Source organism: Lynx canadensis, chromosome E2 (genome assembly GCF_007474595.2).
Source record: "Lynx canadensis isolate LIC74 chromosome E2, mLynCan4.pri.v2, whole genome shotgun sequence".
Taxonomy (NCBI): Eukaryota; Metazoa; Chordata; class Mammalia; order Carnivora; family Felidae; genus Lynx; species Lynx canadensis.
Window position 1 is genome coordinate 26,718,343 of NC_044317.1, and position 104,837 is coordinate 26,823,179.

A 104,837-nucleotide genomic window follows, 5' to 3' on the forward strand; every position below is an offset into this window, starting at 1 on the left:
GGAATTATAGACTTTATAGAAATGAATATAACACGTTCTCTACCCTCAAAAAGGTTAGACTCTAATAAAAAAGCCAGGGTATTTATGCAAATAATTATTATTTTTTAAAATCTCTTTTATTCATCAGATTATAGCCATAAAAAAAACCCCACAGAATATTCTGCAAATTCACCATTCCTGTGGTTTTCACATCACGGGAACTAAGTTCTGTCAGTGACCCAGAGAGAACTTTCTGGGGACTTGGTCATGAGATGTTCCAAGGCAATTTCCTACATGCACAGTCGCACCAGGTTGGTCTTAGGCACTTGGGATGCAAAGGAAAAAACTCCTAACCAGACATCAGATCTGCTGCCTCTATCCCAGCTGTGTAAGTCAAGGTGACCCAGGCAAGTCACTAGCCCCGCTTCTGTAAACGAGGGAGCTGGTCTGAGTTCTGTCCTTTCCAAGGACAGGCTTCCTTGTCAGGGGCAGAACAGAAAGACAGCCACTGTGGTTTTCCCTGAGACAACAAAATGGAGCTCAAAGTTAGGGGAAAGGCAAAAGCAGGAGAGAAGGCTCCCCCAAACAGTGGGGAGTAGCCCCATCCTGCCAGCGAGGTGGGAACAGAATTCTCTTGCAGGAGAAAGGTTTGAGTGAGACAAGCACACACTCCATCCCAGTGTTTCTACTTGCTCAATACTTACTCCTAACTTCATGGACATCATACAATTGCATTTCCAGGTGAGCTTCTGGAAAAACTCATCTGTGCTCTGAGTAGCGATGCCTGTTTTCATCTTCCCAAACAAATGAGTTTGGAATACCTCTAATGTGTGTAAATCTAAAAGGGTTGTGTGTTGATCACCTTTTATTAATTTATTTTTAATTTTTTTTAATGTTTATTTTTGAGAGACAGAGTGTGAGCAGGGGAGGGACAGAGAGACAGATACAGAATCCAAAGCAGGCTCCAGGCTCCGAGCTGCAAGCACAGAGCCCCATGTGGGGCTCGAACCCATGAACCGCGAGATCATGACCTGAGCCAAAGTCGGTGCTAAACTGACTGAGCCACCCAGGCTCCCCTGATCATCTTTTAAAAATGAATTTTGATGGGAATGCAAGCTGGTACAGCCACTCTGGAAAATAGTATGGAGGTTCCTCAAAAAATTAAAAATAGAACTACCCTACAATCCAGCAATTGCACTACTAGGCATTTATCCATGGGGTACAGGTGTGCTGTTTCGAAGGGACACATGCACCCCAATGTTTATAGCGGCACTGTCAACAATAGCCAAAGTATGGAAAGAGCCCAAATGTCCCTCGATGGCTGAATGGATAAAGAAGATGTGGTATATACATACAATGGAGTATTACTCAGCAATCAAAAAGAATGAAATCTTGCCATTTGCAACTACGTGGATGGAACTGGAGTGTATTATGCTCAGCGAAATTAGAGAAAGACAACAATCATATGACTTCACTCATATGAGGGCTTTAAGAGACAAAACAGATGAACATAAGGGAAGGGAAACAAAAATAATATAAAAACAGGGAGGGGGACAAAATAGAAGAGACTCCTAATATGGAGAACAAACTGAGGGTTGCTGGAGGGGTTGTGGGAGGGGGGATGGGCTCAATGGGGAAGGGGCACTAAGGAATCTACTCCTGAAATCAATGTTGCACTATATGCTAACTAATTGGGATGTAAATTTTAAAAAATAAAAAATTAAATTAAAAAAAATAAAGATTACATGAAAAGAAAAAAAAACAAATTTTGATTACAGTTTTCTCCTTTGAGGCTTGGATTTTTTGAGCTTTCATTTACAATTCCAGTTTACAAACAGTGACTTTTATCTATTCAAATTGACCAAAACGAGATTTAAACACCACTTCTGTACAGAGCTTTGTCTTTGCCAATCTCGAAGCGTCATCCCCCTCTGCCTCTCTGTGCCACTTGGCACCCTGGGTCTTCATGAAATTACTGGTTTTTAAGTGGGTTTTGTTTGTTTTGAGAGCAGCAGAGAATTTCTATCAAATAGCACCTTACCTTTGATCTCCAACACAAAAACAAGTACCCTTCTCAGTCTCCTGGGTTCACACCCCGTCCATGAGATTCTGCAAGGGAAACCAAAAAGCAGCTGAAACCCCAAGTTTTGGTGAAGCAGAAATAATGTTCTAAATGCTGCCACCCAGTGAGGGTGACAGTGGCAGACAGACATTTTCCTGCAAGGCCAGTCAGCCTGTTCAGACTCTATTTTGAGAATTCATTTAAAAGAAAGTCCGGGAGCGCCTGGGTGGTTGTCCGTTAAGCGTCGGGCTTCGGCTCAGGTCATGATCTCACAGGATGTGGGTTCAAGCCCTGCGTTGGGCTATGGGCTCTGTGTGGATAGCTCAGAGCCTGGAGCCTGCTTTGGATTCTGTGTGTGTGTGTGTGTGTCTCTCTCTTCTCCTCCCCCACTCATGCTCACACTGTCTCTCTCAAAAATAAACGTTAACATTTAAAAAAAAATAAATAAGTGGAAGGAAGGAAGGAATGAGGGAAGGAGGGAAGGAAGGAAGAAGGTAGGAAGGAAGTTGAGATACTAAACTACCTTGGAAAATGAGGCAGATGAAAAGGCCATCTGACATTAATGGAAAAAAAAAAAAAAACCCAACCCACCAAGATTGTAATTCAAGTTTTAATTAGTTGAATAATACATTTTCAGAAAGTTGACAAAAGCAAGCAATTCTGTTTCTTTTTTTTAAAGCAGTTCCTTCTAAAAGCAGTCATGAGAAAGCAGAGAAAGCACGTTTGCTTCTGACACTTTCTTTTGCTATTGCAAATACCAGCTGTGCCAAGGAGTCCTCAGCCGAGAAACCTTTTCAGTTAACTTGGCCTGAGTGCCGCATCTAGCTGCCCGGTTGAGAAACGGCGAAGGTAGAATGTCGCGGGCAAGATCGCCGCCTGCTGGCCTAAATGATCACCGCACGCAAGTGCCAGAGTGGCATTTGGTTGGCCAGGCGGCCTGCGGATGGAAATGTTTAACTCTGCGAGTTCCCTGGCTGGACTTGCTTGGACGATGGATGATGGGTGATAATATGTGTGTGGTCACCTCAGGAAAGAATGAGAGCCCAGAACTTACCCACGTGAGGAAAGAGTGTTCCCATTTCTGCTGCCACTCTCTTGGAATCCTCTTAGCCTCTGGAACAACTTATGTTGTCCAAAATGAATGACGTTTTACAACCTTACCTTGTGGAATAGGAGCTCTAGAAAGACGCAGCTTTATGGATTTATTAGTTATTACATTTGAAAGAGCAATCTAAGATCAAGTGGGACGTCATTGGCGACCAATTTCAGCCAGCACAACTCGTACCCAGCACGGTGCTGAGTGTTGTGAACTAGGGATGTTCCCGGGTCCTTTGCCTCCTACAGACCGTGCGGTCTAGCACTTAGCTTACATCACGTTCTATTTTTTAAGCACGCCCAGTAGATATCCTTTTTAGATCCTTCTTACCGCTCTGAGTGGGTGCAGCATCTGTGCAGATCAGTAGGTCATTCCTTTCCCGAAATACACTTTTTGAGAGAATATTCATCATTTACAGCCACATACTTTGAAGTCAAACAGATCTAGGTTTGCATCCCAGATCCATTACTTAATACCTGTGTGACCTTGGGCAAGTTGATTAACCTCTCTGGGCCTCAATCTCCTCCTCTTTATTATGATTTTTTTAAGATTTTATTTTTGGGGCGCCTGGGTGGCTTAGTTGGTTAAGTATCCGGCTTCACTCAGGTCATGATCTCACGGTTCTTGAGTTTGAGCCTCGTGTCAGGCTCTATGCTGACATCTTGGAGCCTGCTTCGGATTCTGTGTCCCCCCCCCCTGCCCCTCCCCCATTCATGCTGTCTCTCCCTCAGAAATAAAATAACCATTAAAAATTTTTTTTTTAAATACAGATTTTATTTCTAAGTAATCTCTACACCCAACATGGGGCTTGAACCCACAACCCTGAGATCAAGAGCTGCACACTCTACCAACAGAGCCAGCCAGGCTGCCCCATCCTCATCTTTAAAATGTGGATAATAAATTCTACCTCACATGGTCACTGTGAGGATTAAATGAGATAACATGTGCTGATGCATCGAGCAGGGTTTGACCCATACTAAAAGTAAAATGCCAGAAGTATTTCTACATTTAGATTAAATGTATTAAAGTGGTTTTGCTTTCTGACTTATGGAATGGGACTTAGGTGACACAAGAGCATTGCCAAATTTTTGTATTTCTCAAGCTCTTTGGAGCCACCTTGACCCCTCATACTGAGGCAAACAAGTCTGCTTCCCTAGCTGTCAGGGGAGGAAGGTGGCCGTCTTACCCCTGCTGGAGCTCACACCAGGTATGTTTGTGAGTAGTCACACAGACCCCACGATGTCCCTGAATTTGACACTGGTGCCAGGATCCATACTATTTGGGTTTATCTAAGTAACCAGAATCCACGCACTTCAATTTTTTTGAAGCTGGAGAAGTGCCTTTTGAAAGTGGTCAGTTTTCTGTATCTGGGGTTTGATCAGTTTTAGGGCGGCTTCCTTTGCTTGGGGAAAATCTCCAGGATGGGCCTTTTAGGGACACAAATATAAACAACTCTTGGTGACAACTGTGTGGTCACCTGATAGCGAAAATACCGATGCTTCACACTGGGATGTCCTGTGAATGTGACTGGTGGAGGTGTCTCTGACCTAATATGTCCTTACGGAGTCAGAGGGCTTTGGGCCGTAAAGATCAATCAAGACTGCACCATCGGTAAACGTGATGATTTGTTCTTGGGGGATAGGAGTGCCCAAGAATCTTCCACAGGAGATCAGGAGCAGGGGCTGGCCCAGGCAGGAAGGATGAGCAGCTTCTGGGCCTCACCTGGAGGGAGCCCCAGAGGAGCCAGCCCGGACTGCTGGGCTGGGGCAGGGAGGGACCTCCCTCGGAGGGGAAGGGGTTGTTCCTGCACTTAATAAGGCTCATGTTGGCCATTGGCCGAGGCACTCCTGAGGCTGACAGGTAGGCTGGCCTGTCGAGGCAGAGGAAGGAGATGCCAAGGCAGAGAGAGGGCCAGGAAGAGAGATTCCTTAAGTGGCGAAATTAGACTGTCCAGAGCAAGGCCTGGGAATCTATTCAACTGGTGTTCCAAATTAGTGACTTACAACCTTGGCTGCGTGTTAGTATCTTCAGGGAGCTTTCAAAAACTACAGACATCCAGGGGTACCTGGGTGGCTCAGTTGGTTGACTGTCTGACTCATGATTTTGGCTCAGGTTGTGATCTCAAGGTTTGTGAGATTGAGCCCTGTGTTGGGCTGCATGCGGGCAGCACGGAGCCTTCTTGGGATTCTCTCTTACTCCCTCCCTCTCTGCCCCTCCTCTGCTTGAGTGCACACATGTGCTTTCTCACACTCTCTTTCAAAATAATAAACTTAAAAAAACAAAAAACAACTACATATGTCCAGTATATACCCAAAAGGATTGAAAATAGATGTTAAACATTTGTGTACGAATGTTCATAGCACTATTCACAGTAGCCAAAAGGTGGAAACAAGCCACATGTCCAGCGATAGATGAGTGGATAAACAAATTATGCAATATCCATATGATGGACTATTATCTTGCCTTAAAAAGGAATAAGGTATTGACACATGCCCCAACACGGCTGAACTCTGAAAGCATTATGCTAAGTGATAGAAGGCAGATACAAAGGTCCCATTTTGTAGGATTCCTTTTACGTAAAAGATCCAGAGTAGTTAAATCCGTAGAGATAGAAAGCAGATTTATGGTTGCCAGGGGCTGGGGTAAGAGTGAAATGGGGAGTGACTGGTTAATGCATACAGGTTTTATTTTAGGGCGACGAATGTGTTTTGGAACCAAATAGAGGCGGTGAATGTGAATGTACTAAATGCCACGGAACTGTTCGCTTTAAAATGGTTAATTCTATGTTATGTGAATTTCACCTCAATAAAAAAATTACGACATTTATAAAACATACAAGTGCCCAGGCCCCACTGCGGACTAGTTAGACCAGGGCCTCTGGACTTGGGGCCAGAAGTGGACACACTTAGAAGCTCCGAGGTGGTTCCAGGTGCATCCCAGGCTGAGAACCCCACTCACAGGGGATTTGCTGCTATCTCTCAGAAGTATAGCACTCGGCTCATACCTGGTCCATCACCATGTCTCCAGTCAGGTGTCCCCTCCTTCGGAAAGCTGTCTTCAAGGATGCTCCTTCCTCCTGCTCTGCCAGGCTAGGTGACCTAGGTGACAGGCTCCTTCCCCTGAAAGCCCATGGCTTCTTCCAGAGCACCTCTCGCACCTGGTTGCCAGACTTCGAGATTTCTGAGGGAGGCACCAGGCCTTCTTTCTGACTTGGTTTCCCCAGGGCCCATTCCAGGGTTTGGCACAGAGGGGAGCCTAGAAACATGGAGTGAATAAGTGAACAGATGAGTAGCGGGTGAGTGAACGGGAGCCTGGCTCACCTGCGTCTTGTCCCTCCCACCACTGAGCTTGCCCAGAGCTTTCCCAGCACAACAGCTGAAGGGTCCTTTGGGAGGGCTTTGGTTCCTCCTACAGGTGTACTCCTGCAAAGTTGAGTAGCTTCGGTGCTGGCGGCTGAAGGTGTTTCCACCTGAATTGTCAGGAAGCGAGCTTCTCGAGCTTCTCGTGCTCTGCGTGTTGGAACCACCTGGGGAGCCAAGGCCCCTCAGCATCTGACTCAGCCGGTCTGGGGTGGGACCAGGGAGGACACGGAGGTTTCTCAAAGCCCCCAGATGATTCTCCTGTGCAGCCAATATCACAAACCACCGCATGAATGCTTGATTGCTGCATTCTTGAATCATTTTCTTCCCAAAATCCCAGACCGTCCAGAAAATGACCGTCACGTTCCCTTACTTGGAAACAAGAGGATGTTTAGCACAAGCATGGCAGATGCCTTGAATTTGCTCTCGAATTCAATGCCATTTCTTTGAGTGTTATTACCTTCAGGGTCAGACAGCCTGTGGGGGCGATGATTTGTCCCTCGTCCACTGGCTGCGCCGGGCGGTCCCGAGGGGCCAGCGAAGAGGCTGGGTGGCAGCCAGCGAGGCAATCGCTCGCTCTGTCCGTGTCCGCGTGGTTTTAATGCTGCTGAAGTGAAAAGGCTCCCAGGACTTGAAGAGGCTGCAGGATTGTCTTCCCTCCCTCATCAGTAAACAAAGAGAAAGAGAGCAGGGGGAAGACAGCCTCGTGACCTGGTATTCCAGACCTCTCCCCTTCCCTCGGCATAGTCTACGGAAATGCAACAGCACGTTCCGTAGTTACAATGAAAAACGGTTTTTCACTCTGTGTGTTCGTTTTATTAGAATTATCGTACTTTTCTGTTGAAGAAACAAAATGCCTACACTCCTTGTTTTTGTTAAATAAGCTTAAATATTTGTTGTTCGGGGTGCTATTTCGCTGCTGGTGTTTGTTGTTTCTCTTAATATAATGTGACAAAAAATAACTCACTTAAATATGCATGACTAAGTCTTAGGTATGATCCTGATCAATGACTTCACAAATACTGGTTTGGATTTTTAAAATTAGTATTGTGCTAGAGTACACAAAATATAAACTTGACCGTTCTAAAGCACGAATCTGCGGCGTTCAATAGATTCACAGTGTCACGCAACCAGCTGGCTCCATCTAGTTAGAAGCACTGCATTTCAGAGATTTCTTATCATCCCTGCACCCGTCAAGAGGTCACCCCCTCCCATTCCCTCTATCCAGAATAGACAAATCCAAAGACAGAAAGCAGAATTGTGGCTGCCAGGTGCTGGAGTGGGAGTTACTGGGGACAAATGGAGAGTGACTGCCAAAGGGCATATTTTTTTTTAATGGTAATGAAAATATTCTAAAATTGATTGTGGTGGTGGGTGCATGAGTCTGTGAATATGCTAAAAGCCACTGAATTTAAAATTTTAGGTGGATGCATTGGATGATATGTGAATTATATTTAAGAAAAAACCAACAAAACACTAATGTCTAATTTACTGAGCTTTGACTAAGCCTTGGACTTGTGGTATTTATTGGTTTGGCTCTTTGAGTATTTTCCTAGACTAGAGCTGTGACTCTGGGGAGTTTAATAAAATGGCCAGCTCTCTCAGGGAACTCCCAAAGCAAAAACCACATTCCTTTTCCCTGTTTCTTGGGAAAACTAGGCTGCCTGCTGTAGTTTAGATTTCTTTATTATTCAGTAAGGAGCGTGGCAAGACTACCCATTTTCCTCTGAGCGCAGCTCTATCCATGGGTTTTGAAGGTAGTGTTTTCATCAGCATTATTTCCCAAAAAGTCTATACATTTATTTTTTGTCCAAGGGTAGTTTGATAGAAAATGCTGACATCCTCAAATGGTTGATGTTCTGCTTCTACTTTTTATTTCTAGGTTTATTGTGTTACGATCAGAGAATGTGATTTGTACTATTCCTAATTTGTTATGTATAATGGATTTTCCTTTGTGTTCATTTTTCTTTCTTTTTTTAGAGAGAGTGTGTGTATGAGCGGGGGCAGAGGGAGAAAGAGAGAGAGAAAGAATCCCAAGCAGGCCCCATGCTAAGTGCAGAGCCCAATGTGGGACACAATCACACGGTCCTGGGATCATGACCTGAGCCGAAATCAGGAGTCAGATGCTTAACCGACTGATCCACCCAGGTACCCCTGGGTTCATTTTTTTTTTTTCAATATATGAAATTTATTGTCAAATTGGTTTCCATACAACACCCAGTGCTCATCCCAAAAGGTGCCCTCCTCAATACCCACCCCCCACCCCCCCCTCCCTCCCACCCCCCATCAACCCTCAGTTTGTTCTCAGTTTTTAAGAGTCTCTTATGCTTTGGATCTCTCCCACTCTAACCTCTTTTTTTTTTTTTCCTTCCCCTCCCCCACGGGTTCCTGTTAAGTTTCTCAGGATCCACATAAGAGTGAAACCATATGGTATCTGTCTTTCTCTGTATGGCTTGTTTCACTTAGCATCACACTCTCCAGTTCCCTCTACGTTGCTACAAAGGGCCATGTTTCGTTCTTTCTCATTGCCATGTAGTACTCCATTGTGTATATAAACCACAATTTCTTTATCCATTCATCAGTTGATGGACATTTAGGCTCTTTCCACAATTTGGCTATTGTTGAGAGTGCTGCTATAAACATTGGGGTACAAGTGCCCCTATGCATCAGTACTCCTGTATCCCTTGGGTAAATTCCTAGCAGTGCTATTGCTGGGTCATAGGGTAGGTCTATTTTTAATTTTCTGAGGAACCTCCACACACCCCTGGGTTCATTTTTATATAACTTTTTCCATTCATACTTGAAAAGAAGTCTACTCTTTTCAAGGGATACAGTTGAGAATATTAGTGACTGGTTATATTGTTCTTTTAGTTTATTGATAAGCACATATATTATTAATAATCAAGTTAATAAAATTTTTATAGTATAAAATACCATAATTATTTAAGTAATTAACTATATTATTGTTACTATAATTGTCTTACCTTTTTGCACTATCTAGTCCAGCAAGGATTGAAATAAGCGGGTGAAAGTCCACCAGCACTGTTGTATTTCTGCTGGTTTTGCTTGGTTATTCCTGCAATTTGTCGATACGTAAGAAACAGGAGACTAAAATGAGGTATCTCTTCTCAGCTTTCACTGAGGACCCAAAGTGAGGTGAGACAACACAGCAGATGCCAGCAACCCCACCTCCTCCACGAGGGGCAGGATGGCCTGAGCAGAACGTGCTAAGAGGCTATAAAAATGTAAAGTGTAAGAACTACACTTCAATTAATCTTACAATTAGGAAGAAATGAGGCAAAGCATAAAAATAATTTAGGTGATAGAACGTTATGCCACTGTTAAAATATTAACATATTCAAAATATTTCAATGAATAATGATGTGGCAAAAAGATCATAACATACTATTAATTCTGATTTTATAAAATACACGCATATATAGAAAAAAGGAAGGGCGCCTGGGTGACTCAGCGGTTACACGTCTGACTCTTGATCAGGTCATGATCTCACCATTTGTGAGTTTGGGACCCATGTCGGGCTCTGAGCTGACAGTGTGGAGCCTGCTTGGGATTCTCTCCCTCTCTCTGCCCCTCCCCTGGTCTTGCTCTCTCTCTCTCAAAAATAAATAAACTTAAAAAAAAAATAGGAAAGAAATACCCCAATTGACATTTCAGGTACTTTTTCTTCTTGACATTTGTCTGGATTTTATAAATTTCTTACAATAAATATTGGTTTCTTTTGAAATCATTTTTATGATGAGGAAAAAGAAACAGTTAAAAAATTGTTAAAAATGCCTAAGTAATCACCTTCCTGTGCTAGCTACCTTTACTTTTCAACTGAAGACCAATACATGAGTGAAAAGCAATGGATTTGGGGGTGATCTTCCTCTTACACAAGGTCCCAGAGGAGGCCGGGGGCCACTGACCTGGCTTCATTAGCCGGCAGTTTGAATAGCAGATTCTGTTGCTCATTTTCCCAGTAAATGGGCAGAATATCTCTAGAGGATGCGTCAAGTTCTCCCCTTTGTCATACACTTATTTGGGGCTGGTGCTGGGACTCCAGTTTTATGTTTAATCACGGCTCTGAAATTCAGTTGCCATAGATACAGAGGACCAGGATGATGTCTGATGTCACCGTTGCCATTTGCCTCATGAGCTGGTTAAAACTGACCTTTAAAACTTAAGCTTAATTACCTTTGCTGCCAAAAGCGACCCCCAGGGAATACGCCGTAATGAATTCATATTTTGACAATCACTTCCTTCTTTCCTCATCATTAAAACTTATTTTCTGGTCTGCCACTGAATCCACACTAGGCCTCTCTGAATTCCACATTTTCCAAATCCGTATGAGACAAAATTCCTTATCTGCACCCTAACTTCTCCCTGGAGAGGAGGGCCTAGATCCAGGAAGAAGGTGGCCTTGTTCCTTCTTTCAACCTTCTACTCTTCCTTTCACTGGGGTCACTTGGCAGGAGCAAAGGAGGGGGAGGGATTATCCAAAGCACACTCCACTCCAACCCTTCCCGTCTCTCTCACTCAACACAGCAATGTCTTTTCTATAGATGCTCTGGAAAACACCTCTATAATGAAGCTTGCTGTGGTTTGAGTTTTTTAAAGTGTTCTTACCAATTATGGAAAGTATCAGCCATGCTCTCACGCTGCATGCCCATACGCACAGTTGCAAAGGCCACAACCCATAGCTTCAGCTGGTCCACACACAGATGAACACACATTTTCAGTTATTCATTCTTTGAACAAATGTCCTAGAAATTCGGGATCCAGCAATGAACAAAACAGACCAGGAAACCAGTCTCCTGGAGCTACTTTGAATGGAGGAGGCTGAAATGAAACTGATACCCTCAGAAGTAACTCTACAGTCCCTCTGATGTCAGGTGCTGCGAGGGAAGCATACAGGGTACCATGAGAGCCTATTTCTCCTCTGTGGGGTGGGTAGGGGAGGGGGCAAAGTCTCCCTGTGGCATTTAAACTAAGACCTGGACATCGGCAATCCAGATTTTCTGTATAAGAGATGATTCAGGACAGTACTCAGGTTAAAGAAAATGATAATTGCTCATGTCAGAAAAGGGGAGGTGATGAATAAGGCTCCTCCAAATGCCCCTTTATCACCAATAGTGGTAATTGACGTAGTCAAAGGGAGCAAGTGCAAAGGTCCTGAGGTCAGTCTCCTAGTGGGGCATTCCAATAAAAGGTCTAAACACAAATTATTGTTATAAACAAGTGGTTCTCAAACTTTTTGGTCTCAGAACCCTTTATGAGAATTATTAGGGACTCCAAAGAGCTTTTGGTCATACAGAGTATATCTACCAAAAATAAACTACCTATTAGAAATTAAAACAAAATTTAAAAACTATTATTTAAATTTTAATTCTTTAAAAAATAATAGACTGGGGCGCCTGGGTGGCTCAGTCAGTTAAGCTTCTGACTTTGGCTCAGATCATGATCTTGTAGTTCATGAGTTTGAGCCCGGCATCAGGCTCTGCATTGACAGTGCAGAGCCTGCTTGGGATATTCTCTCTCTCTCTCTCTCTCTCTCTCTCTCTCTCTCTCTCTCTGTCTCTCCTTGCACTTTTGTGCGACCTTTCTGTCTCAAAATAAATAAATAAACTTAAAAAAATAATAAACCAATTATGAAAAAGTAGGATATCTTAATGGCATTTTTAGATAATTGTAAGGATCCTTCTTTGTTACTATACCCAAACTCCATCACTGAGAGTTTATCTGTAAAGGTTACAGTGTTTGGGTGCCTAGGTGGCTCAATCGGTTGTGTCTGACATTTGATCTCAGCTCAGGTCTTGATCTCAGGTCATAGTTTCAAGCTCCACATCATGCCCAGTGTGGAGCCTACTTAAAAAAATAAAAGGTTAACTGCAGTGTGGAATCTGAAACCCTATCAATGAATTATTTTACTTTGTTATGTTAAAATCCATTGGTCCAACTTACTCTTTGAATGCATCTTTACCCATTCATGATTTTGTAAAATCATGTTTAGGTCATTTAGAAAATTTTGGTTCATTGACCAAATTGTACAGATTTTCCAAATTTTTTCATTATATAAAATTTAAAAACCATGTATGTTAATATCACTGCCAAATCTCTTTTAAGTATTAGAAGGCTATCTATCTCACTGGAGCCAATACAGTTTTTCCAAATGTTAATTTCACCTAAAAGCTCAAATTTTATCATTGCCCATAGATATTTCCATTGTTTTCCTTGACAGCCTCCCTTCATTCATTTTCAAGAAGATGTTGATGGGGGGTGGGAGGGAGGGGAGGGTGGGTGATGGGTATTGAGGAGGGCACCTTTTGGGATGAGCACTGGGTGTTGTATGGAAACCAATTTGTCAATAAATTTCATATATATATAAAAAAAATAAATAAAAAAAATAAAAAATAAAAAGGAACTTAAAAAACCGTGGGAAAAAAAAAAAAAAAGATGTCTGCCAAACACTCAAGTCTGAATAATCATAGTTTGCAAATCATTCTTTCAAGTAAAAGTGGTGTCACCTAATGAATAAAGGGCCTAGTTAGGCTGGCAATTCTATCACAACATGCTTTTCCTCTATATAACCAATGTCTTTTTAGATCTGCAGAAGAAATGTTTTCTGCTTATTTCCTAGCTCATCATGCAGAATCTTAAAAAAAACAAAACAAAACAAAAACCATGTCCTCAAAGGTCCAGATTTAATAAAATTAATAACGTAAATGGCTTCATCAAAGACACTACCAAGTGAAAATGGTGCCCTCCCCACCATGAGTGTGTGATGGTGAAGAAACAGGCCAAGTTTGTGTTTAGATCTCTTTTACCGTGTTAGCTTCGAAATATATCTCAAATCCAACCATTTCTCTCTTTAACCTACTTTTCCCTGCCTGGTCTGAGCTGCTCCAGCAGCTCCCTAACTGGAGTCACGCTGCCACACTGGTGGCATGCTGGGCCACTACCGCAGCCCCCCCTCCCCAACCCCCCCAGCAGCCTCTTTCCCTGGCTGCCCTCCAGAACAGCACACACGCCCCGTTGCGCCTGCTTCATGTTTTCTTCCTGGCACTCCCCATGGACATTGTATTTTTCTGTATGTGGTTTTACTTATTTTTCCTTTTACTACCTAAAGGTGAGCTCAGCAGGTGGGGACTTTATTCGGTTCATGCAACTAGGGCTGTGTCCAGCACATAGCAGCTGCTGAATGAACATTTGTTGAGCCAAGAAGTGAAATCTCAGAGATGCCCATGCCCAATTCTCCCTAACTAAACACCCCAAAGACTTGTCTTTCCTTCTCTTCCTCTCTCCCTCCCTGCCTTGTGTTTTTGGGCCAGGCCCTCTGCTCCACCTTGGGAATATAAAGGCAGACAAAACACAGTCTCCGCCTTCAGGAATCTCACATTTCCATGCAGAGCACACACACATCCACAAATGATTCTCAAGTGGCTCTGCAGATGAGGGCCCAGGACTTGTAGTGGCAGAGACCTGGGTTCTGACCCTCAGTCTCAACCCTTCTGAGCCCCAGTTTCCTCATCTGTAAAATGGCAATAATAGTACCTGTTTACATGCGTGGTGAGAATCAAATGAGCTAAAAATATAATGACATGTCTCACATATTACTAATGGATGTTTTAAGTAGTGAAGGTGGAATTTGAGTCTTAAGGACTATATATTAAAAATATATACAGAGTTCACCAGAGCTGGGGACAGGGAGTGGCGGCAGTGTGTGTGTGTGTGGTGGGGGGGGTCTTCCTGGAGGCATTGCTGACATGGGGAGATTTGGTGAGGTGGGTATCCCGAGCTGGGAGTGATGGGATGAGGCTAGAGAGGTTGGCAGAAGCCTAATGGCAGAGGAGTTTGTGGCCTTGGTGGGGGCTTCTTGCCTGTGGGCAGGGAGGGGAGACCTAACCAAAGCACCGCTTATGATGATTGGTAGCATGGTGCTGGATGGATGGCGGAGGCAGGGAGACCACTGAGGCCGCAGGATCCATAGGAGATAGTTGGGGGGGGGGGGTTGGGGGCAGGCTAGGAGACTGGGAGTGAGCCTGCATTGGGGACGACTTTGAATGCCATGCGGCAGACTTGGGCCATAATTATGACCCTCTTCTTGCTTTTTGTCCCAACTGTCAGGTGAGGTATTTGTTGCCCCCAAGTTGCCTGTCCCTCCTGTCTGTCTCAATAAGGTGATGTGGATGAATCCAGGATGTTAATTGCTGCAATGAGGCAGAATATCTTAACAGCCAGGCTGACACTCTCCTAAATTGTTTTGTTTTATAGAAAGGGACATTTGGAGTCCTTCCTTAATTAGTTAATTGGCTGGTTTAGATACATCACATTTTGTTCCAAAAAAAGATCTTCTTGTTCTAACTCTTACTCAGTAAGCGTTTACTGGCCGATAAATGTTAAAGATATGATGTATTTTTTGGAGTACAATAGTCTTTGTTAATTATTTATAACAGAATGTTTTAAAAATTAACTCTGCTCCTTTGATCTCCACGGAAGGGCTGGAAATCCAGTGCATCCTATACTGGATAAATGTCCCTTACTATATAAAGGTAACCGTGCTTATTCAAGAGAAAGTACACAATTAAATGAAGCTCAAAGCAAAATCTTCCTACTCACCAGCATCCTCACCTTCCTAAGCTACTCCTCAGGGGTGTGGATGTGGTGTGTTAGACATTTTCTAACCAAAACCAGGGGCACCTGGGTGGCTCAGTCGGTTAAGCCTCTGACTTCAGCTCAGGTCATGCATGATCTAATGGTTTGTGAGTTCGAGCCCCACATCAGGCTCACTGCTGTCAGCACACAGCCCGCTCTGGATCCTCTGCCCCTCCCCCACCTGCACTGTCTCTCAGTCTCTCTCAAAATAAATAAATAAACTTTAAAAAAGAATTAAAAAACCAAAACCAGAAATGAGCTCATGCTCTACACCCTGTTTTGTAACTCGCTTTTCTCCTTCAACAATAGATGGCCAAGGCCTTTTGCGGGGTCCAGGCATTGACTTGCACCCCCTTCTATGTACTGGCTGAAGAGTCCTGTCCACGCAGAATTTGTTCTTAAAGGCATCGGTGGCCTTGAGCACCGCCATCTCTATCAGAAAAAGCAGACTTCAAAGAGGCCAATACAATTTTCAAGGGGATCCTTGAAAAAAAGTTTTTGTAAATCGCCAGCCTGTGGCTGGATGCCATGGGCCTCAGACTCCTGGAAACTGCAAATGTCCCTCAGCAGCAAGAGGGTCGTGGGCAGACCCAGACCAGCAGCAGAGAGCAGTAGATGGTGGGGGCAAGATATACGGCTGTGTTGCTGGATAAGATTCCTGCTGTAGGGGATCCCAGAGCCCCAGCAAAGCGTGTTGTGGTCCCATTTTCCACTTCCTCTGGGGTTTTGGTCATTGAGAATAAGAAATATGACAAGTTGATTTATTTTATGAGGAAAAGTTCCTCCCAGGAAAACGAATCGTTAACATGCACTCAGCATAGTCAAGCAATGATGTTTCTTTAGTGTAATGGGTTAGTTCTATAAAACACAAAGAAAATCCTTTATGCTTGCATATAAAGACCTGTACAAAAATAGTTTCTGCTGGATTATTTAATACTTTAAAAAATGGGCATAATTCCAATGTCCATCAGCAGGAGTATGAATAAATAAATCGAGGCAGGGTTGCTAGAGGGGAGGTGGGTGGGAGGATGGGCCAAATGGGTGATGGGTATTAAGAGGAGCATGGGATGCACACTGGGTGTTATATGTAAGTGATGAATTGGGGTGCCTGGGTGACTCAGTAGGTTAAGCGTATGACTCTTGATTTCGGCTTAGGTCATGATCTCACAGTCCATGACTTCGAGCCCTGCATCCAGCTCTGTGCTAACAGTGTGGAGCCTGCTTGGGATTCTCTTTCTCTCTCTCTCTGCCCCTCCCTCGCTTGCTCTCTCTCTCTCTCAAAATAAATAAAAAGTAAACTTAAAAAATTTTTAATAAAAAAATAAGTGATGAATCACTGGGTTCTACTCCTGAAACCAATACTGCACTGTATATTAATTAACTTCAATTTAGATAAATAAATTTTTTAAAATGCGAAGTTACAAAAGTTAAATGAATTATAATTTTAACTGCATTTTAAAGATAGTACATGTGAAATTATTAAGTCCAGATAATCAATAAACTCAAATGCATACATAGGAAAAAAATAAATAAATTGAGGCACATTCATAGGCTAGACCACTTGACAGCAATTAAAATGAATGGACTAAAACTTATTATTTTTATTTATTTATTTATTTACTTATTTATAATATAATTTATTGTCAGATTGGTTTCCATACAACACCTAGTGTTCATCCCAACAACTGCTCTCCTCAATGCCCATCACCCACTCTTCCTTCTCCCCCAACCCCCATCAAACCTCAATCTGTTCTCTGTATTTGAGAGTCTCTTATGGTTTGCCTCCCTCCCTCTCTGTAACTTTTTTTTCCCCTTCCCCTCCCCCATGGTCTTCTGTTAAGTTTCTCAAGATTCACATATGAGTGAAAACATATGGTATCTGTCTTTCTCTGCCTGACTTATTTCACTCACCATAATACCCTCCAGTTCCATCCACATTGATGCAAATGGCCAGATTTCATTCTTTCTCATTGCCAAGTAGTATTCCATTGTATACATAAACCACATCTTTATCCATCCGTCAGTTGATGGACATTTAGGCTCTTTCCATAAGTTGACTATTGTTGAAAGTGCTGCTATAAACATTGGGGTACATGTGCCCCTATGCATCAGCACTCCTGTATCCCTTGGGTAAATTCCTAGCAGTGCTACTGCTGGGTCATAGGGTAGTCCTATTTTTAATTTTTTGAGGAACCTCCACACTGTTTTCCAGAGCAGCTGCACCAGTTTGCATTCCCACCAACAGTGCAAGAGGGTTCCCGTTTCTCCACATCCTCACCAACATCTATAGTCTCTTTATTTGTTCATTTTGGCCACTTTGACTGGCATGAGGTGGTACCTCAGTGTGGCTTTGATCTGTATTTCCCTCATGATGAGTGACATTGAACATCGTTTCATGTGCCTGTTGGCCATCTGGATGTTTTCTTTGGAGAAGTGTCTGTTCATGTCTTCTGCCCATTTCTTCACTGGATTATTTTTTTTTCAGGTGTGGAGTTTGGTGAGTTCTTTAATAGATTTTAGATACTAGCCCTTTATCTGATATATCATTTGCAAATGTCATTTCCCATTCCATTGGTTGCCTTTTAGTTTTGTTGACTGCTTCCTTTGCAGTGCAGAAGCTTTTTATCTTTTTTTTTTAAACGTTTATTTATTTTTGAGACAGAGAGAGACAGAGCATGAACGGGGGAGGGTCAGAGAGAGGGAGGGAGACACAGAATCGGAAACAGGCTCCAGGCTCTGAGCCGTCAGCACAGAGCCTGATGCGGGGCTTGAACTCACGAACCACGAGATCATGACCTGAGCCGAAGTCAGACGCTTAACCAACTGAGCCACCCAGGCGCCCCCAGAAGCTTTTTATCTTGATGAGGTCCCAATAGTTCATTTTTGTTTTTAATTCCCTTGCCTTTGGAGATGTGTTGAATGAAAAATTGCTGTAGCTGAGATCAAAGAGGTTGTTTCCTGCTTTCTCCTCTAAGGTTTTGATGGTTTCCTGTCTCACATTCAGGTCTTTCATCCATTTTGAGTTTATTTTTATGTATGGTGTAAGAAAGTGGTCTAGTTTCATTCTTCTGCATGTTGCTGTCCAGTTCTCCCAGCACCATTTGTTAAAGAGACTGTCTTTTTTCCATTGGATACTCTTTCCTGCTTCATCAAATATTAGTTGGCCATACATTTGTGGGTCCAATTCTGGGTTCTCTGTTCTAGTCCATTGTTTCTGTGCCAATACCATACTGTCTTGAAGTGGACAAATTCCTAAACACCCACACACTACCAAAACTCAAATGTGAAGAAATAGAAAATTTGAACAGACCCATTACTAGTGAAGAAATTGAATCCTTTATCAAAAATCTCCCAACAAATAAGACCAGATGGCTTCCCTGAGGAATTTTACCAGACATTTAAATTTTTTTTAATGTTTATTTACTTTTGAGAGACAGAGAGAGAGACAGAGCACGAGCAGGGGAGGAGCAGAGAGAGAGGGAGACAAAGAATCTGAGTAGGCGCCAGGCTCTGAGCTGTCAGCACAGAGCCAGATGCGGGTCTCAAACTCACGAACTGTGAGGTCATGACCTGAGCCAAAATTGGACGCTTAGCCGTCTGAGTCACCCAGGCACCCCTCTACCAGACATTTAAAACAGAGTTAATACCTATCTTTCTCAAGCTGTTCCAAAAAAAGAAATGGAAGGAAAACTTCCGGACTCATTCTATGAAGCCAGCATTACTTTGACTCACAAACCAGACAGAGATCCAGCAAAAAAAAAAAAAAAAAAAAAGAACTACAGGCCAATATCCCTGATGAATATGGATGCAAAAATTCTCAACAAGATACTAGCAAATCGAATTCAACAGCAAGCATATAAAAAGAATTATTCACCATCATCAAGTGGGATTCACTCCTGGGTTGCAGGGCCATTTCAACATTCTCAAATCAATCAATGTGATACATTACATTAATGAAAGAAAGGATAAGAACTTTATGATCCTGTCAATAGATGCAGAGAAAGCATTTGACAAAATACAGCATCGTTTCTTAATAAAAACCCTCAAGAAAGTCAGGATAGAAAGAACATACTTAAACATCATAAAAGCCATTTATGAAAAGCCCACAGCTAATATCATCCTCAATGGGGAAAAACTGAGAGCTTTCCCCATGAGATCAGGAACACGACAGGGATGTCCACTCTCACCACTATTGTTTAACATAGTGTTGGAAGTCCCAGCATCAGTAATCAGACAACAAAATGAAATAAAAGGCATCCAAACTGGCAAAGAAGGAAGTCAAACTTTCAATTTTCGCAGACGACATGACACTCTACGTGGAAAACCCAAAAGACTCCACCAAAAGTCTGTGAGAACTGATACATGAATTCAGCAAAGTCGCAGGGTACAAAATCAACATACAGAAATCAGTTGCATTTTTATACACCAATAATGAAACAACAGAAAGAGAAATAAAGAAATTTATCCCATTTACAATCGCACCAAGAACCATAAAATACCTAGGAATAAACCTAACCAAAGATGTAAAAGATCTGTATGCTGAGAACTATAGAAAGCTTATGAAGGAAATTGGAGACGATATAAAGAAATGGAAAAACATTCCGTGCTGATGGATTGGAAGAATATTGTTAAAATGTCAATACTACCCAAAGCAGTCTACACATTCAATGCAATCCCAATCAAAATTGCACCAGCATTCTTCTCAAAGCTAGAACAAACAATCCTAAAATTTGTATGGAACCACAAAAGACCCCGAATAGCCAAAGTAATATTGAAGAAGAAAACCAAAGCGGGAGGCATCACAATCCCAGACTTTAGCCTCTACTACAAAGCTGGACTAGATCTTAAAATCATGTTGAGTGAAAGGGCAAGCAGAAGAATGTTAGGTATGGTGTGAGACTTTCAAAAACACACAGAATGTTGCACATTTTTATGGATGTGTGTGATCTGTAAGAAAGTGTAAAAAAAAACCCACCAGAGGTCATGGTGCTAACCTTGGGGAGGCAGATGTGGAAGACACTGCCTGCCTGGACCACATCAGGTCCTTCACCTGCACCTGTGATGTTAATTCCTTTTTTGATTAAAAAAAACACGTAACACAATTTACCATCTTAACCATCTCTAAGTGACCAGTTCAGTCATGGTAAGTATATTCACACTGTCGTGAAATAACAAATCTCCAGAATGTTTTCATTTTACAAAATTGAAACCAAACCCATAAACAATAACTCCCCACCCCCCACCCCTGGCAACCACTATTCTATTTACTTCTGCAAATTTGACTACTCTAGTCACCTCATATAAATGGAATCATACCACAGTTATCTTATTATGACTGGTTTGTTTCATTTAATGCCATGTCCTCAAGATTCATCCATGTGGTAGCATGCATGATAGTTTTTTGCCTTTTTAAGGCTGAATAATATTCCATTTACAACATATTCTTGACTATTTATCTGTTGATGGATTTGGGGCTGTGTCTACCTCTTGGCTCTTGTGCATAGTGCAGCCATACACATGGGTGTGCAAATATCTCTTCAGATCTTGCTTTCAATTCTTTTCATGTATACCCAGACATGGGATTGCTGGGTCGTATGGTAGTTCTGTTTTTAATTTTTTTGAGAAGCATCTATACTGTAAAATGTACCATTTTACATTCTCAACAACAGTGCACAAGGGTTCCAATTGTTCCACAACCTGGCTAACACTTGCTGTTTTGTTTGTTGTTGTTGTTATCATTTATAGCAGCCATCCTAATGGGTGCAAGGTGATAACTCACTGTGGCTTTGATTTGCTTTTGCCTAATGATTTAATAGTAATCATTTTTATGTGGTTGTTATCCATTTGTATATTGTCTTTGGAGAAATGTCTGTGCAGCCCTTTGCTCATTTTTAAGTCAGGTTACTTGATTTTTTGTTGTTGAGTTATGGGAGCTCTTTATACATTCTGGATATTAACTCTTTATCAGATAGATGATTGCTAACATCTTTACCCATTCCACAGGTTACCTTTCACTCTGTTGATTGTATTAATTTCTTTTTAAGAAGGCACAAATATGAAAAAAATGAACTTATGCTCATGAGTCCTTGTTATATTACTCTTTATGCTTTCACTAAAAAAATTTTTTTTTTATTTTTGAGAGAGAGAAAGAGAGAGAGGGAGCATGCAAGCAGGGGAAGGGCAGAGGGAGAAAGAGAGAGAATGTTAGGCAGGCTCCATGCTCAGCACAGAGCCCAACACGGAGCTCAAACTCACGACTCTGGGATCATGACCTGAGCAGAAATCAAGAGCTGAACATTCAACTGAATAAGCTATCAAGGCACCCCGTATTTAAAACATTTTTAAAATTAAAAAAAAAAAAGGTTGGGGCGCCTGGGTGGCTCAGTCAGTTAAGCATCCGACCTTGGCTCAGGTCATGATATCACGGTTTGTGGGTTCGAGCCCCACGTCGGGCTCTGTGCTGACAGCTTGGAGATTGCTTCGGATTCTGTCTCCCCTTCTCTGCCTCTCCCTCTCTCTCACTCTGTCTGTCTCCCAAGGGTAAATAAATGTTAAAAGATTAAAAAAAAAAAAAAAGGTGGTGGGAAGCCTTGAAGGTCAGACAGGTCTGGGCTAAAGTCTTGGCTTAAATTACTTATCTCCTGAGTCTATTTCCTCATTTATAAAATGGAGACAATAAAACTCACCAACCAGGAGTATTGTAAGAATTAAAATAATATACTTAAACCCTAGCAGATTGCCCTCCTGTCCAATAAATGGTGATTATGACCTCACTGATGCTTGAGGCAGAAGCTGTCTTAAGTCACTTCCCTCCCTCCTGTAAGATTGAAGAACTCTACCACCTTATACTTTTCCCTTTCTGCTCTTTTTTTTTTTTCTCCTCTTCTCTTCTATTCCTCTCCTGCTTCCACCATCTATCCCTATCTTCTTCCCTCCTTGTTTTCCTTTATCCCAAAGTTCTGCACCCAGGCTTCCCATAATGAGGCAGGCTGGTGTAGGATAATAGGGAGTGGTGGGTCCTGTGACGTCTGGGGCATGGCTGGTATAAAGAGCACCCCTGAGCTCCAGGCTGCCATGCTGGAATGCGGGCCTAATGTTACCAGATATTTGGGTAGGGAGGATTTTGGGAAGAAGTCAGAAATCCATATTCGTATGGGAAATCTTTGAACTTTTTATTGTTGGAAATATTCTAAATTTTATTTATCACTATGGAGTTCAAACTGAATTCTTAAGTGGGCCAGATCTAATCAGCAGAGTATCAGCCTCTGAGAGGTGAAGGAGCCACATACATGGTGGTGGTCAGGGCAGGAAAGGAGTGGGAATGGGAGCTCTTCTGGGTCTCTGTGTATGTGAGTATGTGTGTCTCTATCTATTCACCTGTGTATGTATGTGCACCTACATGTGTATGCACCTACATGTGTGTCTGCACCTACATGTGTATGTAGATGTGTGCACTTGAATCTGTACATGCATAGGTACAGGTGCCCATGTAGATGTGTATATGTGTCCCCATATCTATGTGCTTGCATGTGTATGTAGGCGTTATGCCTGCATGTGTATGTGCACATGTGCATAGATGTGCATGCGTGTATATGTGTATTTTACTGCCATTTCCAGTCCTAAGTAATGAGAAAGGAGTTGGTCACCCTGGATTATCTGGTAACTGCTGAGGCATTGGTTGTATAAGACCTGGGCCATTAAACTTCTATCACGTGGGGTCATTACCTTTTCTCTTGGAGACCCAAAGGTGCATCAGAGACCCTAAAGTGGTCTGGAAGGTCTCTAGGCCCAACATTCAAATTAAGGCCAAACATCCTAGTTTCTTCCTGCCCTACAAATCTTTAAAGACTGTGTGCACTCAAACTCATGCCTGCCTTGGACTTTTCTGTCCTTCTGAGTGACGGACAAGATTTTCTGTCATATAGATTTCAAGCTGGCAGTCACTGACGGGACCTGGCCATGGCTGCCTCCTTTAAACAGGCTCCTTGCTCCCCAGTCACCCCAGTTCCTACTGCTCTGGATCCATCTCTACTCCAATGCTGACAAGTATCAGCGACATTTTATCATCACACCTGTCATGCTCTTGTCTCACAATAGTGTGAAGTAGTTTTTGTACCCAAGTCTCTATCAAAAATTAGGGAAGGGAAGATCAGTGGACAAGGTTATGTGTTTCATAAAAAATATGAGGGCACATTTCTTTGTGGAAGTGAAGAATATTCCTTTGCGCTTAATAAGTAAATAAAGTGCATCTGTATTAGAAAGATGCAACTTAAGATTTCATTATCGGGGCGCCTGGGTGGCGCAGTCGGTTAAGCGTCCGACTTCAGCCAGGTCACGATCTCGCAGTCCGGGAGTTCGAGCCTGGAGCCTGTTTCCGATTCTGTGTCTCCCTCTCTCTCTGCCCCTCCCCCGTTCATGCTCTGTCTCTCTCTGTCCCAAAAATAAATAAACGTTGAAAAAAAAAATTAAAAAAAAAAGATTTCATTATCAAATAGATCATAGTAAGAACTATAATCAGCATCTATAAAAGATGAGTGCTGCTCTCAACAATAGCCAAATTGTGGAAAGAGCCTAAATGTCCATCAACTGATGAATGGATAAAAAAAAACTGTGGTTTATATACACAATGGAGTACTACGTGGCAATGAGAAAGAATGAAATATGGCCCTTTGTAGCAACATGGATGGAACTGGAGAGTGTTATGCTAAGTGAAATAAGCCATACAGAGAATGACAGATACCATATGGTTTCACTCTTATGTGGATCCTGAGAAACTTAACAGAAACCCATGGGGGAGGGGAAGGAAAAAAAAAAGAGGTTAGAGTGGGAGAGAGCCAAAGCATAAGAGATTCTTCAAAACTGAGAACAAACTGAGGGTTGATGGGGGGTGAGAGGGAGGGGAGGGTGGGTGATGGGTATTGAGGAGGGCACCTTTTGGGATGAGCACTGGGTGTTGTATGGAAACCAATTTGACAACAAACTTCATACATTGAAAAAAAAAAAGATGAGTGCTGGAGAATTAATAAAAATAAAAAGCTGGGGTGCCTGAGTGGCTCAGTCAGTTAAGTGTCCGACTTCCGCTCAGGTTATGATCTCATGGTTCGTGGGTTCGGGCCCCATGTTGGGCTCCGTGCTGACAGCTCAGAGCCTGGAGCCTACTTCAGATTCTGTGTCTCCCTCTCTCTCTGCCCCTCCCCTGCTCGCACTCTGTTTCTCTCTCTCTCTCTCTCTCTCTCTCTCAAAAAAAAATAAATTAAATAAACGTTAAAAAAATTTTTTTTAAATAAAAAGGATTAAGGGCACCTGGGTGGGTCACTCAGTTAAGGGTCCGACTCTTGATCTCAGCTCAGGTCTTTTAATTTTTTAATGTTTGTTTATTTATTTTGAGAGAGATTGGGGGAGAGAGAGAGCGAGCACATGCACACGTGTGCAAGTGGGGTGGGGCAGAGAGAGAGGGAGAAAGAGAATCCCAAGCAAACTCTGAGCTATCAACGTGGAGCCCGACGCAGGGCTCAATCTCATGAACTGTGAGATAATGGTCTGAGCCAAAATCAAGAGCCAGACGCTTGACGGACTGACCCACCCAGGCACCCCTCAGCTCAGGTCTTGATCTCAGGATTTTAAGTTCAAGCCCTCCATGCTTGGCACGAAGTCTACTTAAAAAAAAATAAAAATAATGAATAAAAAAAGGATTAAAATTTCAAAAAGGTTTGATTTTGAATGTGAGTAAGTGATACTGTTGTATAACTGCTGTATAACATGTGTTATCCAGTTACAGATTTCAGGGGGGGAATAACATTGCTCTTCAGTGAGTACAGTTATTATTGTTGAAGAGATCTTAGTAGGCAATAGTCATTCAATCAGACATGTGATAATAACTCTTAGACATAAGATACTCCAAGCCGTAGGCCAATGGAGTGGTCAAGTTTTCCTGGGTCAGAAGCAGCAGAAACTGCCTCTGACTCTTACACCGTGAAGAGGTTTGCTGGTGGGCTGTGAGCTACCACAGAAGAGCCGGGTCTCAGGGAGGACAGGACAGGGAGGAGCCCTCAATAGACCAGCAGGACCAGCAGGGCCTGCTGTCGGCCTGGCTTGGCGGCTCCAGCTGTTTTGGTTTCTCTGTCCTTTGGCTCCAGACTCAAATTCCAGGGACGGGAGGGTCTACTGGGCCTGGCTAAGGTCACAGGTCCACTCCTGGGCCCGCGGGAATAGCAGGCCTATGTGGTGTTACAGCTCCAATTTGCAAAAATGAGGGTTTAGTTAAAAGAGGTTCCATGAAATATAAATACAGCGGTGAAAAATAGAAGCATAAATACTGTAACTCAAGAAAAAGAGCGGCTAGGATTCAAGTGTGATTCACTTATTCTGGGATAAGTGATTCAGAGCGTATGATGAGTTCAAGTAAGCAGCCAAAAATCTAAGTGAATAAAACCAAACAACGGCAACAAAACAATTCAAAAGTGAAACAGGAAGTACAACAATGACTACCTGGAAATTATACTTACCTCTACTGTGAATCTATTTGTCCAGTTTCTAATGTGTGGTTTGTCGTAAAGCTCAGTCCCCTTTGGCTTTGAGCATCACTGCAGACTAGGTGGTCTGAAGAGGCTTCTCATTGCAAAACAGTGCAGGGGACACACCCTCTGAGTTATCTTTGCTCTTACAAACTAGAGGAGAATATTACAAGAAAAGTGAGCTGAGGCCAGAGCTCTCAACAGCTGGGAGAGGATGGGTTGCCTTCAGGTAGGGGCTTTGGTAGCACAGCCGTTTAAATACTGAATCAGTGGAGAGGGTGGGAAGCCACACCACAGTCTCTGATAGCGATGCCCTCTGGTGACTAGAGACAGAAGTAAACTCTGGAAGAATGTCTAATCTAGACCCATAGGATAGCCATTGATAAAGAAAAAGAAACTGACAATCATTACGCAGGCACGTGAGAAGGCAAGCCGCTTTGTGTGGACATTAGCAGACAAGGGGCACCTGGGTGGTTCAGTCAGTTAAGTGTCCAACTTGGTTTTGGCTCAGGTCATGATCTCACAGTTTGCGGGTTCAAGCCCTGCATCGGGCTCCGTGCTGACAACACAGGGACTTGTTTGGGATTCTCTCTCCCTCTCTCTCTGCCCCTCCCCTGCTCTCTCTCTCTCTCTCTCTCTCTCTCTCTCTCTCTTGAAATAAATAAATAAACTTAAAGGAAAAAAAGAAGTTAGCAGACAAAGGGGTACCTGGGTAACTCAGTAAGTTAAGCAACAACTCTTGATTTTGGCTCAGGTCATGATCTCGTAGTTTGTGAATTTGAGCCCCACTGATAGTATAAAGCCTACTTGGGATTCTCTCTCTCCCTCCTTGCTGCCTCTTCCTTGCTTATGATCGCTCTCTTTCTGTCTCTCTCTCAAAAAAAAAACAAAAACAAAAACAAACATTAAAAAAAAAAAAGAAGTTAGTAGACAAAGCAAAGAGCATATTTAGAGTTCCCTCACCTCTGAAATAGAAGATCTTGAAACTGTCAGATATTAAATGTACAACACATATATATGAAATATTTAGGATGAAGAAATAAAGGATGTAGTGACTAAGATACCACCAGAAACAGAGAAACTTTGAAAAATGGATCTTCTAGAAATAAAACTATTTCTTCGTTGAATTTTAAAAAAAGAACTCCAGAAGATAGTTGAACAGTAAATTAGACGATGAAGAGGGAATTAGTAAACTGGAGGGTATAGCCACAATAATCACCAAGAATGCAACACAGAGTGACAAAGAGCAAGATGAAACCAAGGAGCTTGGGAAGATGGCAGAGAAGGACCCTGAGCTCACCTCTTCCCATGGACACATCAAGGCCACAACTACATTTGGACCAACACACTCAGAAAACAACCTCAAGACTAGCGAAACAGCTTTAGCAGGGCACAGCTAAGGATATAGAGAGAAAACCACATTGAGAAAGGCAGGAAGGACAGAGACATGGTTGGAACCAAACCACTGTGTGGTGGCCCACAAGTGGGAGGGACATCAAGGATGCCCCTGGAGGAGTTGGGGATCAGGCCCCACATTGGGCATCCATCACCTTGGGGATCTGTACCAGGAAGATGAACCTCCATAATATCTGGCTTTGAAACTCAGTGGGGCTTAGCTTTGGGAGAGCTGGAAGTCTATAGGAAATTGGGACTCTGCTCTTAAACTGCCAGTGCACTATATCACTTGGTCTGAGACTCAGCACAGAGGCAGCATTTTGAAAAGTGGCTGGGTTATACATGAAGGAGATTCACTGACTACTGTTCAGGCACGTGCCAGAGGGGCAGGGATCTGCAGGAACTTTCTCCAGGAACAGAATTGCTGCCAAGCACCATTTTATTTGTCCTCTTTTGGCCTAGCTTGCCTGACACTGGCAGGGGTCAGTTCTAACACTCTCAATCTACTTGGCTAACACCACTTGCCCTACCCTAGCATTCCCCTATGGACTCACCCCACCCAACCCACTCACCTTGGTGGGCACGTCTCCAAAGTGCCTCTGTTCAGCCACACCTGGCAGGATGCCTCAGTTGGGACCAGCACCCTTTCAAAGCAGGTCTTGCCCTAGGGAGGGGGATGGCAGCTCTTCCTACCAGCACATCCACAACAGCTGTGGCCAGGCCTCTCCACCGGCTGCTCCAGGGGCCAGCCTTGTCCACCAGTGTAGCTGCAGTAGTTACAGTCCAGGCACAACAGGACGGCACACACAGCCCATACAAGGGATACCCCTGGAGCACCTGAATCTGGTAACCAGGGGTGATTGTGCTACTGGGTCCCACAGGATGCTGTCTATATAACGCCACTCCTTTTTTTTTTTTTAATTTTTATTTATTTTTGAGACAATGCGAGAAACAGAGTGCAAGCAGTGGAGGGGCAGACAGAGGGAGACACAGAATCTGAAGTGGGCTCCAGGCTCTGAGCTGTCAGCCCAGAGCCCGGCACAGGTCTTGAACTCATGAACTGCGAGATCATGACCTGAGCTGAAGTCAGATGCTTAACCAACTGAGCCACTCAGGCGCCCCTACAGCGCCACTATTTTTAAGATCAAAAGATGTAGCTGAGCTACCTAACACACAGAAACAAACAGAGATCCAGACAAAATGAGGAGACAGAGGAATATGTTCTAAATAAAAGAACAAGACAAAACCTCAGAAAAAGAATTAAATGGAGATAAGAAATTCACCTGATAAAGAGTTCAAAATTATGGGCATAAAAATGCTCACTGGATTTGAGAGAGAAGTGGATGAACTCAATATGAACTTCAACAAAGAGAAAATATTAGAAGGAACCAATTCAGAACTGGAGAATACAATAACCTGAATGAAAAAAACACTAGGGGGAATCAACAACAGATAAGAGGATGCAGAATAGATCAGTGATCTGGAAGGCAGGGTAGCAGAACTCATCCAAGCTGAATAGCAAAAAGAAAAAAAAAAAGAATTTTTTAAAGAATGAGGATAGGTTAAGAGACCTCTAAGACATCAGTAAGTGTACTAACATTCATATTATAGGAGTCCCAGGAGTAAAGAGAGAGAAAGGGGCAGAAGACTTACTTGAAGAAAAAATAGCTGAACATTTCCCTAACCTGGGGAAGGAAACAGACATCTAAGTCCAGAAAGCACAGAGAGTTCCAAACAAGATGCACCCAAGGAGGTCCATACCAACAAACAAAATAACTACAATGTCAAAAATTAAAGATAAAGAAAGAATCTTAAAAGCAGCAAGAAAAAAAAAAAGCAACTAGTTACAAACAAGAAAAACTCCATAACTATATCAACTGATTTTTCAGCAGAAATTTTGAGGGCCAGAAAGGAATGACATGATGTATTCAAAGTACTGAAAGGAAAAGACCTACAACCAAGAATACTGTACCCAATACTCTATATTTTTTGAGACAGAGAGAGCGTGAGTAGGGGAGAGGGGCAGAAGGAGAGAGAGAGAATCTTAAGTAGGTCCATGCTCAGTGCAGAGCCCATTGAAGGCTTCGATCCCACAACCCTGGGATCATGACCTGAGCTGAAATCAAGAGTCAGACGCTCAACCCACTGAGCCACCCAGGCACCCTGGATACCATTTTTAACATAAGAAGAAATAGAGTTTCCCAGACAAACATAAATTAAAGGATTTTATCACCACTCAACTGACCTTACAAGAAATGTTAAAGGGACTTCTTTAATCAGAAAGAGAAGGCCATAACTAGAAGTAAGAAAATTATGAAAGGAAAAAGTGTCACTGGTAAAAGCAAATATAAAGAAAGTAAAGGTAGTAGATAAATCACTTACTAAGCTATTATGAAGCCTAAAAGACAGAAGTAGTAAAATCAATTATATCTACAATAATTAGTTAAAGGATTAAAAAAACATATAAAATATGATGTCACGTACATAAAACATGGAGGGGGAGTAAAAATGTAGTGCTCTTAGAATGTGTTCAAACTTAAGTGACCATCAACCTAAAATAGACTCCTATATACAAAGGATGTTCACATGAATCTCATGGAACTACAAACCAAAAATCTATAATAGCTACACAAAAAATAAAGAGAAAGGAATGTAAGCATAAAGGTAAAGAAAGTCATTAAATCACAAGGGAAAAGAGCAACAGAAGAAGAAAGGAACACAGAACTACAAAAATAACCAGAAAACAATTTAAAAATGGCAATAAGTATATCCCTATCAATAATTACTTTAAATGTGAATGGACTAAATGCTTCAATCAAAAGACATAGGGTGACTGAATGGATTAAAAAAAAGATCCATCCATATGCTGCCTAGAAGAGACTCACTTCAGACCTAAAACACATACAGACTGAAAGTGAAGGGATGAAAAAAGATATTCCATGCAAATGAAGCAAAAGGAAAACTGGGGTAACAATACTTAGATGAAATAGACTTTAAAGCAAAGACTGTAACAAGGGACAGAGAAGGGCATTACATAATGATAAAAGAATCAATCTAACAAGAAGATAAAACAATTATTAGTATATATGCAATCCACCATAGGAGCACCTAAATATATAAAGCAAATATGAACAGATGTAAAGGGAGAAATTGACAGTAATATAATAACAGGAGAATTTAACATACCACTTAAATCAATAGATATATCATCCAGACAGAAACTCAATGAGGAAATTGAATGATACATTAATGAGATGGACTTAACAGATATACACAGAACATTTCATCCAAAAACAGCAGGATACACATGGCTTTTCAAGGGCCCATGGAACATTATCCAGGATAGGTCACATGTTAGGCCACAAAACAAGTCCCAGTAAATTTAATAAGACTGAATTCATATCAAGCATCTTTTCTGACCCCAACAGTATGAAACTAGAAATTAGTTACAAGAAAAAAATGGAAAAACCGACAAACATGTAGAAGCTAAACAATATGCTCCTCAACAATTAATGGGTCAATGAAGAAATCAGAGGAAATAATAAACAACTGGGGACAAATGAAATTGGAAACATACTGGTTCAAAACCTCTGGGGTGCAGCAAAAGCAGTTCTAAGAAGGAAATTTATACAATATAGGCCTTCCTCAAGAAATAAGAAAAATCTTAAATAAGCTATCTAAACTTAAACGTAAAGAAACTAGAAAAAGAGGAACAAAAAAAGTCCAAAGCTAATAAAAGAAAGGAAATAATAAAGATCAGAATGGAAATAAATGAAATAAAGACTAAAAAGGCAAAGAAAAGGTCAATGAAACTAAGAGTTTGTTCTTTGAAAAAGTAAACAGAATTGATAAATCTTTAGCCAAACTCATCAAGAAAAAAAGAGAGAACACTCAAACAAAATCAGAAATGAAACAGAAGTTACAACTGACATCACAGAAATACAAAAGACTACTATGAAAAATTATACACCAACAAACTGGACAACCTAGAATAAATAGATACATTCCTAGAAATGTACAATCTTCTAAGAGTGAATCAGAAAGAAACAGAAAATCTGAACACATCAATTACTAGTAATGAAATTGACTCTGTAATTAAAAAACAAAAAAAAAAACAAAAAAACCTCCCAACAAACAAAAGTCAAGGACCAGATGTCTTCACAGGTGAATTCTACCAAACATTTAAAGAAGAGCTGGGGCGCCTGGGTGGCGCAGTCGGTTGGGAGTCCGACTTCAGCCAGGTCACGATCTCGCGGTCCGTGAGTTCGAGCCCCACGTCGGGCTCTGGGCTGGCCGCTCGGGGCCTGGAGCCTGCTTCGGATTCTGTGTCTCCCTCTCTCTCTGACCCTCCCCTGTTCATGCTCTGTCTCTCTCTCTGTCTCAAAAATAAATAAACATTAAAAAAAAAAATTTAAAAAAATAAAAAAAAAAATAAAGAAGAGTTAATACCTATCCTTCTCAAACTATTCCAAAAACATGAAAGAGGAAGGAATGCTTCCAATTTCATTCTACAAGGCCAGAATTACCTTGATACAAAAACAAGACAAAGATACTGCAAAAAGAAAAATTACAGGCAAATATCCCTGATGAAAACAGATGCAAAAATCCTCAACAAAATATTATCAAACTAAATCCAACAATATGTTGAAAAGATCACTAACTACGATCGAGCAGGATTTATTCCAGGGATGTAAGGGCTCAATATCCACAAATCAACCAATGTGATACACCACCTTAACAAAATGAAGGAGCAAAAACATAATAACCTCAATAGATGCAGAAAAAGCATTAGACAAAATTCAAACTCCATTCATGATAAAAACTCTCAACAAAGTGAGTATACAAGGAACACACCTCAACATAATAAAGGCCATATATGACAAACCAACAACTAACACCATACTCAATGGTGAAAACCTGAGAGTTTTCACTGTAAATTCAGGAATAAGACAAGGATATCCAGTTTTGCCACTTTTATTCAACATAGTCCTGGAAGTCCTAGCCACAGAAATCAGACAAGTAAAAGAAAATAAAGACATCCAAATTAGTAAGGAAGAAATAAAACCATCACTATTTTCTTATGACATGACACTATATATAGAAAACTCTAAAGATTCTACCAAAAACCTATCAGATTAATTAAATTAATTCAGTCAAGTTGAAGGATATGAAGATTAATATACAGAAATCTGTTGCATTTCTATACACTAATAACTTGCAGAAAAAGAAATCAACAAAATAATCCCACTTAAAATTACATCTAAAAGAATAAAATACCTAGGAATAAGTTTAACCAAGGAGGTAAAAGATTTATACTCTGAAAATTATTGGACACTAATGAAGGAAATTGAGGTTTCTACAAATAAATGGAAAGATATACCATAATTATGGATTGGAAGAATTAATATTATTAAAATGTCCATACTTCCCAAAGCAACCTACAGATTCAATGCAATCTCTATCAAAATACCAATAGTATTTTTCACAGAACTAGAACAAATAATCCTAAAATTTGTATGGAACCACAAAAGACCCCCAAGAGCCAAAGCAATCTTGAGAAATAAGAACAAAGCTGGAGGTTTCACAATCCCAGATTTCAAACTATACTACAAAGCTATTGTAATCAAAACTGATACTGGCACAAAAACAGACACATAGATCAATGGAATAGAATAGAAAGTCCAGAAATAAACCCATGCTTACATGGTCAATTAATCTATGAAAAGGTATACAAAAATATACAACAGGAAAAAGATAGTCTCTTCAATAAATGGTGTTAGAAAAACTGGAAAGTTACATGTAAAAGCATAAAATTGGACTACATTCTTACGTCATTTACAAAAATAAACTCAAAATGGACTAAAGACCTAAACATGAGACCTGAAACCACAAAACTCCTAAAAGAAAAGATAGGACATTGGTCTTAATATTTTTTTGGCTCTGTCTCCTCTGGCAAGTGCAACAGAAGCAAAAATGAACAATTGTGATTACATTAAACTAAAAAGCTTTTGCACAGCAAAGGAGACCATCAATAAAATTAAAAAGCAAATGAATGGGAGATGTTTGCAAATGATATGTCTGATAAGAGATTATTACCCAAAATACATGAAAAACTGATACAACTCAACACCAAAAAATCCCAAATACTCTAATTTAAAAATGGGTAGTGAACCTGAATGGACATTTTCCCAAAGAAAGCATACAGATGGCCAAAAGACACATGAACAATCTCAACATCACTTAATAATCAGGCAAATGCAAATCAAAACCACAATGACATCACCCCATGCCTGTCAGAATGGCTAGAATCAAAAAGGCAAGAAATGACAATGTTGGTGATGATGTGGAGAATAGGGAACACTCATGCACTGTTGGTGGGAATGTAAATTGGTGCAGCCACTGTGGGAAACAGTTTGGAGGGTTTTTTTTTAAGTTTATGTATTTATTTGAGAGAGACAGAGACAGTACAAGTGGGGGAGGGGCAGAGACAGAGGGAGAGAAAGAATCCCAAGAAGCTCCGCACTGCCCGCACAGAGCCCGACGTGGGGCTTGAACCCACGAAACCATGAGATCATGACCTGAGCCAAAACCAAGAGTCAGATGCTTAACCAACTGAGCCACCAGGGGTCCTAGTATGGAGGTTCTTTAAAAACCTAAAAATAAAGGAGTGCCTGGGTGGCTCAGTTGGTTAAGCATCTGACTCTTGGTTTTGGCTCAGGTCATGATCTCACGGTGGTAAGAGTAAGCCCCATGTCAGGCTCCACACTGCTTGGGATTCTCTGTCTTCCTCCCTCTCTGTCTCTCCCTACCCCCCTCAAAAAAAAAAATAAAAATGTTTAAAAAAACAACTAAAAATAGAAATACCATACAATCCATTAATTCCACTGCTGAGTATTTACCTGGTGAAACTGAAAACATTAATTTAAAAAGATATATACATCCCTATGTTCATTGTGGCATTATTTACAATAGCCAAAACATGGAAGCAACCTAAGTGTCCACTGGTGTAAAAAGAATGAAATCTTGCCATTTGTGACAACATGAATGGACTTAAAGGGGAATTATGTTAAGTGAAATAAGTCAGACAAGACAAATACCATATTATTTCACCTATGTGTAGAATCTAAGAAACAAAACATATGAACAAAAAAACCAGAAACAGACTCAAGTGAAATAGGTGAGGGGAATTAAGAGTACACTTAGAGTGATGAGCACTGAGTAATGCATAGAATTGTTGAGTCACCGTGCTATACACTGAAACTAATATAATATTGTATGTCAACTGTAATTCAATTCATAAATAAATAAATAAATAAAGTCTATGTTCAAGTGAAGAAAAAAATGAAAGCAATAATAAGAGATATGAAAGACAGAATGAGAAAGTCTAATGCATCTATTTGGAATCCCAAAGATAAAGCATAGAGAGCCTAAAGAAAAAGCAGTACTTGGAAAGATAATGTCTAAGTTCCAGAATCTATAAGAAAATATAAATATACAAAATCAGGGAGCATAACACCCTAACAAGAATAAATAAAAATAAATTCATACTTCAATTCACTTTAATGAAACCATAGTACACCAGAAACAAAAGTCTTAAAATGGGCGAGAGAGAAAGAATCTCTTTTATAAAGAAACATGATTAGATTAAGGGTAGACTTTTTCAAGACAATGGAATCCAGAAAACAGGAAAAGAACATCTTCAGATAAACGAGAGGAAGTAATTCTCCACCTAGAACTGTGTATCATCAAAACAATTTTCCAAGAAAAATGATGCAAAAAAAAAAAAAGAGAGAGAGAGAGAGAGAGAGACATTTACAGGGTAGCATAAACTGAGAACATGTGCCATCAAGATATCTGTACTAAAGAAACTTCTAAAGTGTTTAAAGGAAGATGATAAAACAATTCCAAATAGATCAATAATCCCAATAAATATAGTAGGAGTATATTTGCCAGTCAAAAAGACAGTGTCAGTTTAGATTCTTTTAAAAATAATCCAGCTGTGTATTGTTTATAAGAAATATATATAAAGCATAAGGATACAAAAAGTTCAAAAGTAAAAAAGCATGGAAAAGGAAATATCTACAAATAATAAGCAGACATAGTTATTTTCATATCAGGTAAGCTTTAAGACAAAAGGTATTTTTAAGGATAGAAATCATATAGTTGATCCACGTTATTCATGGACCCCATATTGCAAATTTGCCTACTCATTAAAATTTATTTTAACTCTAAAATCAATACTTGCAGATCTTTGTAGTCATTTGCAGACAGGCAGAATGGCAAAAAAAATTGAGTCATTCAATGCACACGTTCCCAGCTGAGGTTGAACAAGGTGACACTCTGCATTCTTGCTTCAGCACATCCTATAACTAAGTGTCCTTTTTGCTATCTACATAATGCCACATCTTTAGCATTTTTGTGCTTTTCATTGGTGATTTTGCTGTTTAAAATGTCCCCCAGCCATACTGCTCAAGTGCAGTCTAGTGTTCCTACACACAAGAATGCGGTGATGTGCCTTACGGAGAAAATATACATATTATATAAGCTTCATTCAGGTATGAGTTACAGTGTTGTTGGCCATGAGTTCAATGTTCATGAATCAATAACATATATTAAATGAGACGCCTTTAGACAGAAGCACACGTAAAACGAGATTATGTATTGATAAAAATGTTATGACCAGAAACTCATAGGAACCTAACCCTGTATTTTCTCTAGGAGCAATGGTTCAGTATTTGTTAAGTCAGTGTTTGCCACACTCTAAAGAACATAATTACATAGAATAATGATAATCAACTATAGACCAATTTACCAGGAAGATATGGCAATTCTAAGTTTGTATATCCAATAAAATAGCCTCAAAACATGTAAGGCAAAAATTGCTATAACTGTAGGGAGAAACTGTTAAATTCACCATTATAACAGGAGGCACCTTTCTTCTTTTTTTAAAAAAAGTTTTCATTTATTTATTTTGAGAGATAGCACAATCAGGAAGGGACAGAGAGAGAGGGAGAGAATGTCAAGCAGGCTCCACATTGTCAGTGCAGAGCTGGATGCAGGGCTCTTAAGAACTGTGAGATCATGACCTGAGCAGAAATCAAGAGTCAGATGCTTAACTGACTGAGCCACCCAGGTGCCCCAGGAGTCACCTTTCTTAATCACTGATAGGTCAAGCAGACAAAAAAATCAAGAAGATACAGAAAATAAGAATAGAACAATCAACAAGCTTAAGGTTAATTGATAGGTATAGACACTATACATTTTCCTGAAGCAAACATGGAATAGTTAGAAAATTTCTTATTACATACTAGGCCACAAAGAAATTTGTGGAGGGTTTGAAGAATCAGTATTACACATATATCCTCTAAACAATTGGGTTAGAGGTGGGTATTAAAAGTTAAATAAAACCAGTTACACATTTGGAAATTTAAAAACACACTTCTAAATAGTTCAAGAGTAAAACACATCATAATGGAAATGTAAAAATAATTAGAACTGAATGATAAGGAGGACCAATATATCAAAACTTAAGGCTTGCCAAGAAAGTGAAACTTAACAGGAATTAATAGCTTTAAAGGTTTATTTTAGAAAAGAGAGGGAAAAATTAATAAGCTAAATGTCCAGTTTAAATTTTAGAAAAAGAACACAAAATAGACCCAGATAAAGTAGAAGAAACAGATAATAAATATAAAGGCAGAGAATAATAACTAGAAAATGATGACACAAAGTAATAAAGCAGTACTAGTACTGGTAATAAAAAAAAAAAGCTACTAGTAATAAGCTGTAAGATAAAGTTACAAAGATACAAAAGCCAACCAACCAAACAAAAAACAAAACAAAGGATGATCAACAAAGACAAAAGTTTATCCTGAAAATACAAACTGGAACTCTGGAGAAACTGAAAAGAATAGAGGCATAAGTAAACAATACTGGGAATGAAAAAAAGAATGTTAAATTTTAAAATGGAGATTTTCAGAGATAGTACTATAATCCCTATGCCAATACATTTGAAAACAAAATGGAAAAGTTCCTAGAAAAACAATTACCAAATCTGCCTCAAGATAAACAGTGGATAGTCTTAGAAACACTAAAAATAAAAATAAATTAAGCAGCTGTTAGAAATTTCCCCACAAAATAACCACCAGGCCCAGATAGTTTTCAGATGAGTTTTGCAAACATTCAGATAACAGACCATTTCCATCTCCCCAACTAATTCCACAAGGCCAGTAAAACTAATAAGGAACATACAAGAGAAGAAAATTATAAGCCAATCTAATTCACAAACATTGATACCAAAACCCCTATACCAAACAGTAATGAATAGTGGTATATAAGATGATAAAACATTAATCCCTGAAATTCAAGAGTAGCTTAATTTGAGAAACTCTATTAGTTTCATTAATCATGTTCACAAATTAAAGAAGAACCATGATTATCTTAATGCCAAAAAAATCATTTGACAAAATTCAACCCCAAGTTTTGATTAAAACAAACAAAAAAACCAGTAGAAATAGAAGGGGATTCCTTAACCTAATTAAGGAAATCTAGTTAGCAATCTAGATCATATATTATTCTATATGAGAAAGTGTTAGAAACCTTCCCTTAGACCAAGACAAGGATGCCCGCTTTTACGGATCTTATTCAACATTATACTGGAGGTCTTAGCCAGGGCTGTAAGACAGGAAAAAGAAATAAAAGTCATAAAAAAATCTGTCATTATTTTTTTTTTAATTTTTAATGTTTATTTTTGAGAGAGACAGAGCGTGAGCAGGGGAGAGGCAGACAGAGAGGGAAACACAGAATCCGAAGCAGGCTCCAGCCTCTGAGCTGTCAGCACAGAGCCTGAGGTGGGGCTTGAACTCATTAGCCGTGAGATCATGACCTGAGCTGAAGTCAGACACTTAACTGACTGAGCCACCCAGGTGCCCCAACACTGTCATTATTAACAGGTGATAGGATTCTTTACATAGAAAACCCAAAAGATTCTAACAATAATTTTTTTACAAATTCTAAGTGGTTTAGTAAGAAATGGTTAAAAAGCATAATAAAAGAAGACATCATTTAATTGCAACCAAAAAGTATAAGATGTTTAGGAATAAATTCTATCAAAAGATGTACAAGACCTTTATGGGGCAGATCATAAAATTATATTGAAAAATCTTAAAGGCGACCTAATTAAATTGAGAGACACATTATGCTCATGGATAAGAAGAGTCAATAATATAAAGATGTTAATGTAGCCACGAATTGAACTATTGATATAATGCAAATCTTTGAAGGCTTCGTTTGTTTGTTTTTGGTGGCAGTGCCAAGTTGATTCTACACTACATAAAAGTACAAAGGCCAAGGATAGTTAAGACATTCCTAAAGAAAAAGAATTATGTGGGACCACTTGCCTTACTAAACAGTAAGTCTTTGCAAAGCTGTAACACTTGAGATTGCATGGAATTGGCACAAGGAAATAGATAAGGTGAGCAGTGTGACAGGAGAGAGATCTCAGAACAGTCCCAGGCACATGTACGTCCGAGCTCATACTGGAGACCTGTGGAGAAATGAAGCTATCCATGTGGGAAAGAGTGGACCCATACCATGCACACAAAAAAAATTCCAGATTGAGGTGAGGACTTATGTGTCAAAACAAAACTTTTTTTTTTAATTTTTAAAAAATGTTTCTATTTATTTTTGAGACAGAGAGAGACAGAGCAGGAGCAGGGGAGGGGCAGAGAGAGAGGGAGACACAGAATCTGAAGCAGACTCCAGGCTCTGAGCCATCAACACAGAGCCCGACGTGGGGCTCTAACTTACGGAGTGTGAGATGGTGACCTGAGCTGAAGTCAGACGCTCAACACCCTGCGCCACCCAGGCACCCCACATAACAAAACTTTAAAGATTTAAGAAGATAATATAGTAGAATAGATCACTGATGTGGATCTAGACAAAGGTTTCTTTTTTTTAATTTTTGTTAACGTTTATTCATTTTTTAGAGACAGAGAGAGACAGAGCATGAGCGGGGGTGGAGCAGGGAGAGAGGGAGACAAAGAATCTGAAGCAGGCTCCAGTCTCCGAGCTGTCAGCACAGAGCCCAATGTGGGGCTTGAACTCAGGAACTGTGAGATCACGACCTGAGCTGAAGTCAGACGCTTTAACCGACTGAGCCACCCAGGTACCCCTAGAGAAAGGTTTCTTAAACAAGACACAAAACAGCCCTAACAATATAATATTAATACATTTGACATCATTAAAACTAAAATTAAGACCTCTGTTTATATGAAAACATCAAAAAGAAATTAAAATAGAAAACACAGGCCAGAAATTGGTAGAAGATATTCACAATACACATAGTGAACAACATTCAGAATGTATTAAGAATTCCTTCATCTCAGTAAGAAATTAAAATAGAAAACACAGGCCAGAAATTGGTAGAAAATATTCACAATACACATAGTGAACAACATTCAGAATGTATTAAGAATTCCTTCATCTCAGTAAGAAAAAGGCAAGCAACCCAACAGGAAAAAAAGGACAAACGACATAAACATTAACTCGAGCAGGTGACAAACACGTGAGAAAACTTATCTTTAACCTTACTAGTAATTAGGGAAACACAATTTAGCAATGAGGTATCATTTTATATCCATTAGACTAACCAAAAATTAAGGCTGACAGTAATAAGTGTTGGAGAGGCATTCATGAGTCAGCAGGATCATCTTACATTGCTGGTAGGAATGTAAATTGGTTCAACCATCTTGGAAAACAATTTAGCATTACCTTTAGAGCGAGGTATATCTTAACACATTCTCTGACCTAGCAATCCTATTCCTAAGTACACACACTCTAGAGAACCTTTAGCGGTAGTTTAGGCATACATATCTATAGATAAACTTGTCAAACAAAGAGCAAGAATGAAAGAGAGGGTTGAACATGGAGGTAGGCACAAGATAATGGTAATGTTTTAGCTCTTGTGTTGTAAGTCAGATGATATAAAGAAATAAATTTCGTAAATGTTTCTTTTAAACTGAATAACTTAAAATGGAATTTTTTCATTGGGGAAATTTATATTAATAAATATAGCTATATGTGGTACAAATGTTCATTATCAGCCAATTCAAAGATTATTGATTGGGTAATTTGACTTTCAGGGGCAATGGCTAATGAAATGCATTTCATTTAGATAAAGATTGAAAAACTCTTGCACACAAGCTCTTTCTTTAGGAGTCAAGAATATGATAAACATGACATTTTGTTTTAAACACTTTTAGGAAAATAAAAACATTCTATGGATGATCTATCTAAGGAAAAACCTGTAAGTCCAACGTAGATATCTGATGATAATGAAACCATTAAAACATTTTTGTCATTTTCAATCAAGCATGATTACCTCTTTGGTAAGTAAGTTATAAATACATATTTTTTCCAGAATGAGGGCATTATAATGCTTTCCAAGAAATTCCTGAATGTTTTTTGCTAAGTGGAGAAGATATCTAAATGGCAAAAACCTGATTCAGACTTGTACTCTTCAGAGTAGATGTGATACCACAGCTGAGAAGCTTTCAGTGACTGTCGATAGTAACGAAAAGCAATTCAAAGAAAATGTAGTATGAATTATTGACAAAATTCCTGTTCCGAGGACTCTGTAAGATGTTGCATCAGTATCAAAGTCATAGTATGCAGTGCACAATAACTATGATATGTTTGGGCTAGCAGACATTTTACCCAACAGTTCAACAAACCATTGATCAGTAGCAGGCAACACTTGGAAAATGTATGACACGTAAATGAAGCAGTACTTGATTTTTTTTTTTGTTCTGTTAATTGCATCCAAGAAGAGATTTTGAAATGCAGTAAAGCTTATTGGCATGTTTAAACATCCTTTTCCAAAACTGAAACAGAACATGAAGAAATATTTTCCAGAGGGAAAAGCAACTAAGTGATTTAGAAATTCAACCATCACTATCCCCCAGGATGAAACTTTCAAACTCCTCAGGAGAAATTTTCAACACTCCAGGTTTCAAGCACGATGGCCCATGAGTAACTGAGAGCAGTCATCAGCAGAGTGAAAAAAATCTCTCCATGATTTTGGAGTCCACAGTCAATCTGAATATCCAGAACTATCTGCCAGTTTCGAGAACTTGCTGCAATTTCAGATGTCCTTTAACTGAGAGTTAGGATTTTCTTTTTTTTTTTTAACTTTTTTTTTTTAAACGTTTATTTATTTTTGGGACAGAGAGAGACAGAGCATGAACGGGGGAGGGGCAGAGAGAGAGGGAGACACAGAATCGGAAACAGGCTCCAGGCTCTGAGCCATCAGCCCAGAGCCCGACGCGGGGCTCGAACTCACGGACCGCGAGATCATGACCTGGCTGAAGTTGGACACTTAACCGACTGCGCCACCCAGGCGCCCCGAGTTAGGATTTTCTAACTTAATAAAAATAAAGAGTAAAAATAGAAAGTGACCCGTTGAGAAACTACATATGTTTCATGCTGTCACAATCCTGGATATGTAGCCCTTGGTGTAAAGTTGCAAATGAATTTCCTCTCCAAGATATAAAACTATTATTACCATTGTTATTATTAACCTTAAAGAATTAAATAATTATTTACAAAATCGTGATGGGTCCTTTAAAAGTTACCAAAAGCTGATGGTCTGCATTAAGTAACCCAGAGAGGCTGAAGATTTGAGGCCTTCTGTTCACAATGTCTCCTGGGCCCCTGGCAGGATTCTGAGCCTTTCTTAGTATTATAAAATTATGCTAGATCGTTCCTGTTAAGAGTGGGTGTTTCTGGTGGTCTCCCCGTGGCTTCTTTTCATGTAGGAATTAAAGAGGAATTGGGGAGAGTTAGGGTCTTGTGCATTACCCTCAGAATCCCCACTTTTTTTTTTTTTTTTTTTTTTTTTTTTTTTTTTTTTTTTTTTTTTTTTTTTTTTTTTACGTAGGCTCCATGCCCAGCATGGAACCCAGTGTGGGGCTTGAACTCATGACCCTGAGATCAAGACCTGAACCGAGATCAAGAGTCAGATGGTTAACCAAGTGAGCCACCCAGGCACCCCCCTCCCCCAGCATCCCCACTTTTAAAGAGCAACGCCTGGCTTTGCGCTAATCAGCACTTCTGCTTTGGTACTTTATCAGGCAGCACAGGGTCCAGCCCGAGAAATGCCAACTTGGGCATGGCTCACCACCCTAGAGTTGGAAGGATCTGGGCTCAAGTCCTGCCCCTGCTACTTTCCAGATGTGCTTTCCAGTGACTTTCCCCACTCTGAGCCACCACGTTCCCATCGGGAAAGCTCAAGTAATTCATTCATCTTGGCCAGGTGATTGTGAATTGTGAACGAGAAAATACACGTGAAAGTGTTTTGACGCTGACGATGTCAAATTGACATCGCGAACAGACTGAAGGATCAACTCCCATTTCTCCCACTGCCAAAAATCTTTCCCATTCTGTTCTCCCAGCAGAAGCCAAGGCTGCTCAGTGTTAAAGGTGATGGATGATTGTGAGGCACATAGGACATCAGGGGAATCTCGAGGGGAAGGAAATGGTGACTCCTTTCTGAGTCACGCTTTACTTTCTATCCAGTGATCTTTCCTTCCATCAGCCACTCATCTACCCATCCAATAAATATCTTTCATGCGACTGAGCCAGCAGCCTGTGAGCACTCTGATTCTATCTAATGAAACGTTGTCAACACTTCTCTTACCACAATGTTGTCAACAGCTCTCTTGAGTCCTGCCATTTGTGCTGAAACCAAAGCTGCTAACAGTGGCTGGAGTGCAGATCCCATCTGACCCTATGGTTTGGCAGAGCTGACAGTCTGGTGGCTTCGCTGGGACCATCAAGCCAAAGGGCTAGGGAAAACTGGGCTCCAGGAAACCACACTGAGAAGGTAAGAATGCTTATGGGGATTGGAAAAACCAGACTCAGTTTAGTCGTGGGCTTCCTCCATCCAGTCTGACAAAGTTGTGTAGACACAGGGCGGGTGCTGAGGAAGTAGACAGACATGGCTGCAATGGGACAGGGCTTTGTGATCTTCTCCGCCAGACTTGGGGAAAGCCAGGCTTCCAGAATAGCCTTGCCAAGTTTAGGAAACAGGCAGGCTTTTCATCCTGGCTCCTCCTAGGTCTCCATGTCTAGACATTTGCTTGGTGATACCATGGTAACTGTGATGCCACAATGGAACATTCTTCCCAAGGTGGTAGAAGGAATCCCTCTGTTGAGCTCTGCTGTGTAAGGTCAGAGTGAGTTCATTTCTCCTTCAGCAGTAGCAGTTCACAGAAGACTCTGAGAGCCATCCTGACAACAAGAAACATCCAGTGTCATGAGCAGAACATGGTGACTGAGAACGGCTATTGTGCACAGTTTGAGGCAAGAGTGGGGCTGATGGTATGGTGGGTGGGGAGACACGTGTGGGCTTTGAACTCAGACAGACCCCAGTTCAAATTCCAGCTCCACCACTTGGCAGCTGTGTGACCTGGGGCAGGTTTCTGTGTGTGAATGTCAGTTTCTGAATCTGTAAAATGGGGACAGTGATACTGTCTGCCTTGTCCGGTTATTGCACAAATGAACAGAGCTACAAACTGGGCGGTTATGATGTAAAAGTATAAGTGGTCAGCAGTGAAAAGAAATCCCAGCATCATTTAAGCCAGCTGAGTGTGGCAGGATGGGCAAAGCCAGGGGTGGGCTTGCAGTAAACCCTGCTTTTACTTTCAGCAGCATTTTATGGCTACAGAGTTAAGAAAGGGGTCGGATTCCATGAGTCAAAAACCAACCCTCTTCTAAGACCCAACTCTCTGGGAAGCCTGGGGACCCTGGCTGGATCGAGGAGAAAACTGACACACAGGGGCTGCCTCCTCTCTGTGGGCCATCTTCCCAATCCTAACAATATCGGTGCTGGGCAGCTGGTCCCTGAGCCCTTCACTGCACGGAACCAAGCAATTGGGACGTGACAGGTCTGTTTCCCACGTTTTGGAGGCTTTGTCAGGGGAAAGGAAAGAGGCAAGGCCTCTGACTCGGTGGGGGGATTGCCGCTTTAGGGAGGAGAGGAAAAGCCTGTGCCACTGGATATTGTGTTTTCACAGCTGCCCATGGTGTCTGCTGCAGTTCACTTTGGGGATGGCAGAGATGAGACGGATGCTCTTAGTATTGCTCTATGTCTCCCACTCTTCTGCCAGTGAGTGTGCTTCTCTTTTCCATGACAATGTCAGCAGCTTGTGTGACATGGCAGGGGGAACTGTCCAGGAATCCTTCACATGGCCCTTAATGTCCAGAGAGGGACTCAGGGGGAAGAGGACTGGCAGTGCTCTGCTCGGACAGCAGGTGTTGGCGGTGGGAATCAGGCAAAGAAAGGGAACATGGGCCGTGGATGCAGGAAACTGGCTTCAGCAGTCTGATGGCAGAGCTGATCCTTGGGTGAGAGTGCCATTAGGAAAGTAAACCTCAGACTATGGAAAAGCCCACTCAGAAACCCCACCAGGCACCATCAGGTGGGGGATGTCCTCCCCATGCCCAGGTGGAGGCCTATGGTGTATCTGGTGTACGCAGAAACCAGGCCCTCCCCTTGTTTCTACCTAAGCATTGTGGTTTCAAATAAATCTTTTATCATTAACCCCCCAAGTATCATTAAACTGATGGTTCCTGGTCCCAGGAGCAAGAAGGTACCTTGGAGCCTGCTTGGGACTCAGTCCTTCCCTGACCTCCAGGTCATCCAGAACTAAGATTCCATCCTAGGAAGGGGCAGGTTGAGAGGGGACAGCAAGCTCTGTTCCATCTAGCTGCCTCTGTCCTAGCTGGCTCTGTCCAATCTTCCTGGAGTTAGATGGGAGACAGGACAGAGCATCTAACACCGCCACAGCACACACCAAAGGGAGAACCCCCTACTTTCCTAGCTTACTCCACCTCCTTGCAGCCCCAGAGAGACCAAGGGATACCCACAAAACAGAAAGGGTCTCTCCTCCCTCTTAAATAGCTTCAGGCAAACATTTCATCTTTAGCTCAGATTTCCTCCTTATATCCTGGACCTTCCAAGGGTTTTATAAACTAGCCAACTAGAGCTTTGAGAAAGCAAAAGTCATCACGTACCTGTAGGTTCTTGTTGATTTGGGTAACAATGGTTAATGCCTTGTTCACTATAGATTGCCAACGTTCCATGAATTGAATAAATGGCTGATAACAGAGCCACCAATTATCTGACCAATAGTTGGCTAGTGGTGCCCACCATGTGACACCTATCATCCAGGACCACCAATTTATTTTTTTTAAGTTTATTTTGAGAGAGAGAGAAAGCACGAGTTGGGGAGGGGCAGAGAGAGAGAGGAAGAGAGAATTGCAAGCAGGCTCTGCACTGTAAGCGCAGAGTCTGATGCGGGGCTTGAACTCACAAACCGTGAGATCGTGACTTGAGCCCAAATAAAGAGTTGGACGCTTAACCGACTGAGTGACCCAGGCACCCCAAGGACCACTGATTTAGAAACATGTACTAGGTACTTGTGGTTTGGGATTTATAAACAGCAACCAGAGTAGTGGCTTACGTTAAAAAAAAAAAAGAAAGAAAGAAATCATCCATTAGCATTATCAGTCATGAGGATACAGTTTGCAAAGCACCTTCCCATAATCTCACCTTACATGATCTTTATGACTCCACGAGGTGTGTTACCCCACATTTCAAAAGAGGAAACTAAGGTCCAGAGAGGTAAAGTGGCTTTTCCCAGGTCTCACGGCGCAGGGGCCAACAGTATCTGGGACACTGCATCCAGAACCTTCCCAAAACACTAGTAGGTCTCAAAGCTGAATACACATTAGAAACTACCTGGGGAGGCTTTTTAAAATGCCAGTGCCCAGGTCCTGTCCCCAGGGGGCCAGCAGGTGGATGGCCAGCAGGTGGATGAAATGTGCAGCTAGGTTGAGAATCCCTGCCCTCCACTCTGAGTACTGAGGATGAGATAGGCACCCCTGGCCATGAGGACTGTCAGGACAGGGAGGGAGTCAGCAGCCACAGAGAGCAAAACACCCCCTGTGTACGCCATCCCATAATGTTGCCTGCAAAGTAGGAGGCTCAGCTCACTCAGTCTGGGGCTTTGAGTTTCAAGGGTCCTTCCTGTTCTATCATTCTTACACTTTCCATGATTCTATGAATAAGGACTTATTTTTCAGTACAGAGCAATACAGCATCTTGGGTGAAACCAGGACAGGCAGGGGGAGAATGTTTATTTAAAACATTAGTCAACATTTTACTCTCATTTGAAACAAATGTCCAGACCCAAGAGACTGCCCAGTTGGAGGCAACTCACGTGAGGGCCTGGAAAGGCAAAGGCCAAGCAGGCCTGAATGGGCCAGAATCAGCCTCAACCTGGTGGGACCTTTTAACCCCTTGATGACTGGACTTCAGGGAGTGATTGGTAAAGCAAAATGCTTTTGTTCATTCACCAAATGATTTACTGAGCACTTACTATGCACTATACTAGCCCATAGGGATACACTGGCAAGCAAAACAAACACGGGGGAGCCACACATGCCAAACTGCCCAGACAGGGAAAAGCAAGGGCAAATTTGAGAATGTGAAATGTGGCTGGAACAGAGACTGTGAGGGGTTGAAGGTGTATGGAGTTTGAAATCCAGCCCTGTACCTACCAGCTGTGTAACCTGGACAAGTTCTTACCAGCTCTAAAACTCCATTCTCTCAGCCACACGTGGAGAATGACAACGTCCCCCTCCGCATCTGTTGGAGGAGTTACAGGAAGTAGTACATATCAGCAGTGCTCCAACTTTTTGACACTCTTAAAAATTATGGAGGGCCCCCAATAACTTTTGCTGTGAAGCTATATCTTTCCATATTTACTATATTAGAAATTAAAAACTGGGAAATTTTTAAAACACAAGAATATACAGGTTCACACACGCTGGTAGCCGTCACAGTGATGACATCACGTAGCCTCTGGAAAATTCCACTGCACAAGAATGAGAGAATGAGGGTGAGAAAGCAAACACTGTCTTAGTATTCTTATGAAAACAGTTTTAACCAATTTTAATCTGAGGACTTCCAGAGGTCCCAGACCACGCTTTGAGAACTGCTTTCCGATACTGCCTTGAGTGCACTGCTAAGTGCCCAATAGAGGAGAGGGATTATCGGTAGCCTAAGGGGTTATTTTTAGATTCAAAGATGCCATCAAGCATCTTTTATGGAGAAAATGACCCACCAGGAAAAGAAATGTGGGTAGTGGAGTTCGTGGTGACCAAGATGGAGAGCCAGGAGGAGTGGGGAACCAGCAGGAGAGGTGGTCTTGAGGTGTGACGCAGTGGTGGTGGCCTCAGGTCGCCAACTCCTTGCCCCAACAGTGAGGCCCCCACACACCCTCTCTGCAGGTTGTGGCATCCAGAAAACCAGTGTTGTGGAAACTTCCGAGGAGGGTTTGGTCAAAGACCAGGAATTCCCGTGGGTGGTGTCGCTGCAGGATTCCCAGTACACTCACCTGGCTTTTGGCAGCATCCTCAGTGAGTTCTGGATCATCAGCATCGCATCTGCCTTGCAGAACAGGCCAGTACCCGTGCCTTTGGGGCCTACACAGCCCCCTGGGGTGGAGGTGGAGGGACCCTTTCCGGCTCAGCCTGGGGAGACCTGGAAGGTAGATTCCTGGTGACAGGGCAACAGGGCTTTTTACTAGCTTGGCACTTGCCCTGCCATGACTCTTGGGGTCCTGGAATCACCAGTTGCCAAAGTCATGTTGTCCAGTGTGTTCTCTGCTGTGGGGACTGCACACCCACAAGGTGAAATGATTGTTCCTCCATCCTCCACGGGAAGGACATCTGTTCCCATTTTACTGCAACACAGGCACTGACCCCTGGTACTAGAGGTACTAGAGGTCTTTACTCTAAGCTTGTTAAGTGAATTGTTAGGAGCCCGTACCTTAAAACACTTAACCTTGAACCTTACAACGTGACTGCCACAAATATATGTGCATAGAGAAAAGACTTGAAGGAAATATGCAAACGCTTTACAAGCACTTATCTCTGAATGCTCAGAATGCACCCGATTTCTGTTTTCTTCTTTGAACTTATTCTCCAAATTCTATGTGGTAAATTTATACATTCTTGTAAACCAGGAAAAAAAAAAACACCTCAAATGTTATTAAAGGAATAATTTTTTTGTAAAACATTTTACTTTTTGACCCAAAGATTTCACTTTTGAGAGTGGACATTAATGAAATAATTTCAACCACTGGAAAAGTTTTATGCACAAAGTTGTTCATAGGGTGGTTAACCACACACAAAACACTCAAAATGTAATGTCCAATTATCATGGATAAATAAATTATGGTTACTCATTCATATATGTATAGCATATAATATATAGTATATAAATAATATATATAATTATTATATATCTCTATATATACTATTTATATGCCATATATATATACACGTACACACACACACACACACACACGCACACACACACACACACACACACACATACAGAGTATGGGGGAAGAGATTATAATTACTATAATTGCCCAAATAAGTAATAGTATAAACACTTGATAGAATATGGTGGAGATGCTGAATTTTTAAACCTATAACTTATATTTTTATTTGAAAATAGTTTTATTTATTTATTTATTTACTTATTTATTTATATTTTAGAGAGAGAGAGAGAGCACAAGTGGGGGAGAGGGGCAGAGGGAGAGAGTAAGAGACAGAATCTTAATTAAGCAGCTTCCATGCTCAGCATGAAGCCTGATATGGGGCTCCATCCCACGACCCTGGGATCATGACCTGAGCTAAAATCAAGAGGCGGACACTCAATAGACTGAGCCACCCAGAAACCCCTGAAAATGCATGCATTTAAATTAAAATACATGTACACAGTATAATGTTCAGAAGGAACCAAAAGATTCCCTGGCCTTCAGACACTAACTTCCTCCCTTAAACCATATTCTACCATCACTTTCTTAAATATTCTTCCTTAATTACTCAATGCACTTATGGATATCTATATATCTATAGGTCTAGCTATATTGATTCTTGTATCTATTGACAGAGAGAGATTTTTCCTTCCCCCTTGTATTAATCTGCTAGGACTGCCCTGACAAAATACTACACACAGGGTGACTTAGACAACAGAAATTTATTTCTCACCTTTTGGAAGCCAGAAGTCCAAGATCAAGGTGTCGGCAGGACTGGTTTCTTCTGAGGACTCTCTCTTTGGCTTGGAGATGGCTGCCTTCTTGCAGTGTCCTCACATGGCCTTTCCTCAGGGTGTGCACTTCTGATGTCTCTTCCTCCTCTCGCAAGGATGCTAGTCCTGTTGGGTTAGGGCCCTACGCTTAAGACCTCATTTAATCTTAATAACATCCTTAAAGGCCCTGTGTCCAAATACAGCCACACCTGGGGCTAGGACTTCATCAACAAATTTGGCACAACACAATTCAGTCTACAACAGCCCCTGATACAACTGATAGTGTACCAGACACAGCATTACACTCAGCTTTTTCACTCTTTTCCACTCCCATATTTATCAGCTGCACAGTATCCCAAGATGGATCTACCATAAATACACGGTCCTCTGATAGTGGAAATTTGGGTTGCTTCTGATCTTTTCCTAGTGCCAAAAATTGCTGCAAGTACATATATTTGTCCATATATTATTGCACACATGTGCAATACACTGTAGCATGAATAACCCAGCAGTGGACAGATTGGACTGAATCTTGGCACTAGCCTTCCAGAGAGATTTGGCTTTCCAGGTAGCGTTTTCATTATTGTTATTTCCTATCTGGTCTATCTATTTTGGTTTTGATTTTCCCTTTGCCTCAGGGTTTCATTAAAGACAGAGTTTTCAAATACTCAGGGTGTTTTGTTTGTTTTCTGCCCTTATTTCATTTTGAGTTATACTACATGATGATTAGATCTGTTTAGGAATTTGTTGGGGTTGCCCTTGCAGTCTACTATATGTGAGTCACGTGAATGTTTCCCACGGTTAAAATTCAAAGTTCATTCTCTGTCTCTGGTAGACAATTTAATATATAAAATTGGGGGAGGGAATCTCTTTGCTTTGTCCTAGGTTGACAGAGGTGAGTTAAAATCTATCATGAACAAGCTTTGGCTCTTTCTCCTATTTCCTGGAATATTTCCTTTATGAACATTATGTCACATGCTGCAGATGCTTATGACTACAAGGTCTTCGCCATAGACTTAATTCTTTTTCGTCATTAAGAGCCTGTCTTACTTCATGTTCTTCTGCTCTAAATTGATGTTCTAAATGAAACTCCTGCTTCTTGTTTTCATTTTAGTTTATGTTTTCCGCTTTTGTGGCTTCTTGTTTTTCTTTTCATTATGTGGCCTTTGTTTTGAATGTCTCTTCTGACAAATTTGGAAAGTTTGAGTTTTTGTTCTGGTGTTCACCTTAGAGTTATAATTTCAAGGAAGACAGCAACATCCTTTGTTTCTTTCTGCACTGTCCTCTTTATTATTATTATTTTCTTTTAATGTTTACTTTTGAGAGAGAGACAGACCGCGACTGGGGAGGGTCAGAGAGAGAGCAAGATGCAGGATCCAAAGCAGGCTCCAGGCTCTGCACTGTCAGCACAGAGCCCAACACGGGCTCAAAGTCACAAACCCTTAGTTTGTGACCTAAACCAAAGTCGGAGGCTTAAGCAACTGAGCCACCCAGGTGCCCCTGGACTGTTCTCTTTAGACTCTACTGTGGTCAGTGCCAAAAGTCCTATCTTTTTACTTCTTCCCTCCTTCTCCTCCACCACACAATTTTAATAGATAATATAAGTGCTTTAATGTTTACCTTGATTCACATACATATTTGCACATCCTTATTATTTTACATATTAGCTGTAAATAATACGTTTAGATTCCTTTAAAAGATGAGGAAACTGACATATATACCTACCTTCCGACCTTCTTTATAGCTTTAGTTACACCATCTGATTACTGACAGAGTTTACATTTTGACTCTAACCCAAACTCTAAAAAGGCTTTTAGTCCAATGTTATAATGAATTCCACACTTACTGACAGTCCTTTTGCTGGATTTTCTCCATTCAACACTAGAATCGGCTAAAATTTGTCTCCAAGTAATGTCATTTCTTAAAGGGCTCCCAAGAACCATATTTCCTTGGGTTTTGGATATTAACAAATGTGCTGTCCTTAAGCCTGAATGACAACTTAAGTGTAGAATTCATGGATCATGCCTTCTTTCTTGTGGAGACTTAATAGGCATTACCACTGCACACCCATACCCACCCCCACCCCCACAACTGCCATGGTTTCTGGTGTTAAATCTTGCTGCAGAGAAGTATGAAGCCATTCTGATTTTTTCCTCTCTAGGTACATGATTACTCATCCCAGTGCACCTGAGAGAGGTCTGGTTACACCTATTATCCTAGTGTCCTGCTGCAAGCATCCCCTTTCACTCTCTCAAGTTCCTTGGGTTAGGCAATAAATTACATGGCCAAACTTAAGATGACTTAATCTGGTTTTGTTTGGATGCCTAAGGATTCCTCCTTTGTCATTGAAGTCCATCAACTTTACTAGCTATGCGGCATCTCTTCCATTTCTACTCTCTACTCTCTTCTACCCTTCTGGGTCCCAGGAGGCTGACTTGTGTGGGTTACACCAATGGTACTCTTACCTTCTGGGTTCCAGTTGGGTTTGGCCAAGGGGAGTACTGGCAAGAGTTCAGAGGAAGTGGGGAGGGCAAGGGCAGGGTCCTTATTCCCCAGAGGGGTACTGTAGACTGGCTGCCTCCTCCAGCCAAGTGACCCACTGCCCACAGCTCTGACCACTCCCTCCCCCCTCTAGTACCCAAAGGCACAATGGCACCCTGTTGTTATCTGAGCAGGAAGCTACATTTGCCACGTGACACCCAGGTACTGAACTATTCTCTGTGATTTCCCTACATCCTTCCAAGACCGTTGTAAAGAATCCCCAACTTACTTAAACTTTCCCCAACTTACCTTGAGAGTGCCATCTGTTTCTTGTTGGGAGCTGACAAGGCTATGTCTCCATGTTGATCATTCTGTATCGCTTTTTCCCTAGGGTGTGGAGTACACTTCCAAACTGTAGAGCAAAGGCTTATTTCCAGAAAACGTTCTTAAACTGGATCCTGAAATCTTTTTTCTGTCTTATTTGGGTTACTTTCTTTGTGATCTGCTGGCTCTCCATTGACTGCCATATTTGTCATTCTCCTCTCTCGCCTTTAAAAATCTTTGTTAATGTCCATTTCATTCTGGTCACTTTTCTCAGTCCTCCACCCTGTGCCCTTTAACGTATTTTCTGTTCTCTCTATTCTCCTTTTTTGCAACTTCCAATTTGGCCTTTATTTTGGTGCTTGTTTTGTTTTCTTTCTACCTCTTTGCTGAGAAGCGTGTTTGACCAGCTTTTCCTGACTTTGTGGGAGTAGGTACCATCTAGAACACCCTGCGCTTCTGCCGTCCTTTACTGCTGTTGTCAGCCCTTCCTCTAATTCTGAGGTTTGGATTCTCTAGTGTCTTTTCATTTTATGGTGTTTTTCAGCATTTGTTTCTCATTTCTGTAGTCCCTTGGGTGGTCCCCAAGGGGAGAAAGGGAAAACAACCAAATGAGCTCCATCGCTATTATAATTGGAATTTCTCTGAAGAGTATTTACAGAGTATGTAATATGAAAAGATGTTTCTTTTAAAATGTTAAGTGCTAAAATCAAGAGTCAAGGTTACATCCTTGGTGTAACTATGACTATCAAAAAAACAAACCAAAAAACTATGGAAAAAGCATGAAAAAAAGATAAGTCATAACAGATTATCTTTGGGTGGTGGGACAAATGACATTAAGGTAGAGGAATTGCCAAGATGCTACGGGCTCACAAAGGAGGACACGAGTCTAGGAGTTCAGAAAAGGTTTCCTGGGGACTGGGTCCAAAGGGGTAAGTAAAAACTAGCCCAGGAAAAATCAATTGGATGAGTGTTCCAACCCACCCCCCAAAAGAGTAAATATGAAAAGGAAAGTGTGAAGCTTCCATGGTGACTCGGCTTCTAAAGATTCCCTTGCTTTTTCTCTAGGAAGGACATCATTGTCATAGTTGGTATAGCTAAGATGGATGCCAAAGTGATTGCTCATGAAGAGTATCCGGTCAACACCATCATCATCCATGAGGATTTTGATAATGAGACCATGAACAATAACATAGCCCTCCTGAAGACAGACACGGCGATGCAGTTCAGCAACCTGGTCCGACCCATCTGCTTCCTTGGCAGAAAGCTGCATATGCCACCAGCCTTGCAGAACTGCTGGGTGGCAGGATGGAATCCCACATCTGCAGTTAATGCCTTCCTTCTCCTAGAGGAGGCTGTGTGTGTGCGAGCAGTGGGGGTGATTTGGATGAACTGTTCTAGGGTTTAGCTTCATATTTCCCATTGCTCAAGATTCTAGAGTTGGGCTGGAACCCTCATGTAATCAGTCAAGATTCCCAATGCTTGCCCTTTCTGTGGCCATTCTTACATTTGGTTCCTTTTCTTTTAGCTCTACACCCAAATTAGAAGTACATAGTCAGCAAACAGCTTGAAGGGAGTGCAAAGCCTGAAGGGAGAGGTCAGGGGACATTATTGCCTGAACAGGAGCTGATTGCCCTCTTGACCAAGCCATCCTTCTTTTCTTTTATTCTTGGGAAGTGAACAAGGAAATGTATTCTCTGTAGATGTGGAAGAAGGATGAATATGTTCTCTATTTTTACATTCAAGTTCAAAACAAAGGTAGTGTTCAGAAAAACTCAGACACAGTTTCTGATTTCTATGAGAACAGGGGGTTTATCAGAATATTCTCCACTCATTCCCATCTGGATACATGAGTTGTAGTTAACATAGAAAATGTCTTCTCATTAATAATTCTTGGCTTTCTGTTGCATGGTCCAGACAGGAAATCACATGACAATGAGTATCCTGAGGAAAATCTCCGTGAAAGACATCAACATGTGTCCCTTACACAAACTCAAGAAAACAGGATGTGGCAATCACATAGAGCAGGAAACCGATGCTGTCTGTTTGGTAAGAACATGATGGAGTAAAAGCTAAAGGCTGAGAGTAAGCAGTGGTCACTTCAAGGGAATCTCGGGACTCTCCCTCATTGTACAGTGAACTCCTTGAGGGACTGGCAGGGACTGTCACTTGGGATCCATGGCTGTCTCCGGGGTGAACGGTACTTGGCAGATAGCAGATATTCAATAAAAATCTACCGAGTGGAGTAAACAGTCACCATTTTCAATGTGACATGATTAAACACGTCTAAGTCCTAGATGGTTTTTCACTGGCTAAAAGTTTGCAAGTGTGAGTCCAAACCATGTATACTTTGAGCATGTCTACAGGGTGGGGTCACTGTATTCAGCTTCTATGGAATCTAGACTCTGATGCTATTGCTCATCAGTTATTTGTTTTTTGTTTTTCTGTAAGAAGCCCTGCCCTCCAATCGGATGAGGGCTGTACAGATGTGGCTATCCTACTACCTCAGCAAAATGTGTGGAATTGACAAGTCCCTGGTCCAGGCTCCCTCATGTCCACACCAGAGAAGGTGGGGCTTACAGGGATCACACAGTTAATAAATGTTATAATAAGGATGAGAACCCGGGTCTACCAGGTGTCCAGGAGGTTTCTCTCCTCTACTCCAAAATTTCTACACTCTACTATTTCTAATCTCTACTCTCCTTCAAAGTAACTTTCAGCATTCCCAGATGGGGAAATTTTTTTTCCCCAGATGATCTAGGGAAAGTATTTTAAATTTTTTTTTCAACGTTTATTTATTTTTGGGACAGAGAGAGACAGAGCATGAACGGGGGAGGGGCAGAGAGAGAGGGAGACACAGAATCGGAAACAGCCTCCAGGCTCTGAGCCATCAGCCCAGAGCCTGACGCGGGGCTCGAACTCCCGGACCGCGAGATCGTGACCTGGCTGAAGTCGGATGCTTAACCGACTGCGCCACCCAGGCGCCCCTAGGGAAAGTATTTTAGAGAAAGGGGGAAGAGTACATATATGTGGACAATTCTTCCTAAAAGTAATTTTATTGCAAATGCATGAAGGACTGCCTTTCATTATACAATGTTTGCCCTTCCAAAGTTGATCCAACATTTATTGAGTGTCTACTTTGTACTGGACTCTAGCAGGTGGAAGACTAACAACTTTTTAAGTTAGATAATTGAGGTATTCCCTCAATCCAGCACCATATTTCATCAAATCTAAGATGCTATCAGTTGTGGAATGTGCCATTATTGTATGGAATACCAAGGGAGAGAAAATGCTGCCAGTTAAACTCTGATATCAACCAATTAAAAGACACATATCATTCCAAAGATGTTAATTTTTTTAAGTTTATTTATTTTGAGAGAGTGAGAGTGTGAGCGAGGGAGGGACAGAGAGACAGGAAGACAGAATCCTGAGCAGGCTCCGTGCTGACAGCACAGAAGTGGGGGCTAGATCCCACGAACTGTGAGATCATAACCTGAGCCGAAATCAAGAGTTGGAGGCTTAACCAGCTGAGCCACCCAGGTTCCCCAAACGATAATAATTTTTCAAGAGCATCTTAGATTCAATGGGATATGGTAAGCTGCTTCTACTCTAAATGATCACCTCTTCAAATCTACCTGCAAAGTTTAGTCTGGTTTTAGTCTGTAGCACACCTGCAGTCAGTCCTTTGTTTTTGAACTGTGCTAGCAAACTGGCTCAGACAAATAAATGGTGACTTGTCTACCTAGGATGCTTTCTTCTCTCGGACATGTGTTCTAGTGTCCAGAAGTCCTCAAAGCCATATTTCAGATATATAGAATAAACCACCCAAGTCCAATATCTGCCTAGTGGGTCCCCAGAAACCCAACAAAAGCAGAATCACTCTGAACCCACCCCCCCTCCTTTCCCCACAACTGTCAGGGCTTTTGTTCAATGTTAAGGTTAAGGATCACACAATAAAAGAGCCCCTTTAAGCTGGGGCTGCTCCCCTAGGAGATGAGGTGGGGCTGCTCCAGAGGAGCACCTGGTACTTCTTCTCTCAGCTGCTTGGGCTTCAGAAGTTGGGCCCCACACGTTGTGAGGAAGAGGAAAAGCCATGTATTCTACTCCTGGGCAGAGTGGCAACTTGCAAAACCACGCAATAGCCAGGGAGGTCTCCATACAATCATTCATTCATCAAACTACTTGTCCTAAATTGCACTATTTGTCTTCCTCCAGCTATGGAACCACAGTTAAAGCAAATTGGGGTTGGAACTGGTGACAGAAGGGAAGACCATGCCATGCTTGGCTGGACAGCCTCTCTGCCCCAGGCAGACATGATAGGGTGCAGATATGAGCCCATTCAACAGTCGTAGCAGAGCCAGCCAGCCCTTGGGATGAAATCTCTGCCCTCTGCTCCATGGCAGCACAGGGCAGCAAGAGTACCATGTGCTGGCCCAGTCCTTCTGCATAGGCGGGCCACGTGGGCCGAAGGGGCTGGTCAGCCTTTGAATGACAGCCCTTCTTGGGGCAAGATGGACCACGGGGTTGGAGTGGGGTCAGGTATTACCTTAAGAGGAGGCTTGGGGCTGGGGCAGTTAAGGTAAATTATACCTAGTAGTTGCCTTATTGCTCTTCTCATATTTCTCAGCTTTTCACATAAAATGATGGCCTTTTATATTACCAGGATAATAGTAGCTAATTCTTTGTGTACTGTGTGCCAGGCACTGTTAGGGTTCTGCACTTTACTCAGAGAGAAGTAGATGACTCTCCGGGGTCACACATCTAGGTAAGCGTGCCAAGCTTCTCATCACTCCCTTAAAAGGAGGTAAGGTCTGTGTGGTAGAATCCCTGAGTCCCAGAGGAAGGCTGAGAGCACGGGCAGGGCTGGTGAGCAGGTGTGCTGATAGGCAGCTGCCAGGTGGAAAAGCCGGGAACCCAGCCTGGTCAACATTGGAGGAATGAGGAACCGAGAGTGAGGATTTAGTCAAAGGGGCATGAAAATGAAATGCGAACCAGGAAGCTAAAGGCAAATGGCAGAAGCCTGCAAATACTCTGCACGATAAAAGGAAAATCCATCTTGTTGGAATTCGTGGTGGTGGCTGCCTAGATCGGAAATAGTATCCTATAATTTACCCCGTCAAGTGAGAACCAATATAAAACATTTCTAGAACAAACGGTAAATTGCACAAGGATATATTTAAAAAGAAAATGAGTTTTCTTAGACCTGAAGCCTTCTGTCCTTTGTCACAGGGGGACCCTGGAAACCCCATGATGTGCCAGCTACAGCAACAGAATCTGTGGGTGCTGAGAGGAGTCTTGTCCCACGGGGGTGAGAAATGCCCTGGCTTTTTACTGTACCTCAAGGTGGAAGACTATGGCGACTGGATTATGTCCAAGACTAAGAAAACCAGCCATCCGCTGTCTGCCTTCCACCACTGGGAGAATTTGCTGCCTTCACTCAGCTACAAAGAACATTTCACCATTACACAGAGAAAACATTCCGGGCTGGGCCAAGGTGGATGGTCCCCAGCACACGTGCAAGGAGAAAAAAAGGCCGACGTATATTCATTGCCAGCAAACAGCTCTAGAAAGAGCCCAGACATTGGGAGGAAAGGGTTAAGGGAATTAGGCAGGACTTCTGTTGTGGACATACAACCCATGTACTATGATTATTATGGTGGGGACTCTGGGGAGGGTAGAGGGCCTATTTCAGGTCAGAACAGGTTACATCAGCCCCAAGAAATTACCTTGTTTTTCTTTGTGCTTGTTTTCTTTTGCAATGGTATCTAGTCTAGGAGCTAACCCAACTGAGGAGTAAGCTCAGAATGCTGAGTGCTGGGCAGTCACATTCTGTTTTGCTGTCTGTTTAATGGTGATTGTTTTTGCTAGCTGCACACCTGGGCTGCCATGGACAGGCCCAGGGTGCACACTGGGCTGGCTCTCCCTCCTCTGTCCCACTCCCACATGCGGGAAGGTCACTTTCATTTGTGCTTGTGAACTAAATGTGGGCTAACAAGTGTCAAACCATTAGAGTGCCCTGTGGTTCTTTCAGTGTTAACCGTTCCAGGGGCCAGGCTGTGAAAACACTCCCCACGGGCAAATGTGGCCTGGGGAATGCCTGCCAGCGTGGCTGGAGAGTCGGGGACACCAAGCAGCACAGGGAACAGTGAGAGGACCCCTTGACTGGAAAGGAGCTGATTACTTTAATGGATCACTCTGGTCTGCAGCTGTGGCCTCCCTCTGGCTACTTCCCAGGGGGACAAATTGCCTGCAAATGCTCATTGGTGGTTTTCATTTTATTCCAAGCCTTGCGGTAGCCTTTTAAGGTCATCTGCAAAGAGGAAAAAGAGGGTGAGGGGAGAAGGTCACTTGGGAAAAAGCGATTGTGATTTTTCATAACGCAACCCGCATCCAGCCCTGTGGTGAGGCAGGTGACTCTGTGTGGAAGAGTCAGCCAGTCTGGAAGAATCTTCTAAAGAGCTGGTTTCTGTTTAGTGAAGTGAGAAGCTGCAGGTTCCTGCCATGCTTCTCTGCTACTTCTCGGCTCCAAATCTGAAAGGCCCAAGTTTGGATCCTAATTCACCCTCTGCCACCAAGTGACCACGGGAAAGGCAGGACAAAGTACTGTGGCAACCGGAGCCTGGGTCTGGATGTGAAAACGCCAGGCTTCCCAAGTGACCTGACTGGGTTTTTAAGCTACTACTACTGATGTCTCAAGTGTTCTCAGTCTGCAAGTGGGCCTGTAGCAGACCTGGGGCTTTCTTTTTTCGCACTTTGCTTTGCATTTTGTTTCCCATTTCTCCCTGGCGATTACCAGGAGCAAGGGTGCTCTGAGCACACCTATCTCAGGAAAAGGCTGCGGGGTTCTCAAAACAAAGGCCCAGGGCAACTATGTAAATGCATGGAATCGGGTTCTGAGTGATATTAAAAATCCATTATCTCATTAAAAAAAAAAAAAACTGGCTTCTCCATGTATAAAGTAGCAATCACTACATCACCAATGGTGGGGGAAGGGATTCAGAAGCTTCCAGAATTCATTAAGAAAACAAGCAACTGGGGCGCCTGGGTGGCTTGGTCGGTTAAGCGTCTGACTTCAGCTCAGGTCATGATCTCACGGTCCGTGAGTTCGAGCCCCGCATCGGGCTCTGTGCTGAAAGCTCAGAGCCTGGAGCCTGCTTCAGATTCTGTGTCTCCCTCTCTCTCTGACCCTCCCCCGTTCATGCTCTGTCTCTCTCTGTCTCAAAAATAAATAAACGTTAAAAAAAAATTAAAAAAAAAAAAACAAGCAACTAAAAACAATATTACTACAGAGTCTCTTTCTGTCCCTAACACTGAAAAGGGAACTTACCAAAAGGAAAGGGCATCCTTCATTTCCCTTAGAGACTTAAGTGACTGCTGAGATCTCTCACAGACATTACCTGTCCAAACACCTGTACTCTTAGCTTGAAAAATGAAACCCTTAACAAAAACGTGAAGGACATGAAAGGCTGCCTGTCTTGGGGTTCACGGAGACTTACCTCTGCAATCTCCACTTTCCTTTCCCACATCTTGATGGTCTTCTCCAGGTCCCCAGTTAGGATCTTCTCCCGCACGTACACCATCACCTGCGGCACTTGGAACTCAGCCAGCTGTCTGCGGAGTCTCTTGTTCACGGCCTCAGCCTTGGCCCGGTCCTGGGTTGGGAAGGACCAATTAAACCAGGGATTCCTGGCAGTTCTGGCTTACTGACCCTGGCATCTCTCCCCAGTTTCAGCGGAGTTCTCAAAATAATGTTGAAATTTTCAAAGGAGGGGGGAAAGTTGCGAGATTCTGATTCTGGTTATTCTTATTTTTTACAACTGGTGATGTTTTTCATCTAGTTCAGAAACACTAAGTGCAGTCTAAAACAGTGTTTTTTCCCTGCCTTTCTTCCTTCATTAAGGAATATGTTTTTATTTTTAGGTTTGGTGGGTTTTCTGGGGGAAAACTATGTATTTAAGTACACTTTGATTTGATCAGTCTCAACTCTCCTTTCTGTAAAATATACATAACATAAAGTTGCCCATTTTAACCATTTTTAAGTGTGCAGTTCTGTGGCATTCAGTACATTCACACTGTTGTATGAGCTTCACCACCATCTGTCTCCAGAACTTTTTTCATCTTGCAAAATTAAACCTCTGTACTCATGAAATGATGACTCCCCATGACTACTTCCCCCAAGCCCCGGCAACTGCCAGTCTACTTTCTGTCTCTATGAATTTGATTACTCAGGTACCTATATAAGGGCAATCACACAACATTTGTCCTTTTGTGACTGGCTTCTTTCACTTAGTACAATATCTTCAGTGTTAATCCATGTTGTAGTATATGCAGAATTTCCCTCCCATTTAAGGCTGAATTATGTTCCATTGTATGTATACACTACATTTTGCTTCTCCATTCATCTATCCATGAACTTTTGGGTGGCTTCCACCCGTGGGCTATCATGGACAATGCTGCTATGAACATGGGTGGCCAAGCATCTGTTCAAGTTCATGCTTCCAATTATACTGGTTATATACCCAGAAGAAGAACTGCTGGATCAATAGTTACTCAATTTTTTGAGGAATCTCTGTCTTTTTAAATTTTATTTTATTTTTTTTAATGTTTGTTTATTTTTGAGAGAGAGACAGACTGTGAACGGGAGAGGGGCAGAGAGAGAGGGAGACACAGAATCCGAAGCAGGCTCCAGGTTCTGAGCTGTCAGCACAGAGCCCAACGCGGGGCTCGAATTCACGAACTGTGAGACCATGACCATGAGAAGTCGGACACCTAACCAACCGAGTCACCCAGGTACCCCTTAAATTTTATTTTTGAAATTATCATATAGTAAAATTAACTAGTGTTTTTCTTTTTTTTTTTTTAATGTTTATTTTTGAGACAGAGAGAGACAGAGCATGAACGGGGGAGGGTCAGAGAGAGAGGGAGACACAGAATCTGAAGCAGGCTCCAGGCTCTGAGCTGTCAGCACAGAGCCCGGCGCGGGGCTCAAACTCACAGACCGTGAGATCATGACCTGAGCCGAAGTCGGTCGCTCAACCGACTGAGCCACCCAGGCGCCCCTAGTGTTTTTCTTTTAATCGAGTGGATTCTTTGAATCAGCAATGTTATTTTATTGTTTTAACAATTGTTTTGAATAGGTAATACACTTAATTCAAATGGTATAAAAATACAGAGTGACCATCTCCCGTCCTACCCTCTCCCTGGCCACATAGTTCCCTTCCCAGAAGTATGCACTATTTTTAGGTTTTGTGCATTCTTCTAGAGATCTACATTCATATAAACATATATATCTCCCTTTTTTGCACAAAGAATAGCCAATGCTATTCACTTTTACTCCTCCAACTTTATTTCACTTAGTAAATATTGAAGACCTTTCTGTATCGGCGCAGAAAAAAACGACTCGTTCTTTTTTTTTTCCATTGTATAGAAGCCCTCACAAACAAGTCACTTAGTTCCTCGATCTCTTGCTGTTACCATAAACAATCCTGTGATTACTAATCTTCCCGGTATGGTCATACTCTAAATACACAAGTACATCAGTAGGATGAACTACTGAAAATGAAATTGTCTGTTCCGAGGTGGCAATTTTGCCCCCAGGAGACATTTGGCAATGTCTGGATGTATTCCTGGTTGTCACAACTCAGGAAGTGCTACTGGCACCTAGTAGGTAGAGGCCAGATATGCTACTAAACACCTTACACGGCATAGGACAGCCTCCAGAAGGAATTATCTGATCTAAAATATCAGTGGTGTCCAGGTGGAGAAGCCCTGCCATGAACATATGTGTATGTTTGGTAAAGAGTGTTAAATCGCCTTCTAGAACAATCAAGCCAATTTTGCCTCTGCAGCAGTGTTTGAGACTGCCTGTGTTTTCTCCGTTCTCTCAACACAGTCTTACCGAATTTTTTATCTTTGTTAATCTAGGAGAGGGGAAATGGTATCTCATTATGGCTTTATTTTGCATTCCTTATGAGTGAGGTAGAACATCTTTCATATAAGATTTTTTGCTTTTCTGTAAACTGTTTGAATCTTTTGCCCATTTTAAAAATTTTTTTTGTTAGTTTTCTTAATTTGTAAAAGATATTTAAGTTTTAAGAAAATTAACTCCCTGTGATATAAGTCAACACATTTTTCTAGTTATTTATTTTTTGGCTTTGCATATGATGGTTTTTGTTACACTGGAAAAACTTCATTTTTATGTAACTGACTTTATTGATTTTATGTTTCTGGGTCTTATACCTCAAAAATCCTCCCAATTCCAAGAGTATAATAAAAAATGTTCCCACTGTTAAGTTTAGGACTTTTAATGTTTTTATCATTTATACTTAAATCTCTGATACATCTGGATTAATTTCACCATAACTTTTGTTTTTTCCTAAATGGCTATCTCACCATCCCAAATCATTTATTGAGTAATCTGGTTGTGCCTCACTGTGAAGATATCTTTATCATAAACTAGATGCATCATATAAAAACTTTATCAGATACTTGATAATATATATGACATATATGTGATCTGTAATGGGGCTTATCATAGACTTATATTTTTTCTTTGAACTTCTAGTTTATTCATGAGCTTGTTTTTAATACTGTAATTTCATATCATGTTTCAGTATATGGTAGGGCTAGTCCACTCATTTACTTAAGAATTTGGGGGATATTCTTATTTAATCTTCCAAAATTTTGGAGCCAATTTATTTAAGTCCTTTAAAAAAAAATCTCCTTGGGGCACCTGAGTGGCTGAGTCAGTTAAGCATCCAACTTCAGCTCAGGTCATGATCTCATGGTTTGTGAGTTCGAGCCCCACATCAGGCTCTGTGCTGACACAGGCTCTGTGTCTCCTCCTCTCTCTGCCCCTCCCATGCTCATGCTCTGTCTCTCTCTGTCTCTCAATAAATAAATGTTAAAAAATTTTAAAAATAATAAAAATAAAAATTAAAAAATCTCCTTGTTATTTTAATTGTAATACCATGATTTCACAGATCAATTCAAACAGAGCTAACATTTTTATAATGTTGAATCTTCCTAGCCTAGCATTGTCTTTTAATTCCTTGCTTCACAAAGTACATCACCTGGGAGGTGGGTAAAAATGAAGACCCTTAGGCCTACCCAATCAGAATCTGCATTTTAACAAGATCCCCAGGTGGTTGGTTTGTACCTTCTAGTTTGAGAAGCACTGTTTTAATTCACTCTGAAGCAAATCAATAAAAGCATTTTTTTAATTAACTTGTCAGAATGCAATAAAACTTGTCAAGAAGCATTCAGTGAATATGTGCTATGTCTAGCATATATCTGTGGGGACATCTAAACATGTACCTAGAACCATCAGTAGACATTCTTGTGAGGACAATGATTAAAGAATACCTAAGATAACGTGTAATGAAGGAGTAAGAACCAAGGCATTAAAAATAAGTTCTACTGCTAGGAGGAAGGTGCTGAGAAGACCAGGAACTGCAGTCCCTACCCAGCACTTCACTTGTAGAGCAGGGGTGTCACCACAAGACAGGCAGGCCACTGTTCCCACCTCTAGGTCTTAGCAGCAATGCAGAAGTTTTGCTCATGGGGAGAGACTGTAAAATAGAGAGCTCCAGAGTGCTGCCTGGAGGGACTGACTGATTTTGGAACAAAGTGTGGGGAGTTCATGCCTAAGTACTTTCTGGAAAACAATGGAGATCTTTGGGGTGAGCAATTAGGAGGCAGCTGGAAGTTCTATGATAATAGTACCAACAAACAATAGACCAGCTGGATGTTTAACAGAACCAGGTAAGGAGACCATTAAGAAACTTCATGGGATTGGAGCAAACCTCAAAGACTGCCAAAGAGGTCCCTGCAAAGGGGACTGACTTTGACTTGATCAGAATGTGCAGCAATTAATGTCCCAGAGGGTTGGTGAAAGCAACAATCAGCTAGTAATTAATGGAGGCTAACAGCTGGGTATGATACCAATAGAAGCAGAACAGCCAGATGCTTAGCTGGAAGATGAAGGAAAGAGTCAAAGAGAAGTCAGCTGAAACACCAGTCATTCCTGGTTGTCAGGGACACTTATCCACAATCAAGGCTTCCTCCTTTAAGGAGCAACACCAGAGGCTATCAATAGCAAGAGAAATTAGACTATAACATCTATTTCTAATAGTCAAGCCAAATCACTAAATGAGCAAAAGGTGAGTGGAATTAGTATCCAGCATTGCTATAATATTATCTAAAATGTCCAGTTTTCATCAAAAACTACAAGATGGGGATGCCTGGGTGGCTCAGTCGGTTAAGTGCCAGACTCTTGATTTCAGCTCAGGTCACGATCTCACAGTCTGTGGGATCGAGCCCTGCATGTGGCTCTGCGCTCACAGAGTGGAGCTTAATTAGGATTCTCTCTCACCCTCACTCTGCCCCTCCCCGCCATTTCTCTAAAAATAAATACCTAAACTTTAAAAAAAAAAATTACAAGATAGGCAAAGAAACAGGAAAGTGCGACTCACAAAGGGAAAAAAGCAGGCAACATAAACCACCTTTGAGGGAGTCCAGATGGTGGACTTAGCAGACAAAGTCTTCAAAACAGTTATTATAAATATGTTCAAAGAACCAAGGCAACCATTTTTCTTAATTTAGAGAGAGAGTGTGCAAGCGGGGAAGAGGAGTGGAGGGAGAGAGAGAATCTTAAGCAGAGCTCTATCCCATGACCCTGGGATCCTGAGCTGAAATCAAGAGTCAGACCTCAACTGACAGAGCCATCCAGGCACCCCAAGGCAATTGTTTTTAAAGAATTAAGAGAATATATGATGTTAATGTTTCATCAAATAGAGAATATTTATAGAGAGGTAGAAATTACTTTTTCAAAAAACAAATGAAAAATTTGGAATATTTTCAACATAGTAACTGAAATGAAAAATTCACTGGAGGAGATCACAGATTTAAGCCAGCAGAACAAACAATTAGAGATTAGAGATCATGAAATAGGAAAAGCACAGAGGAGGGGCACCTGGGTGGCTCAGTCCGTTAAGTAAAATCTGACTCTTGATTTTGGCTCAGGTCATGATCTCACAGTTCATGGGTTCGAGACCCCATTAGGCTCCATGCTGACAGTGTGGAGCCTGCTTGGGATTCTGTCTCCCTCTCTCTCTTCCCCTTCCCTGCTCTCTATCTCTCTCTCTTAAAATAAATAAATAAACATTTAAAATATTGAAACAAAAGAAAAAAGGAAAAAGAAGAAAAATTAAATCACAGAGAAATGTGAGACACCATTAAATGTACCAGCATACATGTAATGGAAATTTTAGAAGGAGGGGAGGAAGAGAAAGGAAAAAATATTCAAGGAAACAATGGCTTTCCATTATTTCCATTTTCCAATAATGGAAAACTTCCAAAATTTGATGAAAAATATTTTTATGAAAAATATTAAGCTACATATCAAAGAAGCTCAACAAACTCTGAGTAACAAATTGGAAAGAAATCCATACCCAGACACATCATACCCAAAATGTTGAATGACAAGGCAAAGAGAAAATAGTGAAAGCAGCAAGGAAACACAAGTAATCACATGCAAAGGAAACCAAATAACAGCAATAGCTGACTTCTCATCAGAAATACTGGAAGCCAGAAGGCAGCAGGATAACATATTCTAAGGGCTGAATGAAAAAAACCTGTCAAACAAGAATCTCCTATCCAGCAAAACTATCTCTAAAAATGAAAGCAAGCAATGAGCACACTCAGATCTTGGTTTCTAATGCTATTCTCAAGTAAGAGGAACCTGGACTCCTTGGAGAAATGGCTAATTATAGCCATTCTGCTGAAGCAGAAAATATATGAGATGAGTCTCAAGCATTTTCTAGTGCCAGAAAAGAAAAAGTGCTAAGACACCCACACCCACACACACACGCCCGCACACATGCACACACAGGGATATGTCAAAGGTACATAGGCCAACTGAAAGAGCTCCCAATGGCCAAGGTGAAACAATGTAATAAAACAAATAATATTAGATTATAACCCAACATATAAAATTAATATCCATGGTCCCTTTGACAGCACATATGCTAAAATTAACATCCATGAGTTGATACTGATATACATAAATGATTAAAAAAATAAATGGAGGAGAATAGACTAATCTCCCAGACAGATGATCCAAATAGTTTATAACTCCCCACTTCTTCAGTGTGGGCTACACATTGTAACATCCTTCCAAAGAATATGGTCTGAATATTAGAGGAAAGAGTAACTGTATAGTGGATAATCCCACAGAATATTACAGCAGCCAGATGATCAAAGTTGACATCAGTAGTGATAAGTCATGTTGACAGTATGCTCCTTTGATAGGATGTGATGAAAATGGCACTTCACCTCTCTGATCTTCCTCCCAAAAACCATTTAACCTCAGTCTAATCATAGGAAAGACAGCAGACAAATCCTAACAGAGGAACAGTCAACAAAATACTTGACCACTTCACAAACTTTCAAGGTCATCAACAATAAGCAAAGCCTGAGAAACTGTCAAAGCCAAGAAAAGCCTAAGGAGACGTGACACTGAATGTAATGTGTTATCCTGGATGGGATCCTGGAATAGAAAAGGACATCAGATAAAAAGGATATATGAATAATATTAATTATAAGTATTAATCATAAGGCATCAATAATGGTTTATCAATTTTAATAAATATTCTACTGTAAGATGTTAATAATAGGGGAAATGGGTATGAGATATTTGGGAACTCTGCACTCTTCACAGTTTTCTAAAACTGTCCTAAAGTAAATTTTATTTTCTTAAAATGAAGAATAGACATTCCCAGATAAACACACACCAAAGAGAATTTGTTGCTAGCAGACCCCCCCTTACAAGATATACTAGAGGAAGTTCTTCGGGCTGAAAACAAATGACACCAGAAAGTAACTTAAATCCATGTGAAGAAAACACATAGCACAAGTAATGGTAATTGTGTAAGTAATTATAAAGGACAGTATAATGACATATTCTCCTCTCTTAATGGATTTAAAAAGCAATTCATAAAGCAGTATGTATATAGTTCTATTGTGGGCTGGTAACATAAAAATGTAACACATTTGATAATGACAGCACAAAGGCAGGGTGAACAAAGCTATATTTGAGTAAGGAAATAGCACAAGATGGTAACTCGAATCCACAGGAAGAAATGGAGAGAAGCACATTATGGTAAACAGGAAGGCTAATACAACAAACTCCAGGAATATACTTCATCTCCTTTCTTCTGGCAGCTTTTAGACCCCTTCCTCACATTTACAAGATTAACTCAAAATGTATTATAAACCTAAATGTAAGATCTATAAAACTCAGAACAGAAGACATAGGCCTGAAGCTTCATGATAGTAAGTAATGGTTTTATTTTATTTTATTTTATTTTATTTTATTTTATTTTATTTTATCTTATCTTATTTTATTTTATTTTTCAGAGAGAAAAAGCGTGCATGCACATGGGGAGAGGCAGAAGGAGAGGGAATCTTAAGAGGTCCAGCAGGGCTCAATCTCACAATCCTGAGATCATGACCTGAGCCAAAATCAAGAGTCAGACACTTAATCGACTAAGCCACCCAGGCAACCCAAGTAATGGTTTCTTAGATATGACACTGAGCTCAAGTGCAAAAGAATAAAATAGATAAATTAGAGCTCGCCAAAATTAAAAACTGTAAACAGTACCATCAAGAGAGTAAAAAGGAAACCTACAGAATGGGAGAAAATATTTGCAAGTCATATATCTGACAAGTTATTTGAATCCAGAATACATAAAGAATTCCTATAATTCAATTATAAAAAGACAGATAACTCAATTAAAAACTTATTCAGGGGCTAAGGGCTTGAATAGATATTTCTCAAAAAAGACACATGGCCAATAAGCAAATGAAGGGAAGCTCCATGTTAATAGTCATTAGGGAAATTCAAATCAAAACCACAATGGAGGTATCACTTCACATCCACTAGGACAGCTATTAGAAAACAAACAAAAAACCCTGGAAAGTAACAAGTATTGGTGAAGATGTACAGAAATTAGAACCCTCATGTGTTGGTGAAATGTTGGTAAAATGGTACAACCCCTTTCTTTTTTTTTTAACGTTTATTTTTGAGACAGAGCAAGACAGAGCATGAACAGGGGAGGGTCAGAGAGGGAGACACAGAATCCGAAGCAGGCTCCAGGCTCTGAGCTGTCAGCACAGAGCCCGATGCGGGGCTCAAACCCACGGACGGTGAGATCATGACCTGAGCCGAAGTCAGACGCTTAACCGACTGAGCCACCCAGGAGCCCCAAGTGCAGCGCCTTTCAAAACAGTTTTGCAGTTTCTCTAAATGTAAAAATGTCACCATATTTAACTCACAATTCTACTTTTACCTCTATGTCCGAGAGAAGAGGAAACATACATTTACACAATACTTGTACGCAAAAGTTCATAGCAGCATTATTCTTAATAGCCAAAAACAACCCATGGGAAACAACCCTTTAACTGCTGAATGGATAAAACGTGGTCTATATCCATACAAGGAAATATTTTTAGCCATGAAAAGAAACAAAGTACTGACACATACTACAACATGAATCTTGAAAATATTGTTGAATAAGCCAGTCGTGAAAGACCACATACTATATGATCTCTTTTCAGTGGAGTGTCCAAGGGCACCTGGGTGGCTCGGTCGGTTGAGCATCCGACTTTGGCTCAGGTCGTGATCTCATGGTTCATGGGTTCAAGCCCAGAGTCAAGCCCTGTGCTGACAGCTCAGAGCCTGGAGCCTGCTTCGGATTCTGTGTCTCCCTCTCTCTCTGCCCCTCCCCTGCTCACACTCTGTCTCTCTCTCTCTCTTTCTCTCAAAAATATAAACAAATACATACATACCTACATACATACATACATACATACACACACACAAATAGAAAGCCCAGAACAGGCAAATTCACAGAGACAGAAAGTAGACTAGTGTTCATCTAGGGCTGGAGGGCAGGAGTGAGGTGAAGTGGGAAATGGACAAGGATTTCTAATGGGTACAGAGTTTCTTTCTAGGGTGACAAAAATGTTCTCAAATATTATGCTGATGGTTACACCATTCTGCGAATATACTACAAACCATTAAAATGTGTGCTTTAAATGAGTGAATTATATAGTACATGAATTAAAACCCAATACAGCTGTTAAAAAAAAAAAAGGTAACAAGAAAACTAAAATATACTAAGCAGTGAATGCCAGGCTTGTAAAAACTGATGCTATGTTTTACTTATAATCTAATAAATGTCCACCCAAACAAATAAATACCACAGAAATTCTGCATGGAGAGAGCACAGACTACTCCTTGAACTTTGTTACCGGCCACTCTGTACCGAGATGGGTTTTTTTGCAGGTGTTGGTTCTCCATCAAGGAAACAATGTGGATGCCATGACAAAAGTGAGTCGGCTGTAGTCATCCTGTGGCTTTTCACCTATCATAGACAGGTTTGGGGCCACACATACTGCTGGGGACACTTATCCCATTCAAGACAAGGTCACTAATAACTGTATACGTTATGAGGCTGACAAAGCATTGCTATCCTGGTTCTAATGGATCACCACAAGGGTTGTGACATCTATTTCAAAGATGTGGAAACTGAGGCCTGTCTAATTAAAAGGCATGTTCAAAGCTAGAACCTGGCAACACCAAAGCTGATGCTCTTTCCCCCATCTTTCCAAAAAAGTCCTCTGAGTCACATCCTGCATGTATTTAACTTGCCAAAATTCAACTGTATGCGCTCAGCAAAATAGTGAGAGTGTTAACTCACAGTGTAGATGTAAGGGGCTCACATCTTTTCACACTGTGACCATCATCCCAGCATCCTCTATACCGAGTAAAAACTACATGTTTAAAGAACTTTCTCTCCTTTACACAGAACACTATATTTTGGCATGTGTACTTTTTCTCATACCGATTTTTACACGCATTCTACACTTTTTGTGAGGTTGTATACAAAACACTTTGAATATGATACTTTATGGGTCACTTAAGGAATTCTCGAGTGTTATCTGGACTCTACATGATTTCTAGACTGATTCATGCTTTCTACGTGATTTTTGACTCTAGACCCTAACCTAGCAATAAAATGCCAACACTACTGGGCCGTGAGTTCCTGGTGCCATTTCTTCTTTTCGATGGCCCTGAGCTCTTTTGACTTACGGTCTAGGCTTTTCTAGACAAAAACCAAGGTGGCTTGGGTCTTGGTGTGCACTGGCTCAAGCCCTTGTAGACAGAAGGAGACAAACACCAGAAACAGCACATTTTGCCCTCTCCTACCTCCTCTGCTTGTAGGGTTTCGCTTTCAATTTTCTCAAGTAACTCATTTCTCAGCAAGATCTCCTTGTCCAGATGGATGGACATTTCCGTTGATTGCTGTAGCTTGCTCTGAAATATAACAACACAGCAAGTCTTTAGCAAAGATGATAGCTCAGGACTACAGGACATGTACTAAGCAGGACAATACGAGACTGTCCAGGAACTTGGGCCTGCTCTTCTCACAGCCTCCCATATCTTTAGAATGCTGGTACCCAGATGGGAGGGGGAGGTGAAGACCTGCAGAGTGGCCAGACACACCAGGATCCAAACCCTGCCCCACCATTTACTAAAAGAAACCTTGGGCAGGTCCTGGAACCTCTCTAAACATGGTCGCCTCACAGGGCTGTGGGGAGAGGCTTAAGGGAGATAAACATGGCAGAGTGCTGAGCATGGTGCCCGACGACACTCACACAAACAGCTGCCATTACTAGATGAAGAGAGAGAGATACTCCCCCGGAGGTAGGTGCCATTATCCCACTTTATAGGTGAAAGAACTGACTCCTAAGAGGGTGAAACAAATTTGCCCAAGGTCGTAGAGACAAGAGGTTAACCAGGGTCTGAACCCATGGGCTCCATGGGCTCTACCCGTCTCCAATGCCTGTCCGAGCTGGGCCTGCTGGCATCATCAACTCCTGCACGGGCTGCCCTGCGGCTTCCGATCATCACCTGCGGCTACCTTTCACCAGCTCCCCCCAGGGTCCTGCTTCTCAAGATTTGCCTCCGTTGCACTTTGTCTCCCAGCAGGAGTCAGCCTGGAGTAGTTGGGACACACTCTGCTGGGCTGAAGAGTGGGCCAAGGGACAGAATCCAGCGACTCTGAGGGGATCGCTCAACAAGTTCTGAGACTCCGCTTACCCAGCACCAGGCACTGGCCAGCACAACGACCTAGGCCATGCCACCCAGAGGCCGGCTTGGGGGCTACATGGAGGTGTAAGAAACAAAGTAAAACTGCAACTGTGCTGAGCCCTAAGAAGGGGAGGATAGCGGTCGAGTTTCCCTGGGGGATAGGATGCTGGAAAGTGAGCTGAAGGGTTATATCAAGCGTGTCTAGGTAAGAGGGGAGGGAAGAACATGCCGAGCTAAGGAAAAGCCTGGGAGAGGAGGGTGCTGGGGCATTATGCCCAAAGTATCAAATCTTAGAGCAGGCAGAAAAGCCTAGAGCCATGTGCCTGGGGGACTCAGGGCACTGGGGGCCACCACCCTCCTTGTTCCTCTTCTCGCCAGACCTCCCTTCTCTAAGGCTCATTTCCTGCTCCACCTTCTGCATGTAGTTGCTCTGCCTAGGAAAGTGCCATGGGTCAGAGACCAGGCTGAGGGGGTGGGCTGGGGGGCAGTGGGGGGCAGCGTGGGGGACCTGCAAACCAGCAGGTCACAGGGGAGAGAAGGAGAGCAGAGGGAAGGCACTAACCCCGCAGTACAGAGAGACAGGGCAGGAAAGGAAGGACCGCAAGGGCACCTGTAAGGCAGTCCCTGGCTCCGGTGGGGCAGGGCCCTCAAGGTGTGAGGACAGCAATTTGTGATGCTGAGCGGGACGCCGGTCACTTAAGGTGGCTACTTCTAAAAAGGTACATCTGCTCTCTCTTGCTGTGTAACAAATTATCACAAATTTTGTGGCATAAAACAACACCCTTTTATCATCTCAGTTTCTATAGGACAGAGTCCAGGCACAGTGTGGCTCGATTCTCTGCCCAGGTAGGGTCCCGTGGGGCTGAAATCAAGATGTTGGCCAGGGCTGGCTCTCATCTGGGGTCCTCTTCCAAGCTCACAGACCGTTGGCAGAATGCATCTCCTTGAAGTTGTAAGACTAAGGTCTCTGTTTTTATCCTGGCGGCCACAAGGTCCCTCTATATTTAAGCCAGCCATGGAGAACTTCTTGCTTAGAGAATTCCCTCCAGTGCTTCAAATCTCTGACTTCCTCTTACAGACAAAACTCTCTCCTTTCACAGGGCTCATATGATTAGGTCATGTCCACCCAATAATCTCCCTATCTTAAGGTCAACTATGCCATATTATATTATGTAATCATAGAACAGAACCTAATAATAGAATCCATCACACCCACAGCCTTGGGGGATTGTACAGGGTATATACACCAGGGGGTGGGGAGTCTTGGGGGACATCTTGGAATTCTACTGACCACAAGGCACTAGTTTACATGGAGATCACTAGTTTATAGTCAATTAGGAATGACACATCACACCTGTCATCATACACTTATATTCTACTAGATTCTACCAGGGAGAGCTTGACGGCATAAAGTCAGAGAAAAAGGTGCCCCTTTGGCTGAGGCTCCTGGACCAAACTCACAGAAGAGGCCGTGTCTGTTTCCTTCGCATCTATACCCTCAGCACTTAGCCTGGTGCCCGGCATGCCACAGGTCCCTGGTATGTTTGGTAACAGTTATTCTGCATATGAGCTGCTGAAGTGAACACCTGGTAATAGCTATTTTCGTGCTTTCACAAGGTCTTACACTTGGGTGTTTGATATTTATATGAAAGTGGTCTCTCCTGCCACCACCATCCCCCCAACCCACCATCCTCTAAACACACACCTGAATTGCTAGCAGCTCCTTTGACAATGCTGGCTAAGCACTTGCTTTGGCCAGGCACTGTCCTCGGTGCTAGGAACATGGCGCAGGCCAGCCAGAGCTCTATCCTGGTGGTGAGTCGCAAAAATCTGTCTCTGAGAGGTGAGGCACCATACCCATGGTCCCTAGTGGAATACCCCTTCAAACTCAGGTGAGGTAGGACTCCGAAACTCAACAGTTGTTCTGCCTCCATTTCCCCTAGGAGACCTAACAACTGAGACACGGAAAAAATGAGCCGGCTCCTCCCTCAACCTGTCACTGAGTCCACTGTAGGATTCCTGTAGGCACTTCCTCCCAAGCTCCACCATCTGCTTACTATTATTTGAAACAGGCCTGCAGGAATGATGGCCTCTAGGGTTCTGACCAGAATAGTTCCCATCCCACTCACTGTGGCCTGTGTTGCTGCTGCATGGGTACGGCCAACAATTTGTCCTCTGCATTGACACTTGTCCTAAAGAGCTCAGGCCCTGGACCTGGAAGTTTCATTTTATAAACCAGTAGCTCCACTCCAAACCCCTAGCTTTTCTACACAAGACCAGACAGGCTCTGTGCTACTTAAGTTGATTCTATGGGATAAGATCAAGATCCAATGTGATGCAACCACGTACTACCCAGCTTTCTACCAGTGAGGGCCTGGGAGTCATGGGGATTGGCTTCATCTTGAAATAACAGTGATCAGATAAGCTAACTACTGATGAGATAAGATCAAAATGGATGATCTATTGCAGATGGATGACACATGAGTTTCAAAATGCCAGCACAATGCTGTCTACATGCTTTATGCCAGGGAGAAGCAGTTGGGTTAGGTGGGACACGTACCGGACTAGGAGTTCCAGCCCTGTCACAAACTTGTTGCTTGAACCTGGCAATTATTTTCTCTTTGGGCCTCAAGGTTTTCATTTGTAAAAGGAAAATGTTGGACAAACTTAACAGTCTAATCTAAACATCTCCAAATTTACATTTTAAAATGACACTGTGTGGGCCAAATGAAGACCACCTGTGAGTTACCTGAAGCCTGTAGCCACCATTGTCACCAGGGCACTAGGCTAGGGGTCAGCAGCCTTGCTCTGTAAAAGCTGGATAGCAAATATTTATTTCTTTTAATTTTTTTAATTTAAATTTTATTTTATTTTAGAGAGAGAGAGCGTGAGTGGGGGAGAGGGGCAGAAGGGGAGAGACAGAATCTTAAGCAGGCTCCATGCTCAGTGAGAAACTTGACATGGGGCTTGATCCCACAATGCTGGGATCATGACCTGAGCCAAAATCAGGTCAAACACTCAACTGATTGAGGCACCCAGGTGCCCCAGATAGCAAATATTTAAGCTTTGCAGGCCAAGAGGTAAAATTGAGGATATTATGTAATTACTTATATTAACAAAAGAAAAAACAAATTTCTACAAATATTTTATTGATGAAATTTAAAATATAATAAGTACATTTTGGAATAGAGGTCTACTAATGAGTAGAATGGAATTTCTGGAGGAGAAACCAATTTTACTTAATTGGGTTTCAAAGATGGTGTTGTCTATAACATCAGTTATAGATGTTCTTCTGTAAAAACCATTCTTTGCTCACAGGCCAGTGGGCAGGATACACTGGCCAGTTAGCTGACTGCTGCATGAAACAATTGTTAGCAGGGTGACTGGACAGTCATGGCTATCATCCCTGCTTAATTATTAATAGTACCTCTTTCTCTCCCAAAAAGGTTCTGTGGGGATGAGGAATTATTTATTAGTTTTCTGATTTTTAGCTAAGAGAGTTTTCTTCTGGAGGGTTTTAAGTAGGGAAGTGCTTATTACAGGCTTAAACAGGGCCCTAAATACGGTTAGTTCTCAAAACTCACTGTACATATAAATCATCTGGGGCATTAAAAAAAAAAAACCAAAACACATGGCCCTCACCCTCACCCCTTAACTCAATTGGCCAGGATTGGACTAGGGTGTTTGTACATTTAAAAAAACAAAAAAAAAAAAGCTCTCTGAGTGGTTCCAATGCACAGCTAGGGTTGTGGGAATATTCGAGTTTTTTAGGAGAAACGGCTTGTCAAGAGAAATCAGGGAGCAACAGTAAATGAAGGGGATCCAAGCCTTTTGTAAAACTGCAGTGGTGTCTGGGAACCTCACTGTGGCTGGCAAGGTGGGTGTGGGAGGCCTCAGCGACCTGGGCATCAGGGAGGACCTTACTTTGTATGCATTGAGTCTCTGCAGGGTGTTTCCAGATGCCAGCTTTAGCTGGATCAGTTCTTGATTCTTTGCTTCAATGGTCTCTAAAAACTGAGCATTCTCGATCTTCAGCTGCTGAAAATCAACGTCATGGAGGGCCTCGCCCACCTCCTCCTTCTACAGCTCAGAAAGAAGAAAAAAACGACATGAGGTTGTGAGTTCTAAATATGACTCACATCTTGTAATTATGGATGAAATTCTGAAAATTGGTCATCATTTAGTCATTCAACAAACACAGGCTGGGGATCTGCTTGGTGCCAGGACTGGAACAAGGCACTAGGGTAGAGATTTGAATAAATACAATACTCCCTGGCCTCAAGGAACACACATTCAACCAGGGTTCACAAACAGGTCACTGTGTGGTATAGTGGGAGGGGCAGTGGGCACACAGAAGCCCCTCAGCCAGGCCAGAGAAGAATGGAAGCCTGGGTCAGTAAGGGCTTCCCACAAGAGGTAGTGCCTAAACAGTGCTATGAAGGAAAAGTAGGAAGGAGACCATATAAAAGTTGTTTTTAACCTGGAAAACCCAGGACCAACAGCCCATAAATTCCCTTCCTGTGTTCATGTGACGTTTTTGTACTGTGGTTGTATCAGGGAGGGTTCCCTCCCTGACCTGGCCCACCTTACCTGCCTCACCAGGTCTAGGCCATCTTATGTTTGTGGCAGTTGAGAGCCAAATTCGGGAACTGTTCCTCACCCCTACACTCTACTCACGCTCTACTACCTCCTAGAAGGCTTCTTCCCTTTCCCTCAAAACAACAAGAACAATTTCCTGAAGGCCCAGTAATGACCCATCCTTCAGCTCAAATACTCCCAAACCATCTTCCACACCAGGAGAATTCCCCCTGTGGCTCCTCGGTCCCTACTGCTGTTACCTCTGGATACCAGTTACACATGAAGCCTTTTCCTACCATCCCCACTCCCTGCTAATCTGTGAGCTCCCGAGAGCAGGGCCACCTCAGGGCCAGTCCTGTGTGGCAGTGGCTTTTGGGCTAAAAGTCATCCATGCCCTCCCTCTCTCACACGTCAATCCGTCTTCCAGGATGCCTGGGCCTGCACAAAGCCTGGAGTACCAGAATCGTTTCTGGAGGCAGCTCCTCTCTATTTTCGGCACTGCAGCCGGGGCCACATTTTTTCTTACACTCATCTCAAATATCCTTCAATGACACCGCCACTCCAGCCCTCACTCCCCACTGGGGACCTCCAGAGCAGTGTGTTCTCTCCTTCCCACAGTTGCCTGCACACTTGGAGACAGCAGCTGGCCCTCCCGGTTCTTCTTGGGTCCTCCTCTGTTCCCCTTGCTCTCCGGCTCCCTCTCCTGGGTGGGCTCTAGATGACCAGTTCTTCCAAGCGTGCAGCTCTCCCCGAGACGCACTGCTCCAGGTCCGGGCTGCTCAGAACGAGAGGAGCAAGCCCACCGCTTTCTCCGTGGAGCACTGTGGTTCTCTGGGTGCCCCCCAGGCCACAGCGTCACCTCCAGCTGGGCTGACTTTATCAGGGACTCGAGGGTTAAGCCATGTGGTGCCTGTGCAGTTATCTTAGGGGATCAAAATGGAGGATCTTAAATTTGTCTTCAGTCACTTTGTGCTGTTAAAGATGTTCCAGCTTGTTGTCTTTGGGGATCCCAAGTCAATCAGGCAAGAGTTCCAGACATGTTAATTCTCCTGTACAACTTCGTGTCATTGTCAGTGGTCACCTCTAATGCACATGCCATCAGTGCCCATATTCAAGTTAGTTAAAAATATATTGAGCTAGGAGAGGATGGAGCCATGGAATCACATTCTAGAGGCCCCATGCGGGTCTGCCTTACTGCCTTTAATCAGGAGCCCGTAGAGTCTGTCGCAAAGACACCCAAAGCACACTGCACCTGTGCCGCCCAGCCACGTTCCCCAAAAGGGTCAACAAGTATGTCACGAGGGTCTTTCAAGCTCAAGGCAACTATGTCTATGGATCTGCCAGCACAGTAACTGTATGAGTCTACTATTACCGCTGTAACAAATCACCACAAACATAGTGGCTTAAAACAAAAATCCATTATATTCTAGCTCAAGAGGACAGAAATCCAAAATGGTTGTTTGGGCTGAAATCAAGGTGCTGGCAGAGCCACTCTCCTTCTGGAGGCCCTCAAGGAAAATCTGTTTCCTTGCCTGCTCCAGCTTCTAGAGGCTGCCTGCACTCTTTTGTTCATGACCACTTCCTCTACCTTAAAAGTTCATCACTCTGATCTCTGCTTCCGTTAACACATCTCTCTCTCCTGTCTTCCTCTTACAAGGACCTTTGTGATTATACTGGACCTACTCAGATAACCCAAGACAATCTCCCTCTGAGTCAAGGGGAGATTATTTTAAGAAAATCTCAAGATCCTTGTCTTAATCACATCTGCAAAATCTTTTTGCCACGTGAGGTAACAGATTCACAGATTCCAGGGATTAGGACATGATCATCTTTGGGAACACATTACAGTGATACATCACAGTAACAAGGAAGGAAGGTGGGAAGGAAGGAAAGAAGGAAGGAAGAGAGAAGGAAGGGTGGGGAGAGAGAGAGAGAGGAAGAGAGGAAGGAAGGAAGAGCCACATACCTGCCTCAATTGTAAAAGCATCTTTTTCCTCTGCACTTTGAGAGAAACATTTTTCAAACATAATTTATCCTTCATATTATCCTAAAAAATACAAATAAACTTTAATCCATGTCTCTTCTTCTGCCCTGTTGGTTTGAAAAGTTGGTAGGTTTGGGGCTGCAAACTAAACACTGAACCTAACATTCAGTCACTTATTTTTAGGTCTTCTTACCCCCACTGGCATGGCTGTAGCACTTCACTCATGACCAAGAAGCAGAGGTAACTGGGTCTGTGCCATGCAAATTTTCTATTGCTTTTAAATTCAAGATAATTTGGGTATATCGTTTGGGTACAGGGGCCATTCCTGACCAAAATGATTTTATGATTCTTTGGTCTCTTATTCTCTTGGTAGTTTATATAATTTTTATCACTTATAACACATTAAGGATAATAACCCTACATATGTCCAGGATCCTAAGCTTGACATGCTACAAGATCTTTGAAAGTGAAGGAACATAATTTTATGTCTCCTTATAAATAATGGAACTTGAAGAGCTTGAGATTTATGCAGTCACCTGACTAGATAGGTTCTCATCACCTATCTCTAGAAAACATATCAGATCTTGAAACAAATAGTAACAATAAAAAAGAAAAAAACAGTCTGAGATATTATTAATATTCATCCTGCCTGATTGATTTTAGCCTTGATAAACTTGCATTTTAAGACACACAGTGGTAGTGATGCAATAAATCTACATATGTGGACAGCATTTATGGTCTTATGGTGGACCAAATGGAGTGGGGCTGCTTCCCATGGATCATTCTAATGTCATCATCTGATGAATCTATTCTCCCTTGCTAAGCCCCAGCCTCCTGTCAACTCACCCTCCGGCGGTTCATGTCCTCAATGTACTTCATCACTTTCTGAGTGGCCAAAATACTCCCTTTCTTCTTGGATATAGTTTTTAGAACATCTTTTTTAAACTCATGCACGGCTCTGCAGACTTCAACCCATCTCATTTCAGCTTCCTCAATGATTGCCTGGAGGAGTCAGAACAAAGAAAGAACAGTTTCCAAAAATCCTCAAGGATATCTCCCTCTAAGGAAACCTAGGTTCCCAGACCTCTTTGCGTCCTAACACGTTTCTTCTTAAACTTAGGAAGATATCTGTAAGATACAAATTTGACAATATCAACGTTATTATTAAAAAGCAGGCCTCTGGGGCACCTGGGTGCCTCAGTTGGTTAAGCACAGGCGCCCCAGTGTCTCTCTCTTTTAAAAATAAACAAACATTAAAAAAAAAAAGGCCATAAAAAAGGGGGTGTCCATAAAAAGGGAGTGAACAAACAAAAACAGTGCCTCCGGTATCTCTGTACATATATATTTCCATATCTGAAATATTATTTATTCATTAAAAATCATAACATTAATATAATGTGATAGGATAGGATATAAAAAACATCTGGAAGGATATACACCAAAACATTAGCCATAGTCACATCTGGAGAGATGGATTACTAGGGAGACAAATGCTCTTTTTTTTTTTTTTAATGTTTTTATTTATTTTTGAGACAGAGAGAGACAGAGCATGAGCAAGGGAGGGACAGAGAGAGAGACACAGAATCCGAAGCAGGCTCCAGGCTCTGAGCTGTCAGCACAGAGCTTGATGTGGGGCTCGAACTCATGCAGTGTGAGATCATGACCTGAGCTGAGGTTGGCCGCTCAACAAAATGAGCATCCCAGGTGCCCCAGAAGACAAACACCCTTACCATACACTTCTGTAACGGTAATTTGAAAATTTGAAAAAAGACATTATAAATGAATATATGTATTGACATGGAAAGACAGTAAGTGCAAAATACAGTTTATAAAATAATATGATACTTTTTATAAAGAAATTCATATATGCCTAGAAAATAATCTAAACTCTAGGAGATAAACACAAGAGTCAACACTAATTACCTCCAGGTGGTAACACTGTGGATGGTTACAAATGTTCTTTTAGCTTACCTATACATTCAAATTTTGCTACAATACAGACATTATCTTTAAATAAGAAAATACAAACACATAAAAACACATTATTTGAAAGAATAAAAGGGTATCTGTAGCTGCAGAGCAAATCATCTTAGTTCAGGTTTTGACCTTGGGCACCAAGAAGCAAAAGCATCTTCCTTCACTGGCCATCCCCTTCCCTCCCCGTCATCTTCACATGCCAGAACTCAATCCACCTTCAATGCCACTTTCAACATGTCACTCTCTTGCTCAGCCATCCTTACTGGGGTCATGCTTTCTAAGACATCAAAGATAAAGCCCCCTGCCTGGATTCCAAGGTCTCACCGCCCTACTCAGGCCTGATTTCCTCATACATCCCCCAAAGCAGCCTCTTCTGTAATCACACTAGTCCCCTCAATGTTTTGAACTTGCCATGTTAATTCCCACCTCCAAGTCCTAGCTCATGTCATTCACCTTACCTAGGGTACCCTTCTTTTCCTATTCCTGTTCTCTATTCCTCATCATTCCTCTATTCCTCATCAAGGCCATGCCAAGCCCTGGGTATAGTCCCATCTCCTCGAAAAAGTCTTCTTTGGCCACTCAAGCCCACATTAGCATGTTAAAATTCAACAATGCATGTTTGGAAAGAGAGAGGAGAGTGGGGGGAGGGCAAGAGGAAGGGAGAGAGCGAGGAAAGGATAGGTCTATGTGGTACAGATGATTCCATCAATAAAGGCATGAGTCTACTGATCTGTCCCTCTGGAGGCAATGAATGTGAGTCTTTGTGTGCCCACATTTAGAAACAGAAAAATGTGGGGCACCTGGTTGGCTCAGTCAGTTAAGCATCTGACTTCCGCTCAGGTCATGATCTCACAATTTGTGAGTTCGAGCCCTGCCTTGGGTGACCTCGAGCACTGCTTCGGGTGAGCATGAGCCCTGCTTCAGGTGAGGCCTGCTTCTCTCTCTCTCCTTGTGGGATTCTGTCTCCCTCTCTCTCTGCCCTTCACTTACTTGTACCCTCTCTCTCTAAAAAAAAAAAAAAAAAAAGAAAGAAAAAGAAAAAGGAAAAGAAAAGAAAAATTTGGGGCACCTGGGTGGCTCATCAGTTAAGTGTCTGACTCTTGATTTAGGTTCAACTCATGATCTCATGGTTGTAAGATCAAGCCCCGCATCACGCTCTCTGTGCTGGGCATGGAGCCTGCTTGGGATTCTCTCTCTTCCTCTTCCTCTGCCCACATGCACGCTTTCTCTCAAAAAAATAAAAATAGGGGCAGCTGGGTGACTCAGTCGGTTAAGCATCTGACTCTTGATTTCGTCTGACTCTTGAGTTCATGAGTTCAAGCCCTGCATAGGGCTCTGCGCTGATGGTGTGGAGGCCGTTTGGGATTCTCTCTCTTCCTCTCTCTCTCTCTGACCCTTTCCCACTTGTGCCCTCTCTCTCCCTCTCTCTCTCAAAATAAATAAATAAGCTTTTTAAACTGTTTTAAAATAAATAAGTAAAAATAAATTTTTAAAAATTTCTAAGAATAGAAAAATAGAAAAATTTAGAAATAGAGCAGAAATATCTCTTTTTCATACAATATTGCTCTCTAATGCAAGCCAACAACTACATCCCATGGGCAACTGAACTAACAGTGATGTTTCTTCTCTGGAGGAAAACTGACCATTTTGGTCTCCAAGAAGACACGGACCATGGTCTTGTATGCTACACACAGAAGGTGACTTAAAGGATTTTTCATCCAATCCATTGACTTAAACCTCAAAATCCTTATATTATTAAGGAATTACTATATATTTTTAATGGTATTTATGGTTATTATGGTTATTTTTTAAAAGGATCCATATCTTAGAGATACATACTTAAATATCCATAAGTAAATGAAGCAATAAGTATTATCACTTCACGATAGCCCAGTCACCTGTCATGAGAGGGGAGTTGGTAGGGATATGGAGGAAACAAGGGTGGCCATATGTTGATGACTGTTGCATGTGGCTGTTGAGTACATTATGCTAGTCTCTCTGCATGTGTGCATTTTTAAAATTTTCCATTTTGGGGCGCCTGGGTGGCTCGGTCAGTTGACTGTCCGACTTCGGCTCAGGTCATGATCTCATAGTTCGTGAGTTCAAGCCCCACATCGGGCTCTGTGCAGACAGCTCAGAGCCTAGAGCCTGCTTCAGAATCTGTGTCCACCTCTCTCTCTGCCCCTCCCCCATTGGCACTCTGTCTCTCTCTCTCTCTCTCAAAAATAAATAAACATTAAAAAAATATTTTTTAAGTTTAAAATTTGTTGTCTCCTCAGGCAGGCGATAAATTCCTTGAAAGTAGGCCTTAAAATTGTGTTCTCCTACTTGTGTTTCTTTGAAAATAACAAAAGTTATATGAACATACTATGGGTACTACTTGATGAAGTGGAACTGGGGAGCCCAGGTAGGATGGGCTACAGAGAAAAAGGTATACCTCATGGTGCTGCAGATCTCGTTCAGCATTTGCTCTCATGTGCCTTATTTCATCCTTCATGTCATCCAGCTCCTTTAGTACAAGCTCACATTTTTGGTCGTAACTGAGGCCTATCGCACGGTCCACACCTACGCGGGATTTGGATCTGTACCTGCCTCGTAACTGTAATACAGGAAAAACAGAGCCATTGTCAAGTAGGAAGTGATGCTCAAGCTGGGCATCAAAATGACCACTCAAATTGGCTAGAAATTACTCCAAATGACAGCCAGGGAGAACAATCTCAATGTGAAAGGATTCGGGATATTAGGCCTGAGGTGATGTTTGTTTCCCAAGCCAACCCAAGGCCCTCTGCTAAATAATTCAAAGGCCTCTGTGTGATAATGAACTGAAATATGAATAAGGGAAAGTGTCTTGAGGGTGGAAAGACTGTGAACCTGCTATAGACTAGCATTCAAGTCAGTGTCAGGGGAAGCCCCAGAGTTCAGTGCTTCCTAAACTGAACACGGAGGAGAAATTACATCTGGGGGCGCAGTATTCAGCAAAAGAACCAAACAGACAAAAATATTTTGATTTCCTACACACTGAAGCCAAAGGTAACCAGCAGAAGGCCCAGGGAATGTGTGGCCCCAAAGGTGAGATTGTTTGGCCCTTTCAAAAGATCTACATACAGTTTTAAATTTTCAAAGTTAATTACCCGCGTTTGAAAAGCAGGAGATTCCACCAAAATAATCTAGATTCCCAGCCTCTCTCGTAAAATCAGCTGCTCTGGCCAAACCAGGCCACCTGACTGGACCTTCTAGACAAGGGAGGAACTCTCTCGTGCCCACGCAGACCCACTTCCCTCCTATATGTGGCTAGATGGGGCTTGTAAACATTTGAGCCCCCCAAGTTAAGAGAATTATTTCAAACAAAGTTACTCTGGGAGAGTCAGTCCACTATTAATTGAACCTGATTCCCTTCACACTCACTTGAAAGAGAAACCCTGGGAAGGAAGGACCAAAAGTAGAACAGGGAGAAAATCATATGCAACTTGGCCAAAGAGGGCACGCCACAGGCAGATACACAGATACCACTTGCATCGAAAGGGACAAACAGAAGAAAATAATTCTCAGGTCTCCTGTGCAAATTCTGCGTACCTGTGCATATTCTGCTCTTGTGATTTTAATTTCTGATAACCGTGGATGTCGCTGATCCCTGGGCTCCAGTTTATTATAATATTTCTCAAACATCTCTGTCTCAGTTTTGAGAGCAGAGTTTCCATAACTGCAAGACAGAGGGCATGTGAGTAAGTTCTACTGATGAGAGTTCAAACCCTAAATCACTAGCATTTAACTTACTAGCTACACAGGACCTTTTGAGAGATACTTAACTTCTTGGTGCCTCAATTTCCCCATCTGTAAAATGGGAATAATAACAGCACTCATTATTTAAGGTTGCAATAAGGAATGCAAAACCTTTGGAACAGTGCCTGGTACCTGATAAGTGCTATTTAACTATTTGGGTTTTTTTTTTTAATCTGCTTAATGCGGGGTGCCTGGGTGGTTCAGTCGGTTAAGCATCTGACTCTTGATTTTGCCTCAGGTCAGATCACACAGTTCATGCAATCGAGGCCCACATCGGGCTCTGTGCTGACAGTGCACAGACTGCTTGAGATTCTCTCTCTTCCTCTCTCTCTCTCTCAAAAAATAAATAAATAAATATGAAAAAATTTTAATCTGCCTAATGAGCCACAAAATTGAGAACAGGGATTATGGTGAAAACTGTTACTGAGATGAAGCTGCAAATTCACCTTCGAGTATCTTCTAACCCATTTGTAAAGTTCCTTCTGAATTAGTACAGATGTGAAGTTACTATACATCCACAGTCTTCAGATGTTCCCTTTGGCTTATACTTCTCAGTTTTCTATTTTAATATTTATTTATTTTTGAGAGAGAGAGAGAGCACAAGCAGGGGGCAGAGACAGAGAGGGAGACACAGAATCAGAAGCAGGTTCCAGGCTCTGAGCTGTCAGCACGGAGCCCAATGTGGGGTTCAGACCCACAAACCATGAGATCATGACCTGAGCTGAAGCCAGATGCTTAACCAACTGAGCCACCCAGGCACCCCTGTTTCTCAGCTTTTATTTCCAGCACTCAAGAGATGGAAGCATCCACAAGAGGTTTATTATTATAAATGGTGGAAAACCTTTGAACAGGTGGTTCTTGAGCAATTAGGGATGACAGACCTAGTTTATCCTGTACACATCAAGCTTATGACATTTTTAACTTCGTCATACATGCAACATACAGGTTTTATGTGTGTGTGTGTGCATCTATCTATACATATGTATGAACAGCTTTAGGTATTTTCATATATTACTGAGCGAATTCCTATGGGCTGAATTTTAAGATTAAAAGAAAAGGCTCATTGGAAAGCCCCAGAAATCAAAGTGCCTTTTTTCTTTCAGCATGTCACGTTCCCAGGTAGGCTGTGGAGTGGCACCTGAGTCTGAATCCCAGCATCACCACCGACTTGCTGCCTGATGTCAGGAAAGTGACTAAACCCGTTTCCTTGCCCGCTCCCTAGGGTTACTGTGCCATTATAGAAGGCCATACGTGCAAAACAGTCTGCACGTAACAAGCATCCAAAAACAAGCATCCAAAAAGCGGTAATATTCCCAGTTCTGACCTACACTATTTATAGACATATAGGGGCGCCTGGGTGGCTTAGTCGGTTAAGGGTCCAACTTCGGCTCAGGTCATAATCTCCCAGCCCCTCAGTTCGAGCCCTGCGTCGGGCTCTGTGCTGACAGCTCAGAGCCTGGAGCCTGCTTCGAATTCTGTGTTTCCCTCTCTGTCTGCCCCTTCCCCACTCGCGCTCTGTCTCTCGCTCTCAAAAATAAATAAACATTAAAAAAACAAAAGTTGTAGCTATTACTAATACTACCTCAGTTCTGACCTACACTATTTATAGACAAAGAAGTAACATCTGTTCAGCTGCTAGAACAGGATATGCTGAGACCAAGAAGTTGTACAATTGACCTCTGAACTCCCAGAAGCCAGCCGGCCGGCCGTACCTGAGCTCTTCCACCAACCCACACAGCTGGATAATAGGCAGCTCGTTTTCCTCTCCCCCCTGTAACTCGGTGGCAGGGGTCTCAGAGTCCTCATCACTCATCACTCTGCCCAAGCGGCCCTTGTCAATGCTCAGTGAGGCCAAGAGCGCCGTGTGCGAACGGCAGAGCGGCGCGCGGGCCGCGACCTCCAGAGTGCGTTGCCGGAGCGACCGGACGCGTGCGTGCGGGGCGGGACTTCCACAGGCCCCGCCCAGCGCCCCTCCGCCCGTCTTCCCGCGGACCAGAGCGCAGTCACCTACTTCCTCAACAATCGTTCATAACGCGCTGATAATAGCAGGTACTGTTTGCGCGGCACTTACTATACCCTTGGCACCATGTGAAGCATAGTTTGTGAAAATCCTTGCAACAACCTTGTAATCTTACCTATTATTCTGTTTATTCTCCAAATAGAGGAAACACCCAGAAAGTTCACTCGGTTTGTCAGCTTCTTCCTTCCCCCTACCTCACTGTGAGTCCTCTAACTCTGTTCACCATCTGACGCTTCATACATACTAACTGCAGTTTCTCTCAGATACCTATATCCTGCATTCCTAGAAGAAAAAAACCTGACTATTAACTGGTATAAACTCAAGAGACATCTCTAAATAGGCACTGAACACCTATTATGTATCCTGGGGGAATGTATGGAGCAGGCAATTCCAGCTCTCGCTTCTGGTTAAATGAGAGGGAAAGAACCCTCAAACCAGCTGTTGCAAATGGAGTGAGGATAGCAATATGTCGCGCTTCAAACATTTTCATACTCATCATCTCATTTAATCCTCAAAACAGTCTTATGAGATTGGTATTACTGTCTTCATTTTACAGATCGGGAACCGAGCAATAGAGTAGCTTTGATGAGTTGTCCGTGGTCACAGAGGAATGGAATCAGGCTCTGGCAGAACACAAAGTTCATGCTGTCAACTTCTACATTGTGTGTGTGTCATGGCAAGGATAGGCAAGGCAGCAGGGTAGCTACCTGTCTGTTCCCATTGGGATGGAAGAGGGCAGAGGGCAGAATGGGCAAACTCCTCCTCTGAGGTGGGGGTGGATGTGGTTAGAAAACAAGTTGTGATAAATGCTTGGAGTGGAAGTCAGCTGCCTTCCCCCACCGAGGGACATGCCTTAGCGTCAACACGTAGTCACTAAACTCCAAAGAAAGGCTTTTGTGTTTGGGGGTAAGGTGCACAAATTTTGGGCCAGAGTGGAATTACTGAAGATGACAGTAGAGAGGCTGAGCCCTGCCATCACCTTCTTCTCTCTACTGGTAGACCTCTCTGCACTCTAGAAGCAATGCAGACCACATTTAGAAATACTTAATATTGGGGAGCCTGGGTGGCTCAGTCGGTTAAGTGACCAACTTTGGCTTAGGTCATGATCTTGAAGTCCATGAGTTTGAGCCCCATATCGGGCTATGCCCTGACAGCGTGAAGCCTATTTTGGATTCTCTCCCCCCACCTCTCTCTGCCCTTCCCACACTTGCACTCTCTCTCTCAAAAATAAATAAATAAACATTTCTTTAAAAAAAGCAATACTTAACATGCTCATATGTCAGGTGATACAAATGGAGACCAGTCCCAGGAGGGCCTGGAGCAAGAAAGGACTCTGCAGCAGGTCCACACTATGATACAAACGGCCCCATCAGTTGTGTTACATGATAGAGCAGATCCTATGGTGTTGGAGGTATCAGTGGTGGGAAAAGATGCAGTGTGAAGCTTAAAGCAATATCCAGTGGAAGAACCACAATGCAGAACCTGAGATTTTGGAAAAAGACCACATCAGGGAATTTCATGCCCTCTGAGAAACAGCTCCTGGCCTGTTACTAGACCCTGGTAGGGACGGGATGCTTAACCATGCATGCATTCAACCCTGCTTATCATGACCTGGGTTCTGTTGGACCCACTGAATCATAAAGTTGGACAGGCCCAGCTTCAGCTCATTGTAAAATGGAAATGTTCCATCCAGGATGGAGTCCCAGCAGGACCAGAGAGCATGAGTAAGCTTTATGAGCAGGAAGCCCACAGCCACTTGTCATCAACCACACTTGCACCAGTACCCCCACTCCAGTTCACACTCATGACCATATTAGGGGAGGGGACAGGGTCATGATCAGCTAAAAGAGGAGGCAAAGCCTGAGCTTGGTTTAGAGATGGGCTGATTTGGAATGTGGGTACAAGCCAAAAAAAAAAAAAAAATGGACAGTGGCTGCATTACAACCACATTCGTGGGAAGCCCTGAAAGACAGTAGAACAGGAAAATCTTTTCAAGGGGCAGACCTGTGAGTGGTGGACCTGGCCATCTATTTTGTATGGAAGGAGAAGTGATCTCAGATGAGAAGTGGTTACAGGGACTTGTTAATGGGCAACTTTGGCGTAGGGACTCCCCACCAGCCTGGCTGAAATGTTGTTAGATGCTATAGTCTGAGAAGCTTCCTCTCCAGACTTCTCTGTCTTCTTTCTCAAATGTGAGACCTGTGTTGTGGTCTGAACACTCTCCCTGTCTACTCCTGCTTCGTCTCCTTTGTCTATCACAGGCATTTCCCCCATTAAATAAATCCCTTCATGTCTAATTCCATCTTGGCTTAGAGGACCTGAACTCACACAAATAATAAATTTCAATCTTAAATATATGATTCAAATTTAGTAGCACAGTACATGTATGAACTAAAATCTGTGCTTACCAAACAAAAATACCTTGCTGTTCTCACTCTGTTTCACTGCATTGCAGTTTCTAAATTGTGGTCACAAAAAAACCAAACACCCAACATAAAATTTAACATCTCAACCATTTCTAAGTATAAAGTTCAGTGGTATCTGGTAGATTCACATTGCTGTGCAACCAGCTCCAGAGCTTTTTTATGTTGCAAAACTGAAACTCTGTACCCATTAAACAATAGCTCTCCATTGCCCCCCGCCCCCACCCCTGCCCCCACCCCTGCCCACCACCTTTCTATTTTCTGTCTCCATGAATTTGATTGCTTTAAATTCCTCACATAAACTCAGTCATACAGTATTTGTCTTTTTGTGACTGGCTTTTTCACTTAACATAATGTTCTCAAGGCTCATTCATACACAGCACGTGTCAGAGCTTCCTTCCTATTTAAGGCTGAATAATATTCCATTGTATGTACACTAAATTTTTGCTTATCCACTCATCTGTCAATGGACACTTGGGTTGTTTTCGTCAGTGCTTTAAATTTTAAACGCAAATAAAAATTCCAAAATTTATTAGGTAGTATGCTGTTCGATATTTATGTATGTGCAGTATATTGTAGGTCAATTATAACTTAATAAAGCTGTAAAACAAGGAAGCGAACAAACACGCTCTCTTCTCTATCCCAGCCTTGTACATCAGAGCACCTACTCAGTAGCTACACTTGGATGTGTAGTGGGCATGTCAAAATTAACACATCGCTTTTTCTCCTCCCTCCAGATCTGCTTTTTACCCATTCTTTTCCATCTCAGTAACTGGCATCTCCATCCTCCTAGGGACTCAGGCCAAAAAACTGGGAGTAATCCCTTACTAACCCTTAACTCCCCTCTTTTTCTCACCCCTGCATTGGATCTGTGAGCAGATCCCACTGGCTCTGCATTCAGATTAAATCTGGAACTCTTCTTATTACTATGACCACCCCTGTCCAAGCTACCATCATCTTTTGCCTGAATTATTGTGGTTGACCCCTCACTTTGCAATTTATTTCATGTCACTTACACCCCCCAATAAAACCTGGGGGTGGGATAAAAACACTACCTATTCACCAAATTTTCACCCCTTTTGTACTTTACCTCCTTCAGGTCTTTGCTTAAATTAGTATCTTTGCAATGAGCCTTCCTTAATCATCTAGGTAAAATTGAACCCCATTCCTACCCCCTCCCCCCGACCCTTGGTATTCTCTGTTTTATTTTTCCCATAATGCTTATCTTAAGTAAATTGTTATATATTTTACTTATTCATTTGTTTATCTGCCTTTCCTCCCCAGCCCCACCCCACCCCCACCAACTAAAATATAAGCTCCACGAGGACAGGGAATTTGTTTTGCACACGGATTTATCCCTAGTACCCAAAACAGATGCCCCACAGGTATTTGTTAAATAAATGCAAGAATGTGGGGCACCTGGGTGGCTCAGTCAATTGAGCATCCAACTCTTGATTTCAGCTCAGGCCATGATCCTAGGATCGTGGGACTGAGCCCTGCATAGGGCTGCATGATGAGTCTGGAGCCTGCTTAAGACTCTCTCTCTCTCTCTCTCTCTCTCTCTCTCTCTGCCCCTCTCCCCAGCTCACACACTCTCTCTTTCTCAAATTAAAAAAATATATATATATTAAAAAATAATAATAAATGCAAGAATGTGAAGGCAGGGCTATGAGGAATTTTTTTTTAATTTTTTTTTCAATGTTTATTTATTTTTGGGACAGAGAGAGACAGAGCATGAACGGGGGAGGGGCAGGGAGAGAGGGAGACACAGAATCGGAAACAGGCTCCAGGCTCTGAGCCATCAGCCCAGAGCCTGACGCGGGGCTCGAACTCACGGACCGCGAGATCGTGACCTGGCTGAAGTCGGACGCTTAACCGACTGCGCCACCTAGGCGCCCCATGGCTATGAGGAATTTAAGAGCTCAGGTTCTGGGATCAAACAGACTCAAGTTGGAATCTGAGCACAGTCACTCTTTTGTTGTATGAGTGACTCTGGAGAAGTCCCTCATCACCTCTGTCCCAAAGTCTCTTTCTCCAGATAAAGGTGAACAAATGGGATAAATGGACAGCTGGGAAGATTCACTAAGGCAGGAGGAGGTATAGAAGAGAGGTGGCAGGAGATGTCATTTTTGGTCTAGTTCTGACACTGCATTGCCACTGTCTTCACTCCTACCTGGAGAGGGACAGTAAACCTTGGGGACCAGCATGGAGGCCATTGAGCTAGCACCAAGCTGAGAATTTCCAGACACTAGGGAGGAAAGCTAAGTCAACTGGTCATGCCTCCCTCTTCTGGGCTTAAGTCAGAGGTTGAATCCTCCTCTGAGGTGGCTGGTAAGGAAGGAAAGGTGGAGACTGTTTGCAAAGATAATCTTCCATGCACTGCCCCCTTTGACCTCCTTCCATTTATAATCCAGAATCCAGCCTTGCCTGTAAGATGACAATACGTTCCTCTCCCCAGGGTGGGTGGGTGTAGCTGGTATCAGAAAGTATTTGCTTCTTCACAAGAGCACAGCCAGCCTCAGTCGTCTGACTGCCAACTTCACTGGCTCTCCTTGCACACCCACATCCCCACCCCACCCCCAACATCTATGCCCTTCGAAAATTAAGACACGTAATCTCCACTTTATCACACCCCTTGTAAGCACCAGTTATCTGGACAGCTTGTTTTCAGAGAACATAAATTACTAGATTCAATGATCTTTCAAGAAGACCTCCTTCTTCTTGGCCCCTATTGAGTCCTGGCAATTTAGCAAGCAAAATTCGTTGGTTTTGAAATAAGAACTGAGGATACAAAGGGTGGAGTGAGTACATTCAGGCTTCCTGCTCATGGCCAAAGAGTTCACACGAATACAGCCCACCATCACATCAACTTCTCACCTGTGCTGCTTGCTGATTCTCCTCTTGCCCCCTTCACATCACGACCCCTCCATCTTTGGGCTAGTGTGTCTCACACTCCAGCAACCTGATCCCTCGCTCCTCTATGCCCTGGGAGTCTAGTGACCAGGGGCTCCATTTCCCAGGATCCCTTGCGGGCTGACTTCTGGCTGGCTTCAGCCAATGAGAGACACCCACAGGAGACTGGAGGGCGGGAAGAGAGAGCCTCCAGGGGATTTCTTCGCTGTTGCCTTCCTGCTTTGGCACCACAGTCCTGGTGGGGCATAACCCCTCCGTGACCACACCTCCTGTCTGGCATCCTTTCACTCATAGCACCAGCCCACAATAGACACTGGTTTCGCCATCCCTCCCCTTCCCTTCATACCTAGAATGCTGCTGGTCCCTGGATCCCTCATCATCTTTGTTGATTCCTTTAGCTCTGCCCATGTAAGGATAAATAGTCCCTTGACTAAGGTCTATTCGGTTGAACTGAGTGGAATTCTGTTTCCTGCAGGACCCTGGCTAATAAATACATCTGGACTCCACCTACCTGAAGAGTTCATCTCAGCCCCAAAAACGATCCGCCAGTAGCCAGAGAAATTTGCTGTGCATATATCCTTGAGAGAGACTACTGTTGCATATGAAGTCACTCAAAACTGTAGTCCATCAGTTCCTTTTCTAAGAGTCAGGCTTTGTTAGGGAGATGTTACTAGGTATCTAAAAGAAGTGGGAAAGGGAGTGAATTAGAGGTGGGGATGTCAGCAGCAGAGTGTTTTAGTTGTCTAGGGTTCCAGGCTGGTTTGGCTACTGGCCACTTAACTTGAATAAGTCACTCAGTGTTTTTGTCCCTCAATTTCCACCTTTGTAAAATGAAGGTGACATATTTTAAGTGACTACCCTACGCATCTTACAAGTTTACTATCAGGCTGAAATGAGATGGCGTAAGAGAAAGTAATAGTTTGGAAAGCATGACACCATGATGAGTGCCCAGGACCTCCTCCATCTGGAAGGAGTCACTACCCCAGTTTGACAACAATCTGTAGTAGATTATTAAGTGAAAAACTGACTCAGCTTGCAGGCCTTAAATAATAGTGATCATAATAGGCATTATTATTTCTTAATATATTTATTACCAATTAGGTAATATTATTGCTTAATGAAAACACTTATAACAACTATTGTTTCAGTTACTATTTATTGATTGCTAATGTGCCATACGTTGTGCTAAGCACGTTCTACACATTCTCTCATTGCATCAGTTTGATGGTTCTGTGAGATACAGGTACCTTCTTAACCCCCATTTTACTTGTGAGGAAACTGATGTTCAGAGAAATTAAGCAACTTTCCCCAAATTACTTAGGTATTCTGGGGCTGAAATTCAAATCCAGGTTCATCCAACTTTGCTCTGTCCTCTCATTGTATCCGCCTGTTAGAGCAGTAGTTCTCAGTGGGGGATGGGGGGACAAAATAGCACCCCCAGGAGGAAGTTTGGCAGTGTCTGGAGATATTTTTGTTTATTTTAACTCTGTTAAAATGTTATTGGCATCTAGAGAACAGAAACCAGTGGTAGCGCTTGTTCCCCAGGGCTGTCATAACAAATGACCACACACAGGTGGCTGGAAACAACAAGACTTTACTGTCTCATGATTCTGGAGGCTAGGAGTCCAAAATCAAGGTATTAGCAAGGCCGTACTCCTTCTGAAGGCTCTAGAGAACAATCCTTCCTAGGCTGTGGTGTCTTGTAGTTCTATCACAATCCTTCCTTGGCTTGTAACTCTTTCACTCCAGTCTGCCTCCGTCTTCACATGGCCTTCTTCCTTGTATCTTCCTTGTATCTTCTACCTTGTATCTTCCTTGTATCTTCTACCTTGTATCTTCCTTGTATCTCCTTTTCTTATGAGAACACTAGTCATCAGATTCATGGCCCACCCTAAATCCAAGATGATTTCATCTCAACATCCTTGACTAATTATATCTGCAAAGATCCTTAATTCAAACAAGGTCACATTCTGAGGTTCTAGGTGGACATGAATTTGAGGGGACAGTATTCAGCCCACTAACCCTTCAATGCACAAGACAGCCCCTCACAACAAAGAATTATCTGGCCTCAAATTGCAATAGTGCTGAGGATGAGAAACCCTGCTTTAGAGGGAGACATTTCTTGTCTGAGAAGTGAGAAGAATGTGCCTCTGTTAATCCGCACAGCTACAAACAGAAAGGGTCTCAGAGCACCTTAAAGTCCGGAGGTCACCCTCTCCTTCCACTTTTCTGAACCACTTCTTCTTCTGATAGCCTCCAGTATCTCCATGTGGATGCTGCCCCCTGCCTGGCATTCATACAGCACTTTGCATTTTTTTTTTCAACGTTTTTATTTTTTATTTTTGGGACAGAGAGAGACAGAGCATGAAAGGGCGAGGGGCAGAGAGAGAGGGAGACACAGAATCGGAAACAGGCTCCAGGCTCTGAGCCATCAGCCCAGAGCCCGACGCGGGGCTCGAACTCACAGACCGCAAGATCGTGACCTGGCTGAAGTCGGACGCTTAACCGACTGCGCCACCCAGGCGCCCCAGCACTTTGCATTTTGATTTAAGAATGATACGGTCGGATCCACCCAAAGTGTTCAGCTTCAAATAGTATTAAGCTTCCAAAGAAATGCCTGCCTTCTTCTTTCACAAATGGGAAGATGCTCAAAAATCAGAGAAAGGAACTCGAGCTTGTGGGCAAGTGACTATTTGCAAGTTATGGGAGAGGGACCAGCCCTGCGAAGTGGATCATCTGATGGCTGCCAGGGCATTTTCCTCCATCCTTTCAAGAAATATTTGTTGAGCACCTACTGTATGCTTAGCCCTGAGGATGCAGCAGTGAGCAGCAAGGCTGGTGTGCCTGCTCACATGAACCATCCAGTCTGATATGAACACTTATAATCCAGTGTGATAAGTGCTATAAGAGGGAAATGCAAGGTGCTTAGATTTCAAGTGGTCATAAAGGGTTTTCTGGAGCAAGTGAAGTCTAAGCTGACATTTAGAGACTGAGTAAGATTCAGATGCAGGTGGGTCAGGCTAATTAGTCCAAAGTCAACCACAATTTTAGCCCCTAAGCAAAGACCAAGGGAAGAGTAGCATTGGGAGAGGAGAGAGCTTGTGCAAAGGCCCAGAGGGGAGAGTGAGCATGTTTGAGGAACTGAAGGAAAGCCAGTCTATGCTTCACCCCCACAGAACAAAGCAGAGAAGGTTATTGCTAAGGTCCACCTTCTGGTTTTCCTCCTTGCCTTCTGAGGGCTCCCTTTGACTTCCCTTTCCAATTTGAGCTGTTATTAGATGCTTTCTCTTGGTGTCCATGTTGAGCACAATTCCCTTCTCAGTTTCAGGGACCCCCATCTAGGTCTGATCCCCTGGTCAGGACAAAAGGCCTTTGATCTTATCCAGAAGCAAAAGGGGACATCAGGCATGACCAGACATCTTTGGTATCTTACAAAATGTGTAGAAATTGCTTTTGTCCCAGCCAGGGTGAGGCAGAGGCAGAGGCAGAAAGTCCTGGGAAAGCATCAGAGCTGGGGCAAGTTCACTCCCAAGGTAGCCCCCACTTTGGAAATCAGAATCAGAGGCACAGAGCTGAGGCCCAGGACAGTCAACATCACTGTGCTTCCTGCTGTCTCTGGATCATGGAGGAGCAAAAGTGTTAAGAGCCTGGACTCTGGAGCTAATGACCTGAGTTCAAACCCAGCCCCAGACCATTCCTAGTTGTGTGACTTGAAGTAAGTCAACTCATTTCTCTTTATATTAGTGCTGCCCCCTAGAGCAGTGTGTGTGTGTGTGTGTGTGTGTGTGCGTGCACGCACGTGTGCACACACATGTGTGTGCATGCGTGTGTGTGTGTGTGTGTGTGTGCATGCAACTGAGGGGGTCATGAGAGAACTCCTGTAAGAGTTCACGGGACTTGACACCCAAAAAGTACCCAGGCCTTTGGCCTTATTTTTTTTCTCATCTTTCACCATGAACCCAGGCCCACCCTCCTCTTTCATCCAGTTTCCAGGGAAGCTCCCTAGGCTAAGATGAATGAAGCAGGAAATGGAAAAAGAAAATAGTCCTTCCATTAGGGTATTCACTTTTTTTAAAAATTCCGGTATAATTAACACATAGCATTATATTAGTTTCAGATGTACAATATCATGATTCAACAATTCTATGCATTACTAAGTGCTCATCATGATAATAAGTGTGATCTTAATCCCCTTCACCTATTTCACCCCTTCCCCCACTCACCTCCCCTCTGGAAACTACTAGTTTGTTCTCTATAGGTAAGGGTCTGTTCTTTTGTTTTTCTCTTTTTTGTGTGTGCTTGTTTATTTTCTTTCTTAAATTCCATTTATGAGTGAAATCACATGGTATTTTTCTTTCTCCGATGGACTTATTTCATTTAGCATTATACCTTCTAAATCCATCCATGTTGTTGCAAATGGCAAGATTTCACTCTTTTTTATGGCTGAGTAATATTCCACTATATATATACATACGTGTGTATATATACATACATACACACTATATATATACATACATACTATATATATACATACTATATATATACATATATATATATACTATATATGTATGTATATGTATCACGTCTTTTTTATTTATCTTCATCTATCAGTGGACACTTGGGTTGCTTCTATAATTTGGCTATTGTAAATAATGTTGCAATAAACATCAGGGTACATATATCTTTTCAAATTAGTGTTTGTCTACTGGATCACTTTTTTTTAAGTAAAGTTTTTATTAAAGAGTATCATACAGGAAGCTGTGCACAAACCATAAATGCACAGCTTGACAAAATTTCAAAAACTGAACACACTTGTGTCACCAACACATGGCTGAAGAAACAGAGCATTACCAGCACCCCCGCAGGCCCTCCAAATACTCCTTAACTGTCACCACCACCTTGTAGAGTAACCATGACCCTGACTTCTGAAGCAGACATAAGTGTTGCCTCTTTCCCTATTTATATAAATGAAATCATGCAGCCCATGTGCTCTTTTGTGTCTGACGTCCTTCACTCACCATCATGTTGATGGAAGTCGTCTACATTGATGTGGGTAATCAGAGATCGTTCATTCTCATGGCTATACAGTGTTTCACTCTGTTTGTCCATTCCGCTGTTGATGCGCTTTTGGGGAGTTTCCAGTATGAGACTATTGTAATAAGTGCTACTATGAACATTCCAGTAAATGTCTTCTGGTGAACATATGTATACATTTCTGTCACATATACACTTAGGAGTGCAATTGCTAGCTAGTAGATACTGTCAAACAGCTTTCCAGAGTGATGATAGCAGGTGTTCACTTTTTAATTTTTTTTTAACGTTTATTTATTTTTGAGACAGAGAGAGGCAGAGCATGAACAGGGGAGGGGCAGAGAGAGAGGGAGACACAGAATCTGAAACAGGCTCCAGGCTCCAAGCTGTCAGCACAGAGCCTGACGCGGGGCTCGAACTCACGGACCGTGAGATCATGACCTGAGCCGAAGTCGGTGGCTCCGACCAAGCCACCCAGGCGCCCCATGGTGTTCACTTTTTAAAACAATCTGTGACACAGGGCACTATGACCTCCTTCCAGACACACACACATTTAGGAAGCATGGGTCTGTGCCAGGCACTGAATGAGCTACCAGAAGGCCACCGTGGAAGTGCCATGGGCTAGTCCTGGCCCTGTGTGCCCTGAAATCTATCTCCTCTTCATCCCTCTCCCTTTCTCCTTCCCCTTGAATGTGTTGTGAGGAGAGGGCAGGGGTAACCTAGGGAGACTTTCAAGCTACATTCCCCAGGCTCCCGTGTCAGCTGGTGGGCCCTGGATAGAGCTCAGCAGACAGGAGAAAGGAAAAAAACTGGGATGGGGGCTTTCTCGCTCTCTCTGTCTGGTTGTGGCTGCGTCTCTTCCATGGCTCCAGCTCCCACAAGACAGGCCTGTTGTGGTTCCGGCTTCCTCAGGTGACCCTGGCCTTTGGGCTCCAGTGACGTCACCTGCTCCCTTGCCCCTCCAGCTGACAGGTAGCCGTGACTTTTTACACTTGGTGTGTCATAGTCCTCCCCCCTCTTCTACCACCTATGCATCCAATCAATTCCCTGTAATCATACCGTTTTTAGATGCTTTAGAATGATTTCCTTTTCCAGGTTGGACCCTGACTGACCCTGGCAGAGACCTCCAGGATAAAATGACAAGTCTTATTCACCAAGCCCATTGCGCTGCTGGTAGCAGATGAGACATGTAGGTGGGGGGTGGCCATTGCACCTAGGTTGCCTGGGTAGTCATCAGGACTTTCACCAGGAGGACTTTCATCAGATAGGGGCAGCTGCTCCTCCCGGAGCAAGGAGCAGTGTTGGCATGCCCACCTCAGTGTCCTGCTAGCCAAGGCCACTCCTTCCAGGGCATCCCTCTGTCTGGTTCTATGGAACGGAGGTCTGTGGCTGGTCTCAGCATGAGCTGCCCGTGGTGGCTGTTTGCCTTTGTGGGGAGTAGCCTCAGACTGAAGAATGGCATCTTAGATTTCATGGTGATCCTCGCGCCTTATGCACAGTAAATACTAATAATTCACACATGAGCATTTACTATGTGCAGGCATGATTCCGAGCACTTGACAGGTCTTAGTAAGACATGTTATTATGATCCCATTTTACAGATAGAAATTGAAGCATAGGCGCTAAAGTAACTGATACACCACTGATGTTTGTTGATGACAATAGCATCAATAATTAGTGTGGCAGAGTGCTTAAAAACACTGGCCTTGGTGGAAGCCTGGGTGGCTCAGTCGGTTAATTGTCTGACTCTTGATTTCAGCTCAGGTAATGATTTCATGGTTCATGAGATCAAAACCCCACAGCATCGGGCTCTGTGCTGACAGCACTGAACCTGCTTGAGATTCTCTCTCTCCTTCTCTCTCTGCCCCTCCCCAACTTTTGCATGCACACATGTGCATGTGCTCTCTCTCTCTCTCTCTCTCTCTCAAAAATAAATAAACTTTAAAAAGAAACAAAAAAACCTCACTGGCCTTGGAATTCAAAAGACAATGGTTTGAATCTAGATTCTGCCCCTTGCTTATTTGTGATTTTCCTCTGTTTCCTTTTCAGTAAAACAAGGCTAATAATGCCCACCTCCCCTGATTCCTGAGCAGATCAAATAATGAGTGAGCATCAGTGGTAGTAGAGCTTGCAAAATTCAAACATGTATGTTTATGTATACATATGATATATAATGCAAAATTATACTTTATTGTGTATATCCTACAATTCAGGGTTTTGCAATCATATGCTTACTTATGATTAGTAACTGCCTATAAACAAGTTATGATCTTCAGATTTAACAAGCCAATGATTAACTTATTTTATCTGATAAAATAATATATATAATGAATTTTCCTATGTTATCCCAGACACTAGTCTCAGATCATAAATTACCCCTTTTGGGATCACATTAATAATCCCAATCCAAGAGGTGTATTTTTAATACTGTGCTATCTAAATTTTTTTTATTTTGAGATAATTTCAGTTGCAAAATATAATAAAGAATTGTCAGACACCTTCTACACAGATTTTCTACATTCCCCATAGGTTAATATTTTACGACATTTGCTTTATCATTCTCTCTTTATACATATATATATTATACACATATATATACATATATATGTACACACATATATATACATATATATATGTATAATATATATATAGGATGTTCATCTATATCCCTTACCCAAATGTTTCCTTTTTTCTTAAACATTTGAGAGTAGTTGCAGATCTGATGTGCCCCTTTATCCCTAAATACTTCAGTGTGAAATTTCCTAAAAGCAAGAACATGTTCTAGTAAGATTATGAAAATCAAGACATAAACATTGATTTAATATTGATATCTAACATAGAGATCTAACCTAAATTTTCTCAGTTGTCCCACTAATGCCTTTTATACCAAAATAACAACATGAATTTTTCTGGTCCAGAATTGCATTAAGTGGCCACATGTATTTAGTTTCCTTCGATCTGAAACAGTATCTTAGTCTTTGTCTTTCCTGACCTTGACATTTGTGAGGAATAAAGGCCGGTTAGTTTGAACAGTGCTCCACAATTTGGGTTTGTCGTACGTCACGTTGTGATTGCATTGCAGTTCTGCATCTTGGGCAAGAGTATCACAGAAGTGATGTGTAATTCTCAGGGCAACTTGTCAGGAGGCATTTGATAATATCATCTGGTTTTAACTTTGATCACTTGGTTAAGGTGGTGCCTGCCAAGTTTCTCTGCTATAAAATTAGTGTTTTTCCCTTTGTTGTTTATAAGTATCTTGTAGGGAGATACTTTAAGTCTATATAAATATCCTGTTTCCCATCAGACCTCACCCACCAGTTTTAGTATTCGTTGGTAACTCTTGCCTAGATAGATTGTTACTATGACAGCTGCCAAATGGTGATTTTTCTAAATCCACCATTCCTTTTATGTCTATTAGTCTGGATTCTACTTTATTTACTTACATCAATATGGACTCATGGATTCTTATTTTATTCTAGGAGTTGTAATCCCTTACTATCATTCTTTGATTTGATGCTTAAATTACACCAACTTTGGCCAGCCAATGGGAACTCCTTAAAGCTGGCTACTTTGTCCTTTTGACATGTTTCCACCATTTTGTGTGTGTTTTCTTACTTTCTGGAAAACTAGATGTTCATATATATTTCCCTTACTCAAATCTGGAATCAGCCATTTCTTCAAACAACCCTAGTTTATTTTAGTGGAGAATTTAAACCTTAACTTTAAAAAATGATGAAGGAAAGGAAGAAGGAAGAGGTGGAAGAGAAGGTGAAATGCCCAAAAGGGGGGCAGGGAGGTTTACAAATATTATAGCATATGTTTTGAGTGTTTACATTTAACAAATCAATTGTTTTATTTATTTTTTAAATGATTTTAAATTCTTTTTTAAAAATGTTTATTTATTTATTTTTGAGGTGGGGGGCAGGGGCAGAGAGAGAGAGGGAGAGATTGAATCCCAAGCAGTCTCTACGCTGCCAGCTGTGGGGCTTGAACTCACCGACGGTGAGTGAGATCATGACCTGAGTCAAGATCAAGAGTCGGATGCTTAACCAACTGAGCCACCCAGGTGTCCCCAAATCAATAGTTTTAAAACCAAAAGTATGATGCAAATATAATTGTGCTCCTCATAAGATAGTTATACCAAAAGTCTGCTTTTGAGGTTCTCCTGAGTGTGGGTCCAAATCATCTCCCTGCCTCCCAGCACACTCCATAATGCCCTATGCCAATAGCGCTTAAATGGGGAGGGGGAGGGAAATCCACAACGTGATGGTGAATCTCAGGGAGCTCAGGTCTTTCTTCTCAGAATTGACCTCAGCCCCCAACCCCTAGAGCGACTGTGCTAATATCTGTTTTATATATGAATAGATTGGGATTTTACTCAGTTTTATTTGAGGAAGCTTTAGGGCAGTGGGGTGGGAAAGGTAGTTAAGGCGAGCCAGGCTATTTGATTTCAAATCCTAGCTCTGGTGAGTGACTTAACTGCTCTAGGCCTCAGTTTCGTCATCTGTCAAATGGGGATGTTTTGCCCCCAGAGCCTTTTGGAGAGGGTGACACTGATATATGTCAAGCACAGGGAGCAGCAGCTGGCATGTGAGAGTTTTGTGCTGGTGTCCTGACTTCTGAATAAGGCCGCTGCCTTTAGAGTCTACATGCATCACTAAAATTGGGCCCTCAGGATTCCACCTGCCCTCAAGGATTGGTGCCCACAAACTACAAATCATGGCCCACTCCAGCCCATCTTCAGTCCTGGTCACCTGCAGGCACCTGTGCCCCAGACACCTTTCATTCGCCTTTCACCTTTCACCTGTGTCACTCAGGACCCTTTCCAGTGCAAGTGACAGAATCCCGACTCCTACCAGGTTACACAAAGTAAGGACCCATCGTCTCCAAAGGGTCCTTTCTCGACCTTTAGGCACGGCTGGATCCAGGGATACAATTACTCCACCAACCCCCTCAATCTCTTCTGGACTCAGTTTTCCTCTGTATTGGCTTCACTTTTATGGGGCAGCAAGATGACCAATGGCCCCAGCCTCACATCCTACCAGCTGAGCGACCCCAGAAAAGAGAATGTCTTTCCTAGTAGCTTTAGCAAAGGTCCTAAGGGCTGATGCCTATTGGCTTGTTTGGGTTACATGCTGTGCTAGGTCTCTCCTATTTGCCCCTCCATGGCCTCTCTCCACCTCTGTGCCTTGGGAGCCCAACCCATGCAGATCACAAAAACAGACACTCTTGCCTTCTGGGTTTAGGTTGTGCTTAGCAAATGGGAGGCACATGTAAGAGACTGGAGGATAGGAAGAGGTTACCGTCAGGGTGTGGATTTTGCCCCTCTTTCCCTCCCAAGTTGCTATGAACTGTCTGTGTCCACTGAAGGCCCCATCTCCTGCCAAGGGACATTTTCCATATAACACCATTCCTCGTGGACCCAGTAATCAATTATTCCCTCTCCTTACCTCTCTAGTCTAGGAGGGATGATGGCTCCTAGCCATTGGAGGTCCCCGAGTACCACACCAGTTGTTGTTGGCTTCCCTGCATCCTGCCTTCACCTTTGTAAAAGGCCCGTCATTATACTTTCCTCAGGGACCCTGCTGAATGTGTCACCTGCGTCCTGCTGATGCATATGCTCACCTCTGGAGCACAGGTGAGGTCTTAAGTGACCACAAAAGAAGGACCAGACAGAGTAACAAAGAGGTGAGTGTCAGAGTGCTTTGTCAACCCCAACGCATGGGACCATGGTGGGGGTGTCAGGCTGGAAAGCCAGGGTCCCTCTTGGTCCTGGTTTCATCCTCCTTCCTCTGAGTTTCACTGAGTGACAGGGTGAGAAAGAGAACTAGATGTGGAGTCCAGGGCCAACCACCCCCTCCCTCTTATATGTCCCACTATGTGTGACCTGAACAAGGGACTCCACTTCTCTGAGCCTCTCTTAAGCGAAGAAATCTTACCTGCCTCCCCCACAGGGCTGCTAGCAGAATTGGATAAAATTGGCTAGGGGGAGGGATGGCTGATTTCTGGAGTTCTCTATCTACTGTGTGTTGTGGGGCCTCAGGACTTTGGGGGCCCTCAGGGGCATCACTTTCCTTCCCATTGTGGTTCCATTTGTTTCCATCTTGACCACAGAATATCTCAGTTCTCTGTCAGCCACTTTCTACATGATCTTAGAGATAATCTCCTGCACGCCCGTACCCCTGTCACCAGCAATGCTACGAAAGTCAAGAGTGATAACATCTGTTTATGGTCTCTCTCTGCCACCCTACCAGCAGGAGACTGTAATCTCCTTGAAGGCAGGGACACCGTGTTTTGTCCACTGTCATATGCCCACATCTAGGAGAAATCAGCACAGATCAAGTGCTCAGGAAGTACATGTTGAAGGAACAGAGGCAAGCAGTCATCGAGAAAGACCAACTGTTGTTGTGTTACTCCTGTATGTTAAAAAGCAAAATAAAGAAGCATAAAAAGAGGGTTATAAGAATTGCCCACATGGCCAGCCTGACTATGGTAACACCTATATAACAGGCTTGTTGTAAGACTGACATGAGATTGTGCGTGTAGGGCACTTGGCGCCCTGCCCAGCCAAGGGCAAGAGTGCCATCAATGCTGGGTGGATGCAGAAGCAGTGACCCATTCAGGGACCGAGCTTGTCTGGGGGCCCTCTGCTCCTGCTAGCCTAACTGCAGCTGCTTAGCTAACATTGGATCCCAAGCAGGGAAACCATTGTCTCAGGACAGTGTCTTGTGTCTTAAGGAGGGACGCTGTGGCAGACCAAAAAGCAAAGAGGGTCTGTGGCGTTGGCTGAGAGATACTGCACTCAGTTACTAACTTGTCCTTCAGATAAGTGGTCTCATATTTTAAGATTTCAGTCTCCTCATCTGGAAAATGGGGATATTTACACTCAGTTCTTTACCTTATGGGTGGTCCTGAGGGCCAAATAAGAAAGTGGCTATACTTAAAAGCTTTTTTTTAAATAAAAGGTCCCTAACAAAGCTCAATGGATGATTAAAAGCATTTGCTGTCTCCAAACCGCCCCCCACACACCCATAGGCCCAAGGGTGCTTAGATCCCCATTTTCAAAACTCATCCCTAGTCCCCTTCCATCCCTCCTCTTCTTCCTTTGCTCTAATCAATGGATCTTGATTGATCAATGAATAGCCCCACCCCTCCAATCCAGGCTGGCTCCCAGATAGCTTTGTGTAAAGGCCTGGATTAAAATGGTCCCTGTTTCTATTGATTTGGAAAGAACTCCTCCTTTAGGATTGTTGAGACAGGACGCTCTGTGGGCTCCAGCCCCAACGGCAGCTCACGTGGAAGAAGAGGAGAGATCCATCTCCACCCCTCCTGAAAAGTGAGTCACCCTTTCAACATGCCCTTCTGATGTCACAGCTGGTTCTACCAGATCCCTCTGGAGCTGGGCCTCACCCCTGCCAAGATGGAACCTTCACTCTCCTCCTTTGTCAAAAGCAGGAAACACTTGCCAGACAGAACTACCAGGACCCCAGAGCCCCATTCTATTGAAAAGTCTGTCATACTGTCATAGTTTTTGTCAAACAATTATTACTGAATGACAGGAAAGAGAAAACTTTCCCTTCCTCTCTGCCCTCTCAATCCATGCCCTAGAATAATCCATTATTAATAGCTTGGTGTGGAACATTCCAGATTCTGTATAATGCATATTCAATTTTCTTTATTAGGACTATATTATTTTTAGAGTAGTTTTAGGTTCACAGCAAAATTGAAGGGAAAGTATAGAGATTAGAGATTCACCATATACTTCTTGCCGCCCCCCCACCCCACCCTGCCAACATGCACAGCCTCCTTCATTACCAACTTCCCCCTCCAGGGTGGCACATTTGTTATAGCTGATTAGCCAACATTTACATATCATAATCACCCAAAGTCCATAGTTTACATTACAGTTCACTCTTGGTGGTGGACATTCTACGGGTTTGGACAAATGTACAGTGACATGTATCCATTATTCTGGTACCATATATTCTCACTGCTCTAAGAATCCTCTGCACTCTGCCTATTCACCCCCTCTCTTCACACCCAGCCCCTGGCAGCCACTGATCCTTTTACTGTCTCTATCATTTTGCCTTTTCCAGAATGTCATATAGCTGGTATTATATACAGTGTGTAGCCTTTTCATACTGGCTTCTTTCACTTACTAATCTGCATACAAGGTTCTTCCATGTTTTTGCATGGCTTGATGGCCCGTTTCTTTTCAGCCCTGAAAGATACTCCATTGTCTGGAAGGACCACCGTTTACCCACCCGCCTACTGAAGGATGCCTTGGTTGCTCCCAAGCTTTGTCAATTATGAAAAAAGCTGCTATAAATATCCATGTACAGTTTTGGGTGTGGATATAAACTTTCAGCTCCCTTGGGTAAATATCAAGGAGTGTGATTGCTGGATCACACGGTAAGAACAGGCTTAGTTTTGTAAGAAATAGTCAAACTGTCTTCCAAAGTGGCTTTCCCATTCTGTATTCCTGCTAGCAATGAATGAGTTTCCTGTCGCCCCACATCATCTGCAGCATTTGGTGCTGTCAGTGTTCCAGAATTTGGCCTCTCTAAAAGGTGGGTAATGGTATCTCATTGTTGTTTTAATTTTCCTTTCCCTGATGGTATATTACGTGGAACAACTTTTATGTTTGTTTACCATCTAAATATCTTCTTTGGTGAGATATCTGTGAAGATCTTTGACCCATTTTCTAATTGGGATGTTTGTTTTCTTATTGTTGAGTTTAGGTGTTCTTTCTATATTTAGTGCCTTGTATAATAGTGCCTTATCAAATATGCCTTTTGCAAATATTTTCTCCCAATCTGTGGCTTGTCTTCTCAATTTCTTGATGAATGTTCAGTTTTAAAAATTTAATCTAATTTTACAAGTAATACAAAAATTTATTTTCTGTGGGGGAAAAACAATGAAACGGTACAAAATCTGCCTTGATTTTTATC

At 42.4% G+C, this 104,837-nt stretch overlaps 2 protein-coding genes and 1 long non-coding RNA gene across 4 annotated transcripts; 2 read left to right on the forward strand and 1 right to left on the reverse strand.

The window, feature by feature from the left end:
* The first annotated feature begins 53,092 nt into the window (after positions 1-53,092).
* PRSS54 (serine protease 54) lies at positions 53,093-57,793 on the forward strand. The gene is made up of 3 exons (XM_030297416.1): positions 53,093-53,351; positions 53,942-54,073; positions 57,254-57,793. Exons 1-3 carry the CDS (start codon positions 53,127-53,129, stop codon positions 57,791-57,793), a joined length of 897 nt encoding a protein of 298 aa, XP_030153276.1. The 5' UTR covers positions 53,093-53,126.
* On the reverse strand, positions 55,528-85,387 carry CCDC113 (coiled-coil domain containing 113). Of its 2 annotated transcripts, XM_030297409.1 has the most exons (9): positions 85,212-85,387; positions 83,293-83,419; positions 82,157-82,318; positions 78,589-78,744; positions 77,725-77,805; positions 75,105-75,260; positions 70,296-70,403; positions 59,521-59,676; positions 55,528-58,334 (listed from the first exon to the last, which is right to left on the reverse strand). In XM_030297409.1, the coding sequence occupies exons 1-9, from the start codon at positions 85,310-85,312 to the stop codon at positions 58,248-58,250; spliced, it is 1,134 nt and encodes a 377-aa protein (XP_030153269.1). In that variant the 5' UTR covers positions 85,313-85,387; the 3' UTR covers positions 55,528-58,247. The 2 variants fall into 2 exon arrangements, with proteins under 2 accessions (XP_030153269.1, XP_030153270.1); XM_030297410.1 differs by lacking the exon at positions 75,105-75,260.
* A 16,080-nt stretch (positions 85,388-101,467) lies between these two features.
* Positions 101,468-104,268, forward strand: LOC115502240. Its single transcript, XR_003965024.1, has 3 exons — positions 101,468-101,574; positions 103,132-103,222; positions 104,106-104,268. It is a non-coding gene; the product is annotated as an uncharacterized LOC115502240 (long non-coding RNA).
* The last annotated feature ends 569 nt before the right edge of the window (positions 104,269-104,837 follow it).

Coding starts and splice junctions, on each gene's coding strand:
- PRSS54 (XM_030297416.1), top strand. CDS start 53,127: ATGGATGCCAAAGTGATTGCTCATGAAGAGTATCCGGTCAACACCATC. Junction 53,352..53,941: donor GATGGAATCCCACATCTGCA/GTTAATGCCTTC, acceptor TGCATGGTCCAG/ACAGGAAATCACATGACAAT. Junction 54,074..57,253: donor AAACCGATGCTGTCTGTTTG/GTAAGAACATGA, acceptor CCTTTGTCACAG/GGGGACCCTGGAAACCCCAT.
- CCDC113 (XM_030297409.1), bottom strand. CDS start 85,312: ATGAGTGATGAGGACTCTGAGACCCCTGCCACCGAGTTACAGGGGGGA. Junction 83,420..85,211: donor GGGTTGGTGGAAGAGCTCAG/GTACGGCCGGCC, acceptor TCTGTCTTGCAG/TTATGGAAACTCTGCTCTCA. Junction 58,335..59,520: donor GGAAAGTGGAGATTGCAGAG/GTAAGTCTCCGT, acceptor TCCTCTTTGCAG/ATGACCTTAAAAGGCTACCG.